General features: G+C 39.0%; 2 protein-coding genes across 4 annotated transcripts; one reads left to right on the top strand and one right to left on the bottom strand.

The window, feature by feature from the left end:
• Positions 1-24936: 24936 nt before the first annotated feature.
• On the top strand, positions 24937-102369 carry SRFBP1 (serum response factor binding protein 1). Of its 2 annotated transcripts, XM_030003856.2 has the most exons (8): positions 24937-25101; positions 52911-52999; positions 53961-54033; positions 78175-78246; positions 98639-98720; positions 99659-100397; positions 100822-100859; positions 101596-102369. In XM_030003856.2, exons 1-8 carry the CDS (start codon positions 25072-25074, stop codon positions 101781-101783), a joined length of 1311 nt encoding a protein of 436 aa, XP_029859716.1. In that variant the 5' UTR covers positions 24937-25071; the 3' UTR covers positions 101784-102369. The 2 variants fall into 2 exon arrangements, with proteins under 2 accessions (XP_029859716.1, XP_040976636.1); XM_041120702.1 differs by lacking the exons at positions 24937-25101; positions 52911-52999; positions 53961-54033 and adding an exon at positions 66169-66522.
• Positions 102370-106608: 4239 nt separating this feature from the next.
• Positions 106609-120540, bottom strand: LOX (lysyl oxidase). Of its 2 annotated transcripts, XM_030003854.2 has the most exons (7): positions 119230-120539; positions 118676-118784; positions 117250-117387; positions 114800-114956; positions 112264-112359; positions 112007-112122; positions 106609-110444 (listed from the first exon to the last, which is right to left on the bottom strand). In XM_030003854.2, the coding sequence occupies exons 1-7, from the start codon at positions 120011-120013 to the stop codon at positions 110438-110440; spliced, it is 1407 nt and encodes a 468-aa protein (XP_029859714.1). In that variant the 5' UTR covers positions 120014-120539; the 3' UTR covers positions 106609-110437. The 2 variants fall into 2 exon arrangements, with proteins under 2 accessions (XP_029859714.1, XP_029859715.1); XM_030003855.2 differs by lacking the exon at positions 106609-110444 and having other exon boundaries at positions 112003-112122; positions 119230-120540.
• Between the last annotated feature and the right edge of the window lie 23639 nt (positions 120541-144179).

The following is a 144179-nucleotide window of genomic DNA, read 5'->3' on the forward strand; positions in this document are numbered from 1 at the left end:
TAATACTACTGGCACCATCTGGAAAGCTGTTGTACAACAGAGTGAGCAGAACTGCTGATGGTGTCTCTGAAAACACTGCTAGTCTGCACTAGGCAGTAATAAAATTCAGAATTTCAATATGCTAAGTCTGATAACATTACACTTATAGCACTGATCAAGGAACTTCCTGCACACATAACAGTAGCCTCAATCGCACATGCCACTAGTCTAATATCTGTGGTGTAGAAAGTCTCAGACTTTGATCACATAGTATTTTCTCAAAAGCTACTAAGACGTGAACTTTTGAAACAAGTTCTCCTTAAAAGTCTTTTTACTCTTTCTTTACCATAACCTCCCAGTGTTTTTCTCCTGATGTTCATCCAGTAATACAGGGTATGCAAGTCAGCCAATGCATTACCTTCAGGAGATTCAGACCTAACAGAAAAGTTTGGAGTAATAAACTAAATGAAAACAACCCTTTTCTTTCTTCAGCTGTGTACTGAGAAAACACCAAGAAATAGGAGACACAGTCTTGAAAAGGTTGTCCTCTGGTCAAGGCAAAGGACTGGAAGCCAACAAATTTCAGTCTTTTCCCTAGCTCTGTCTCAGATTCTTAATAATCTTGGGATGTTTTCCACAGCTGAAAACAATGACAAAATAACTGCCTAACAGCCTCAAAAAGTAGTCGTGAGGCTTTATTCTTCAGTGCTATTAAGAACAATTAGAACACAAGTGTTTGTCAGAAGGCAATGAAGTACACAACACTATTCTTTCCACATAGGGTGGACTGTAAGAACCATGACATCTGGCAGGATGACCACTTTTCTTTCTGGGTTCATGTCTACAAGTATTTAAGACTGACACCTGGGACTCCCCTATTTTTAACAGTTTTTGAAGTATCACTTCAGTTCTCTGCTTCTCTGAACAAAAAATGAGAAGGCCCTACCTGCTCTCCACAGGATTTTCTGTATTTTATACCAGTAACGTAGGATTATTGACTAATGCTATAATCATTTAACCTTGTCTGCTATTGTTTCCAAAGTGTGCAGATGACTTTTAATATACAATTGTTGGCATACCTCTACACACGACAGTATTGTCTTGCTTGCAAGACAGTATTGTGAAAACAAAGTTGCAGAGTGTGAAGGTGTACAAATTGATCCACATTTGAGCATGAAACTAGGCAGATGCCATCTATGGAACTGACTGAGCAGCAGCTCAGAATTAGATTATTGCCCCAAAATATTAGCTTCTAGTTAAAAACACTTTCAGACTAAGTAGTTGTGGAGAAAATGGTGCCTACAAATGCTTCAGAATCAAAATTTGGAAGAACTGAATTCTGTATGTGGGGGCTAAGAGCAGAGGGGAAGGGAAAGGCTGGGATTCATTGTTTTTGCATGTTTATGTTTGACATGCAAAACTCTTCTCTTTTCCATTCAGTGTAAGTACTCACAATGCTCATAGTATAAACATGTCAATGACAGAAATTGTATGGAGTCTTTAGAAACAAGTTTCTTGTTAATTTTTACTAGAAAGAACATGACTGATGTTAGATCACCAGTTTCTAATGAAATATTGGTCTTCCTGAAGGCTGTTGGATTCTGATTAAAAATTTACTAGACCTACCACAGCTCCACATCTTTAGTGAATAAATAGTTGTTTTATTAATATTACTCCTAAAGCTTATTGTGAATTTTCCACAGGAATTATTTTACCTAAAAACTGATTTTCTGATGTAAAGTCAAAATCAAATATTTCATTGTACGTTTGCCAAAAAGGACATTCTTATTTTTGAAATAACAAAATATTAAATAGCATTTCCCAGGCACTATACTGCGTTATGGAAATTATATGTCAGGCTTCCATTCCATTTTGGCCTAGGGTCTCCAAATAACATTTCCCACAATGCAATATGAACTTCTCTCCGTTCAAGCTGGCTGGTGCTACGTGAGAGAAAAATTTGAATTCATCACAGAAGGAACTGGAAAGCAGAAAGGACCCTGGATGCAGAGGCATTGCATAATGTGTTCACATTAGTCTTTTCTTCCCTTGTTGACTACTGAAACACTGAAATGCCATCATATATTAATTTAAAGAAAAAAAGCTGAGAGCTGACTGGTATCTCTCAAAGCAGTGTCTGTCTGAACGTCTGTCTGGACAAAACAGATCCTAGCCTCCATTAATCCTCCTTTACCACACTTTGGCATACTACACTCTTTTAACTCGTAGAACACATTTCACTTTCTGTGTTGGACCATGCTGCAAATACACCAACTTTGTTATCATTTAAGTGCATTCTCGGTGTTGAAGTAGTTTGTGTCAGACTCCCAGTGTCAGAGTCCTTTTTCTTGGCAGCCCATGAGTGACCTGCCAATGTGCTCTAGAGAAATTGCAGCTTCACAGAATTCTAAGAAAAATTTCACTCTTTTAGAAAAATATCCTATACAATTTTATTCTTGTACCCCTTTTATATGTAAAAACCTTTAGAATTTTCTGACAATACTTGTTTGCCTTTTTTTTTTTTTAATGAAGATCCAGAGACATATCAGTTTCACTAAATCTCCTTAAGAAACAGCATTTTCCTAAAAATGTTTCCACTGGAGTCTTGATGAGGTGGGAGACAAGTAGTACTGCAAGTTCTTGTCAGTGAAACCCGGACCAGCTCTAGCAGAGTGCCACATCCTGTCAACTCTTCGGAGCATCTTGGCTGTTGTGAGGCAAGTGCTCTCAAAAGGATTGCTGCCCACTGAGTCCCGGTAGGCAATTTTCCTGTGAAGCATGACTTAGTCCAGATCAATAAGCTGGCAGATCTATTTGCAGACCACAATCTCTAAAACATCTTTTGGAACCTGAGAATAACCTCTCAGGGTTTTTTTGCTGCCTTTCTTCTATCATAAAGTTGGTTAGAGTTTTTCCTGAGAGAAAATATGTAGAATAAAGGTGAGTGCACATTCGCATGTCTGGTGGTGTAAAGAGAAAACATTGCAGAGCGTTGTTGCCTGACCGCAGTTTCAGGGGACCAGAAATTTCTTTTTATTTCTTTTTTCCTTTTGGCAGTTCCATTTCACAGTGAGGCCCAGACAGGGCAGGGAAATAAGGGAGTACACAAAGTTCAAATAAGAAACAGATGTTGGGAAGAAGTGTTGAAACAATACTCAATGTCCCAACAGCTATTTGTTTCAGCACCCTTAATATCTCCAGATTGTGATGAAAATATATTATAACAAAGCATATATTAGTATGGTGATGGAAATTAATAGCACATCAGCTTTTAAAAGTAACCTTATAAAGTAAAAGGTACTGAAAACAGTATTCAATATTTAAATAATTATTTATGAAGTAATTGATTTGTGAGTTACATTATTACATTCTAACCTAACAATACAGAGCTTGGTAATATGATTTTATAGAATCATAGAATCATTCAGGTTGGAAAAGACCTTCAAGATCATCGAGTCCAACCATCAACCATGCCCACTAAACCATGTCATAGAGTACCCCGTCTACGCGCTTTTTGAATACCTCCAGGGATGGTGACTCAACCACTTCCCTGGGCAGCCCATTCCAATGTCTGACAACCCTCTCAATAAATAAATTTTTCCTAATATCAAACCTTAATCTCCCTTACTGCAACTTGAGGCCATTTCCTCTCGTCCTACCTCCAGCTACCTGACAGAAGAGACCAGTGCCCACCTCACTACAACCCCCCTTCAGGTGGTTGTAGAGAGTGATAAGGTCTCCCCTCAGCCTCCTTTTCTCCAGGCTAAACAGCCCCAGTTCCCTCAGCTGCTCCTCACAGGACTTGTGCTCCAGGCCCCTCACCAACTTGGTTGCCCTTCTCTGGACACGCTCCAGCACCTCAATGTCTTTCCTGGAGTGAGGGGCCCAAAACTGAACACAGTACTCGAGGTGTGGCCTCACCAGTGCCGAGTACAGGGGAACAACCACCTCCCTGCTCCTGCTGGCCACACTATTTCTGATACAGGCCAGGATGCCATTGGCCTTCTTGGCCACCTGGGCACACTGCTGGCTCATATTCAGCCGGCTGTCAACCAGCACCCCCAGGTCTTTCTCTGCCACGCAGCTTTCCAGCCACTCTTCCCAATTTTGTAAGTTATTAGACAGCAAATTATTCTGAAATTAAATTCATAGGCAAAAACTTAACTGAAATGAGAGTTAGCAATTACATGCTAACTTTCCAGGAGCTCCAGCAGGAGCTTTTGTGACTACCATGGGTTTAGTACCCATAGAGTAAACTAAATGCCATAATATTAAATCACTAATGAACACGAAGAATTTTCTGAACTGAAAGTCCTATTTTGTTTCAAAGTTGCAATGTTGACTGACCCAACTGAGGATATTCATGCATCATTTTTATCTCTACAGGCAACCTAACTGCCCTTTTTATTTAGAGGAACACAGTCATGTCTCCAGTGAGGATCTCAGAGCATGTATAGCAAGACAGCTTTTCTATCACAACGTTATATACACTTCCTGCTCTATATGATACATGAGTTTGAAAAGAGAACATGCCCTGTGGAATACTTGCTCCTTCATTTTCTTCCCTTGTAAGAGTTCAATGTCATATTATGTTGCATCCAGGTGATTGCAGGTGGTTGGTTAGGCTGTCTAAGTGGTTTTCAAGGGCGATTTGTCCAGTTGTAGTTTTCTGAAAGGAATGCCACCTCAGACCCATTACTGCTTGCTCTCATACCATGTAAAGAAGTCAGCTGGAGAAACATATTTCTTACCTTGGTTGAGCTGTATCTGGTTATATATCTGACTACTTCATAAACATGTTCATGTATTTATTATATTGGTTGAGCTGTGTTAGAGTATATATCTCACTACTTCACATATTACAAATCTTGAGGTTTGCCACTTTTTCTGCAGTAGCGAAGAGGTTTTTTCCTAAAAGAGTTCAAACATTTGAGTAATTTTTAAACTCTACACTCTTACTTCAGCTGCTGTAATTTGATGTTGCAATTTTGCTTTCAACTACTGCTCATCATATTCTTTGCCACAAACCATACTGGCAACAACCATTTGTAATGACAGCTCTCCTACAGAAGGCTGCTGCAATAATCACCCTGGTATCAAGCAGCTGGAGTGAATCAACACTAATAGTATTGATAGTACAATTCTGTTCCTCACATTTCTTGTTCTGTCAAGAACTAGAGATTACAGACGTGAGCTGGTGTTCACATCTAAACCTGAATAACAATGACTTGTAGATAGAAGGACTAATTTTACATATTTCAGAAAATCCCAAAGTTCTAACCATAATTTATTTTTACTTATAAAGAGGTGAATATTAAAGTAACCTTTAGACAAACCTTGGTGGACTTTTTAAAGAAAAGTTTTATATTCCCAAGAAAGTACAGGATTTAAGGATGTATATACAAAAGTGATTTCTACCACTGTACAAAGCTACAAGGTCTTCATGAAAGAAGGCAGTTTTACAACTAAGTCCCTCTCTCTTCATAAAAACTGAAATACATCCTTAAACTCAAGATCATATCTAAGCATTACTTTATATGCATATAGGTATTTTATACATATGAGTTTATATATGTCTACTATATGTAAATATATATTCTAAATAAACCAGAGCCTAAATTTTGGAAGAACAGATGTTAAACTTATAATACTAGAGAATATTTACTTTCAAAACAAAGTAAAAACACCTGACTGGTTTCTTGTAACTTTAAATAATATCAAGGATCTTGTGATTGAACTCAGCTTTCAAAAAATTATTCATAGATTTTTAATTTACTCAGGTATTTTCTGGGTCCTAGGTATTAAACACAGTTAAGAGAAAAAACTCCAGGGCAGTAAAATCAGCTAATGATACACAAGTGTTAAGAGTTTTATCTTGAAAAAGGGATCTCTCGTGACCTGAACATCTCTGCATCTCACCCCTGCTGTCAAGATTTCCCTTGAAGACTGAAAAAGAAATAATTCTTTTAAACAGTGTGAACTTTCAGAAAAATTGTGTGAACTTATAGAAAGCTGTCCCTTCTAGCAGTGCTAAGCCCTTCAATAACTCCAGCAGTAGTCTTAATTTTCTTTCTTATAAATAAAAGGATTTCAGTATCAACACAAAAGAGGGGACATACATGCTTATAAACACTTAAATGTCTCCTTCCATCAGTGAATACTTCCTTCCCAAGGTGCTTCCAAGTAGAAGACAGGCTGTTTGTTAGCGGGCAAAATTTGTAAGAACAACTGTAACACATGATTAGATCTGACTGTTGAGTGATGTCTGGGGGCATTGCTCGGTGATATTAAAAGCTGCAGAATTTCTACTTCCATATCCACCGTAATTAGTAGTTGCACAACATAAAGTTAAAAATATCAGCTTTACATTTTTACTCTTTCTTGTAAAAGAAAGGAAACACATACTGTTCCAATACATGTGGTGTGCCCCATAGCCCGTATCATGTCGCTAACTATTTTCACAGGCTGCTATTCTTATCATGTAGAAATACTACACATCAGACATGTGACATAAAATCTGCTCACCATACTTTAACAAGCACTTTCATGGCTTTGTATTCATAAAGCAGACAGAATTTGGCCAGTATTGCTTTAAAACTATCATAAACTATTTTCTCTCCACTGACTTAAGCAGACTGAAAATCCATTTGATCAACATATCACAAAAAATATGCCACAAAATGTATCTGAACATCTATGTAAATGAATGTTGGTGGGTTTTGGATCTCCCACTAATAATAGTCAGTAACAAACTCTGTAGGATTTCTTCATTTAGATGCATTATCCTAATTGCAAATAGGCTGAGAGTCATATAAAATAAGTTTTTACAAGATTTGTGCATTTTTTCAGCTTTCAAACCATTAGGGGAAGTACTGACTTCTGGTGCCAGTATAATCATTCCTGAATGTACTGAACGTGTTCAAAATGCGTTTAACACTTCTTGCCATTCAACTGACAAACATAACAATGAAAGAAATTTAGTTACAGAGGCTCTAAATGATATCCTGCAGGGATGAGCAAATTTTAATAAATTATTTGCTGAAAAATCCAGCTGTAGCCAAGTCAGAGGTATCAAAATTTGAGTTAATCTTACTCATTTCAGAGAAGAAAAACAGAGGAATAGAAACTGGAATTCAGAAACTAAGGGAGAAGAGATTGTATCGTTTACTCAAAGTCCAATGGTTGGGTCTATTTCTACTTTATCCTTCACCACAGGCACCAGAACAACTATTTCCTATGAAAATATTTCCTAAAATAGGAAACAGTATTCTAAACATCATGTTAGGTTATATTTCAAGGCAGATTTTTTTCTTTTCGAGGTTGCTCCATGCATGTTCTTATTGGGTTGGAGACAGAGAAAGTGAGGAAGACTCTATAACCCCTTCCTTAAGGAATATAACACAGAGAATACCAAAACCTGGACTCTATACCTTGCTGTAGTGAACAGTAAATTTGCATAACTTCAGAAGGCAGATATGGGATCAATTCATAGAATAGCTCAGAAGTTCATTTATAAGATCTATGAGGACAAACCAAGAGAAACTGCAGTTCCTAATGCGTGATCAAATTTAAAATAAAGTTTCTATAACAGACTTGATGGAAATATTCAATATTAATATTAATTAAGGATGTGAGGAGATATATTCTTGTGTATCAAGTACACATATGCTTTCTCTAATGTTCAGGATGCAAAGGGAAAACTGCTGAAGATATCTAAATTTTGATAAAATCAGAAAATGAGAATTTATCACTTCGTAGTGATAACGTTACAAGAGTAATCTACCACAGACAACCCAAATCAGGGGCCTCAGGTGGAGCAAGCATCTTATGAGTCAATAATAGAATCATCCAAAGCATCACACATGGCAGCAACTGGGGATTTTTAACCATTCAGACATCCATTCCAAAAACAATATGGGAAACCAAAGACTGTACAGCAACTTCTTTGAATAAACTGGTAGTAATTGATTGATACCTTTTCAATGATTTGTGAGACAATAATCAAAGAAAGGTGTAACAAGAAAAATTCTTCTTTTCTAGATGCTCTTCCAAATGCTATTCTACACAATAGGAAAGATGTGGTTTAAATGGGAAGTGCAAAACTGGTGTAAATGACCACTATTAAAATTTATAATCAGTAAATTTTGAACTTTTTTCCTTCAAGTTTCCAGGTTTGACACCAGGCCACAAAAATAAACTATTCACGCAGCATTTTTCAGGCTACACATGAAAGGTGAATCTCCTCATTCTTTCTGCTGTACTTGTATAGTCCATGGAGGTTCATGTATTACTCTAATGACTGTATAATCATTCAAAAAGCCGTGTGGAAATTGGCTTCTGGTCTTTTTCACTGATTTTTCATTTTAATGGCATCATAAACAAACTCATCATTTCTAAAAGTAATACCTGGTAGAAGTAGCAGAAAAATCCCCATCGGTCAGATCATTATAATGAGACTAACCCTCTGCCCCTCTCAAACCACTCAGGACTCTAGAGTAATCTTAATTAGTGAGCTTTAACAAGAGACTTGAAATTAATTTGTATTTAAAAGGTCTGGCTAAGTGAATGAATGAATTACATGAGCTGAAGCCAAACTGTTTATGTGTGAACCCTACACACAAGGGTGTTTATGTGCTGCAGATTTTAGATACACCAATTTCAGCCACGCCGATTTCAGCCTAGATTTTCTGGTTCCCAGTTGAGCTATGCTCAGCAATGAGTTTTTGCCAGTTTTGAAATTCCAGCAGCCCTGAAATTGGGTTACTTGACCCTCACATAAATTAAAGCACCCTGATAGCCTGCTGCCAGTAACTGCAGAGAACAATTCATTGGCTAAGGACTATCCTGACCTTGCTTCCTTTCCCCAGGAGCTTCCACGTCAGGGTGAGAAGTACAATCAGAAGTTATGCAGAGAAGTCATACGGAGGCTGAGCTATCAACTTTCTATCTACTTTCCAAAATCATTGCATTGCACAACAGTCATGCAGAGTCAGGCCTTTCACCTACAAATAAATGAATGAGGAACCAGAAGAAGGACTGACATAACCTTCCTTTGGAAACTAGTAGTTAAAATGTTGTTAATGTAGTAGATAGGCCATCAAGCTGAAAAACAGACACCAAATTTATTTCCTTGGCTTGATCATAAATTTGAGCATGAACTTTCAGCAAGCCACTTAGGACCTTAACAAGTTAAATTCTTAAATCCTGAACAGTCTGAAAAGACCTTCTTAACATGTCTGTTACGGCTGTCCTTCTAAAATTATCCTGAGGTGGGTATGCATCATTGGACAGCAAGAAATCAGAGGATGTAAAGTCATTTCACAGGATTTCTTATTCATGTATTCATTTGAAAATTGCTCCTGAAATATGCTTCTTTCTGATTGGAACAAACTGAATATACTTGTTCATTTTCCAGGCATGACTGCCATGAATGGAAGAATTATAATCAGATATTAATCAAGATACTATTACGGGCTGTAGGGATTTTGTACGTTCATTGGCAGAGAACCAGACAAGATCACTATGCACATGCATTTCTTCATAAAATAACTGCTATTCATTCAGAGCCTTATATCACCATAACTGCCATCCACTTATGGATATTCACTTATGGTGACCATTTTCAGGAGAACTCATATGCATATTTACTTACTATATCAAACCAGTCATCGCTTTCCAAAACTAATAAAAACCAAGAGCCTACAACCAGTCCCAAAATAGTGACTGAACAATTGCCTGCCACTGTTGTCAATGCTTTGAGGAGTTTTCTGTTGCAACAGAAGCAACAGAGGCCAAGTAATTAACTTAGCTCCTCTCCTATTCTATTTGCCTCAAAAGAAACAAAATCTGTGCAGAGCTGTGTCTGCATTGTCAGCTGAGCAGATGCTGTTGCACCAGCCTTATGAAGACCTTGTGAATGAATTCCTGTAAATTTTTCTCAGTAGTACAAAAGACTTTTTTATTTATTCTCTCATGTAGTACCAAAACAAAGTCACAGGTCTATGGCGCACATGTGCACACACACACGGGAGTCAAACAGGGATAAAAAAGAAACACTAATGTATGATATCTTATTTATTAGCAGGCTTGACAAATTCGCTAATGCTAAAAAACCAAGATAAAAAAGCAAATAAGAAATTAGAATATTCTTCCTACGGTTATTATAAATTAAAATGCAGAGGTTAATAAAACTGCTGAAGTGCTGGCTGAAAACATCAACCATTTGCAAGAGAAAACGAAAAACAACAGATGTTACTACTTACACATTGTTTCACAGCTTATTGCATCAAAGACAGGCTTTTATTACAGAAATGAAAGGTAGACCAAGTTAGAACCAAGACGAGATGTATGTAATTTAGGCAATTTGAAAAAAGACAGGAAGAAAAATCAGGAAATCCCTGACAAGCACCAGGCAGAGGTTGTACTCAGTCTACCGTTCGATGGACTGAAAAGCCAGGCCTAATTTGGAAAGTGTGAAGAAAACCGTGGCAGATGCCCAAACTATTTATGCAGTAATACCATCCATGAGTCTTACGTGTTCTAGCATATTCCTCCACTTACTTGCTACAGAAAGAGAAGTCCACCTTCTTAGAAAATTACATGTTGGAAAGTGAAAAGTCAGAAATAGGAATGCATCCTCTTTTGTCCACAGCATTCAAGTCTGTTGACTGACATCTCTTTACCATTCCAGCAGAAAGCCAGATGACCAAAATACTAGATTCTACCACTGATGTGTTCCCCCAAGATGTGACATTACAATTGCTCAAAAAAACCCAAAGAATTGAGACTTGCATCATAAACACTGATCAGTTAGGAACTGCATAGACACTTCTTTCCATCACTTACCTATGCTCTATTTCAAAATAGAAAAATAAACACCCAAAACTTACTTATACCCAGGTTTTGTTACTACTATCAGTTTGTGCCCACTGTCTTTTGTCCTATCAGTGGGCACCACTACTTCCAACAGGTATTTATACACATTGCTAAAAGCCCCCTCAGCCTTCTCGAAGCTGAACAGTCCCAACTCTCTCACCTACTCCTTAATGCTCTAATCCCATAATCATCCTCATAACCCTTCACTTAACTTGATCCAGGATGTCCACATCTTTTTTCCACTGGGGAGCCCAGAACTGGCCTGAGCACTTCAGATGTGTCTCACCAGGTCTGAGTTGAGGTGAAGGATCACCACCCTCAACCTACTGGCAACACCTTTCCTAATGTAACCCAGGAGACAGCTGGCCTTCTTTGCCATGAAGGTGTATTGCTTGCTCATGGTCAGCTAGTATCCACCAGGACACCAAGGTTCTTTCCTGCAAAGTTGCTTTCCAGCCTGTCAGCCTCCAGCATAGATAGGTGCAAGGGTTTACTGCTACCCAGGGACTGGACTTGACAGTTTTCTTTGCTGTATTTCATAAGATTTCCATTCTGTCCATTTCTCCAGCCTGCCTACATCCCTCTCAATGGCAGTACAACCATCTGGTGTACTCTTCCCAATTTTTTATCTTCTGCAAACTTGTTGAGCGTGCGCTCTGTCCTACTGTTAGTGAAGACATTAATTACTATTGACCCAGTACTGACCTCTGCAGTATACCAACAGTTACTGGCCTCCAGTTAGGTGGTCTTCATGCTGCTATCGAAAACATTTTTGCTCAGCAGTCCAGCCAGTTTTTGATCCACTTCACTCTCCCTTTAACTAGTCCCTCCTACCTCAATTTCTCTGTGAGGATGTTAATGGGACACAGTGTCAAAAGCTTTACTGAAGTAGAGATAAACAACCACTGCTCATCTTGCCCACCAAGCTAGCCACAACACTGTAGAAAGCTATGAGGTTAGTCATATGTGATTTCCTCATTGTAAATCTATGCTGACTATGCCCAATCAGCTGCTTGTCCTCTATATTTTTGTAAATGGTTTTCACTATTATTTGCTCTGTTCATCACCTCAGCAATTGAGGAGACGCTGCCTGGCCTGCAGTACCCCTGATTTTCCGTCTTGCCTTTCCTGAAGATAGGAGTGACATTTGCTTCTTCCCAGCTGTCAGGAATCTTCCCCCTGCTCCCCCCAAGTTGTTCCCACCAGGACCTTTCAAAAATGACTGACTGGTGACAATGGACAGCTTCTTCATCAACTATGGGTGCATTCCAACAGGTCCCATGGACTTGTGTATGTCCACTTTCTTTAAATGTTCCCTAAACCTGATCCTTTAAACCTGATCCTCCTCCACCAAGGATAAGTCTTCCTTGGTCTGGACTTTCCCACTGGTTTCAGGGACCTAGGATCCCTGAAGGCTGCTCTTACCAGTAAAGACTGGCAGGAAGAATGATTGATTACCTTGGCCTTTTTAATGTCCTTTATCAGAAATCTCCTGACCACTCATCAGTGGGCTCACATTTTCCCTAGTCTTCGTTTGGCTGCTGATATTCCTGCAGAAGCCCTTCACGTTGCCCTTCATGTCCCTCACCATATTCAACTACAGGTGCTTACCTGGACAGTGTCTCTGTATTCACCCCAGGCCACCTGTCTCTGTTTCCACCGCGTATGCTTCCGTTTTACGTTTGAGTTGGTCATGCTCTCTTTGTTCATACTGCAGGTCTCCTGCTGCCTTTGCTTGAATTCCTTTGTGTTGGAATGGTTCATTATTGACATTGGAGGTGGTGATACTTGAAAAATCAGCCTCTCCTGGACTCCCCTCCAGAACTGTACCCCCATGGGATTCTTCCAAGCAGCTGCCTGAGAAGGCCCAATTCTGCTCTCCTCAAGTCCAGGGTTGTGATCCTGTTTCTTTTTTTTTGTTGTTCCTTTCTCTCAGGAACCTGGTTTCCACCATCTCGAGGTCACTGCTAGCAATGCTGCCCCTGACCTTCGTCTCGCTGATCAGTTCTTCCTTGTTTGTATATATCAGGTCCAGCAGAGCATCTTCTGTGATTGGCTCCTCAGTCACCTGTGTTAGAGAGTTATCATCGAAGCTCTCAAAAAATCTCCTGCATTGCTTGACAGCTGTGGCTTGTACTGCTGCTGCAGATAGTGGGGTGATTCAATTCTGCAAGAGGCTGTGGACATGAGGCTTCTTTTAGTTGTCTGAAGAAGGCCTCACCTATGCCCTAGGGAGGGTATGTGCAGCCACAGGGGAAAGCTGGTGGTGGGGAAAGTGGGGCCGGGTGAGGGGGCTTAGGCCAGCACTGGCACCAGTGCTGGCAGGGGACAGCGTGTGCAGCCACACTACCCTTAATGTGCCCAGTCTGGAAAGCTAAACAGGGGTGGGTCTGGTTAGTACTGGGGTGGGAGTCCAGGGACACCGTTTTGCCTCTGCTCCTTTCCGTTCTGGGTTTTTCCCCTTCCACTCTTGCCCTGGATTTCGTTTTCCTCACACGCTATGTGGAAATTGGCCAGATGGGTGCTAACAGGTGTAGGGTCATCCTCCCACCTCCTTTTTGTCCTGCCAGTGTCGTGGTCTGCAGTGTCAGCACCTCTCGTGCTGGCCTGTAGGCTGGGACACTGTTAAGGAGGCACACACAATCAAATCCAACAGGTGTTAAAAGTCATATTTATTCTTCAGTAAAAAGTTAGTTAGAACTCCGATAACATTAGTGAACCACAGGCTCAATGATGTAAGGGGAATTAGTACTACACAGCCGACTTAAGAATCCTTAAGATTTAAAGGTGATAACTCAAAATACACATATCACTCACCTAAAAGCTGAGGGCTCCCTCCCTCGAGGAGTTACCTCAGGCGGTGCCCCGACCCGATGAGGCATCCCTGACTGCAGACCCGCTGCTCCGAGGAGGACTGATTCCCACATGTCCTCCGGCAGGACCCCGTTTATAGCCCTATCAAATCTGACCTGTGGTCGTTTAATACCTATTGGCCAAGAAGGTCACCTCAGTGTACCTGGCACGTCTCGATTGGCCAGTTCAACTTTCAACCTGCGGCCTCTAGGTTTTGGGTTTTTTTCCTCTTCTCCCTGCCTGGAAAAGTTTCGTTTCCTGCTGGGGGGAGCGTACTGCCACAGAGACGCATCCTCCACCTCCTTGGGGTGGGGGGGTGGAGGTATGAGGAGGTCTTTCTGCCCAGCCAAGGTGGCAGGGGAGCTTCCTTCATCCCCTGTGAGGGGCTGGGGCAAGTCCCCAGACCTGGGCTGGATGGAGCGTGTGATGTCCTGGGAGGTGGTGGGGCACAAGGGCAGGAGGCGGCAGGCAGGGCACTGATGGCAGAGCGCCAGTGCTGTGGGTGCGGGTGGGGAGCACGGCGGAAATCAGGCACTAACCTAGGCTGGGCCTTGCTGGTACACAGCACCCTGAGAGGGCAGGCAGCTACAGTGCTTTGGCCTGCAGCGCAGTGCACTGCTGTGGGCAGCCTTTGCGTGGCAGGAGCTCTGGAACTTGGGAAGCTGTGCTTTGCGGAGGGGGTGGGGTGCATGAAGTCATCTGGAAGGGGGGCTTCATCTTTGTGTCAGAAATAGTGTGGCCAGCAGGACCGGGGAATTGATCGTCCCCCTTGTACTCAGCACTGGTGAGGCCACACCTCGAGTACTGCGTTCAGTTTTGGGCCCCTCACTCCAAGAAAGACACTGAGGTGCTGGAGCGTGTCCAGAGAAGGGCAACAAAGCTGGTGAAGGGTCTAGAGCACAAGTCCTGTGAGGAGTGGCTGAGGGAACTGGGGTAGTTTAGCCTGGAGAAAAGGAGGCTGAGGGGAGACCTTATCGCTCTCTACAACTACCTGAAAGGGGGTTGTAGCGAGGTATCCGTCTCTTCTTACAAGTAACAAGTGATAACACAAGAAGAAACTGCCCCAAGTTGCACCAGGGGAGGTTTAGATTGGCTATTATGAAAAATTTCTTCATGGAAAGGGTTGTCAAGCACTGGAACAGGCTGCCCAGGCAGTGGTGGAGTCACCACCCCTGGAGGTGTTTAAAAGATGTGTAGATGTGGTGCTTAGGGACATGGTGTAGTGGTGGGACTTGCCAGTGTTAGGTTTGCAGTTGGACTCGATGATCTTAAGGGTCTTTTCCAACTTAAATGATTCTATGACTATTAATTACCTGAGAACAAAGACCAAAACTAAAAAAACCAGTATCGCCTACATCAGGAGGGTGAGAGACTGAAGGAGTTAACGTCTCAAACATTGTGGTGGGGCAAGTTCTGCTTAAGGACTAACTCTGCATAACAACGAACTCTGCCTACCAAGGAACCACAGGTGAAAATAAACCCCTCAGCGCCCATCAGCAACAGGAGGGGGAGGGCGTGCTGGAGGGTGCACAGCTCCCTGTTCTGGTGTGCTGTTCTGATACGTTGAGCAGGGCAGCTCACCGTGTATGGCCAAAGATCACATCTGCAAGGAAGGGGAAGCTACTCCCCAAAGGACCCCCAAGCCCATGGCCCAAGGGCTACCTAATTAGCCTAATGAGTTCGAGTGCCCGCCTGAAGGAGGGGCAAGGATGATAAAAGGACACAAACTGAAGCCCTATGTGTGCAATCTCACTGCTACCGGACTCCTTAGCTGACTGAACCAATGCTGGATCCAGGAGTGATGAAATATTTCTCTTCTCTCTCTCTATTTCCCTTTTGCTTTTTCCGTAATCCCTACACCTCATCCCTTTAGACATAAACCATTGACCAAGTCTGGGATTAGGAGTGGATTCAGCCACCCCTCGGCTCCTCACTGAGAAGGATTCTCAAAAGCAAGGGGGTCCACTCTGAACCTTGTGACTCAATGGGAGGGCTCTCCTTATTGTCTTTCCTGAACTGATTCCCAAATAAGCAAGGCCTGTAGTATATGTTTGGTGATGCATGGTTAGCACGTGTTACACAGTTTACTGACATATTTTCACGCCAATTTTTGTTGTGAGCATACCAATTTTGGTGGTGAGCATGCCAGTTCTTGTTGTGAGCAAATAAAAATTGAGTTTTGTGAGCTAAAGGATCCCTGGTGTCATTTTACCTTAATCCTGAGCTGGGAATTCACCAAACCTGAGTCATTGTCCTGAGAAACAGGGACGTGACAAGGGGTCACTTAGCTATATTCAGAATCTTCACTCCAATCTTCATGAATCCCTTCATGAACAATTCTTTCTTTGTGACATTAAAAAAACCAAGGGATTTTTCCTAATTGGAAATTTCTGAAAGATTATTTTTAAAACAACTCTGTAATTTTTGGATTCTGCTGGCAATACTGAAAGTGAGTTAAAAGATCAGTGAGTTTGTTAATGTGTGATTTTGCTAGATTTTCAAAACCAGACAAATCCCAAAGAAAAGTATAACCAAAAGATTTAATTATCTCATAAAACAGAAGTAATCAGTGGAACAGGTTAAGAAATACAAGTTGTTTGTTGCTAGAAATTTTGTATATAAATTCCCACAAAGAATTAATTTTTTCACTGAAAACACAACAAAACTGAAACATAAAGTCAGCACCGCAAATTTCCTGGAAGCTCAAAAATAAGGAATATATTTGTCTGTAGCATAAATATTACAGCAGTGATTCCCTTATCTTCACTTTCCTAACAAAACCACTTCTCTTCAAACTGAATATAGAAACTAGTGTGTAGCCACTGATGTTACTTTGAAACATTGGTGCACTAGAGAAAAGGTGTATTAGAAGTTAAAAATAATATAATTCTTCAGAATTCAGGAAATTATGTCCAGTTTTTACTGGTTTCACACCAAACATTCAACAATTGCTTTGACTTTGGAAAGACAACAGATTTTTTCTATCATTTTGTGGCTTGAAAGCTCAGTAAGTTTAATCTTTGCCAAAGGATCACGTGTTACATAAACTCTGAGTATATCACATAATGTACTCTTTTGCAATGATACAGAGTGCTTTTAAATGAAACCCTTTTTGCAAGTTGTGCTGGTTCGACAACCTTGTAAACTAAGAAGGCTTATTAATTTTTCATCTGTATTTTTCAACTCCATTTATAAAAACCTTGAAACATGATTCCGCTAACACTGCTGCAGTTAACAGATTCATTAGTCATCACTACAGGCTCTTATTCTCAAAGCTACATCATAAAATTGTGTTTAGGTATTAACATTAGCTTTAGATTGCTTTCTAAGACTAACTGTAAACTATTTCTAAGCCAGAACCACATTAAAAAAAACCCTTTAAAGCATAAAGTCTTCCAAGTTTTTGTTCCTGTAAGTTGTATAAAACAAAAAGCAGCCTGTTTTATAAACCACATTTTGAAGAGAGATTATCCAAGATTTAGTTTTAAACTTTTGCTCATTTTAATGAAAGAAATGATGCATTAATCTTTGAAAATTCATTACTACAAATGAGTATCCATTGATTGGACTCACATGCTTACAAGTAGAACTTACTCTCTGTAGTTGCTACAATCCATCTGTTATATTATACCTATCCCTAAATTGACCAGTAATGTATTTTCCTATTCAGAACTGTAACAGATGGCCAGAGGAAGACATATAATGGCAGTTTATGAAATATGTATGAGAACATAAAATATAGTATGCACCTTATATTGCAACTTTTACTCATGTTTGTAGCTACCCAAACTTTTCAGAACCTCCTTTAGTTCTGTAAGTAATTATGCTCATAAGTGCCAGCAGCTGTTTCTTTAAAGCTAGACCAGTGATAGAAAATGTGATCATTCCAAGAACTACAGTGAATAACTAGTTTCTTTAAGAAGACTTACAGAGCATTCTAGACTTTTGTTTATATTTTGCTGATTTTCTTTGAAGAAAAAAGCTGAATTTTTTTTCTAGTAAAAATTTAGTTTCCTTTGAGAACAGGATATGAGGAAACAATCCCTTTAAGAAGCTTAGGTTAAAATGCAACAAACCTTTGCACATTCTGGTAAAAACAACTGCTAATTAGTAGACTGAAAGTAATTCAGAGAACTTAGAGTGTTACAAATTTGTTCTTGTATGTCTGTTATCTTTCTCAATATAGCAAAACTATCATTAGTGTCAATGCTGAAACAGGATTCTCATTAATCACCACCTAACAATATTGTGCAAATATGCAATTCCAAAGCAGTACTCTTCCAAACTCTGATTATGAGAAACTCATTTGAGTTACCAAACTAAGGGTTCACTTGAAAAGAGAGCAGCCTCCACCAGCTCACCTTCTGGTCTGTGGAGTTTGAGGAGTTCTTTGACTCAACTCCTCTTGAGGGAGGAATGGTGGCTAAATTCTGCTCAGCTCCACAGACTTAACTCCTAGATCAGTTTTAAAGGAGAGAGAAAACAGAGAGCAAGCCTGATTAGTCAGATGCCCCTTGGAATACACTACGAGACTCCAATCCCCCAACCGCTTTTGTACACAAACATGATGAGAGATGACACTGACTCAAACCCTGACTTTTAATTACCCTGGGGAGCTCTCAAGAAACACCTTGGGATATCTGGAGTAAATCACATTTGTTTATGATTTCAGACTTAGGTAGACAGTAAATACCAACTACACTCTTCACATTTCTGAGCTTTTCTTCACAACTACAACCCATGCCAAGATTCATCCTGCCTAACTAATTTTTAATTGAGGTATTTTAAGTTAAGAATCTAGTCACCCTAGACTTCTATTACCCTCAGCAACAAGATCTTAGATAAGCTTAAGTGCTCTCTGGAAGTATCCCTCTGTCTCCCTCTGAAGGGAATGGAAGGGACAATTAATGCTGATTTGACTCCTCATTAAGCATCCTGCTTAAAAGCCTAACATCGGATGCAATTAACTTTGGCCTTCAGACTTTTCAATACAGAAAAATTATGCTTACAAAATTTAAATACTGCAATAAAATTATTTCTGAATTGTCAGAGTACAATTAAACTATGATGCTTTGCTTTATATTTTCGCACAAGTAACTAACATTATTCTATGGATGCTACATTCTCTTCCATTTTAGCCAAGAAGTTTCTCACCTACTTGCCTATTCACACCTCTCCATTTGCACTAATGACTCCATGCTATTCCTGATCCCACTTACTTTCAACTTCATACTACAATTTATCCTTTTCTTGCCCACTCATTCTCTGCAGCTTTTTCTTTACAATACAGTCAGCAGACAGCCCCACTAATCCCATCAGTCACCTCAGCTACTATTCCATAAACCCCTTCCCTGTCCACCTCCAAGCTCCATTGCCCACTTCCGAATTCCCTTCCAGGGACTTGGTATTAGGACTCTTCCTATATAGTTTTCACCCTAGAAGCCATATACACTCCCAGTGCATCTTTTACTATGAATTCCAACAACCTCTCTCTGAGCAAGAGTCAGACCTGCTTCACTCTCATCTTTTCCAGCATGTCAGCTGTTTGTGTACTGTGGCAAAGACCCACTGTTAATCTTGATACTGTATGCTCACGCAGCTTCTGCTCATTGGCTCTCTTAAGAGTGCTTCTGCAGCATTAATTTTCAAGTGATCCTCCTGCAAGGGATTGGAGAGGGCTCGGTCTTTTGTCCTTTTTTCCCCCTCAATCTTACCATCAAGTAATCTTTTCTGCTATCACAAATTCAGCAGTCATCTCTGGACTGAAATATACAGCTGTACCTTTCTACTCCAAACTCGCCCCTCAGTCAAGCTCGTGTTTCAGCCTATCTTCCTACTATCTTGTCAACTCTAACCATCAATGGGCTCCTGCCCTAATTTTACCCTCCGGCCATTTCTCCCATGTCCTTCCTGAACTGACGGCAGCAGCACCATCCTTTCAATAATAGACATATACTGGGCATCAGAGCCCATATACTGGGCCTTGAATATTCAGGGAACTTGCTGTCTAAGGTATAATGATTCTGCCTCGAACATACGGTCTCTCCTATCCACTCATGGAGTCGATACTCTCATCAAAGGTTCTGTCACCACTTTTGTATTACAATTATTGCCACATCGTAGTCCGTGCCCTTGACTAATGCAGTTCTGTGCCTTTGCACTGTATGTATAGATCATCTTCCTAAAAAGTAATTTTCACCTTACCACCGTTCTCTTTGCAGACTTCCCTATGCATTAAATACAAGCTTCTTATCCTCACTTTCAAGATCTTATATTCTTTCCCAGACACAACTGGAGTCAACAGAAAACTCTGTATAGACAGTTATTACGGTGAGGTGAGGAAGCAAGCAGTGTCAAACCTGAGGTCTGCCTCTCAGTGTTGCTCACTAGTGCAAGCAAGTAACAGTGCCATAAAGATGTCATTCATATGGCTTCTGGACAACTCAGAGCAAAACAAGCTTGAGTCTGCTTCAAATACAAGCAAACAGTATTTGAAATGGGAGAACAGCACTTTCATGTCTATTCACAATGTATTGTGTATTTACAAGGTAGTATGAAAAGGACAACAAACACACATTAAAATGGCATTAAACTAGGAAATGCAAGAAGGCAATAATTCTTTGCAGAAAATCAACTATTACATGGCCTTCCTTCTCTGTCAGATGTCAAGCTACTTTTATACTTTGAAGAATCTTGATTTCTTAGTATTATTTGAAAAAGCATATTTAATATATTTGAAACAGGCTTTTTACTGTCTTAGAAATGTTATTAAAATGCTGGCACCTTTCTCACAAGAAGGTTTCCTCTATGCCTTTGGAATTACTGACACTGTTCTGGAATACCTTTTAATAGCAGTTTCAGTTGGATACATTGACAGAATCCACTGCTTGCAATGCAGCTACAAAAACAGCTATACCAGACAACGTTAATCCTCTGATGGAGTATTTCTAGACTCTCCCATATTTAATATTTTAAACTTTTACAAAGTCTTAGCCCATCATATGAAAAAAAAAAAAAGATTGTTTAACATGTGAAATGCTTTCCATTTAAGTTTCTTGTATTATATTCTCAACACACAGAATCTACTATGCCATACGTGTATGTATGACTCCAGTTATAACTGGACCTTATTCCAGTCAAGACAGCATGCCACAAAATGCTAGTGTCATTATTTTCATAAGGGTGTGTTTTGTGAATGCTATGTAGTTGCTATAATATGAGTGATTTAATGCATTAATTCACAGCAAAAATCCAGTCAACATGCTCTTTAGAAAAAGATTAGTCAGAAAATGCAACTGGCCTTGTTTTTAACACATTAACAAGCATACATGAATATATAGTGAACCCGGTTAAAAATTTAATTATCATATTGAAATGTGAATCCTTATTTATGTAATAAAAAGATTGAAAAATATATATTAAAAAATGCCTTGGTAGTTTATAAAAACATCTTATGAAATGAGTCATTTTGACTTTTAGGACAAAATAGGAAAATTGGCTGTTGTTATTGCAGACTTATTTTTCTTATTTCTTCACTTGTAAAAATTTTTGTGTCTTCATACATGCTTACTGGCTACTGCCCTTGTTATGTACACACTAGAACATGCTCTTCAGTGAAATTAACTGTATATGAATCCTAAGGGATCACATCCTGCTGCTATCAAAGCAGCAGAATTAACTTTGAGATTGCTTCCTACTTAGAATTCATTCAACATTCAGCCACACTGTGAGCACTTAACTTTCAAAAATATTTCTGAATTTAATGAATATTTTAATGTATATGAAAAACAGAGCCTGGAAAGATGATCTTGTGGTGAACTCAAATTTGGGACATTAAGTTTAAATGTGTAATGCACATTGTTTTCTTCTGCAACCCATCATAAATCACTTAACTCCTACACCCTACATTTTCCTTTTATAAGAAGCAGTTTCAGTAGTTCACCTGGCTATTTCAGTTGCTTGTTATGTGATGCTGAAATTTTCTCTTACGACACATATGTAGAGAGCTAAGTAAAAAACAGGATCCTAATGTTAGCTAGATCCTTTAAGTTTTATTATCATTTCCAAAAAATAATCTAATGTCCAATAAAAGAAAGGGAGCAAACCCAGAAGAGGTGCCTTGGTATAAGCAAAAAGAAACTCCTCTGGGAAAAGTCAGAGCACAAGCTGCTATACAGGAAGCTAAAAGTAACAGCACACCTTCTGGTTTTGTGGTCCTCAATGTCTAGTTAACATTATTGGCACTTGCATTCTGTGAAACTTCTTAAATTTGGTTCACAAAACCTGAACAATAAATTGAAATTGCTAAAATTTACTTATTGTCATTTTCAATACAATACACACTTAATGCATATTTCATTACATCTGTACTGTGCATATAAGTGCAAGTGTCTGCGATAACCACAAATTTCAGTAAGTACTCCAAAAATACGACTTATATGCATGGCCTCTGGGATCAAGGCCAGATGTAGCTGCAAGATGCTCTGCACAGCTGCTACCACATCATGTAAGCCTGGAGAGTGCCAAGATAAAGGGAGGGAAATAGGACCTAGTCATAACCCCCTTTTTCCTTAAATAGCTTACCACTCCGACTCCCCTGTATTGTTCTGCAACATATTATGTCCTACAAATACATGCTGCTCTGCCACGTGCATACACAGGCAGCTGTTCTTGAAGTAGAGAAGATGGTCCAGAAAAATGTGTTCAAACACTGAGAAAGCATGCCAAAATATCTGAGTGAAATACTGACATGAAAGGAAGCAAGGTCAGAACAAAGAATCAAAGTATGAAAGTGTTATATGGGGCAATGCCTCAAAGCATCCTGACTGTGACAAGCTGACAAGAAAATCTTGACGTAGAATGAATTTAAGTAAAAAAATTGTATGACAAAGAGCCAATGAACCAGCTGTGAGGCACAGCGATTCTGAACTCTGGAAGGCCACTGAGGTTTAAAAAGATGAAAGTAACAAAAATACATATTTTCATCAGTGACTGACTGAGTAACAAGAAAACAAAATTGTTGGATGAAGAAAGGCCAGAAGTATGTCATTAGGGTCTATGAGAAACTTCCAAAGCAAGGTATTTCAGTGTCCAGAGGAAATGGAAAGGAATATTGAAGTTATGACCCAGTAGGCTACACAGACAGGGAACAAGTCTGATGTGAGGCCAGGCTGGCACTGGATGGAGTCACAGAACCGCAGCTGGCTCCCTGGTCCTGCTTTTGTCTTTCTCTTTGTTAAGGTGCACAATGGAATATAAGACTGTCATATCTAGGAATTAGTTTTGCATGAAAGATCAAGACAAAGGGAAGCACCTCTTTATTTTCCTTGGAAGATCTTTCCTTACTGAGTTTCTGATTCCAATTCTACACTCAGTGCATACAAACCCAATCTAGGTATGAGAGCATATTCTTTAATTTTTAAAAATATATTGATGCTATTGAGTGCATCACATCCAAGATTGCTTTATATACAGACATAATCAAATGCAGCTACTTCTCATGTAGAACACTATAGGTGCTTGCAATCAGTAGTGCTAAAAATCAAAGAACACTCTATGATGGTCAGCTGACTTAGGTAGGCTGGGTATAACGGCCCAAGTCAGAATTTCTCCAAAACAGCAGCTGTGGTAAATACCCCTCCCCTGCAGTTAGAGCCAAAGCATTCCCAGCAACTATATGTTTAACCTGAAATTCAGTCACTGTTGGAACAAAATAAATTTACCATATTATGAAATGATGGGTTCAAAGTAGTTTCAGCTGGCTCTTTATTGATCCAAATGAAACCTAGCCTGCTACTGAGCAACCATTACCACTTTCTGAAACATCCTAAATGGAACTCAAAAGTTTTACTTTGAAGGACTTGCCTGGCCTGATCCCACTTGCATGTTAGACTTGATAAAAATTACAGCCAAAAGTGATTTAGCTGCAGTTCACTTACAGGAGATGCCCGAGCACTAGTTAGAAATCAAACATTAAAATATAACAAGACCTAAATGCTAGATCCTGCAGACAAAATGCATTACAGAGACAGCTGACAACGGTTGTATTTGTTTAAATAGTCAGACTTCAAAGCAGAATTCCAGGCACAACAGTGCCATCCAGGGGCCAACTAATTGCTGGTGAACGTCCGAAGAATTTCCTGAAACTGATTTTATTCGTATAAACAAAAAGGTTTTATATTTAAAACAATTTCCCCAAATATTTTCAAATATGATCTCAGTTCTTTTGAATACTGCAACAGATAAACAGTAATGTGAAACAAGAACCGATTCATTCTCTAGACATGCTAAGACTTGCTTACATTTAGGCATGAGTTGTGTAAAATCCTGTTTCAGTAAAATAGAAAAATATTTGTAACAATTTAAAACAATTCCTTCTAGCACAATAAACGAAATAATGAGGAAAAGTTCTCATGACACTTTGCCAACTTTTCAGACTGAGATCTCGCAAAGTCCAAAACACATGCTCAGCTCCACTTCACTACAGCTGCCTAAAATTTTAGAGCTGAAGCGTCAGACGACTTCATTTCTGCACAACCCACGCTCTGCCTCCTGCACAAATGGAAAAATCAATCTGAAAACTTTAAAGCCGTTTGAAAATGGAGGCTGGTTTTGTGTCATAGGGAAAAGGAGAAGGGGAGGATATGGCACAAAGTCTAGAAATGCAGCACCGTTCACCGTTTACGCATGCAGCTTTTTTTAGGCTGGTTCTACAACGGCAGCAGCAAGATGAGAGAAGGAAGAATCCCAGAATATTCCTAAGATTATAAACAATTCGGAGGGGCAGGTGTCTCTGCAGTTTAAGGATTCAGATGCGTACACCTTTTTCAGGTCTATGATCAAGCCAGCTGATAATGCAACGCAGCAGCATAAAACGCAAGGCACGAGTGAGGAGTTTCAGGATCAACCTCATGCGAGGCGAGCTCTTTTCCAAGAGCCGCCCCCGAGGCGCCTCAGACGGGTTAGGCTCGGGATCCTCTTCCTGCCCACGCCGCTTATCACCCGCGAGAACCAGAAGAAAACCCTCTTTACCCCCATTTCTGAAGGAAACGAGACTCCGGGCGGGGCATGGGCAGGGGCAGGGGCAGGGGCGCGGCGGGGCCGCCGCCGAGCCAGACGCGCAGGCGTCCCCTGGAAGCCGCGCGGCTGGGGCGGGGCCGGAGGACCGAGGCCTTCAGAGCTGGCCTAGAGAGGCTCTGGCCATTGAGCTTCAGCCTGGAGCGGGCCTGCCCCGGCGCGCGCGGCGCATGCGCGCGGTTTCGCTTCGCGCTGCCTCCGCAGCGGCGTGGGGAGAGCTCGGCGAGGAGGCGGTGGCGGAAGGCCGGGCCGGAGGACGGCGGAGCTCTGCGGGCAGGGGCCGGCGCCATGGCTCCCGTGCTGAACCTCAACAACGAGGTGAGCCACCCGCCCAGGCGTCCTTTGGGGTGGCCGTCGAGGGCGGTTGGGAGGCTTGAGCCGGGGAGGGCCCGGAGGGGCAGGTGGAGGCAGCGGCCGCTGGAGGGGGCCGGGGCACCGGGAGGGCAGGGAAGCGGCAGAGCTGTGCAGCGGCGTGTCACCCTGCGAGCGGGCCAGGCCGGACCCGACCCGACCCGACCCTCCCCTCCCCAGGGCCGGCGTGGCTGCCCGGAGCGGTGGGGGAGGCCCCGGGGCGGCCCCGGCCGCGGCTGTCGCCGTCCCCTTGGGAAACGCTGCGCGCTCTGCTGGCTCTCAGCGAAAGCGCTATGGGATGAAAATAAAGATCTGTCTTGCGAAGATAAACTGCCTTTAGGGGAGTGCTACGCAATTGTCGACACGTGTGCATCGGTTCAACATCCTGTCATTGGGTGTCCTATCATCTTCGTGTCATGTCATGCCTTACTGTGTTTGTGTTCACACTGAAGTTTTGCAGGTGATTCTAGTGGACCTACTTAAGTTTCAGCTGCCTGTCTCCTGGATAGGAAAGATATGATGTTGCCCTATTTTCTTGGGGCCAGAGGGGCTGAGAATGAGAAGTCGGTGGGTTAGAGCTAACTTTTTCCTGTTCTGTAAGAAGTTTTGGTCGTTCACATTTCTTTCAGAATTTTTTCCCACTCTATAGCATGAATTAAATTAGCTAGGTGCATTTCATTTGTGGTAGGTTTTGACTGCACATTTGCAAATCATTGTGTACACTGAGTCTGGCACAACTAAACCAGCCTCTTTAAATTGTTGCTGCAACACCTAAAGAGTAGCTGACAGTTCTGCTGAGCATGTGTTGTATCAGCTTCTGCAGATGGCGTTGTGCCCTTCCAGGATTCCTAGATAATTCACAGTATGGTTAAAATTACTATTTGTCATCAGCAGAACCAAAATGACAGATTATACAAGCATTCTCAGATTGCACTTGTATTTAAAGTAAGTTTTATGTTCTAGGCATATAGTAACTCTTGAGAGAGATTGATTTGCAAGTCAAGAATTTAGTGAGAGGTAGCCTGTTCATCAGAGAAAATGTAGTTTGATACTATGTAAAATACAGGTATCTACTCAGTAATTTATTACAAGCTTTTGGTACTTGCTGTTAACAAATGTAAGGTCAAATGTGAGTGATTTCACATTGAAATACACCAGTGAGTCATCAAAGAAAGAAGAGAGTGTCTCATTTATTGTTGAAGCGGGGATCTTTTTTGAATGATTGAGGTGATGATTCATAGTCTTTCACCAAAGAGATACTCGAATAGCAAGGCATGAAAAAAAGACACATTATTTGACTGAGGAATGCCCAAACAGTTCTTCAGAAAAAGAATTCAGTGAGTTTCTGTACAAAATATTGAAGAATTCTGTAAGGACACTGGGGATGCCGTTCCTTCTTATGGTTCAAACATCACCCTATCCTAAGAGGAAAAGAAAAGTAAGTTCCTAGATTTTCTGGACGTGGAAGCTTTCATCAGAGCTCAGACAAAAAGTAGGCACTCTCTAATAACAGGTCCATCCGAGACATAAGGTAGTACAGTGACTGAAATCCTGGATGCTATCTCATCAAGAAGGATAAGGTCAGCTGGCTAAGAGTAGGATGGAGACCTAGTGTGAACAGATTAAACAACTTTTCCATTTCTACACCTATGCCTTTTCATAAGCATCAGAGCTGTATTAATTACTGTGGTGAGTAATCATAAAATCTGAAATAAATGTTTTCTTTACCAATACCTGGATATCCTCTGTGTATTTATTACTGGGATGCCCTTGTAAGAATGCATTTTACTGGTAAGAAATACTGATCTTCCTCTAATAAAGGTGAAATGGTGGGATTTGAGCATGAATAAAGCAATGATTTTACAAAGTCTAATGTTTTAGACAAACTGTTGGATTTTTCTTGTATATTCTTCCAATTTGCTAAGGGAAAGATTTACTGTAATTACAAAGCAGCTCTACACTATACACCTTTGGCACTCTGCAATCAACCAATGCTAGGGATCATAGAAGTTTCTTCCCCCATTAGGCTATATCAAATAGGTATGATGGTAGTTGTTGCAGAAAGAACTTTGTGACCCTTACATAGCTGATAAACTTGTTTGTCTTAGCTAGATTTACAGTAGTTCTGTGTAAGGCCTTGTAAATTCAGCTGTATTATATTTACGTACTCCATTATTTAATTCTGGCAAAGGCAGGCTTCTGCTATTCATTAATATCATAAACTATAATGGCCTGCTAAATAATGGAGTCTTAAGTAATTCTAGGATGACAGGTTTCAAAATTTTTTTTTACAAATTCATCTTTTTTTTACAGGAAGAACATATAGACTAAGACCAGTGTTTCTCAGTAACATAATTTGGCACCTTTCTTAATGTTAATGGACCTTTATTTTCATTACTTCCTGTTACATGTTTGATACTAGTAACTAACAAAACAAATAGTTATCGATGTCCAAGCACTTCTTTGTTCTGGAGTGTCTACAACATTCCTATAAACTGTATTGTCATAGGTAACAATTGCACAGCATCTGCTTTCTACAGATAAGATATACTTGTTTATCTTATTTCTGAATGGGAAGGGTAATTACTTACCACTTGAGTAGGTAGCTTCAGTTCAGTGTAATTCAATGGCAGGAGTTGTTTTGGTATTACTGTCCTGGTGAAAACAAAAGAACCCTCACACTCTTAATGGGACATTTTGTTAGTACAGTGTAAAAATCAAGCTTTTGGTTCCAGTGTTGTAATGAAGTAGTGTATATGTGTTTTGAAATTAAACGACATTTAATTGGGTGATGATTTAACTTATCACCAAAGAAACTTGGAAGTTGAGTCTTATTACTATGACAATCTAATCCTCCAAGGAAATGAGACAAATTAAGGGGTGTGAGGTGTGTCTCCTTTCTGACAGCTTTTGAATTCATTGGCTAATTTCAGAGAATTTGGAAAGGAGTACAGACCTCAAAAGTTGTTGGGGTTTTTGTTAAATTATCATTTGGTTAAAGAATAGTGCCTCCATGAAGCGACATGCTCCCAACTGTTCTGATCTAATAGGGAACAAAGAATGAAAATGTCATACTGTTTAGGTGACTATATGAATGGGATCTGAAGTTACTGTACAGTGGTAGGGATCCTGGGTGAAAATAAGAGGGAATTGCAGTTGTTGTGATGAGGTGAAATAAGACAGAAAAATATAAGAAATCAGTCATAATTTTTCAGTTATTCACAGAATAATTAGTTTAGACATTCTATTAATAATTTATTTTATTTTTTCATGTAAAGTTGTTTATATCAACGTAACAGCTTCAGAAACTCACGTTATGTCCATGTTAACAAATGGGTATTGTGCCAAAAGTGTATAACTGTTCTTTTTCTTTTTCTCTAATTGCATATATACCTAGATAATAACAGAAAAAAAACAAGATCTTGGCAAAACCCACAGTTAGCAAGGTCCAGTAATTTTAAGAAGCCATCATCTTGCTGCTGGTAAATAACATCATACAGTTTCAGTGTGACTGCACGACTGAAAAATTAAGATTGAAAAGAGTTAAAAAACACAAATGTTTTTGTAATTCAGACGTCCCATTCCTGTACGGGATTACTTCATTTTCATTTCTGTGCCCAAGGAAGAGGTGGGGACTGCGGGGAGGAAGTAAAGACTGCAGAAAGTTAGAACAGAGTTAAACAATGAAGACTAGAGTTTTTGAGAAAGAAGAGGAAAATGCAGTATATCATACCATTTTCTACTCATCATGTTCTTTTATACAAGGGAAAATACAACTTGTAGAATGAAAAAATTCAGTTTTGAAATGGTAATGTATCAACTGCATATGATCATGCTTTTGTAGGGTTTGTATTAAGCCTAATTGATTCTTATCTCGTGTTTAATTTTATAAGCATGCAGGCTGAAGGAATCTTTGTAAAAAACTATTGCTGCGTGTATATGTTTCCTTTTTTAAAAAGCTTTCTAAGAATTTTCAGGTGTCTTGTCCCAGGATAGCTTCCAAAGTTAAACTTTTCTGGGAACATTTGCTAGATGGCAGCACGTTATCATCAACTGCCATGGACAAGGGCAAGTTTAAAGGGAGATAGCTCATGTTTAATGTGAAAAATTGTCATTGTCGATCAGCAATATACAGTAGTACAAAACTGAAGCTTTTGAATGGGAACTAACCCAGATTTGTGTGTTTTCAGAACCCATGCTTCTTAAATTATGTTTTTCTGTTTTTATAGTCATACTCTGCTATCAATATGGTGTGATTACAACAAATACAGTTTTCGCTCTGCTCCGCTTTTTTTATTTATTTATTTTTGAATTAAATTCTGCTTACAACTACCTTAAGGAATTAAGCTGCAGAAAGCCCATGAATCTAATGCAAATGATCTCTCTATGAATCATTTTAAAAATAAGTATTATAGTGTGTATCTACACAAGCACTGTAATGGCTGAAGTTGAATATTAGTAAGGCATCATATTATGTGATGCAAATTTAAATCTCAGAGTTGAGAGTTGTTTCTGTCCATAGGATGTATGAATTGAATTTGCCAAACTTGTTTGGATATGGAAGCTTTGCTATCAGATGAATAGGTGAATTTTTCTCTTAAATTTGTATTTAATAATGAATTGCATGCATCCAAAATAATTTCTCTCTATAAAAATGTTATGGACCTCTTACTGAATTAGAAAAGTTGAGCTTTATTTACAAAGCTATGTTTTTTAGATGGTAAAAGCTGATGTCTCCATAATGCTTGTCATCCACAACTGAAGTGCTCTTTTTTTTTTTTCCTAAAAGGTAGACTCAAGATAAAAAAATATGTCTTCTGAGTAATAGTGTGCACACACATTTTTCAGTCTGCTAAACAAAGTGCAGGTTTAAAAAATGTTATGTAGGGAGCTTAGTAATGAAGCTCAAAGTGGTGGATTCCATTCAGTAGTGGTTTGGGTCCCAATACTTTGTGCTGTGATACTCAGTGTGGCAATAGTCAGGCCCTTTTTTACTCTTTAGATTTAGGACTGACGTCATGACCTCTGAGTTATCTGGACTGCAATTTAGATGAATGACATGTTTAGAAAGAAACCTGGACATTTGGCTAAGGATTTAGACTGGTGTACGGCAAAGTCAGAGATGGATAGCATGGCTGATTATGAAAAAAATCAGACAAAAAGCCATGGGACCTAACCTTACCTTGTGAAGAAAGACTGACATACAGTCTCTGAAAGTCTGAAACTGCATTCTGAGTTGTATCTGTTATTCTGTGAAACTTGCATCTTTTATCACAGTGCACCCAGAAGTAAATGTATAGTTGGAGATGGTTATGTAAAGTCTGGATTGGTCTGGTGTAGCATGGGTACGTGTCATGTTCGTCGTTAGGTGGTCAGACACAGCTAAGATACAAATGTAAATACAAAAACAGTTACTGAAATTGCATTTATACATGCCTTCACTCACAAATTGCTGAAATGCCAAGTACATGCTTTTAGAAATAAATCACTTTTGCTAATCAAAGTTTCTGTATAGCAGTGAAAAAAACCATGGTCTGACTGGGATATCAGGTGGAATTATTAAAGAATGGGAAGGGGGGAATTTGAAGAGGGTCATGCATTCCTCCTGAAACTGAATTGACTTGTATAGCCAGGAACTGCATCATGGTTTTTGTAAGATGCCTTAAATGTGAAAAACCTGATTATTTACCCATGCTAGTCCTTAGTGCATTATATATTTTTGTTGTTGATACAGTAGGTCCAACATGCTTGTATAAATGTCAATTTTAAATTGATCCAAAATGAAATTAACTTGAAGTTTTCTTGTCATTGAATGATTACCATTTTTGCAGAGAAATATTCCATACAAAGTGAGTTTAAGACTTCTCCATAGTATTTACTTGCAGTTACTTAAGATCTTCCTTATTTTCAGCCTTCTTCAGCATTATGACTGCCACATCTCTCAGATGTGATACACCTCACTGTGTTTGCATTAACTTAAGATGACTTCGAGGTTTTGTTTATTAATGACTTTTTTTTTTTTTCCACATTTTAGACTATAGATACTGGGACAGTTTTAACATTGAAAGTCCTTTCATATAAGGCATTTTGTGGAGAATTGCTTTGCTATTCAGTGTGTGGTGTTGCAGACACATGCGGTGTGCCCCCAAAGGAGTGTGATTCTCGGACTGTGGTTTCATGGACAGCTGGACTCACTGCTTCTGAAGCTACGGCTTCTCACTCTCCTTGCTCCTCAAACATTCCAGCCAGATGGTCCAGCCTCCCTCTTCTATGAGCAGAGTAAATTTTTTGCTAGGGTAGTTTACAGCTCCTGATTTAAGGCAGCAGGGTCTTAAAGAGAATGGGAGCAGCAGGAACATAGGACCGGCGGTGAATCGGAGGGTCATGGAGGAGGGATGGAGACGGACTGTCCCCCTTCCACCACAGTGAGCCGTGCAGTTGTCTTGTGGGGCTGGTAGAACTGTGCTGTTCTTCATCTCACTTAAGTGTTTCTCTTTAGGCGGTGGCATTTTTGTGAAATAAGCATAAGATTTGGGGAGGGTGTTCAACCAGCAAAACCTAAAATAGTCAGGATGGTTATATGAAGTGCAGTTTCATTGTCTGGCAGGTGTTTAGGTTAAGGAAATTAACTAGTGATCAAGGCTGTAAGGGCAGGAGAACTGGAGGGTTCAAATAGGAAGCCAAAGGAGCCTTTATATTTGTTTGATCTTGATAATGTCATACAGTGAGTTCATTGGAAAGTAGTTACAAATCAGCATGAAAGAAGAATCTTATAATTTCAGTGTTATACTTAAATAAGTTTGTATTTATTTTTGGAAAATGTGACCAAGGATATATCAAGGGGAAAAAAAAAAACCCTAGTCTCTTACCTGTTGCAAAAGAACTCTTAAAACAAGTTGCAGTCCAGTAATTTTTCAGGAGTTGTATTTCCCACAGTTATCAGAGAAATGAACACTTAGGCCTTCTTTCTTGGGTTTTTTTTAAAATTGCTTTTCACTATCATAAACAAGCTGATGTCAGCATTCAATTTTTTAGTGTATCCAAAAGGCTAGTGTTACCTCGGGAGTGTCATGATATTTTTAAGTGCATTCCTGGACCTTCTTTACCAGTGATAAAAAAGAATCCTAGATGGAAACTTTGAAAATAACAGTGACTGTGTGCTGTAGGTATTACGGTGTTTAAAGCAGTCTGAAATACTGGGCAGCCAGCCCAGTGTGGTGATCCAGGCTTCTCTTTGAAATAAAGTAGCTACCCCCAAAGATCTGGTTTTGTGTGCTATCCCTGGGGCTGTGTGGGAATCTAGGAGTTCCTTTAGGGCAATTTAATATTCCTGTGCACTGACTTTATAGCTACCTAAAGGGGAGTTAAGGCATGAGGTGAGGTATCTGGCCAGGTATCTGGTATTGGACTGAGCTGTGAGATGTCTTGCTGCTCGTAATTCAAAATATCATGCCTTCTTTCAAGGCTTGCCTCTGATGGGGAAAATGCTGCATTTTTTGTTTAATGGCTTAGATGTTAGAAAACTTTCCAGTAGTTGAGAAAGCTGGTGTATCGGTCCCCTCAGTCTGAGATGTGTTGAATCCTGTGATCTCAATGACCAGCAGAGTGCACTCATCACAAATACTAACAAATACTACTGCTGGGCTACTGTTGGGCAAGTAAGGGAGTTTTTATGGGGTGAGGGGAGCCTGGTCATGTATTTCACTGATGGGAGCATTTCCACAGGAAAAGTCCTTGGCAGTGTTCCAAAGGCTGCTTATCCAACAATTAACATAAAATGCATGAGCTCCCTCAGAGGAAATACTGGAACTCAGAACTCTCTAGCCCTGAGGAAATTCTTCTTCCTGGTCTACAGATGAGTTCCCTTTTGCTGTTTTGTCTCTGGCTTATGAGCCTTGTTTGTTCCAGCACCTATCCAGCATGCTGGCCAAGCCACTCGCTTGAAGTAGAAGCATTTGTCCTAGACTCCCTCACATTGAAGAAGGCCTGTAATTTTAGGCTTTTCAGTTCTGGTAAGTGTCCCGACATCTGGACTGTTCCTCAGACGGTGGACACGAGTTCTAGTACTGTTCTCAGCTATCTGACGGTATTATTAAGCTGTATCAGAGAGACACTGTCTCTTGGGTAGCTTAAGTCAGCTTTAGGTTCATCTGTGACCACTTCAGAATTATTCTTAAGGTAAAGTGGTTAGCATTTAGATACTTTGGAAAAAGTACAGGTGCCTAGGATCCTCTGTGGTCAGAACTGAAGCTGTGGCTGAATTCTGGCACTGCTAAGATTTGCATATCCCTGGCTTGCATGTGGTCTTAAATACTTCCTTGAAGCTGGTCATACAGTCTCATATATGTCACTGAAATTGGTCTAAAGTCTTGAAAGGCATATAAACAAGTTATGAGAACTGAGAGTAAATTTCTACACAATTAAAAAACAAATAGCTAATCTTTTCCATCAGTTTATTTCTCAGTATACTGGCAAATCACTACTTTTTTCTGTAAATTACAAGTTTGTGCAAAGTTAGAAAGCAGACAGGACTTTCTTTTTAAACTCTGGAATACTTGGCAGCAGTCATTTTAGCTCTATGGAAATGCATGTAAAAATTCTTGCATTAGTTGTGTTACTAACAATTCTAAGCACAACATTTTCTTGAAGCAGAAGAAAGTTGTGCTAGACTGGGCTTGAATTCTGCTTAAAACAGTTCAAGTGTTAAATTACTGACATTCTTTTACAGACCATGTAAATGTCCTAAGGAAAAGGTCTTTTGAAAGCTTATGAAATTTCCAAACTTATACTCTGTGAGATAGAATTCTGAGGAATTGTGGCTTTTTTTTTTTCCCTAGGAACTGTTCCAGCAGCTGTTTTTAAAGTTTCTAGAGTTGCCACATCATCAGTTATACTAATATTAACAGCAAATTCTCATCTGCTGTTCACACAGATTTTGCTTCAGCACATTACTGAAGCAATTAAACATGGCAAACTATGCAGGTTTTTGCTTCTGGCAGTGTTGTATACAGCCATTATCAAACTACTGTACTTCAGGACAGAAATGAAAACTTTTCCTTAGCTCAAGTGGTTTATATAAAGTGTGTGTGGTAGGCCACGTAGACTAGTAAGATGCTCTCATAAAACAAAACATCTGTGGTTCCTTGGTGTGGTAGTGTACAATAATGAAAAAAACATGCAAACATGGTCATGGGAAACTTTGTAACTTTTATTTTAAAAGAACTGTGAGATACTTGCAGGACACAGTATAGTCTTTTATCAGCTGTAATTTATGGGTATATAGGCATGCATAAAATACAATTTTAAAAAATGGTTCTATTACAGTAAATGTGCTTACTGCTGTCATTGCAGACATCTTTCTGCAACCTTTGCTTTGCTGGGCCTGAAGCTTGCTGCCAAATGAAGAATGAAGCAAGGCTGAAATGGGTGTAGAAGGGAAGGGGTGGTGGTGGGTTTTTTCATAATAGAATTTGGGGTCTTTGGTGGGGGTTGTTCCTAGAAAGAGAATAGTAATCAGTTGTGAATTTATTGCGAATTGCCAATTGGTATGGCAATGATAAAATTCCTTTCAGTTTGTCTTACGCTGTCGAGGTCAGTAGTGAAGAGCAATTAAGGGAAAAGATTTTTAGTTAGGGTTTTCAGCACAAAAATAGCCAGCTACTAAGTTCAGTGACTTTTTTGATTGTCATTTAAATCGCGTAAGAGAAAGGGATTTTAAATTCTTGTGCTGATTTTATATGAAAAAAATTACCATTACATTATTTCCATTGCAAAGATGAGTCAGGGATACATGTTTGTTCATATGGCATTAATACCAATTGAAGTGTGTGTGTGTATAAATATATTCAAAACTAACCCCTTAGAATGTAAATCAATTATCATTTTTTTAGAATGCAAATATTCTGTTCATTTTTATTCTGGTGTATTTTCTGTTCTGCAGTCACCTGACTTAGAGGCATGCTTTTCTATTCTGTAATTTTTGTGTTGAGTAAACAGGTCAAAATTGGGTTCAGCAGAATATTTGCATAATAGCTGTTAGAGAACTTCCCTTTCAATCACCAGTAAGCTTGATACTGAGATTTCTATGACACCAAATATAAACTAGGGGCTCTAATTCACAAATTGTAAGTTTTGAGTGTACTATCTAGAGATCTGATTGGATTCGTACAGTTGTGTTGGAAACTAGTTTATTGTATGTTTGTAGACTTGTTTAAATTATTTTTATCTGTGGTCAAGCAAACATTGAATTAGACAACTATGAATTTAAGATATTATTGTACAGCAGCTTGGTAGGGTGACAAGTTAGATTGCAAGGTCTTTAAGACAGATACAGTGTGAAAGAGTTCAGTCTCAAAAATTTATTACCCTTAGTAGGAGCAGAAATGAGTAATATTCCAGTAGGAGCAGGAAGGAGCTCAGTGAGGAGTAAAATGTGAGGGACTTTTTGTTTCCCGTTTTTAATGAGTCAAATGTTGGAATTAGGGATGTCTTCCTCCTAAAAGATATGTGTGTAAGGTGCAAATGTAAGTAGTGAATCTGGAATAGCTCTTTCTTTGGAAGCTATTTTAGAAAAAGAGTGCCATCTTATGATTTGGCTTACTCAGTTTCCAAATAACTCTAATAAAGAGAACAGGCCAGTCTCAAATAAAAGTCTCCAAACATGCTTTAAAATGGTTATAAAATTGTGTTTATTCCTTCATTATTTCTGTTCTTTATTTTTCTTCTGCAGTTCAGTAGTTCTTAGCTCATTTCTCTAGATTCTGACCTTGATAATTTCAACAGAGAATGAAAACTAGCCAGAAAAATAAAATTGACAATAGAAAACAAAACTTAATCCTCAGGATATAACTCGTAGTACTCTTTAAACTAAAAATATTGAAATTAAATTTATTGTGTCTTGAAAGTAAGTGTTCACAAGAAGGCCCAACCCTTTTAAAGAAAACAAATTATTTAAAGCTAATGGTGGAGCAGGGCAATCAGAAATGAGATTTTTGCATAAGCAATACATACAGTGTATCACTGGCATAGAGCTACCAGTAAATGCTGAGTATGGATATCTGAATCTCTAAGTGGTTAGGGAACGTTTTCCATTAAATTTGTAGCCATTATGATATGTCATATGGTACCTCAAAAATTTTACTGTGATGACAGGCTATCTTCATTGTTTTCAGAATCAGCTATACCCTTGGGATCCACGCAGGAGTACTGAGGGACCTGGTGGAAGTGCTCACGGAGCCCCTTTCAAGCATTTGTCAGCAGTCCTGGCTAACTGGGCAGGTCGCAGTTGACTGGAAGTTAGCGAATGTGATGCCCATCTACAAGAAGGGCAGGAAGGAGGATCTGGGGAAGTACAAGCCTGTCAGTCCGACCTTGGTGCCAGGGAAGGTTATGGAGCAGATCATCTTGAGTGCCATCACGTGGCACATACGGGACAACCAGGTGATCAGGCCCAGTCAGCATGGGTTTATGAGAGGCAGGTCCTGCTTGACTAACCTGCTCCCCTTCTATGATAAGGTGACCCATTTAGTGGATGAGGGAAAGGCTGTGGATGTTGTCTACCTAGACTTTAGTAAGGCCTTTGACACCGTTTCCCACAGCATTCTCCTGGAAAAACTGGCTGCCCACGGCTTGGATGGGTGTACTCTCTGCTGGTTAAAAAAACTGGCTGGATGGACGAGCCCAGAGAGTTGTGGTGAATGGAGTTAAATCCAGTTGGTGGCCGGTCACAAGTGGTGTTCCCCAGGGCTCAGTATTAGGGCCAGTTCTGTTTAATAACTTTATCAACTGTCTGGATGAGGGGATCAAGTGCACCCTCAGTCACTGTGCAGATGACACCAAGTTGGGCGGGAGCATTGATCTGCTTGAGGGAACGAAGGCTCTACAGAGGGATCTGGACAGGCTGGATCCATGGGCCAAGGCCAACTGTACGAGGTTCAACAAGGCCAAGTGCCGGGTCCTGGACGTGGGTCACAGCAACCCCATGCAGCGCTGCAGGCTTGGGGAAGAGTGGCTGGAAAGCTGCCTGGCAGAGAAAGACCTGGGGGTGCTGGTTGACAGCCGGCTGAATATGAGCCAGCAGTGTGCACAGGTGGCCAAGAAGGCCAATAGCATCCTAGCCTGTATCAGAAATAGTGTGGCCAGCAGGAGCAGGGAGGTGATTGTTCCCCTGTACTCGGCACTGGTGAGGCCGCACCTCAAGTGCTGTGTTCAGTTTTGGGCTCCTCACTACAGGAAAGACATTGAGGTGCTGGAGCGTGTCCAGAGAAGGGCAACCAAGTTGGTGAGGGGCCTGGAGCACAAGTCCTGTGAGGAGCAGCTGAGGGAACTGGGGCTGTTCAGTCTGGAGAAAAGGAGGCTGAGGGGACACCTTATCACTCTCTACAACTACCTGAAAGGAGGTTGTAGCGAGGTGGGTGCTGGTATCTTCTCCCAAGTAACAAGTGATAGGATGAGAGGAAATGGCTCCAAGTTGCACCAGGGGAGGTTTAGGTTAGATATTACAAAAAATTTCTTCACTGAAAGGGTTGTCAAGCACTGGAACAGGCTGCCCAGGCAGTGGTGGAGTCACCACCCCTGGAGGTGTTTAAAAGATGTGTAGATGTGGTGCTTAGGGACATGGTGTAGTGGTGGGACTTGGCAGTGCTAGGTTAATGGTTAGACGTGGTTATCTTAAGCGTCTTTCCAACCTAAATGATTCTACAATTCCTCTTTGCTGTTTTATGAGAGCACATCAGAATAAGTCTGAGGTCATGTACAGATAATGCTAATGTAGGAAGGAATGGGTGAATAGAGACTGGTTGCATGAGAGGCTGGTAAGAACTGTTTTTAATAGCAGCTGGTTCAAAGGAATGAATAAGGGATTTCATCCAGAAGCAAAAATCATTGAGGGACTGCTGCAAAGGAAATGAGTTGCGTAGGAGCAGGAGAGCATAACTGACACTTAGTTGCACAATAAAATAGGAGTTCCAGGCAATATAAAGCAAAAGGGCAGTTAAGTGATTGCTTGCTTGTGGAGCAGTTCAGAAATAATGAGAATGATAGAAGAAGGAAGGGAAGAGAGAGATAGCTGGTAATTTTTTAAGTATTGCAACAGTCAAAAATGATAGGTGGGTGATGCGGTGTGTTGAACGAGAGGAAGTAGGGTGAGGAATGAGGAGAGCTCATAAGGAAAGGAGACATGTTTGGTATGAAAAAGCTGGAGACTGAAGAAGAAAGCAGCAAGCTTTAGAAGAAGGGAATCACCCAACAGAACTGGCACTTAGTGTGGGAGAGAAGTTCTAAATGGCTGGACAATAAACGTACCATACCTAAAATAGATGGGTAATGTGAGAGCCCTTGTTCTGTTACAAAAAAGAAGGTTTTGCAGGAACCTTCAAGCACTGTTCTAAGTTGTTAGTAACTAATACTGGGATAGTTACACAACCTCTTGTGGATCTGGTGTCTTGGCAGCTGCCTGGTGGAGAACTAATTGCTTGAAGGTATAGTTTTTAAACAAAAGAATAGTGTCTGTCAGACATCTGGCAGGGATATTTTAAGTTCTTTATTCCTTCTACTTTTCATACTTGTCCTTTTCCCCAGTTTCTATTTTATGTCATGAAGAAACTTCCAGGAAGAGTGCAGATTATTAGATTTTTTTCTTTTTTTTTTTTTTTCAAACACTGACTTTCCCATGTGTTTGTGTTTATGAAAAATTCTGATAATTAAAATGTGGGGTTTTTTTTTAATCTGTTCTCAGGGAAGAACACTAACTGATGTAGCAAGGTAATTCTCCAGGTAATTCTTCCTGTCCTTTCAAAAAGACTGAAAAGTATGTTATATGGTAGTGCTGTTAAAATACCTCACTTCTTAAGACTTTTTTGGCCTAATCTGTAATTGCTGTGTGAGATAAAGAGTTCCCACAAAAAGACAAGTCATAGAGACATGAATAACAGAAGTCACCTTAATGGAAGAGCAGGTTTTTTGTGGGAAGTAGTATACTGTTTCAGAGTCTGACAGGCCAATAATATTGAAGAACATTTGAAGCCAACAGAAGCTCATCTCACATTCTGGTGATTTTAGTAGTCTTTGACAGAGGCTGAGTATTCATCCTGTTTGAGTAAGTCAGAAAAATCTGTGATGCAAATCTGGATTTCCCTTACATCAGTTGTTATCAGTGTGGTCCCTGAAGCCATGGCTTTTGACCATCACTGGTCTACCCTAGGTCTGAAGAGGGGTTGTGCTCATTGGATGTGTTGTGATATGTGTATTTTATGTGCATGCTAGTGGCCTTGTGCTAGGGCACATGAAAAACCTTGTGCTGGACTTTATAGTCCGTTAGTAGAAGTCTGAAATCTGCTTTTGTTAGCATTTTTTAAATAAGGAATAGACAAGAGTTTTTGTAAGAAGGTATGCAAAGGTACAAAATATTTTGAAAGTGGAAAACTATGTACACATCTTTTCTGTTCTTTCCCTGTTTTCTTGTTCTTTCATTTCTTTTTTTAATAGAGGATTTCTTCCTTTGAAAACATGAATGTGAAATCCTTATTACATGTTTATCACCACAGCTTTTTTTTTTCCAGGCATAGAAAAAAGTGCTTATGATTTTTTCTTTTCCCTCCCTAGAACTTCACTCACTGTAACTTTTATTTGATCATTTTATTGGACTAGACATCATTCCTTGCTTTCCTTATACTCCCTCATTCCATCATGTACCTCTCTACTTATCTTCTGTGTGATGGTTTTCGTTATGATCTTGTGACGCTGGTTATATAGATACTTTTTTTTTCCAGTCTAAACTTTACAAGTGTCATATTTGAGCATCAGACAAGGAAGTAGGAACTCTTGGGAGTTACACATTAGTGACAGGAGAAAATTTTATTCTTAGTTTAAAGTATACTTGCACAACAGAAATTCCTTTGGCTTGTGAAGATAGTGTAGCCTGGGGAGAACTGCTTATTCCTCCAACATGCATCAGCACTGGTGATACTTACTCATATGATGAAAATTAGCTTTAACTGTTGCAAGATTTAACTTGAGGTGGTGTTTGCTTCTGTCCAAAAATTAATTAAACTTAATTAAGCTCAATATTGACTTTCACTTCAGCAGCAGGAGTTGATAGTTGAGACCTTCCCATGTTTTGATGGGAGTTTTCACATACCTAAAGAACCTTCCTGCCTTTTGGTTTCCTATGCTTATTCCTCTTCCATGTATGGACAGGGACAAACTTAACTGAGGAGGAGTTTGAAGAAAAGTAGTTTAGATTTTTAAAAAAAGTTGGGGTTTTTTTTTAGCATAGTAAGATCAGTTACTTTTAATTTTTCACAAAAACAGGTTATACAAATACTTTATAGACATTCTAAAAATGGTGGTATTTAGTTCATTTTTTTTATCCTTCAGATTTATAGAGAAACTGGGAAATTATTTAATAGGTATTTCTCCAACTTGATCACTCCTCAGCTGATGCTGAGTTTTGTTTTATTTAATGAACTTGAAACTGTTTTTCCTTTATGATTCCTTTATGCCTTCATAACAACAACTACATAGTGACACTGAAACAGAAATTTTGAAGTGGATGAGTCTTAGTACAAAATGAGCGGTTGTGTTGAATGACAGATTCACAGAAATAATGCATTTTCTGGTAATACTAAGATACGAGTTTTTGGCAAATATTGTGCTGCTATAATGTTGCACAGACTTCCCATTCTTTCCCTGTTTTCTTAGCATGTGAGACTAGTGTAAGCTGAAGGTCAAAAGGTCAAAACCATCAGTCCAAAGAACATGGTAAGAATAAAACATACTGTATGTTCAAGTTGCAGAACCAATGATACCTGACGTCTTACAGCTTTGAGTCCAGTATTCCTTAAAACTTCATACCAGTATCCTCAGTTATTCCTCTGTCTCTGTAGTTTTTCAGTCTATTATCCTTGGAGTTGCTCCTTTTGAGCGCTAATCAGTAACTAGTTATGGCCTGTGTTTCCCACCTGTTTGGCTGATCGGGAGATGTGACTGGTGTTCTGTGGCTGGTTCAGAGCCAGATGTGCTGGCGAATGAGTGTGCATGTACTAATTGGCAGCAAAAATGAAGAAGATTTGAATTCTGCTTGTGTATTTCTTCTATGCTAGGCATGCTAATTTTAGTCTTTATCTCCTACTTGGCTACCAGTTTTTACAAAATGTGTAGGAGCTCTGGCCTGTGCTAATTTGTCAAACTTGGTTTCTGTTTAGTAAGCCCGGAAGTTACTGGGGAGGGGTACTGACAGGCAAACAATGTGCTGACAAACTTAATTTCCTCAGAAACCAGGTTAACAAATTTAATTTGAGAATACACAGTTTTAATGTTCCACTCTTTCAGGATAGCTGAGAAAAGTTGTAATGTATTGGCTCTCAGGACTCTTGAGGTTTTCTCTGGTGAATTAGGAGGCCAGTACCACCATCGCTTTGCAAAAATGATCATTAATTAAACTCAATTGGAAATGCTGAGCAGCAAACAAATTTTGAAAATCTAAATTTTGAAACAAAGTTGAGAAGGTGGGACTTATAAGATGATGTGAACACAGTATGTTTAAAATGTAGGATAGATTATGCTTTCCTTCATTTTTTTTGAGCATGTAAATAGTTTATCATAACACTAGTGTTACATAAAATTAGCTATACAAATCGATGTAATGTTTAAAGAACTAAAAGTCTAAACTATTAAAAATCAAAATTATACATAGAAGAGTCAGCTTGGCTGGCAGTCTTCAGAATTTCCATCTTAAGCTTTGAGTCAGCTCAGGTGCTGATTCTCTGCTTGCTTTTAAAGCCTATCATAAGCTGTGCCACCTTTCTGGATGCAAGTAATTGCTTTCAGTGAATGTTGTACAAAGCCCTTCCAAAATAAATGAATGCATGAATAATATGAGATCAGTTCTACCAGTGCAAAAAGAAGGGGCAGCATGCATTCTTGTATGGCTAATTGGCATACAACTGCCACCCTCCCTATTGCCCCATTCCCATTCCATCTCTAATTAGTACCCTACCTCAGCAGACTGATCTTACAGCTGGAGCTGAGCAGCTTTGTTGTGGTTCAAAAATTAATCTTGATGTTTTACTTAATGACAAAGCACACTTGCATGCTAATCTGAGTGAGACAGTATGACAGTTGACCTGTTGACTGTTTGGCCATAGGATATTGGAGGCCTGTTGATGAGGGATGGATGATCCACGAATGCTGAAGTCATGTAGTTCCTTGAAAGTGAACTGTAGCATGCAAAGAACAACTGGTTGGCCAGAAGAATGGTATGAGGTTGCTTGAAATGCACATCTAATCATGTGCAATTTACTAGCCTGTTATTTTGAACTTCACGAGGTTCGACAAGGCTAAGTGCAAGGTCCTGCACCTGGGTCAGGGCAAGCCCCAGTATCAGTACGGACTGGGGGATGAGGGGATTGAGAGCAGCCCTGCGGAGAAGGAGATACTGGTGGATGAAGAACTGGACATGAACTGGCAATGTGCGCTCACAGTCCAGAAAGCCAACTGTATCCTGGGCTGCATCAAAAGAAGTGTGGCCAGCAGGTTGAGGGAGGTGGCTCTGCCCCTCTACTCCGCTCTGGTGAGACCCCACCTGGAGTACTACGTCCAGCTCTGGGGTCCTCAGCACAGGAAAGCCACGGACCTGTTGCAGCAGGTCCAGAGGAGCACCACAAAAATGATCAGAGGGCTGGAACACCTCTCTTGTGAAGAAAGGCTGAGAGTTGGGGTTGTTTAGCCTGGAGAAGAGAAGCTCTGGGGAGACCTTATTGCAGCCTTTCAATACTTAAAGGGGGCTTATAGGGAAAATGGGGACAGAATTTTTAGTAGGGCCTGTAGCAATAGGACAAGGGGTAATGGTTTTAAACTGAAAGAGGGTAGATTTAGGTTGGACGTAAGGAAGAAATTTTCTATGATGAGTGTGGTGAAACACTGGAAGTGGTTGCCCAGAGAGGTGGTAGATGCCCTATCCCTGGAAACATTCAGGGTCAGGCTGGACGGGGCTCTGAGCAATGTGCTCTAGTTGAAGTCCCTGCTTATTGCAGGGGGGTTGGACTAGGTGACCTCTAAAGGTCCCTTCCAACCTGAACTATTCTATGATTTTATGAATATTCAACAGTCAGGTGCTGTGTGGAGGTAAACGTAAATGAGGGAAGGTAGAGAAGAATATAAGGGAAACAGCGCTGTGTTTACAGTTTGCCAAAGTTTATTCACTCTCTTGGCATTGCCCTCTTGTAAACATTTCTACAATGCACTTTTTCAAGTGACTGATACCCCATGACTGAGACAATCAAACTGAGGTAGAATAAGGGAAGATGATTTGATGCACTGGTTTGTCCTTCCAGCTGAACTGCCAACTGGTTGTTCTGCTGCTGCTTTTCTTGCAAGATGGAGTGATATTTATTCAGATGCTTCAGTTTTACATTTTGTTGCAAAGGGTTTGGTACTTAATAGACATCTTGCTGGCTTATGTAGCAAGGAGTCTTGCATCTCTTAGTTCTGTCAGACAAACCCATCCCGTGATGTTTTGGGGCTTTTACAGATGGACTGAATTTAGCTTGCATTTAAAGCACTTGCTGATCTGGTACCAGGCAGTCAGAAGAGAGAGTTCTGGCTCCTTGCTGGTGGTTAGGCTAATACTGTGGTTCATGAACTGTGGTAAGCGAAAGGGTGGTGAGTGCCTAACAGCATTACTCGGGCTCATTTTTAGATAAAAGGAGGTTAATCTTTTAAAACTATACATTAACCTCAGTCATGTTGTATTTTTAAAATATCCTTAGAACAGGGTTATAAGTTTGTAAACCTCTTTTGACTGTCTCTTTTTAACAACTGTGCAGTTTCTGCAGAAATGTGCCTATCTTACTTGAAGCGGAAGAAGACGAAGTAGCAACATGACACTGCATCTTTAAAGGAGAAGAAACACCTAAAAAAAAGAATAACAATTCCAAGACAAAGCAATCACACCACCACCCCACCCCCCAGTTAATAGTAGAAACACTGTTGCTGCATTTCTGACTTGGTTATGTGAAAGGTGTCATACCCAGTTTTGCCACAATTTTCATTTCACGATAGCAGTTCAACTTTACACGTTTGGATAATGTTTGTGATTTGTATAATTAATGCAAAAAATTACACAGATTGTTTATGAGTCAGTATAGTTAAGGTATAGTGTTATGCTTCAGATTATGCTAGGAATGTAGAGATTCATAATGTTGCCATGGGAGGAGTGTTCTGTTTTTCATCTGCTTTTAAACAGTTTGCCATTTGAAGAGAAAAGGGGAAAAACCCCTCACCACTTATTGTTTATTCATGTGTGTTCATCCTGATAATTCTTACATCACTACTGTAGCTTCTGCTATTAACTGTCTTCCTGTGAAATCAAAGAATAAGGGGGTGTGAAATTCACATGTGGCTTCTAGCTAGAGCTCTCGTCTAATTAAGAAATCCATTGATTTGAGCTTGGCTGTGTTGACTGCCTTGATCACATTGCCCTGCAACATTCCATGGAAATATTGTTAGCAGAGTGCTAGCTGGGGGTTTTCAAACTCATGTCCAGCTGATCAATTAAATACAGGGTTAGAAATCACCTTGAGGTAGTCCTCTGGTTTGGAAGACTTGTTTAATTTTTATTTCCATGTGGTGACCTATGCACCGATTTATGTAATATAGCATCTTTGGGCTAGTTTATCATGGTTGTTTCTTATCTGGACATTTAGAACTACTGCTGTTTGTTTAGGGTTTAGAAACATGTCTAGCCAGCTCATGATCCTGTTTTGGACTTGAGAGCTCAAATGCTTTCTGAAGTACTACATAAAGCCTGACTCTATACAGTGAGACACTGACTTTGAAGCAGTAAATCCATTAAATTTTGGTCTCTGGCAACAAACAAGTAATTCTAGAATAGCCTTACTCCCTCCCAACTATCTGAGTTATTCGGAATTGCTTTTCAAAACCTTTAGATGAAAGTGATCTTTGCTAGCAGTCTGAGTACTCATTGTGGTTTCCACTTGGAGAAATTATGCTAGAAATGACAACTGTTCTCCATGCAGGAGGAAATACGGTGCTGTATTAAAAAAAGAAACTCGTATTTCAGTGCTTCGGTTGAGAAAGTACAAAGAAAGCAGCATGGACAGACGGTGGAGGAAGTGTTTGACAGTAACTCACAAGGAGTGTGTGCGTTACTTTTCCCATGAGAAAGGCGGAAACATGCCCAAGTGGGCAGTGTGCTTTTTCCCATTCGTCTTTAGCACCCCCCCTCAGGAACCTGATGGGGTGAGTGCCCAGAGGCCTGAGAGGCTGCGGGTGTTTTGCTTTGCAGGTTGCCTCTGGCTAGTGATAGCGCTTCTGCCTGCTTTGGGCAGGAGGGTGCTATATTTTAATCCAGAAAAAGTTGCCTCGTGTTTCATGAACTTGTCTACATTTTGTTAGCTGTATTGTGATATAATTCAGTCCACTTGGTTCAAACCTGTTTGCATGTAGCTGAGGAAGGCAAAGGCAAGATTAGTGCTACACTGGTATGGCACAGACACTAGCTGAAGAAACTGTGTGTTCCTTAGCACTCTATGCTGGGATTTGATATATTAAATACAGGCATAGCTCATTTATCACTGTCTGGTTTGTTGTAGCCCATGTCTCTGTCTCCTTCTGTACATTCTCACTTTGCTCTTTTGCCCTGGAACTAGCTAGCATTCATGGGACCATAAGGGGAAATAACAGTTCAGGAAATGGATCGGACTGAAAACTCACCTTATTTTGGTTTTTTGTAAGGTTAGAATGTGTGGGGGTTTTCTTTTCTGTGGATATATATTTGTGTAAAACTGTCCTGGAACTAAACAACTGAACCCTGATACTCCACATAGGTGCATTTATGTTGTTCTTGCTGCCTTTACCTCCCTACTTATACATGGTTTTATAATGCAGATATATGAAGCTGTAATAAGTCTAAGACTGGCTATTTCCAGATATTCTGACATGTATAAAATATATACTGTAATATAGTGATTCTTTTTCTAAAAAAAGAAAAAAAAAGTAAACTTGGCAATTCCTAACTTTTCCTAAGAATCTAAAAATCATTAGATCTTTCAAGCTGACATTCCAGATAATAGAGAGAAATATTTGTAATGAAGTTCCAGAAACATTTTTTCACTTAAACTATTCACTCAAAAGATTATGTACTATTGTTAGTTCTGGCTAATATGTGATCCAACTGCAGGTGTTTTGAATTTTAAAACTCTCTTGTTGCCAAATAGCACCAAAAATTAACGTTTAGAATACTCTGTTGCCATGGTATTTTCTTGGTTAGAAGACTGCCAAGTAACTATAAAATGAAACCAATGCTTTTGGTGTGCCCTAAAACGAGGAAAGGAAAGAAGATCAGTGAGAACTGAAACATTACTTAGTTCCATGTTTTTCTTGTAGGTATTGGAGAGACCTTGAATCCTCAACTTAAATACATATCACTTTATTCTTGTTTAAGCTGGATTTCTTACTTTGACATTTGTTGATGCATAATTTAAGCAACATAGACAACTGGTTTTGGTGTGTTTTTAATGACTCCCTTTCCACTTTAGCAGTGCTGCTTAAACTTGAGGGAGTTCAGAAGCAAATTTCTTAATGCAGTAAAATCTAAAAGCTTTTGTATACCTTTGGGCACATGTAAATAATTTTTTCCTTTTGCTTTGAGCCATTTTGATCTTAATGGATCAGATTCACATTTCAACTTGCTAGGGTTCTCCTGGCATGAAAGAGCTCCACTTGGACTGAGGTATAGCTTGTATCTATGATTTCATTTATCGCTATCATTCATTCACTATACCCCGTTTGTGCAGGTATGTGGTAATTTGTTGATAGCAATATGATCAGGTATATTTAAAATAGATTCTTTCCTGAGATAGAATTTACAAAGTAAATTCTTGATGTTTTCTGGTTGTCATCCCACTTTCAGGTGTGACATTCATCTCAGATAAAGCCTGTTAGCCTTGAGAGTGCGGGAAGAAACTGAAGCAGAAAAGTAAACTCAGAACTACCCTTTTTTTTTTTTCAGGCATGAAGTGATAGAAAAGACATAAGAGACCTTATTTTGCAAAGTGGATTTGGCCATGTCTATGTAAAATTACAGAACATGGCTTAGGAATGATATTTTCAAATTGTAAATGAAATTTTTTTGCAATTGTTTCTGGACCTTGGAAGACAATTTGTATAGGAGAGACTTTACCATGCTGGGGGAGAGGAGGGAGACCTCTGTTTAATGGGTGTGTGTTTGTATAACATTATGGATATTTCAGAACACTATAAACTCTTACAATTAGTTTTTTCACTGGATGAGGTTAGGTGCACTGTTGTTCCTTGAGGAGAACAGAATGATTTGTCTTTTCTGGTTACTTGTACAAGTACTAGGACTAGACTGTTTGCTGGCATAAAGCAGAAGTGGATGAAGAAACTCCAGTCTGTCTAGTGCTGGTTGTTTAAGGATTTAATAATTTGTTTAAGTGCATTATTGGGTCAGGACCAAAATATTCAGCACCTCATGGGCTGAAACCCAAGGAGAACAGTTATATGTGCTTCACACTGCTCAGAGGAAAAAGACATGGCCGTCAGCTTATTGGCTTTCATGCATTTTGGATAGCTGGGGCCGGCTGCATAAGTAAACTTCTATTAAGTTTGAGTTAAGAAGAATTCAAGACATTCTGGGTCTTCCAGGTATTTTCATGTACAGTACTAGCTTTTGTACATGGTAACATGAAGCAACCACTTTTCATATTGTAAATCTACACAGTTCGAGTATTTCAGTGTTTTTTAATAGAATACATTAAACAAGTCATGGGCAGAAATATGTTATTGCTTATTTTTTTCTCTGAATCCATTGGATTAATATTTTCTGAAGAATGGTTTGGTTTGGGGGTGGGGGATTGGTCAAGTATAGTTAATGCTATAGTTCAGAGTAGACATGTACCTTTCTTGATACATCTACAAATCTTTAGTCACACTTTCCTTTACTTTTTTCTAATTGGCTGAACACTAGCTTAGTTTGGAGGCATGTTGCCTGTACAGACCTCAAAACAAGTTTCAGAAGTGGCCAAGTATAACATTTTATTCTAATGTAGTGTTCCTTTGAGAACTTTGCTGCTGTTGTCTTAAAAATGTGAAGGCAAATACCTTTGATTAGTCATGTGAATTTGAATGTAATATTGCGCCTATACTGTCACGTTGTCTACGTTGCTTGTTGTTTTTTTGTTGCCATCACCAATATGAGGACCATTCTGTAGCGATTTAGGTTTTTCGAACCTAAACCAGATTTTTTTGTTGTTCTTTCATCTAAAAATACCTTAGGTTTCTCTTCAGAAAACATGAAAATTTTCATAAAAGATTTTTTTGCAGCAGCTTAATTGTGTGGGAGGCTCTTAAAATAACCTTCTGTTCTATTACACATGTGTTTTGTCTTGTATTATATACAATAACCGTGTCCCATTAATTTAAAAGGGATAATGTATGTGATCAGAAGTCCTTTCCAGTAAGTCCAACACTGATTCAGGCACTGATTCAGCCCTTCCAAGATTTTTGTTAGTTGAAATTAAGTAGTTTGTAACTATGACAGAAATATCAGTATTCAAACCAAACTACTTTCTTGCAAAAAAACCTAGAAGGAAACTTAGAGATCAAAGGTACAATTAAACAATCCTGTGTCAGCTTCTCTCATTCTATTCCACCTACTTGGGCATGAGAAGATCTTGGACATGCTGAGGATTGGGGAAGGCTTGATTGGACTACCACACAAGACAGTGAAATCTCTGGGAATGGTTATTCACCCTTCAGAGGAAGGAGGAACCTGGAATAGGAAGCCAAAGTGGCTGAAGCTGTTGGTTTCTCCCTTCCTCAGCCGTAAATTCTGGGTTAAATATTGTTCTTGTGATGCCTTTAAGCACACATTTGTTAGATGCATTTTTTGCTGGAGATCACTCTCTTGGTTTGACATATATCCTCTTCTTCCTTTGTACCATGCCGAGTATACACATCCATCTAAAAATGGGGCTCTTTATTGCCGGATACTGCGGCTACTAGCTGTGAGTACTGGGAGCTAGTGTAGGTTGTGCTGAAGTCAGCAATTCCTGTTATAATCCCCCTCGGTATTGTGCACTCCTTGGGCAGAGGTAAGGGGGTTTCTAGTTCTTGTCTGGCTACTAATCTGCTGATCCCATGCTGTGGTCTTTGTTTGCCCTTTTTCTCTTGAAACAGCAGCAGCTGCTGTCTGCCTATGGCTTGAAATGGCTTGTGTGCAGTTGGCTCGTACACGTCATGTTTTGTGGCAATGCTTACTGTAGGTTCCAAGCTGTTGTGGTGATGGAAGCCTCTCTGTGGCGTACCTGCAGCCATGGAATTTTTTTGCATTTCATATTTGTTTAGGATCTAGTAGTAATATAAATACTTAGAGCATACTGTGGAAGGCACAGTGCAGAATAGATGTGATTTTTATTCCTAACCACAGCTTTTGAAACAGGCTAATGTGCTTTCAGGCTAGTATGTGTTACTCCCTAGGCTTGTTCTTAAACCTAGGTAGTATGTTTAAAAAGTGAGTTCATTTCCCCAATGATTTGTTTTAGATCTAATAATTTATATATTATCTATATCTATTCTTACTTTTATATTACCTATTCTTACTATTTAAGAATTGTAATTAATAAATAAGTATTAATCATTAATAAACACAGATATTTGTTAGTATTAATAAATAGTAATGGCTTAATTGCCTTGTAGATAATGTTTTCTTACAGAATAAAGAAATGTTTTCAACAAAGGAAAATATCTCTTGTTCTTTGTTGCAAGAAATCCTTGAAGTGGTTATTTCCACTTACAATTGTAGGCTTCCTGAATTTCCAGGAATCCTAGAACGTGTTCCTATTGATAGAAGAAATTGTTTGCTTTGAGATTTGCCTGTGATTATAATTACTCACTTGTGTTTACTGTGACTTCTAAGTAGACTAAAAAACCTTATTGCTGGGTCTTAAAGCACTAACTCTGACCCTAACTTACAATGCAGCCTTTCTAAGTTTCAGTTCAAAGACTTTTCCTTGTCTTGTTGTCTTTTCTTAATCTATTTATAAAAAATACCTTAATTACAAATATTTACTCATAATAATTATTTTTCAAAATCTACTACTGTTCGGGGATGGTGGTGGTATTGCTTTTTTTTACTCAAGAGCAAGTTGCCTATCTCACTTTGTAACAGGAGAGGCAGATAGCTCAGTGAGTCCTGGGTGCCACCCTGGTGGTCTAAGCCCCATTGTTTCAGGCACACTGTAAACCTAAAGCAAAACTTTTTTGATTTCTGTCCCAAAGAGCTGACTGCTTTCTTGAGAACTTTATGAGTACTTCCAAGAACACAGTTGATGCATACTGTCCCGTGTGAAAGAAGTGACTGTGGATTACATAAATTGATATTCCTAGTCTGCCAAAGAGTGAATACCTTCCCTCATTCCTGCTGTCATATCTCTATACAGCCTTCATTGGCTGGCAGCAGGGGAGGCTGGGGTTTGGCTCTTGTAGGCCCCAGAAACATGCTGTGTCTGCATTAATATTTCTACTAAAAAACACATTACAAAATATTTTTTGAGAGAAAGTTAAATATACTTTGTGTTTGGATACACAGTAACTAATAGGTAAAGTATAAGTTATTTAAATTCAAATGTGTCCATAGCTTATGGATGTTTTTAATGGTTATGTAAAAACAAAACAAAACAAAGAACCCCCCTCCTCAAACTTTTTAAGAAGGCATACCCAGTTTGCATCTGAAGTGCAAAACTCTTTGAACGTACATAGTATCTAAGAGGTATTCAACCAGAAGATGTTTTATTTTCTTTCTTCCATTTAGAAGATGTAATACAGGGAGCTGTGGTAATTCCACTCAATATCTTATAAAAAGAAATGTTTACAGGCTCAAATGGCACAATGGTGATGTTAAGGATTTCTTCCTTAGTGTGTGGAGACTTGAGCAGTGCTGCTCTCTAGCAGAGACTTGGGACAGATGCCTTTTGGCACGAGATTTCTGCTGTTAACAGAAGTAGAAATGCTTGTAGGTAGACCTGTGTGCACAGTTATTTTTACTAGGTTAACTGAGGTAAGTACTGACCTTGCTGTACCAATTTCAGAACAGGAGACCAATTTTAAGTCATTCATTCTTGTCCTGAAATACCTTCTTTGCCTTTTCCTTGCTCTCTGTGCAAGCGCCAGTAACGCTTGCCGAGTAGAATTCCCCTCACCTACTTTTTGGGGGAGCACTGCTCCACATGCCCCTCCTCTGCCCTGGCAGAGCTGGAGCTGGCAACCAGCATATGCCCCCTCTCTAGCAATCGTTTTGCTCTTACTGATTAAGCCTTCAGTAGAGCCACTGCTGAGTACAGTTCAGGGGTTAACTGCTTGCTTGTGTCAGTAACCTACAAACACAATCAGGTGTGCAAAATATGGGGGGGGGGGGGGGGGGGGGGGGGGCAGTCAGATAAATGAGATAGTCTTACCTTTATGGTCTCTACACAGGGGATATATACTAGCCAGGCTTCCCATTTTAGGTGTGAAATGCTCCTCTGAGATTTGAAGATTTATTTTTTCTCTTTTTTTGGTCAACCTTGATGCAGGTTTATAATACTAATATTCCTGGTAGAACTGACTTGATGGTGCAGTCGCCATCAAGCAATCATTTTTACGTTATCTCCAAGAAATTAGAAGATACCAGAAATCTGAGGTAAAGAACTTCCTTGAGAAAGAGGTCCCAACTTATTTTGAAACTTATCCCACTGGATAAATGTAAGAGAAATTTGGTTTTTTGTCAGGAAGACTGTTTTTTGTTTGTTTGTTTTAATATTTCAGATTTTCTAAGTTTAACTGTTAAATACAAAATCGTAATAGTGACAGTAAGATATATCTGAATAAATAAGGGGGTTTTCTGAGTTGTAAAAAGGCAAGGTTGTAAGTCATTATTGACTCCCTGTATCTTCAAAATGTGCATCATTGACAAGACAATGCCTAGGCCTAAGGCTTCCCATGACAGAATTTAATAGCAAAAGATTCCAAGGATTTGTCTGTACCATCTGTCTAATAATAACTAAAATTCTGGTTCTTTTATTGTGGGGCAAGAAATAACACCAAAACATCATTGTCAAGTTTTCTTTAATACTGTCTACTTTGAAATACATTTTGGGAACAGAGTACTGGGTAGGATAGATAGGAAGTTGAAAGAGACTGTAGTAGGTTGGAAATCACTTTGATTTTATTTTCAACAAAAATCAATTCAAATACATAAAAAGATTTTCATATCTCAAATTCTGTTCTATAATAAATTTTAGTTTGGGAGTCTTTCCTTAGTCTTTCAAAATGTTTCATAACGAAAATGGTTTTACGTATTATGTACTAATGGAAAAGTACTGGTGCTGTTTCACTGGGACAAAAATAAACAAAGTGAAGGCAAAAGGTGAGTCTTTTCAAATCTGAAGCACAGTCTAGCTCTAAGAAAAATATTAAAGTATGGCTAGTTAGGAATGTCTTGTCTTCTGTTTAGACCTCAGACACATTTTTAGACTGTTGGTTGTTCTTCCTCTGATGTTTATGGAAGCAGTTTGATTTTAAATGAAATCTGAATTAATTTGAACTGGGATTTGGTTAGCAGGGGAATGCACTCTTGTTTTCAAAAATAGTTTTTTGTTGAACTAATTTCTAAAATTTAAGTCAACGTAATGGATGTATTGTATATGGAAACTAATCAAGGAAAACAAGCTTTATAATGTCTTCCATCTTTCTGACAGGTTGTGAAGATGAGAAAAGATGTGAAGAAGGCCAGAGTCCTGACTATTCGCAGACTAACCAGACACATCGGGAAATTGAAGTTGAAAAAGTCAGTTTTAAATATCAGTGTTCTTGTTTGTGTGTTTATAAATGACACAGTATCTTAGTTGTTTTCCCAAAACAGAGAAGTGGGAGAAACATTACATTTAAAACTTAAGGCACTGTGATGCATGAATTGTATTTGTCTTATTTTTACGTTGCTTTAGATAGACTAAAATTACTAACTAAAAAGCAGTTTCATAAAACAGATTGGGATAACATTTTTTAAAAGGAATTTAGTGTATTGGAAGCTAATCTGAATCACTTAAAGAACCTTTTACAGCACTTTTAAAAGTGTTAGGCTTTAACTTTTAGGCTATTCTGCTGTTGAATGTAAGTTGTGCAACATTTTCTCTCTGCAGTTGTCTGCAAGGTTCTGTAGCAAAAAATATTGTTCAGTTGGCATAGATATACAGGTCATCCTTGATTTTTAATAATTAGTATTAATATTTAAGTAAATAGTTAAAACATTTTGTAGATTATGTTTTTAAAGATAACTGGCCCAAAGTAACTTACGACGTGTCTTACTGGAGATGTTGTAAGATATATCTGTTACTGTGTTCAAAGTGTAAATTGAGTGTACTCTTCTCCCACAATTTTAGCAAATTGTGTGAAATAAGAAGCAAGCCCAATGATCTTTTATATTTACATATTACAGATCTTAAAATGTAATTATATTTGAGATATCAGTGTCTCCTATGTATTGTTGGTAGCAATTGTAGTTACTATTTTCTAATAAAGTAACATTTGTCTTACTATTCTGGTAAATCCTCAGTGTTTTTTCCTCTGTTCAGAACAGCAGAAGCATTAGATTATGTTCAGCTCTTTGCTAAAATGTTCGTTTAACAACAAGGGAATGTGTTTATGCTCACTCTTGTGATAGTTTTATTTTGCTACTTAGTATTAGCCCGTGGGGAAATAAAGTGAACAAAACCCAGATATTTTTTAATAAAGACAGACTTCATTTGCAGGGGTTCAGAAGACTTGAAATTAAAGAACCAAAAACGAGTTGAGAGGTTAATAGAAGAAATCCATGCCATGAAGGTAATACCATGTTAAGATATTATTATAATATTAGAGGCAATTAATTTTAGTAACAAAAAGCTTTGTTTTCTGGGACTGCATTACTGAAACTTAACTTGAAATATTTCCAGAGTCAGCTTGGTCATTACTGTAACATAGCTGGAAAATTATGAATATTTGCATATTTCCACGTTTACTGCATCTGTCAAGGTGTTAGACAGTTTGAGTCTTAAACTTGCCAGGCTAAACGTGAATTTGTTTAGAAATGCGTGGTGCTTGAAGTTCTTACCGTAACAGTTAAAGTGCAGAAATTAAAGTTCTCATGCTGCTCAGGAGTATGGAAGGCATTTTGTGTGCCTGACGGTACAGTATCCTCATTGTCAGTTCTTTTAGCTTTAAGTATGATGCTACTTGTATTTTACTTTCAACTTCAAAGTTCTGTAGTAATTTGAAATTTTAGCTGCAACGGAATGGCGGTGCTTGAGCCAGACTTTTTTTTTATCTTCAGCCTTACTGTCATTTGATACAGTTTTTGTATTGATACATTATGACATATCAGCAGATGCTTCAGAAATTTTATAACTTCATAATGTTTTGTACTAGTCATATCTCAATTTTAGCTGATGCTGCTTAAAATGTTGTGTGTTGAAATGAGGTACAAATTCTAGTCATAAGGCTTGAGCACAAGAGTCCTGTGCAGGCCAAGAAAGCTGTTTTCACATAATTGGCTGTTTTGTTTGGTTTTCCTCAATGACTGTAGTGATTAAATCACCCTTATTGAGGGGGGGTAGGGGGGGTGTTGGGGTTTGGGGTTTTTTTAACCCTTCTGTCTTTTTTTTTTTCCTTTTTTTTTTTCTTTTTTTTCTTTTTTTTCTTTTTTTCTTTTTTCTTTTTTCTTTTTTCTTTTTTCTTTTTTCTTTTTTCTTTTTTCTTTTTTCTTTTTTCTTTTTTCTTTTTTTCTTTTTTTCTTTTTTTCTTTTTTTCTTTTTTTTCTTTCCTGATCCTTGCACAGGTCTTAGTCTTCAAAAAAGCTGGTAACTGGAAGGGCTTCACTGACCCATTTAGATGTGCTTTGTGTCAGACTGATCGTGCGGAGTCATAGGGGTTTTTAATACAGTACTTACAAAAGAGTCCTCACAAATCAGTGAAGGGGCAGGACTGTATTAAAGGGTAAAGCACTGGTCAAGCAGCATGCAGCATGACAGTCATATTGAGGCATTCTGCTTTTCTGGCTTGCCATCAGTCTTAAACTTGGTCTTGTGATTGCTTTTTTTTTTTTTTTTTTTTTTTTGGATGACACGTGTTTGGTGGAGCTTGATGAGGATTCTGGAAACGTCTCTCAATTTGTAAGAGTATATATATATCATGTGATCAGGTGTGGTGCAGCACTGAGTTCACAAGCCGATGTTTTACAGGGCTTCTGTGAGGGCTTCTGAGAGGGTTTCACTGCAAGATCCGTTCTTGCACACATCTTCCAGAAGTGTTCGCTTTGTCCACGTTGTGCTTTTCCTTCCACGATTGGTTCATGCAGACATCTTAAAGGCTGCCTGTACTCAGGACTGCGTTGGCCAAATACATTCAAGCTGTTTCTTCAGTTGGCATTAAAGAGTGTAGGAGTTGTGTTAACTTCAAGAGCGATTGTTAAGGGAGGATAGATTTTTAATCTGGAGAGCTGAAGGCAAATAAATTTTGCTTTGAGGTGGTTTATAAAAAGGGAGGAGTCTTCAAAGCGAGCAGCTGACAAAGAGGAAAAGCTCTCCCACTTCTCAGGCAAATAGCTAGTAAATACTCTCAGTTATCAGAAATTGTCCTGTAAGTGGTCTTTTTTGTTAAAAAAAAATGCATTCTTACATTAATAGTAAAGGTTGGTTTTCTTGGGGTTTTTTAGTCTTTAAAAATGAACAAATAGACACTTACTAGCTCAACAGTGTATTTGTTTCTTAGACAAAAGAAAAATTCCCTTTTCTTATGAATCACAGCCTAAAAGGCACTGGTTGTTTACATATTTTTTCACCAGTGTTGATTTCTAGACTAAGAGAGCTTTTTAGAGTTGGTGCAGAAATACTCCTCATTGAGTGTAGAAGAGTAACAAGGCAGCTTTCACAGAAATCATTGATATTATTTGAGATAGTGGGAGATTTTATATTGGTATATGTCACTCCCAGCAACCTTTTGTCTTAAGTTATTAATCATAGGATTCATAAAGAACTCTATGCATAACCTGAATGGGTATTTTAGAATTTTTAGGAAAGAATGGACAGAATAGAGATGGTTAACAAGGTAAATTGGTAAGCGGTCTGTGAAGTTGCAGCTTAAAGCAGGCTTGTATTATCCAGACTGTTCTTGCAGTTGCAGTGTGTGGATCCCAAACACTTACCAGAGGGGATGCAAATCCTTTCAAAACTGATTGACTCTCTGTGTGTAGAATATAGGAATTGGTCATTTTCCATGTAACATGCAGGAATAGTCCATAAACTTCTACTCACATGTTTTATGTAAGAAAAAATGTCTGCCTTCTCTCTTATTGAACATTTAGTCTTGAGCCTTAGCAAGCTGCAAAGAGAAGTTCAGGTGAAAAGACAAAAACCAACAAAAATAATTACACCAGCCAAAGTAGTTTGGAGCCAGAAAGTGTCAGACCAGAGTCTGACAGCATGTATATTTTCAGATTAAAAGATTTCTTGAGATGGCTACTTAGAAATTCTAGAACTTCTTCATGGTTGGACAAAGACATGAAGGCTTGTTGTAGGTTGAAGAAAATACATCTTTGAAAGAAAAGGAAAATAGTACAATTTTTTTTCTGAGTTTTTCTCAATTGCCAAAGACAGCACACCTCTTTCTAAAAATGCATTTTTCTTCCATCAGTCAAGAACAGACCCAGACCACCTTCCCTTACCACATATCCAGAGGAAAAAAAAGGCCTTCTGGGGACTGTTGGCATGAACAGTGTCTTTTGTGAAGGATTTTACGTATCGTGATGATCTCCAAAGGCATGAGAGGAGGTTTCCATTTCAGAGGGAATTTGTTTCAAGCTCGGGGAAGAGAGACTAGAATTCTGGGACCGTGACGCAGTTGTCTGTCTTACTGAAGGTTTTAATGTGATGGCTTAAGTTTCTCTTACTCGGGGAAAAAAATCTGAGGAGTTGAAATCCCGATAAGGGAGAATTCCTTGCTTTCTTAAGAATTACATTTCTTCATTCAGCTGCCTGTAAACCCACAAACCTTTTATACTAGTTCATTTACTTGGGGAATCGGTTTCTTGGTCAGCACAGTTTCAACATGGCTGCTGCCACTTCGTGGAGCAACTGTTATCTTTCATCCAGACTGTAAGAAAAACAAACAAACAAAATTTAATTGCCTGATGGTGCATCTGTTGTTAGAGGATGGCTGCCTGCTGCTCAGCAGGACTTGTAAGAGCTGCCGTCCTTCTGAATGAGACAAATGTGAACTTTCAGTTACAAGATCTTAACATCTCTTTCTAGTGTGGATCTTTACTAATTACAATCTGATATTACAGGAAGGACAAAATGCTTCCTATTATTTGATAACTCTTGTCTTATCACTAACTCTTGGGATGCTTTTTTCCTGTCTTCAAGCAGACTCTAAACAGGCACTGCTGACATAATTTCACTGTACATACACTGTTTCCTAGGAGTGGGACATAATTACATGCTCACTTTTGAGGTTAAATACTGTGTCTGTGTCTCCTTTTTTTTTTATATGCTATACATACTCACACATGCATAGTTCTGCATATATTGAAAACCTAGGAAGTGTTGGTGCTGGGCTGTATTAAGAAACTTTTTGTTACCTGAATTTGCAAATAACATATATTGTTGTGTTATTGTTGGAATGACATTTAATTTTTTATTCTATATGTTTTCATTCTGTATGTTTTCATTGTTAGAACTGGAGATTAAAAATAACTTAATTGGCAAATACAATAATGTCTCAAGCACAACAATCAGAAGTAAACATTGTGGGAAATGAGAGCAGTGAAAAATTCCACCTACGTGGATGCAGGAACTGGGTTAATTGTTTGCAGGAGTTCTCAAAGCTATTGGAATAGTACACTGTTTTTTGAGTTCCTCAGATTTTGCTTTGCCAAAACCGTATAAAATATTTATTTAATGATTCATGAAAGATGGGAAAAAAGAACAGTATGATCCTTTCTAGTCCTACTATGATACTACTTTTTTGAAATATAAAATTCTGTATACTTGGAGGAATATTTTTACTTGTTTGTCAGGCTTGATGATACTGTCAAAATGGATTGATTATCCATTGTAGAGTACTTCTTACCATATTTAGGAGGCTATAATATTTTAAAAAGTTTCTGTACACAAAAATAACTGATTGTCTAGTGATTTCTTAGCAGCATGTAGCTTATCTTGAATTGTTTAAATTTCTTTGCTGAAATTAGGTCTTAATACAACTTCATGTGGTTGCTTTACTGTGTATTTAGGAGTAGTTTTTGCCTTCATCTCACAGTGAAAACTTTGATATTATGGCAGGTGTTGCTATAGCAATACCGTGTTTGGAGGGTGCCCATTAGTAAGATATGGAAGAAAGACTATTTGCAGTGCTTAAAGGGAAAATCTCTTCCAGTTGTTGGGAATGAGCAGCAGTTGGTTACAACCATTGTTAAATGGCTTGGAAAAGTATGTTCTCTATCTTGAAAATTATCACTGGAGAAACAGATAATGCAATGTTTTTGTTTTAGTGCACTTAAAACACAGTATTTATCACAGAATAATGAGTTTAGTACAAGAGATACAGGAAAAAAATAATGCTTTACTCTAAATTATTTTCTCTAAACTTTATATTTTAGCAAGATATGAACAGAAGTAGAGGTAAGTATGAACTCCAGTATTACTGTTAAGCTTTTGAAAACCAAATTGTTTTGTAAAGGTAGAGCTTCAGTCTGAAGGATGCTTTCACAGTCTTTGGCCTTGGAACAAAAATCATCTGATTTCATCAAAGTAATAGTGATATGGGTGAGAAAGGGCTTTTGGTTAGGACTAGGTAACTGATGATTTTACAGTAGGTCAGCCTAAGGAGCTTGATAGATCTTTCTCTTAGTATGGTCTTTTTGCATGGAATTTTTGTATCCTGAAATATCAGGCTTTTTCAAAAAGCCTTATCGTTTTCCTCTAACAGTAGTGGTTTCTTTTTTGGTTAATGATTTCATCTTCTGTAGCCTTGGTCTCAGTTAACATCTCACTGTAGAACTGTTTTCAGTAGGAGTGAGGACTTATGCACTTTTTTGCTGTTTTGCTTTTTCTTTCTCCTAGCATATGTTTCCAACAACAGTCTTGCATATTTTCTTTCATAATAGATCACAGACTTTCATATTAATGTTATAGAATATTTAACCTTTACATGTTTTTGAGAGAGTAATGGGAAGCTCTTAAACTGTAGTATAATCAGCTCAGGAAGGGTCCTTGATACTTCTCAACAAAAGATAGAGGCAGGGGGGTCCAGCTTTCACAATGGTATGGGCCAGATGCCACTTATAGACCATTTCAGGGAAGGAAGAAGGGATAGTACTTAAAGTCATTCAGCCCTCCTTCAATGGAGCAGTGCAGATCCTTGCTTTGGCAAGTGTCTGAGTAGTTATCCATGCATGATGCATTTCCCTGCGGTAACGCAGGCAACTTGGTTCTTTGAGTGGTGGGTAGGCCCATGTGTGCATTACTCAAGCGTACATATGCAAGAAGTCAGGCGCTTTTAGGAAACACTGAATTTTACTGCTTGTGTTCTCAACAGCATGTTCTACTTTGTCAGTGGCACTACACAGCTTTTCTAGGTAATGTATGCCCTAGCAAGGCAGGTTATTTTTGTTGTACAAACTCTGAATATTCATTTAACAGACAGCTCTGATTTTGTCAGGACTGAAGTAGAAAGCTCTTCAAAGTAGGAAACACAATGTAAAGAGCATCTAACGTAACAGAGAAGAAGCCAGCATGGATAAACAGTGTGTTCCTGAGCCCAACACAAAAAGGAAGTCCACCAAAGGTGGCAACAAAAACAGACTACCTGGGAGGAATGTAGACACGCTGCCTGAACACACACAGATAGTGTTAGAAAATAGAAAACTCAGATGGATTTCCAACTATTGAGTAAGTACACTGGGAGCAAAAGTAAAGCTAAAGGAAAACAAGGGTCCATAGCTCAGTGAGAGAACATAGAGAAGGGTGACATATTGAGTGGTTTGTTTTCTTCTTGGTTTTTAGTGGTTAGTTCTGCCCTTTGGCTTCTCAGTTTCCTGACCCTACAAGCAGATTCTGTGGGAGTGAAGCGTTACCTACAGCAGAAAATGATGCCATTAAGGAATGCATAATTCAGTTGGACATATACAAGTGCATGGGACCAGATACCTTGTACTTGGGGTGCAGAAAGAGCTGACTGATGTCATCATGAGGCTGCTTTCATTGTTTTTGAAAGGTCACAGTAATTGAAAAAGATTACTGATGTTTGGAAGAAGGTAAACATCATGCTTAACTTCAAGAAGGAGGATCTGAGGAAATAAAGGATGGTCAGTCTCAACTTAATATCTGGGGAGGTTATGGAGCAAGTCTTTCTGGAAGCTAATTCCAGGAATTGGAAGGACAGGAAGATGACTGGGAATAGCCAGAGTGGATTTACCAAGGGTGAATTGTGCCTGACTGACATGATTAATTTCTGTGTCGACATGACAAGAAGGAAGGCCTGTCAGGTTCAGAGGGTTATAATTAGTGGTAGAACATCCAACTGGTTGCTGGTTATAAGTGATGTCCTTTAGCGGTCTGTACTAGTACCAGTACTGTTTAGTGTGTTAGTAATGCCATAAATGATGATATGGGGTGCATTCTCTGCAGGTTTATGGATGATACCAAATTGGAAGATATGGATGATATGCTTGTGGGCAGGGCTGCTGTTCAGAGGGATTTGTACGGGGCAGAAAAATGAGCTGAGAGGAACCACATGTAGTTCAAGGAAAGCAAATGCATAGTCTTGTAACTGGGATGGAATAGTTCCATGCAACAGTCTAGGCTGGGGACCAGTTGGCTAGAAAGCAGCTTTGTGGAAAAAGGCCTGGGTGTCCTGGTGGACAAGAAGTTGAACATAAGACAAAAAAAGTGCCACTGTGGAAAGAAACACCAACTGCATTGTAGGCTGCATTAGTGTAGCTGGCTGGGGTCCTTCCCCTCTGTTTGGTTGTGGTGGGACTGAAGCTGGAGTGCTGTGTCCAGTTCTGGGCTGCCAGTACAGGAAAGATATGGATTACTGGAGCAAGTCTAGCAGATGGCCACCAAGCTGGTTAGGGGCTGGAGGGTATGATGTACAAGGTAAGAGAACTGTGTTTGTTCACGATTAATGAAAAAAGGCTAAGGGCAAACCTTATTACTGTCTGTAGCTACTTAGGATGGCCTAGGAAGATGGAGTCATTCTTTCTTCAGAGACATCCAGTGGAAGAATGGTGGGCATAAGTTGCATCCTAGAGACTTCTGACTTGCTTGTGTGGGGAGGAAGGGGGCAATTCACCACTGGGATGATAAAATGCTGAAACAGGTAGCAAAGAGAGGGTGTGGGTGTTCAGTCCTTAGAGATGTTCAAAACTCAAGGGTTCTGAACAGCCTTCTCTGTCTAGAGCTGCTTTGGCCAGAAGGTTGCACTAGATCTGGAGGTCCCTTCCAGCCTATGTAAGTCTCTGTTTACACAATCATAAGCAGGAGGGATTTTAAAGTTAGGAACAGTAAAACTGTAGATGTACAATAAAATATTTTAGCTCTAGTTAGGGGTGAAAACTATCTCATTCAGTCAGTTTTTATTTTTGGTCTTTAAGAAATAGCTTTGGGAGTAAGTCAAGAGAGTTCCATGCTTAGGTTTTGATATACATGAATAACTGTGCTATACTGTGTATTTACCTTCCAAAGAGTGTGTGTAGGAGCATCATAAACAGTATTGAGTATAGGCAGCTAGATCAGGTGCTTAAGAATATGCTGTGTGGAGCAGTACTGCACCTCTACTTGTCTGGACAGTGGAATTTAATACTGCTTTAGTTGATAAACTTACAGATAGTCTATTCTGTTCTGTGCTAGTTTGTATTATTGAACTGGTACTACCCATAAATAGACCTGTTTTCAGAGAAGATGTAAACAAGTGGTCCTTAGTACATTTTCCATGCAAAAATGGCAAAGATATTTGTATGACAATCAATGTCTCATGACTGGAAGTGGGGAAGAAAGCATCTTGCAGTTCTGTATTTAATTGGTTGTGGCATAGTGTTTTATCATCCTTCCCATATGAATATTAAAGCACCTTGGGTATTGGATTAGAAGGGAAAAAGGGTTGGTTGCTGTAACTTCAAGGTCAGGGTTTTGCCTCTTTCACTTTTACGATACATTCTCTCTCCAGCTCATCTATCAAGACCATGATAGGTGGTTGAATGTGCTCACTGATACCTTCTACTTATTTCTAATCATGAAGTTCCATGGAATTCCTCTTCTGTGATACCCTTGTAGGAGATAATTCCTCAGTAATTCATGAGCATTTTGTTTCAGAAGTATTATGACTTTTTGATATTGAACAAATTCTTACTTCAAAAAACTTCTTTCCTTCTGATTCTGAAATTAAAAACGTTACATTAACATTGAAATAATGAGCAAAGACAATGTTGTGCTTCCAGAGAGAAGTAAGAGAGTCTGAACAAATACAAATTATTCCTGGAGCAAATGCTTGTGTATGTAATTGCTCTCCAGTCAAGACAGTAAGGATTTTGCTTCCAAATGGAATTTACTTCATGGCAATATGTACATGAGCTTATCCTTAGAAGCAAATGATGACAACTTCTTTTTATCAAAACACAAATGTTTTGATCTTCATAGCTGAAGTAGAATAAAAGTGTACAGAAGTGATGAGCTGAATGACTGTCTAGTGGGATGCCTTTCTCAGTGTTTATGAGGTCTGAGGCTTGGCTCTTGATATTCTTGATTAATAACAATGAGGGAAGAATGCCTTGTCAGGAGACTGCATAACCTCAGTATACCTGCTTCCCTTGAATATTCTTACCTACCACCTTTTTCTAACATGATTCTTAAAATGGTGAGAAGGCATGTTGGTATACTCATTGACTGAGTTCTGTTCTGTTCTTAATCTTTATAGTATTTCATATTATTTTCACTGATACATTGCTTCCATTCATGTTTATGCTAAAAAAAGAAACCCCATATTTAATTGTTTTCTGAAGTCAGTCTCCTGTTTGCCTCTCTTGCGGGGTCAAAATACCTTAACTGAGCAAGCTTAACAATCTCAGCATGAGAAAGCTGTAGGATATGATACATTTTTTTCTAGATAGTAAGCATGAAAGAATACTTAGAATTGTAAGGAAAGCTGAGAGGAAAATATAGGAGAGAAGCCTTGTACTGTACAATTTTAATTTAGAATGAAAAAACAACTGACAGCCATTCCTACTGTTTTATTTCATTATGATAACAGAAGTAATGATTTTATTTTTTTTTCACACCAAATACTGCTTTGGATTGCCTAAAAAAAGATGGGCTGCATTTCTTAAATATAAAAGTCAGTAAAAATATCACCAGCTTCATTTTCAAGACTTCATCCTTGACAAGATACTTAAATAGAAGCAGTAACCATGTGCTTTTTTTCTTATGCACTAGATTCTTAGTTACAAAGTGAAAACAGATCACAAAGGCAGCTTTTTGTTGGATTTGAGACAACTTAAGGAAAATATTAAAGTAGGTTCTAAGTAAAGGTTGTCAACTTTCTTAAAAATATGGCTTACAGATGAAGCTTTTTCCTCAAGTCTTGCGTAAGAATTTTACTATCTTATTTTTTTGTAAGGATGCAAAATAAGCTATTTTCACTTTTTAAAAAATATGGCTTGCAGATGAGACTCCATCTCCTTTCTGAATTCTGCATAAGTATTTTTATTGTTTATTTTAATAAAGAGGCAACCTTTGCAGTAGTACAAAAAACAAATTAATGCAACCCATATGCCTTAATTTATTTGAAAATTGAGCAGTGACAGCAAACCAAAATAGTTACTATTGTTGTTATTCAAAATGACAGAAGTGTCAGCATGTTGCTGCACTCATTTTGAAGATATTTATGCATATTCCAAATAGATACTTTTTTTTGTTGTTGACTTCTTTCAGTATCCCAACATGTATTTCACTTTAGTACACCAACTTGGGCCTCTTCATTAGCCTTCTCTGTAATTCATCTGAACTTGAGATAGAAAAGAATGTTTCTGTAAGTGCTGCATACCTTTTCTTTACATTTTGGCCATCCCATGCTGAGCTGTACTAATAGTTGCCAAATAAGATGGTCCTTGTGACATCTGTGAGGCAGTTCTAGTTAATTTCTTGCTGTATACTAGCTGGTCTTTGTACTTAATTTATTCTGGAGAAGCTAAAAATAATTATCTCCAGTAAATAGTGAATCTACTTAGTATTGCGGATCAATATTAAACTGTCTCGACATCTTTAATCAACTGTTCTTTTGGGGACTCTTTCTTCTGAAGGAATTTCCCACAGAAATTAGGTCTTTTGTTCTTCACAGTTATAAAATAAATTATTCTTGAATATTGTAGTAAAGGCTTTATTCTTATTTCTTCTAATTGGAGGGATTGTGGGGAACAGAAAAAAGAAATAGGATACCTACTATAAATATCTTTTATAGTCACTTGGAAACTAATTCAGGTGACTGCAGTTGCTATGACTCCTATTCTAAGTGATGCTTTTGTGTGTAAAATCTTACTTCCCCCATGGTTGCCTCCTCCTTATGAAAATACATAAAGTCTGTTCTGGGAATGTGACACTAATGTAAATATGACTTCAGTGCTGGACAGACTCATTGGCACTTTTTTATTAAAGAGTGGATTTAGTGAACACATGGATGAATAGATGAGGCAGAATAATTGTACCTTTAGGAGATGAAAGTCATGCCTTGCAAATCAGTGGGAGTTCTTTGAAGGAATAAATACATACAGTGGATATTGCTGATTGAGTCTGTATATTATTTCAAATTTCCAAAAAGCCATTGTCCAGCTTTCACCAAAGTCTCTGGTGGTTTTTTGTGGTTTGTTTTTTTGTTTGTCTGGTAGGTTGTTTTTATGTTTTTGTTTTTTCTTTAAAAAGCTGTTCATGGATATGAGTTTTCTTATTTTAGTCACAAAGTTAAACATAATAAGTGGAAGAGGGGAATAGATGGTTAGCTTTCATAGTGTTGGAAAGCTAACAGTGGAGTTCTGTGGAGATAGTGCTGGAAATGATTCAGGAAAATAGAATGAATGACAGAGCTTGATGATCCAAATTTCAGGATAGTGAGGATACTAACACTAAGACACTGCAGAATAATATTACAAAACTGACTAACTGGGCAATAAAATTACTAAAGAAATTCAACAGTGATAAGTGCAAAGTAATGCATGTGGTGGTGGTGAGAATTACATTTCCAATGGTTCGTTTTCACTGGACTGAAATTGGCTATTACCAGTGAGGAGGTGGATATTGGAGTTACCATAGATACCTGTGTGAAAATGCTGTATTGTGATTTGGTGTCTTCAGACAGAAGACAGTCTGTTCCTATTTAAATCAATTGTTTTACCGTATACTGCATAAGTCTTCTTAGTGTATTTAGGAAAAAAAAAAAAAAAAAGAAAAAAAGAAGACTAGTACGACTATAAAGAAAACTGTCAAGGATGATCAGAGATACGGCATAGCATCTAGAGGAGGTGTAAGAAAATTGGAATAGGATTCCCCAAGATACAAGGTGAACTACTGATGTTGGAGGTTTACACATTTCATGTATTTGTCCTGGATAGTTCTTCTGCGCTTTGTATACCAACATTTTGCTCAGGAGCTTTTAGCAGCCAATTTGGAAATCTGTAGGTACTGAAAAAAATCACATTTTTCATGTTTTGTTGCCAGATCTCTTTCCACCTTTACCCCTCACCTTGAGCAAATGAGATAGCAGGTTTGTCCTGCTCAAGTTTCAAGACCTCTAGGAAAAAGGACAAAAAGTAATTTATTTTCTTCTGCATGGTGCTTTAAAAGACCAGAGGAGGAATACTTTTCCTGCAGATAGTGCATACTGGGAAGAAGAATGGAAAAAGGAGATTCATTCTTTCTCCATTGTGTCTAATCTTTGACCTCTTTTTCTTTTATGACCTCTGGAAGCAGACAAAGGGGCTGTGTGTACAGCTCTGTGTATTCACACTCTTCTACCTCTTTCTCCATCTCTCCAGGTTCTTCTGTCTTCATTATTCATTTCTGTTTCCATGTCTATTTCAAACCAGAATCTAGCGGGTGGAGATTATTAGCTGCATTGCACCCATTTGTCAGTTACTGTCTTCACTGGGAACGTTGTGAGAATATAGCACATCCTTTTCCTGGATGCTTTGGTGGCAGTCTTCCTGGCTCAAGCTCCTGCTGGGAGAAAAAAAGGCTAAACTGCGGAAGAGGCAGCTTTCTGCTAGTTGTGCATAGCGTCCCCTTCTGGCAGGTAACGCTGTTTTTCTTCTAATTTTTACAAAAACAGTTCATCTGGCAACCAGCGGTACTGGCAACAGTTGTGAATACCGGGGATAGTAATTCAAAACCGAAGATAGTTCCAGCCAATACAGGACTGCTTGGAAATATGTTAACCCTGAAATTGTATGTGGTTGTTATTTTAATATTAGAAAAGCAGCGTGGAACAAATTGTCAGTACAGAGTGAAATTACAGATTGTACCAGTGCAAGTGAATACTGACAACTCAGAACTAAAAGATGTTTGAAGAGAATTCTAATAATGATAATTTTGGCATCATTATGCTTGCTGTACTGAATAATCCAATGAGCTTGTTTTTTCCTCTTTTTGTAACTTTTCTTTGAATGCTTGTAATTGTAGTTTACTTTCATAATACCTTCTACTTCTGAAATTGTCACAAGATTACAGACTTGCTAACTTATTTGTATCCTGTGGTGAAAACAGTGACTTGCTCCCTGAATGTGGCTACTGAATCAGATGGGAACCTCCGAAATTAAACAATTCATTTAATATAATTGACTAAGTAAAATGCCAAGTTCACAGTGTTCATCTCAGTAGGCTGATGTAATTGCTGGCGTTTGACTTGCATACTTCTTGAAATATTAAATTAGTTTATAAACGTGGCAGAAAAGAGCAGCCTATACTTGCCAAATAAAGTTTGGGTATTTTACAACAGCTTAAACAAACTAGCCGTGTTAACTCTTCTGGGGAGTTGTTTTTTTGTTTTGTTTTGTTATTAAACTACATGAGTAAGTAGTGTTTGCCTCAGCTCCATGCTCTGCTTTTAAGAAAGCTTGTACAGCATAGCAGAATAAGGATAATTAGCCAGAGGAAGGTAACCATTTGGACAAAATTATATTTATAGGAATAATGTGTAGTTTTATTTGATGGGTCTTTTAATAACTTTGATTTTCCAGAGAACAATAAAGTCAGAAAACTGTAAGATTTTGTAGTGTGAAACTTAGTAGATGAAAACTCACAGGTTGACATTGAATTTCACTTGGATCTAAAATGAGACAGCAATACTGTAGACATTTAGTAATGTTTAAAATTGGTGCCAGCAAAAACCTGACACCAGTGTAGTTTACAAAAAGAACAATTGCGAGACAAGTTCCACTTGAAATACATTCTTGTACTCCCAATGAATAACTGTGATTTTGGAGTGCTCTTTTTTTAACAGGTTAGTAATAGTTAATTCCCAAAGCAAATGCCATATATTCATCTAAAGTGAGATGGTTGTACAGCTTTCGATTTTTTTGAAAGTTCTATTCTGATAATTTCCTCTAGTGACTTCGTTGGTTTTGTTAATTTAAAATGAGAATTAAGTTTTCTGATTTTTTCTTAATCTGTTCTGTAGTATTCCTGCCCAAGTTGTTATTAATCCAACAAGGCTGAAAATTAATGATTTCAAGGAAGATTATTTTTTATTTTGAGAAGTCATATATTAAGATAAAAGGCAAGTTAAAACAACATTAAATTCTATAAAGCTTTTGAAAATGTAAGGCAATCGATGAAACATGCAAAGTCATTAAAAAATACATGACATTTTCTTTAGTGTATGCTTCAGGAAAATTAGCAACTGTAGAACCCTTTTTATGCTTTCCTTCCTCTTTGTAATACAGAATCTAGATATTTGATAAGTGAAAAATGCTGTAATTACTGTAGGACATAATAATAATCTTAAACCCTAATGATACAGGGGAATGTATTTAAATTATAATTCACCTAATTTGTCTGCAATTAGAGAGAAAATGTCTTCATTTCTACTGGATAAAACCTCTGTTTTCAGTATGTGATGATATAGAATCAAGTCATCCAGTCAGGTTGCCGGGAAAAGCATTGTTGGCTAGACTGGTGGAACAAAAAAAGATCTATGGAATTCTTCTTTGTTGTGGTTTTGCTTTCCTGTAGTTGTCTGTTCTTTATGACACAGGTATTTACAGTAAAACTTGACTTCTATGGAAAGTTAAATCTGTATATCTAGACTTTGAAGTTTTATCAGACTTACTACATTAGCTGTAAGCTTAGCAAAAGCTTAACTTCTTGAAGTATTTATTAAAAGAAGATGGCATTCCTGAAAATATGCAAACTTATGAAATAGTATTTATTCAAACAATATTACTAAATATTTGTAAGACTGGTAGTATGAAAACAGTTTAATAGCAAGAAGTTCCCACAACATGGAGAGCATTGCTAACTGGAAGGACGTTCCTACCCCCATTGTAATGTGAAATGTCATTTTCAGTTAGTAAAAAAAATACATTAGTAATACGCTTATTTATTTGTCTTGTTTATATTAATTTTGAGTGCACATATGCCTCAACACACAGTCTTTACTTTGTCAGTATATTACATTATATGAGATGAAGAGGTTTGGGAATCCATCTTCCCAAACACATTCACCCTACAGTGTTTAATTATTGTCTTTTATGGTCTCTGTTAGCACCCAGTAGAGTTATAAGTTTTACATGTTTGCACCGCTTAGATTTTGTGTCCATCTGTAATTTAAAAAGCAAGGGTTTATGCTGTTGAGGTGCCAGGGAGTCACCAGAGAAACCATGATAGTAGCTCCCAAATAGACTCCCTCACTTTCTCTATCTGAAAAGTGCAGGCAGTGGTGTAAATATGCACAAACATTGAAAATCCTGAGTGTCACCTTGCCAGGAAGAACAGTGAGTCAACCTGAGCAAGGCAGAGAGATCTTTAACCTTAGTGTAAGTAGATTAAGCATATCTTGTCTTTCACTTCTTTACCTAAGCATTTTATAAATGTTCTGTCTGTTTCAAGTATTACAATTAAATGCTTTTAATTGCATTTTATTTAAATCTAGCATGAACTGAGTGTAGCTTGAGAGGCATAGCAAGGCCCTTCTCTGTGTAGTATGGGAGGATTCTGTAAACATGGGGAGATGAAGTGCTGAAGTTTCCCAGCACATCCTCTGCCTTGAGCCCCAAGTGTGATACTACACCCAAGAATGAATCCCCATTTCACCTGCATGGGCCAGCGGGTGAGCTGACACTTCCAGGATTGGTGAGTGCAGGTTTTTTCCAAATGACTGTTTAAAAAAAAAAAAAAAAAAAGTTATGAAAGCTTTTACATGGAAATACCTAGATACTTACTTGACTCATGAAGGGCAATAATATTCTGAGCAAGTGACCTGGCAGTCTGTGTAACTTCTTAATTTTCTGGGCATCAGTCAAATTCAGACCTGTGACAGGGATGGCCCTAACATCCTAGACTCCCTGTCAATCAATCTACCTCTAAGGAGACTGGTTTTGGCCCCCACTGGATTCTCACCGGTGGATTGAAAACCTCAGTCCTCCTCAGCAGTAATTTGAAACTCTTGGTAACTGTGGCATAATGCTTTCACATCGACGGATGTGAAGTGTTATGTAAAGTGTCTGTTTGCAGTCTGCTGCAGCAGGAGGTAATGGCAGGTCTTTTTGGAATTGAAATGCTGAAATGCTGGTTTGAATTCCTGATGAAAAAAATCTGGTTTTTACTTGCCACACTTTCAGATTGTGCTGTATTTTAAGTAGAAATACATAGGTGCGAAGACCAGAGATTTCTAGGGGCTGCCAGCAACAGAATTTTTAGTATCAGTGTAGTGCTACTATATCCATTTAAATTAATGTATCAGCTTATATTTTTGTTAATTAGGAATGAAACATTTTAATGATTATCCAATCTATTTCTTAGCACCAAGTACAATAAATGGTGCGGTTGCATCATTTGGGCATTCTCATGTTGTCATTCAGCCAGAGAAGATTAAGTGTGGGTTTGGGATTACTTGTCACAGTCAACAAAGAAGGAAATGATTAAAACAAAAGTTTGAGTCTTTAGGTGTCAAAAGTTTTCAGAAGGTACAGTCACAAACAAATAGCAAATACAGTGTTCTGAGTTTACCTAACATCAGGTTACCATTAGGGAAATTTGAGACAAATCAGTAGACCTCTCTGGAAGGATTTTATGTAATTTAAAGGTGATGGACAAAGATGAGAGTGACCTGGATTGCCTAGATTCCATTGAGGAAAAAAGTAAAGCCAAATGGAAGATTAAATTTCCAGGAGTAAGGAAGGCTACAGGCTTTTTGTCCAGAATGAGAGTTCTCTTCTTCTGTATGATATTACCAAGACAGATACTGCATCCCATTTTATTCCTATTTTTAATGTTGTAGTTTAAAAAATGAGAGCAAATGCAGAAAAAACTTATGGAGCTTATATATGGACAAATTTTCATTCTGTGGTAGGTGAAGTTCAGGACATTTAATTGCTCAGAAGGGGGCTTGAGAGGTGACTTGGTAATAGTTTGTAAGTACTGGCAGGAAGGCAGCCAGCTACTCAAAAGTGGTTAGTTTTGTCTGTTGGTAAAATTACATAGTGATTTTATAATAAAGCAGATATCTCAGTGTAGCACCGATCTGTTTAATGAACTTACTAATAAGCTTAAGCCACACTTAACTAGACAATATCAGATTTTTACTTACCTGTTTAAATTGTCTGTCCTACTGTTCTGTTTATTAATTTTATCCAAATTCCCCTCCTGGCAATACTATTCATTGTGGTTTCACATCTGGTAAAATGGGGGCTTGGGGGTATATGGCTTGGGGGGTGTATTTATTTTATTTTTTTACCTAGAGAGTGCCATTTAGTTTGTTATGGTAGTCCGCTAGTGAGACTTACATCTGTAGAAATTCCTGTGTATATATATATATTTAGCTCACAGTTAACTGACAAAGGATTTGTATTTGTAAACAGTCAGGGGAAACAAGTGTGACTTTCTTCATAATCACTTTGGTATAACCAATTAGAGTACTGCATTTCTTGAAAACAGGCCTTCACAGCTGAGACAAACTTGTACTCTTACCATGGATTTAGTTTCTTTTTGAAAAGCATGTAAACTTTCAGGTGAACCATGGCTGATTTATTTCACTACTTTGAAAATCTCCTGCTTGTAAGTGCATGATCCCATTTTTGTGTGCTTTCACAATGATAGTATTTACACTAAGAGTCAAAGACTACTTTTGCTCTGAATGATTGAAATACCGAACTTTTACAGACTTAGAGGAACAAATTGGTTATGACAGGAAGCTATGCAGTGATTAAATTATAGAAGAAAGAAGCTGAAGACCTGTTCTGAAATGACGTGTTTTGGTTTGGGTTTTTTTTTTTTTCCTATCCCTTTCTCCTCACTAAGGAATGTATAAAAATGACAGAAAACAGCAAAATGAGACTGAATGCTGTGGACAAATAAATGAAACTTTGCAAGAAAGTAGTCTCAAACACCTGTCCAAGGGTAAAAATTATGATAAGGTTTTAAGATATATAAGTGCAGTAATGGGTAATAAACTACAGTCAAGATTTCACCAGAACCATTTTATTTTTGGTATGGGTGTTCTGTTATCTACTCATATATGCCCTGATTATATTACTACTTTTTTTTTTTTGTAGAAATTCTTCCATTTTAAGACAAAAATCATCTTATAAAGATTGTGTGTAAGGAGTGATTTCATAAGGAAAGGCTTAACACTCTTACAGCTAAGGAAATGTGAAAAAATGATTAGGAAAATGAATGAATTGCATGATAAAGGTAAAACAAAAATACTAGCCAAAACAAAATTGAAATTGGGTGTTTTTTAATAGTGTGAGGATTCCTAAATTTCTTCCACAAGCCACTACTGGCAAACTTTTTTTTTTTCTGAGTCATCTAGAACTGCCTTAGACAGCATAGCTGGGAATGCATTTTATGTGAATAATCTTGCATTTCTGAGATGTCTCAAAGCCTCATCCGACAGGGTTTTTTTGTGTCTTTCCTGTCTTCCAAAGGCTGTTCAATAAATTACTTTTCCATACCTGGTAAGTTAGAAACTGTATCTTCCTCAGTATCACTTGGATAGTGTCGTCTGAGCAACCACAATCACTATTGGCACAAAATCGTATTTTCAGATTCCATTTATGCTTGACATACTTATGTTCAATATAGTCTTGCCTTTCTGTGTGAGACAGTTATGGTTTTGTAGAATAAGTTCATCATTTTAAAAAAATGAAAAAAACAATCTGTGCTGTTCTAAGTTTCTGTAAGTAGTGGGGTGAGCTCGCTGCCTCTGGTACCGGGACTCGCTTCAGAGCTGCATGGCTGCCCCACAGCTACCCCTGCTGCATGCTGCCATGTCCCTTCCTGTGCCTCAGCACTCCCTTTTGCCAGTCCAGGCTAGTCTTTGCCCATCCATAGTTACTTTTTCCCCAAAATTTGGTATGTCAGTGTGACTTCGTAGGCAGTCTTGGCTTCATGTACTATTACCAGTTCGGTTACTTCAGTACTGTCAAGCCTTGCAAGATGTCCACCTGAAAAGGTGCCCTGTAGTCCACCTTTCCGTAAAGCTTGTCTGTTTTTCACGTAACTCACCCTTAATGATCTGTAAAATCCAGCCACTCTGTCAGTTTCTCGCATTATCTGCCACGTCCAGCAGTTTTCTTATGTCACGTCCAGTAGTTTTTCACATCCTGTTTATTCAGCTTAATCTCAGGCCAAGGCCTAGTCATCTGCCTGCAGCCGTGATGTGGTCCAACTGGCTGATGGGTTGGTTCGCCCGACATCCCCCTGCCACCTGCCGGAGCATGGAACAGCTGCTCATGCAGTGAATGCCTGGAGGAGCTTCAGTCTCCACATTGTGAAAATTGTCGAAAAATTGTGAAAATCCCAGCCCTTGAGGGGCAGGTTGCTGATCATGCTCTGTCACCTTCGCCACCTCCTTCCAGTCTTATCTTTGTTGCTCCTGTGGCAGTTCTTGGCTCAGCTCAGGCACCAGGACAAAGAGAGCTACACTCTTGTGCTTTGTGTTATGTACATGAGCCTGCAGAGAATCTTCCCTTGCTCAGGTCCCTGTTTCTTAAAGGGTTTCATGACAGAAGTTGAGATAGGTATGCAGTCTGTAATTAAAAGACAACAATCTGTTTCCCTTGTTGCTTACTACCCGTTATCCATCAGCGTGCCAGTGTTTGCCAGCTAGACCATTGGTGCCATTGGTGCTGGCAGTGGATCTGAAAGTCAGTAGCTCTTGTTGTAATTGTAGTCTCTTTCCCACAAGGGAAAACATGGTCAGTATGCAGGGCAGAAGGATCTGTTGATCCCAACAGTTGTTTCTCAACATCCCTTAAGAGACAGTCAGTACTTCAACACCCTATTTTTAAGGCTTTTTTTTAAGGTATTTGGGAGTTGTTTAAAATGTTTGTCAGAGATAATTTTCAAGGAGAGGAGAGTGTGTGTATTGGTTGGTAGGGGGGCTTTGTCTGTATTTGCCTAATCTGGGATTATTGTGGGCTGGATACTTCATAAAGTAGCATACTTCTCTGGTTCCCTCTTAATTTTTGTATTCCCTCTTCACTTGGAACATAACACCTCATTAATCTTGGAAATTTAATCGCACAGGATGTTTTGATACCAGGTATTAACATGATTTCAGAAAGCAGCTATAAGGTCATGAGAGCATTCTTCGTTATGAGCCTCCAGTAGTGGACCTTTGCAATGCTAAGGGGTTAACAAGCAAAGGGGGAAGGGGTGAACAAAAACACAGAGAGGAACAGAGCTGGTGGACAAGGGATAACAGAGACAGTGACAAAGACAAAAAGTCTCCAGTCACTAAGTAACGGGCCATTAAGAAACAACTGGTATTGCTCTGGGGAAGGCCAGCCTGGACTTTGTAACTGATGAGAAGGACGAACAGGACGGGCATGAGGATTTGGGGATATGGGAGGACCTGTGGACTACACGAAACTTACTAAACAATTAATAGGTGGGAGCGGGTATCAGAGGGGCCAGTCCCAACCAGTACCTTATCTGACCAAGCCCTGTGTCTGATCACCACAGACTGTCAACTTTTTATAAATCTTTTCTTAAATCTCTGTGTAATCTCACTCTTTATCCTGTGTGTGTGACTGCTGGAAGGACTAGGTGCCATCTACTGGGAGGACCAGCATGAGTGGATGGTCATGGACTCCAGTCGGCCAGCAGCTGGAGTCAGACCAGGGGTGTAGGTGCCCTGAGCCTGTGGTAACAGCAGCAGGAGCAGGTGAGGGTCTCAGCTGCAGCCACAGGGGCAGGAGCAGCACCTGTCCCAACTGGGAGGCCAGGACAGTGTGTGTCCTGGACGCGGCTACAGCTGAGACTGGGGCGAGTGAAGCAAGTGAGGCTTTCAGAGCAGCATCTGGACTGGGACCACAGGTGTCTGCTGCTGACAGGGGCAGGTGAAGTGTCTGTATTTTCACGTGGCTTGACTTCATGTGGTTTGACCCCACATGTGTGTCTCTTTGGCATGTGTAATGCACTAGCAAACTTCAAGTCGGACTAGCAGTGAGTGGGAGCGCTGGGTCCGGGCAGGAGTATCAGGTGGGTAGAGGACCTATGTTGGTGGTGTTCAGGAGGGACCTGTGAGCATGGGGTGCCTATATAACAAGAGTACCTGTAAGACAAGAGTGTGAGTGCATGCATCTGCCTGCTAGTAACTTGCTGCCAGCCAGCAAGTAGGAGGCCCATGAGATGGATAAAAGGGCTCTGGACCCAGGCAGAGGGGTATTAGATGGACAGAGGGATATGCTGTGCTGATATTTGAGGGATCCATGAGTGTGCATGTGCTCATGAATCTAGAGGGGGTGGGAGGGGGCATAGTCTAAATAGTGAGCTTGAATCCTGACCAGATGAAAAGGAGGAAGAAGTCTTGGCTGGCTATACTTAAGTTCATGCGAGTCCTGAGGGTGTTAACATGTGGGTGCTGCCAAAGGCAGTGCCTTGTCTATGGCAGCTAGCTGCATAGCTGAGCTTCACTACTGGTTGAACCTGCCAATGAGAAAGCAACTGCCACATCTATGGACCTGAGACAGAGACCTCCAAGGCTCTGGATGCACCAGACTGGGCTCCAGCAGCAGAGCAGGAAGAATCCCTGGACTGGTCTCAGAGATGCTGGAGATGGCAGCCACCTATAACGTCCCTTAACATAATTGGTAAAAGATGTTGTAATAGATATTCAATACAAAGGTTCTCTTTGTGAGTAAGGAGTACTTGAGATACATGCATCTCAAAGCTCAGAAAACCCTGCTGGGAAAAATATCACTATATTCTTTTTCTGTTTTCTTGTCTGCTGCTGACCATTAGTAGACACAATAGAAATGTCTATTTATTCCAGTAGCTTGACTTGTGTGGCTGATTTTACAAAACCAGGGCACTGCTGAAGACTATGTAAGTCACAAATGCTTGTTCTGCCTTAGATTTAAGAGAAGTGCCAGAGATGCTTTATAAATTTGGGGGGTTTAAGCCTTAACAGGAGGTTCCTAGCCTCATTCTGTATACTAAACATTTCAGTGAAGCTCTATCCATGACTTCACATTCCAAACTGTAATGCTTTCTCCATTATTGTGCATGATTCTGCAATGTTAAGGAAATTCTGCAATATTGTCATATAAAAATTAAACCTTTGACATTGTAGTGTAGGGATTGCTAAAATTTACCTGCCTCCTCTCTGAACCAGGTTGCTGCATTTAAATTCTAAAGAGACAGGAAATAGGCAGTTTTATTTGGGATGAAGATCATATACATTATCTTTTTTTTAATAAAGCAACAGATGGATTTAATGAATAGTATTGGGTTCCAGAGCTTCATTCATAGCTCCCAACTAACTATGTGACAATAAGCATGTCGCTTAACCACCGTGTCCTACTTTCACCATCTGTGAAATGCTTTGGAAGGTCGTGGAAAACTGAATCATAGGTCTTTTCCATCTGTAGATTCTATTAGGTCATCCAACTGTCCATCTGCCAGTAGAGATTGTTTCCTACATCCACCAGTGTTTTTCCAGTCTGGATTCTGTCCTCCAAGTGATTGCACTTCCACCAATACCTTTGGGAGATGATTTTGCAGACTTCTAGACCTCGTTGTCAAGAAGCTCTTCTGACAGTCACAAAAAGAGATTTTTTTGTTGTTGTTAATTTAATTTCGTTCTGTTACTTTATTCCCGTTATTATATGCTTACTTATAGTCTTAAGACATATGCAATTTACACAACACCTTAAAGATCTAGGTAAGATGCAGACTCTCTATAAGGTATCTAATATATAGAGGGAAGGACAACATAAGGTTTTGCAACACAAGGTATGACCCTTTTTAAGAAAGTAAGCTACTTGGTTCTTCCTGAAATTACATCTAAGGAAGTGTGCAGACTGCTCCAGATTCAGGACAGAAACAGGGTAGAATATGGAAACTTAGCAATGGAGCAGGATGTTAAATGAAAGTGTTGGAATACTTATCAAGGATTATTAAGTAGGGGAAAAGAGAGAAAGGAACAAGTATAATTTAGCTGTTGAACATCAAAAAGCCATTTTTTTCCTAGACATTTGTAAATTATCATAGTTCCCATAATTTGATTTGCATTTGAGTCTTTGCTAACACATTAATTATTCTGAGCCAATAGTTACAGTAGTTGCTTTTAAGCATTTTCAGTTAGTGTCTTTCTTGTCCAGGTCTGAGCATAATGTTAACTGCAGGTGCAGCCTAAGCACCTGGACATGTTTCATTTTCTCAAACTGTCATACTTTGCATGGGCACTTCCAGTTTAGGTTTTCTTCTTTATTGACCACAGGTGTTGCAAAATTACTGTATTTTATATTTAAGTCATCTACTTTCCTGGAGTTTTAGAAATTCAGTGAACAGATAATTCAGCAAAAAGATAATTTTCTTCAGGTATCGAAGCCACCAGCATTGTGATATAGGCTAGATCTAGATGAACGCTATCAGAATAACTAGGTTTCTCTGTACAAAGTTTTTATTTTTCAGAACTATGAATGTGTGGAAGTTATTTGGGCTCTGCATAACAGTAGTTAAACTGCTTTTAAAATGGCCATCTGGCAAACAACTGGTATGTAACATGATTTATTTGACGCAGTGCCCTAGGAGGCAAAAGCCAATATTCAGCGCATTCAATTGATAAGGTTAATAGGGCATTTTGTAATACAACATACATAAAGTATGTATTTTAAAAATAACAAGAAAACTATCGGGGGGCATGTTTCATAAAATATGCAACTTTTAACAAAATCCACTTGTCCAGGGTTTTCATTCCTCTATTTCAGCTGCCAATGGAAATGCTTAAGTCCAGGAATGAAAACTGCATGTGTATTCAGTCTCTTCAGAAAAGAGAACTGTTTTTTTCCTTCTCAACTTTATTTTCATTGTCTCAAACTTATATATTCACATATGTTGATAAGTTCTGATGTAACTTCAGAGGCTAAGGTAAGTGGGTCATTTCAAACCTTCAAAAGTTTATTTGTAGCACAACAATATAGGCAGTTTAAACATTTCTGTAAATAAAATCACCCTTCTGCATATTTCACTGTTGAAAGTCTCTATTGCCCTCAGTTGTAGTAGATACAGTCAGATTAGGTGTAAGTAATGTTTTGGAAGTCAGTAAATGTAGTATTTACATACACACAAAAAAAATCTCTATATAACAAACTAATTTTTTTTCCTTTGAGATCAGTGAGAAATGCCATGAAGTTAGAATGTTTATGAGGAAGGTAAACCTTAGAAAGATTTTATAAAGTCTGATCATAAGAAGAATAAATATATCTTTTGTCCACAGGAAATAAAGCCAGATGAAGTTACCAGACTTGCTCTTAGGACAGAAGTTAATTTTGAAAGTGTCTGCAGAAAGGTAAGGCTTGTTGTTTTTTGTTTTCTTTCCCCTGCTTGCATGAGTGTGAAAGCGCTCCTTAGGAAAAGGTGCATATGTGGGTGGGAGTATGTCCATTTGCACAGTGTGTTCTCTATGTTATATTGCATCTTCATTGTAGACCTTACTTCCTTTTCTGAGGAAACTTATCCACTCAGACATACCTACAAAAAATTGTGTAGTTGTTTAGTACAAGTGGCTTGTCACCTAGGTTGATGGGCTACTCTCTAGTAACTGGAATAGAATACCAGGAAGCATAGTACTGGGTTTTGAGTATTTATAAATAGATTTGTTTTGTTTATATAGTACATATACATGGTTTAGTTAGCATAAATAATCTAAGCTTTCAATAACAGTTGGGAAAAGGCTCTAAATACTTTTAGATTCAGGGAGAAGTTTCCACATGAACAAAATGTGACAAAACATGAGGCTGAAATAAAGGTGGAATTTTAACAATGCTGTGACCCATTAATATCAGTGCAATATTTCTCCTGAAGCCCACTGATGGTACATTATTAAATATTAACTAACTAGTGATGTCTGTAAGAGATGAAATGAAGACATACAAGTGGGAAGATGCTTGTTGAAATGAGCAGTTGAGGTTGAGAGCAGACAGGCTCTCAGTCTAAAAGAAGAGTGAAGAAGAGCAGAAATAAGTACTGTTTTAAGGGATGTGCTGCAGAAGTGATGCCAGAAAGCAATTCTGAATCACAAAACATCAGTACATGAAATTGTATATTTTCCTCCACATTATCCTAAATTCCTATGGGTGGCCCACTGAGGGATTCTGAAATCTGGAATGTTTATAGTCCACAGGCTAAGTTTTAATGTAGAATTGGATCATTTCCTCCTATAAAGGCATCATTAGTTTGTAATTAGCTTGCTGTTGCAAAGCACAGTCATGTGTGATACAGTTCAACTCTTAGCATAGTGTGCAGCAGGATTTCCATGCTTCATGTGAGCAAAATCAAGTTAATAGGAAAATATGGGAATTTGGTATTTCTGGAGCAGTGTTTGGGTGGAAGCATCTTACAGCTTTTCCTTCTCTTAATGATAGAAGAGAGTAAGGAAAAGGTCACAGATATACTGACATGGAGCTAAAAAGCAGCATTCTTCTTTTAAATTTATTTGACCAAGATTTTCCAGTCTGAAGGTGAGCTAGTCAGAAACTGTTTACTATAATGTTAGAAATGGTGCAGAAGTGAAGATTCTGGATGTGTGAGGACACATGGAGAGGGATTTCATGCTTGAAGAGGGATGCTAAATGCAAGTAAGACATTTTGTCACTTCCTGTAGGAGATTCTTCTGCCAAGAATTTGAATGCATCAGGCTTATGCTGGTTGCATAAAGTATGAGAGCCCCAAAATGAAATAATTGATGCTATTGTTTTAAAGGAGTTTACAGGTTTACAGTTGGAATTTTATTTTCTCAGAGGACAATTTTATTGCTAAGAATAGAGAAGGAATATTATTAATCTTACTAGTTTATTTTGTCCCAATATTTTTGATGTATTCATAGTTATGTCTGACTGTATGCTTTCCATATTTACTTAAAATAGGCTTTCATTTAGCTGTAATCCTTGAAAATAGAGCACATGTTCATGGAATTGTTTTGGGTTTTCTGTTACTTTCTGCTGCTTGTCCTGTTTTTCAGTGGTATAAAAGTCTGTTAATCTTACACCTTGTAGTGAATGGGTCTCATGTTTCAAATAAAGTTTATGGATGGGTGCTGATGCTTTTTTAAACCCATAGAGGGTTTTTAACCTCACTGCAGTAGAAGAACATGTACAATTAATTATTACAGTGCTGTTGGCAAGTGGTGGCTAAGCCATCATAACTTTATTTGTTGCTACTGGTTGGCCATAGCATATCCCCAACTAAAGAAGACATACCTTCCGTCCTTTAACAAAAGTTAATTTTCCAATATATTATTTCTTCTTTTCGCACAGTTAGTTATTAAACATACAATTAAAAATTTTTTTTAATCATTGATTTTTCTATCCCTAGCAATATTCTGTAGGTCACATGAAATGCAGACCACACTGTTTACCTTTTCATTAACTTGAGTTTCGAAATATTTGAAGGAAAACATCCTGTGGCTGTTTTCATTTTCAGAATAGGTTTGTTTTCATTGATAAAAGGCAGTCTGCTTTTAATTCACTATGGAATGCTGAATATTAGTTTTGCGTAGTGGACATGTAGTCAAGATATTTGTTTAATTCCTTCTGCCCACTGAGATTTTATGTTCCATTACTATATTCTCCCATATATTTTTCAGAATAAGGTAAGCATACTTTTCAATTTAAAAAGAGTTTGCATAGGTTTCAAATACAATGAAATTGTGCTAAGTGTTTAGCAAGTGGCACTCTAACTTGAGTTCTTATGATTTAGCTGTTGATATTACTAGCAATATTGCTAGTAGGCAAATCAGATTTATTATAGTTGCAGAGTGAGTTGGCAAGAGTCACCAGCCACATGACACAAGACTTATTCCTTTTCTAATTTATAAAAATGCTATAGGGCTTACCACATTACTGTAAGACAAGAAGCAGTAGGTGAACAGTTCTTTGTGCACCTCTGCTGAAATATTTTTAATCCATTTTAATATTACTGCACCTGGAACCATTGCTATCAACAAGTGATAAATTCTGTTGTAAAAACTGTAAAGAATGTTGCCATGCAACTTAAACTAGCCTTTATCTTGTTGGTGCTTAGTTACAGCCATTGAAAAATGGAACCTGTCTTTTCTAGGTTTTGACTAAGTTTTTGTGCACTTTCTATACACAGTTGTGTACTGTCTGCAACAAATACATTTGCCAGTCATTAATAAAATTAAAAAACATGTGGCAGATCTGTTATCTAATGTTTCTTTTAAACTGGTATTTCCAGCTGTGATTGCATTTTGAAGTGTTCTTTACAGCATATGTACCTGAATTGTTATGGGAGGTTTGGTTCATTAGCATTGTGCTCCAGCGCACCGAAGTTAAAAATCGGAAACCTAATCCTAAAAATGCTATTCATTACAAGCAGGAAGCTGACTTGGGAACTGACAAAGGTCTGAACTGTTGTCTTCAACTTATTACTAACCTAGGTTTAAGGTAACTTAGGTTAAGATAGGCAGTATAGGTAGGTTAACATGTATCAGTATTTTTCCAGTATTAGAGAAATTATATGTATTATCTGTGCTGTTTCTCCAGAAAAGGAGGCATCGGTCCACCTGTGAACACCTTCGTCATAACCACAGTTGGTTTTGTTGCCTTTGCACTAGTTTTAACAGATATTGACTAAGTTATTGTAGCATCTCAGTTAGTTTTTCTTCCAGTAAGTCTTTGGTATATAGGACATGAGAAAAAAAAACACCTGGGTTTTAAACACTGAGAATGACAGAATTCTGCTCCAGCATAATGGAACTCGGTACTACAAGCAACAACCTGGAGTGTCATCTTGCCTTAAGTCAAAATACTTCTCATTTTTTCTAAATAATAAAGTCTATGTGCTTCAAAATTCAGCAACTTTCACATTTTTAGTGGGGGGGACATGCAACTGAAACTGCGAAGAACTATTGTATTTTTCTTTGAGTGAAGACTAGCGTACCAGTATACATTATTGTCAGAGCTTGAATTGAGCACATGCTTCTGACTTGCAGAAATACCAACAAATATTCACAGATAAATACATCCTCTATTTTTTGCTTCCAGATATAATCTTCACATAATCTTAGTAGCATAGTTTTCCTTTTTTTGCACTGAGCTCTAATCTGTGGTCCTTGAGAAAAGCACCACTTTTTCCTACTAAGTCCTGTATTTTCACCTGTTACTCCAGTCCTGTGGTGTTTGAATCATGCAGATGCTTGTCTGCAAAGAGGATTCTGCATAGCAAATTTTGAGTATATTGTGATCTTCAAAGTTTGTTGGGGCCATGCCACATCCCTCTGAGTCTCACAATTACTGAAAAGCTTGCCACAATTTCTAAGTGTGTTGAGAAATTTCTTCTAGACCAGAAATGTAAGCCATCACTAGCTCTTAGTAGCTTTTTTTTTTTGGCTAATGTAAGGCCTGGTGAGCTTATTTTGGATTGCTTCATGTTCAGGAACCAGCTTTGTCTTGTTTGGAATTTAATAGGAATTCAAAGGCTTTAGAAACAGGATCTCAGGCAGCTCACGCACGGCCATAGAGAGACGAGCCAGGATTTGACTGAGCAGCCTGGTGCAGAGTATGATTTTGATCATTGAAAGTTAAAGCTGCCTGATGAGGACAGCTGTACTTGTCATCTATTCAAAATCATGTTATTAGTGCTGTCTAGCTTCAGGTCCAGGTATTCTTAATGGATGCCCAAAGGCTGTTATGCCACAGTTAAAGTTCTGGGGGTTATTTCAGGTGTGACTGAATTTAGTATCTATGGCTCTTTACCTATATGGCTCAAATGAATTTGGGATTGGGGAACCAGCTAAAATACTAACAGTAATAAGAAGAGGTTTTCTGTGATTTAGAGAGTTCTACTGCTTTACATGTGAGAAGACGTTGTTTCACTTCCCAAACTCCTCCTTGAATTCACTGGATTTCTGGTGCAGGACTAAGGAAGTCCTTAGGCAAGAAGGACATGAGAAAGAGGTAGAAAGGTATTTCTGCCCAGGACAGACAGGAACAGTTACAGGACTGATTATGTATTAATTACTGTCGTGGTTTCAGCCCAGCCGGTAACAAAGGACCACGCAGCCGCTCGCTCACTCCTCCCGCCCCCCTCCGGTGGGATAGGGGGGAGACGGAGGAGAGAAAAGAAAAAAACTGGAACCTCGAGGTTTGAGATAAGGGCAGTTTACTGGGACAACAAAAAAAAGAGAAGTTACAACAATAACAACGGTACTAATGAAAGAGTATACAGAAAAGAGTGATGCACAGTGCAACTGCTCACCACCCGGGACCCGACGCTCCGCCACTTCCCCCACCGAAAGTCGAGAGAGAGCAGGAGAGCCCTCCCCCCGGCCCACTCCCCATTTATATACTGGGCATGATGTCACATGGTATGGAATAGCTCCTTGGCTAGTTCAGGTCAGCTGCCCCGGCTATGCCCCCCCACCTCCCAGGTTCCTGTAAAAATTAACTCTATCCCAGCTGAACCCAGGACAATTACCTTTATTTCTTTTAGAAGAGTGTTTAAATCATGTATCAAAATACCATTTCTTTATAAACTGTGTAGCCGATGGCCTGAGATTAGTCTGTTTATTAGTCCACAACATTAGTGTCCATCACTAACGAAAAAAGAGCAAGGACAAGGGTAGTCACAGTGTTTGTATTGTTTTATGTTCTTCTTTGTAGATTTACACTGAAAACATGTTTCACACCAACTATCTGAGAAAGGCAATTTATGAAAGGCTGCTAACTTTGAAGCATTAATTAATAGTAAGTAATTATTTGGAGCATCAGGTTCCCTAGAGTATATCACTAGATTGTAATCTCTGGTTACAAGACACACGTACAAGACATGGTTACACAATCAATAAATGCATAACACCTATTCTAACAAATACACTTACTTATTAAGGAAATTTTAAACTTGATACTGCTAGTACTTTTTAACTGTGTGTCAGGGAAAGAAAGGAAGATGTAATTTCTGAATCGAGTAGAACTTGATTAAACACAACTGCATCCGAGGAGGAAGAGTCCTACCTGTATTTTCTAACTGAAAAATATAAAGGTTTCTATTTTTAGCTGTCAATCCTAAATGTATACTTGTGATCTTTGCCTTAATTTACTTTAAAAATACACTTTATAGAGGAAAAGATAAAAACAAAACCTCCATATTCTCTGTGGATTTAATCTGAGGAAATGCACAAAATCATAAAAGGGGCCTGATGCAAAGTCTCTTGCAGTTTAATTGAAGACTTTCCATTAACTTCAAAGGTTTTGGATCAAGCACAGAATAGTTGCCGTCTTTCTTTTGGGCTTTGGGAGATTTTTCCACAACCACCTCCCTTCTCCCACCCGCCCACCCCCTCGAGCCTCCCTAAAGAATTCTACTCACTACAAAAACATTCTGATTAGGATAGATGTTATTATGGATAAAAAACTTCTGTTTCTGTTGTTAGTGCCTTTAATAGAAGCATAACTAGATAATTACTTATGTGCATTTTTGACATTCTTTGCTTATGAAAATATTTTGTTTGCAATCCATAAACCATAGGGAGAGGACTACTGTATGAATCAGTCTTTTGTGTAATACTGATGTGATAGTCCATCAGCTTTGTATAATATGCTTATCATTAGTTCTTTGCACTTTGTTTTGTGGTTTGATTTTGGCAATGTGGGGGCGAATGGCTGGTGTTTTTGAGGGACACGTGAAAAACTTCATTCTCTTTTTTTATCTAAACTCTGGTTGTTACGCTCTTCTTAAATTAGAAATTGTGTATAGACAGTCAGAATGTAATTATAAGAAGAATATGTGATAATTTAATAGCTTAATGATCACCTACCTGGACTGCGTTTCTCCATCTCATTCCCTCCCTCCCCGCTTCTTTCTAAGTATCAATTATTGGAAACAGTGTTACCAACTTTACTTACTTTTGCTTTTTATTGCCTTGTACATACAAAGATGTTTTCATTCTTCAAGACCGGGTTTATGCTCAGAATAGTAAAATAATAATACTCCATTTATTTTCCTGCATGTTAAAATGTTATGTTATGTTCCTTTCTTATTTAAGTATGGAAATAAAGCTATTCATTTGCATATCAGATACCAGATGTACTTTTCTCTATGTAATAGCTGCATCTGTCAACCTCTTATGTCTTTGGAAATGTGTTGCATTGATTTAATAGCACAATTTCCTGTAACACCGGCTAAAATAATTGGCTTGATACTGGGATCGGTGTTGCAGAGTTGAATACTTTTTGTCTTGAGTATTTTGACTCTGTTTGAATGGAAGTTACACTGCATGTATGAAGCCACTGTTTCCTGAGAATTTTCCATGTCAAACACCAGATGTTAACGTTAAACAGGAATGTCTGTGGTCTTCCTAAGACTGCTGATGAAGTGAAGAATTTTGCATTCAGTGATGAATATCACATTCAGGCGTAAATACTTTCTCTGTGTGTCTGATTTGTTTTTTGTTTTCTTTCCCTGAAGGTTCCTCATCTTCCAAATTTGATCACTTGAACTGTGAGCTGTTTAGCATGTCTTTTATATATACTCTATAATTTAGAGCCTAGAATCTATTGCCATGGCTGCAACTGAAGTTTTATGTCAGTGTAAAACTAAGTCTGTCAATTTTTGATAAATCTTTCTCCACTCTTCTCCCACCTGCTTCTCCACCTGATTGTCCATCTGTCTGCTAGCCCAGCCAGTATCAACTCCTTCCCAGGCTTCCAATGGGAGAGTTCAGGCTCCTGTCTATGCTGTGTTCTGTCTGTTGCCCTCCCACCTTTGGTTAGCCTTTCCTTCCCGCCCCTGTGCTTTTTCCCTTACTTTCTCTGGGCCAATTTGTAGATCTCTTCTGCATTAGTCCCTTTGTATTCAAACTAGGATGCCACCGCACATGTGCCTCAGCAGGGTCACCGTTTGAGAGCAAGGAGATAGACTTGACCAAAGTTACCATCATTTTCAACAGCAGTGATCTCAGACTAATTACAGCCTGGATTTTGTCCATTCTAGAAAGAATCTTTTTAAAGTTTGCTATTGAAATAAACTGCTAGTAACTTTGGCAGTTTTTCCCAGAGATACTATGTTTATGCTTGACACAGAAAGGATGTCTCCTGTCAAATTTTAAATTACTAATCCAGGGATCTTACTACCACTCATTTGCATTCCTTTGAAGCTGTATTACTTGATTTTTGTTGCCTGGCTGAACTGATTGTTCAAGATTATTTAAGTGTATTCCTGTCTTTGGACAAGGCTCAATCTCAAAAGTGATGGGATTGCTTTTGATTTGAATATGCTCATTTAACTTATTTGGGGTGTCAGACCAGAATGTGGGCAGGCATATTGTTGTCAGTAAAGCTCAGAGGGAGTCAATTCACATTTTTGTAAGCAATATTTGCCTTGGATCTTCTAGGTAATTCAGGTACAATAAACACACTTGCAAGAGCATAAATGGACAAACAGGTGGGTGCAGAAGAGCAGTGTTTTTAAGGTCAGATGTGCCTGTGGTAGTGATGTGATGCATGGTGCTTCACAAGCACATGGCTGTATTTTTTCAGCCCCAGAAAGATTTATATCACAGCATTTACAAAAGACAAGCAACTCTCAACTTTCATTCCTATTTTAAATGAGCATTTAAGTGATGTGTATAAATATCTTACTGGAAATGAGCTGTCATGGGAACGATAGAGTAAAATGTTAGATGTAATCTTGTTTTTATGCTTTCCTTGAAGAAAATGCAGAAAAAAATGTAGCGTAGGAAGAGGTTCTCAAGGTGTGGTGGTTGCTATGGCGTTTTTTTAATAAAGGAAGGCCAAGTTACTGGTGTCCAGGATCTCCTTGGTATCCTTCTCCAAAATATTGTTCAGACTTGCATACAATGCCCAAGAGGCAGGCAGAGGTCCAGAATCTCAGTGCATGGATGAGAGTATGGTATAGAAAGGAGAGATTTATGTGTTTGGGGAACCTTTGGGGCAAGTTGAAGCTGAACAGGAAAGATGAGCTGCATCATAATCAAAATTGTGCCAGGCTGCTGGCACTGAAAATTGTAACGGTCATTAAGTATTCCTTTAATATCTGGTTTGCAATTACATGACTGACAGGGAGCATGTGGCTGCTTTTCAGGATGTCTCTTAAAGGGCAAGGAGGGAACAGCTTGATCCAATAAATATGGAACAGCTTGATTCAATAAATATGGAAGGTAAATCAAACTGCCTACAGTGCCAGTTGATTAGCACCTCCAATACTAAGCTGTAGAGAAAGGGTGGAAATTATGAATGCTTCCATACCAATCCTTGAACTGAAAAAGTTACTGTGGAGAAACTAGAATACCTGACACATAACGACATCACAGATCTAATAGATATCCTCCTTCCGCCAGGTCTTCAAGATAATTAATGAAAGGTACCATCTTTACAGGGATAAGGGGGTAGGATGTATGTGCATGTCGGTGCTGTGTTGTGAAGCACTGTATTTAAATCTAATAGCACAAATGTATTGCAGGAAAAGAGAAACACTGAGAAGCCTTTTGAATGGAAGTTCCAACTGTCATAAAAGTTTGGTACTAGTACTGTGCTACAGCCTGCAGTCAGAATGATGATGGTGAACAGAAAATGTTAAATGAGATTAGAGAAGCTACAAATTTAGGACAGATATTAATAGTAAGAGTTTTCAGTTACCCTTAATTCATTTGGGTACTAAAGAGAGCTTCTTTGAATTGCATGCTTTATGTATCCATAGGGAAAGCAGTCAGTTTATAAAGCTGATCCACATGAAGGGGCAGGGAGAAGGATATGCTCAACCAAATGAGAAAGCAAAATGTTTTCCCTGTCTTGCCATCTGTCTATCTGCTAATCCTCTAAGTATTGGTACTCATTGAGCAATTTCAACCAAGGTTACTGGAGGTGGTTTTAAAAGCATTAACTTCCAACAGATTATTTTTGTATGAGAAACCAAGATCATTGTACCACTGAAGGAAAAGCGGACGTAGTTCATTACCTCTTGGTCTTGTTTTGAGAAGCACCATAGACTTGGCACAGAAGATAAGCACAAGGAGAGAGAACGTAAGGTAGAACATACATGATTTGGAATCTTTCATTATTTTGGTTGCTTAGAGAACTTAAAGTGTTAAGATGTCTTTATTGTTATATAAACAGTTGTAATCACTTATGTTAAAGACTGACAGCTACTCACACATTACTAACTGGAAAAGCTGTTTCTGTATATATACTTTGTAGTGTGACTCAGAATTGCATTACAAAATCAGAAGAAAATAAATTACATTCCTGATATTTCTAAAAATGAAAAACAGCTGCTGCTGTCTTTTGCTTTTTATTTTTATAAATAAAACTCTATAAGTTTTTCATTATATATCATATAATAAAGTACAAAACCATTCCTACTTCTTCCCCCCTTTCCTATCCAGATCAGTTTTAAAGTGCTGCAACTCAGAATTAAGAAATTTATATTTATAAAAATAAAAACTAGGAAAAAAAGTTAAGGAATTAGGAGGGCTCTTTCAGGTCAGTATGAAGCCCATCAGTCTACTAACACTGGAAAATTAGATGAAAAGTGCTGGAGGCACTATTGCTTGAACTTTTTAAAACTTGAAGGAGAAAAAATAGATGTCCTTGAATTATTGGAATTCTGTTTAAAGAAAAATCTTATCTTTTGGGCTGTCAATGAATGTAGCTGCTAAGACCGGCTACATTAAAAAGTTACAGCTTGGTAAAATGACAGCATAAGTTTATGGCAAATTGCCCCTCTATGGCAATATTACTAGGCAAGGGAAAGTATGGGAATTGTGAGGTAACTGGTCACTTAGTGAAAGTATAATAGCATTAAATTTGAAGGGTGATGGTCTAGTTTTTCTTGGGTTTGGAATACAAATAACTACATGACGATTGAAGTGGTTGAATGATTACACATTAGGAAAATTCTGCATGCCAGAGTTCAGTAATAATAATGTAATGGCCGAGAAGATGCCCGAGAGCCTTTAAGCATAAAGGTGACTGTTCTGTGTGCCATATGGTGAAATACCTGCTATAAAATGTGAACATCCAGCATTTCCATTTATTTTACATCCATCATCTGCTGATATGCTCAAGTAATATCAGGGCTTCCATATATATCTGACATGTGTTTATCATTAGAGTAAGTTTTGAATGCATATACTCCCTCAATAGACTTAATGATGGAAAATCTACATTTTGGTGCCAAAGAACTGGTATGTTTATCTCAGATGTTTTAATAGTTTTTCAGTGAACAGAATTTGTATTTCCATTGTCTTTTTCAGAAAGTGGCTGAAAAACATATAGATTAAAAGAAATCTGTTTTCAATTGTGCACAAAAATTGCAATGTGGTATGCCAAGAAATTCTGTCTTGTTTTGAATAGCATATTATAACATGGCCTACCCCTGGTTAGTGTGTGCAGTGTTCATGAAGTCTTTAAGTCATCTGGGCCTCCAAATCCCTAGGTCCCATATTTAGTTCCTTCAGCAGTGCTCTGAACATAAATACATCTCTCCCGAGAGTTTTGCCTGAAGACATTGACCTGACAGTACTTCAGTTATGTATAGGTGTGTTCCCTGGTGGTAATGCTTGTGAATTAGAAGGTCTGAGCAGGACAAGGTTTGTTGGTAGGGATAAATCTTTTATCTTTACGTTATAAATTATCTGAAATACACCTGAATTAAATTGGAGCTTGTTTTTCAAATGTTAGCTAGTTTTGAAGCACTTTGCATCTGTTTTAAATTTGAAAATGTGAACTATGTCTGCTTTCTCTGTTGTAAACTGTCTTTCATATGTGCCTAAACATATGGTGCTGTATCAGGCTGCATCTGACAAGTAATAATTTGAGATTTGAGCATCTGTTTTACAGTGAAATATTGTAAGGATATCTCAAGATTACATCCCTGAAAGCTTGGTACAGGGTTTTATCACCAAATTGACTTCATAAGGAGGCTGGTGGATATCTCAGTTCTGAAACTTCTCAGGTTCGTTCAAGACAGAATACTGTGAACTTCTTGGTCCATTAGATAGTTTTAATAATGTGGAGCTTATCCTTGTATCTTGCCAATTTATTTGCTGTCATCTGCTTCCACTCAGTCTTTGGACATGCCCGTGATGCACAACTGGATCTTGGGAGCTCAGATGCATTCAGGTCGTAGTGAACTCGGACAATTCTGTTTCCTGCTCAGCTTGCAGCACTGCCTGAGTGTTATTGGTCTACTTTGAGTTTCTGATGTCTTTTCCATAGCAAATAAGTAATAAATTTTTTTAAATTTTGTTTTCCCAAATAGTGCTTGTTTCAAACTTCGTTTTGAGATTGGTCAGCTTAACTCCCTGTTCAGAGTTAATAAACTACTGCCTACTTTGAGCCTCCAGACCCTCATTCTAGATGGACAGTTATGAGCAAACACTCTGTCAACTTCACTTTTCTGCAAAAGTCAGTTGTGGTTTCAGATTCGATATATAGTGGTTGTTAAACTAATTTATATATGACCTTTCCTCCAAATTTCACTATGTTCTCTGAAGAAGTCTATGTGAATTTTGTGGCAAAGACCTTTCTCTTTGTATTATTCACAGCTACTGCGTGTTATCCGAGATGCATTTTGTTTCTATACCCCTGAAGTACATTTTTTGGTTCAGAGTTTCTGTTTCATCATATTTTGCTTTCCAGTTTACTTTCTCAATATGATTGTCTTTTGCCTGAAAGGGGGTGGGGGGAGTGGTGGTGTTTTCTTTTTTTAGTGGCATCTATTTTACTGTGCTGTGTGCCAAATTTTTTTGTTCAGTTTGGCAGGGTGCATATATTTTATATAGTGATATAGTGCCGCAACTGTTCAAATGTCAAAATATATGAAATGCATATATTTTATACAAAGCTATATATAAAAAGCAAAAACATGTAGGCTTTATACTGCTATGTTTTATGTATTTGACTTTACATTGCTGTAAGTCAGAACTGTACATATTTTATACTTGTTAATTGTACTGGATGTACAATTCAAATTATGTAATATTTTTACATTACAGATATTTCTTAACAATTTTTTTAGAATCTAATCTGGGGAGTACTCTCTTCACAACTGCTTTCCACTGGGAATTTGTCCACTTCATAGACACATTTGTCCATAGCTTAAAGTAATGTTCAGCATGCTTCTATGTTTTCTCAAAGGCCAGCAGAGGTTTCAGCGTTGGTAGTCACAATGAGTTAGACCACCACAATTGTGTGGGGGAGTTGTCACGGTGCTCGCTTTCTGTCCTCTTTCATAACCTTAAGAAGTTCACATTTTTTCCTTAAAAAATGTGTGCATTGTTTGTGTGGGAATGCCAAACTGAGAGGGTTATAGACAGATATTCTTACTAGCCCTGGAAGAAGTGAAGACGACTTAGCAGCATTTTAGTTTTCCCACAATCTTGCTGTTTCAGTTTACACCTAGAGTTGACCCTGTTCTCCATGAGGAGATAATTAGGAATCCATGCCTGTTTTATTCAGAATTTTTTTGCTCTGACTTTTCTTTATTGAAACAATCATAGGAATTATTTTACGCATGAAGAGAAGAAGGAAAGAATTAGTAGAAGATTAAGTACATAATTTGTACTTTGGCAGGATTAGAGTTTATGCCAAGCTCTGCTGTAGATCACTGTGGTAGTTTGGGATGAAACACTCCCATTTCTCTTTGACCATTTCCCAGTCTGAAAAAGAAGCATTTACCTGACAGTTGTATGGTTGGCTAAATTAGTTGTGACAGATTAATCAGAGAAACTCTTGACTTTTTTATACTCCAATTAAATATCGTCTTCTAACACTTGTAAAGTGCTAGGCTGCTTAAAAGTCCTTTAAACTTTTTCAGATGCTTGGGTAGTGGGTATTTTTTATCATGCATGCAGCAGAGAACAGCAAGAAATCTATTTTTGTTTGAATTTAATGCCTGTTATGAAATTCTTGTTTTAAAAGAAGATGAGCCAATGATAGAAACAAATTCATACTTCATACTGTTTTTTGATAAAAGACAAGCCAAACTGGATGTACAAGTGAAGGTAAATCTAACGAACAAATTGTGGGGAAAAGAACAGCTTTGGTCCAGACATGCAAGTGAAGTTAGGGCAATGTAGGCACCTTGATAGTATGTAGAAGAATCTCGTGCTTCTCCCTGATGATGGATTCAAGAGTCTGCAGAAGTCAGTGACGAGTTGACTGCCAGTGCTACTGCCATCAATGCAAGGTCAGCTAGATTCTCCAGACCTTTACCTTCTATTGTGTGCAGTTCTGCAGATGAGCAAAAAGATTGTCGAGAATACCCCATGTTGCCATGGGTCTTCAACTTCCATAATGTTTGCAAGACAAATAAAGTAAATATAAAAATACTTTCATGGTTGAATTACCATGATAACAGAAAATGATGTTTAAAATAATGTAAACTGTGGCAAGCACTGAAAAGAGTAATAAACAAGAAGCCAAGGAGCACTTCAGGTTTACTTGTGTATCATGATGTTTTGTAAGAAATTGTTCAGTTTTTCTTCTATTGTTCTATTACAAGACATTACCCTGCTGAGTTAATTTGCAGAGGCTCTAGATCTGTTAGGACATACATTTTAGCTTCAATTGGAAATTTTTCATCCATCTATTTTAAAAATTGTATATAGTCCAATAAAAAAAAAACTGTTGAAACTTGCATGATTTCCTGAGATCCATACAGAAGTAATTGCCATAAGAACTTCTCCCCTGTCTTGCTATTAAGCTTGTATAGCTATTTCTTCCTAACACCTGTACCATCATTTTAATGTTACATGGAAAATTAGGAAAGCTTGAGTAAAAACTGAGTAAAAGTTGATTATAAATCTGACAGGTTTTGGCTATCCATTTCCAGTGCAGAGTCTGAAGCATTTAGTGCTGTTTCTATCCTTTGAATACTACGGGATTGCTCTCTGTTATATCTGTATTTGGGAGAACCACTCTCTTTTAAACTCTTGCCAAATCCAACAGAGACCTGTTTACTGCATTCCCTAATTGATCCATCCTCCTATTATCAAGGTGAGTGTATTGGGTTTGTGTGGCAAGGGGCGGGGGGGGGGGGGCAGACAGACACAACACAACAGAAATTAGAAGCTCCCCCCCGTCCGATAAAGCCAAAGCCAGCCTGCTCCAAGACAGACCTGCTGGTGGCCAAGGCTGAGCCCATCAGCGACGGTGGTAGCACCTCTGGGAGAACAGATTTAAGAAGGGGGGTGGGGAACTGCACGGCAACAGCAGCCAGAGGAGAGGAGGTAGAATATGTGAGAGAAAGAACCCTGCAGACCCCCACGTCAGTGAAGAAGGAGCGGGAGGAGGTGCTCCGGGCTCTGGAGCAGAGATTCCCCTGCAGCCCGTGGGGAAGACCATGGTGAGGCAGGCTGTCCCCCTGCAGCCCATGGAGGTCCACGGTGGAGCAGATATCCACCTGCAGCCCATGGAGGACCACACGCCTGAGCAGGTGGATGCCCGAAGGAGGCTGTGACCCTGTGGGAAGCCCGTGCTGGAGCAGGCTCCTGGCAGGACCTGTGGACCCGTGGAGAGAGGAGCCAATGCTGGAGCAGGTTTTCTGCAGGACTTGTGACCCTGGAGGGGACCCACGCTGGAGCAGTCTGTGCCTGAAGGACTGCAGCCTGTGGAAGGGACCCACACTGGAACAGTTTGTGAAGAACTGCAGCCCATGAGAAGGGCTGATGTTGGAGAAGTTCATGGAGGACTGTCTGCTGTGGGAGGGACCCCACAGTGGAGCAGGGGAGGAGTGTTGAGGAGTCCTCCCTCTGAGGAGGAAGGAGCAGCAGAGACAACATAACATGACCCTGTCCTCTGAGGAGGGGGAGTGATAGAGCAGTTTTGGTGGGCACCTGGTGTCCAGCCAGGGTCAACAAACAATATCTTGCTGTCAGGAGCTGAGACACAGCAATGCTGCCACAAGCAATACCCATAACTAATTCCCTCTTGTACCAAAATCTTCCCCATGTCTGATGGCCACAAGTCACTTACTGTATGTCTTACAGACGTAAAGGAAGAGGGAGAACTATCAGCGTTTCACAGTCGGAAAGTAACTTTTCTCAAGGGTCTCATTCCAAAGCAGTATGAGGTCATGGGATGGACTTGGGTGGCAGCCATGATCTGGCACCTTCAGCCACCCTGTGACTCCACATTAACCACATCTGCTATTATGAAGGACAGCTGTAACTAGTTAGAGCTCTGGGAGGAACGTGTGGATTAACAGGTTTTCTGGGGTTTTTTTAGTAGAGAAACAGCTCTTCTCCTAAGCTGCTACAAAGGGTATGCAATAACATCTTGTTTTGGCCCAGAATTGGGGATCTTTTTTTTTTTTTTTTTTTTTTTGGTGCTTACCCTGGATAGCATTAGCTCTGCCATTTTTTTTTTTGCTTAAAATCAGGCTGTCGTTACCCTCGACATTAAACTTCACTTCCAGTTAGTTTAGAAACTTGAGTATGACATGGCTTCGAGGTTACTTTTTGTCATGCCTTTTGCCATGTACTGCACACTTGTCAGTGGGGTTTCTGACTGTTTCCATGTGAATGTCATTATTTTAAATAACTGAGAGATGATCTAAAATAACAGATGCAGGCCCACCAAGCATTACAAGTTTGGTAGCACTGTCCTTTGACCCAGTTGAAATTCTGGTAGTAGTCTTTGTAGTAGTATACTCTTCTAGTAGCAGTCTTGTTTCTGGTGAGACCTGTAACAAGGCAATCCCCTTTTGTGCAAAAGTCAATTGAAGAATAGAAGTATGACCTCTTTCTTTCCTATTGTTGATTATAATTATAGCAGAGAGGGTACAAACAAAAGTAGATTTGAGCAGGAAAAGTAATCAGAATGAACCAATGGTCAGAAGTCTCCATTTCATGTTCCCGAGTTAATCCCAGCTTTCTGTACTTTAATTCTTCCTGAAACTCTACTGTGTCAATCATGCTAACAAGGTATCCCTTTCAACTCCTGCAATCCCATCTGCCCCAGGCCCTGAGACACTCAGTTTCTCATTCTCACTTTTTCACCTGCATTGTATGAAGCAGGTACTACCCACACAACTTCTGCTTGACTTTTTTTTTTACCCAGTGCTGCCACCTCTCAGAGCCATTCCATACTTCTTCTGACCCCTATTCCAGCACATCTCAAAACTTGGGTTATGAATCTGTTTTTGTCTTAGCAAGCTTGTAATGTCCATTCTCTTCCCAATCATTGCCACATAGTACAGAGTTTGTCTCCCTGATGTGGGGCATGTGTATGTGTTTGCACATGTGTAAGTTATACAACTGCTGCTTTAATATGCGATAACTGACAAGTTATGTTTTGAGGTTTTTGCATCTGTGTGCACAGCTACCATTCAGGATGAAGAATGCTTGTTTATGCAGTTTGGGTTTCTTTTCATTTTAAGATATTTGAAAATATAGAGATCAGTGCAGTTAATTCGGTTAAATGTCCACATGGAGTTTAATGAATCATGTCAGTGATGATAGACAGATGTCTTTAATACTATATACAGAAATAATGCATCACTTACGAAGACAAAAAGTTTGACGAGACTCTGACTTTCAGGCGGTTCTGTATGTAGCTTACAGTTTCTCACTGAAAAGTGTGATTATACACTGCTCAGTTGCTTTTTTCACTTTGCAGCACCTCAGTTGCACACTGAATGAGGAATAGTGTTCCTATGGAAAGTACTAGGATATGCTTGAGTGAAAAAATGAATAGTGCAAAACAATACAAGAAGTAGCAGGAACATGTGAGAATAAAGATGTACAATTGCAGTATCTGCGTAATTAAATGTGCTGGGGGCAGGAGGAGGGGGAAAGGGTGTTCATGCTGTAAATACAGTTGACCTTTTTCTGTTAAGTTTTATTTTCTGCAAAGGTTTCATATACTGGAAAATACTTGAGGAAAAATAAATTGAGCATTGGATGTGCCAAAAAAATGGAAAAACGGGAAATTTTAAAGAATGTGAATGTCGTATGTTTGTTGGCTACTGTCTATCAGTGTGAGTAGTTTTTTGTGAGGTATTTTGCTATAAGGAAAAAATGTGGTTATTCCATATGGATTGGCATGTATATGCTTAAACCCATTCTATAAATATTTGAATTAAAGAACACCAGATGTTGCACAGAAGCTGCTGCTGCTTTCTGAACTTCATGGTATATTCTTTCAAAACCCACAGGAAGTAGCTGAGGGAAAAAGTGTATTAATTAAGTTCAGAAATAGATTTTCCAGCTATAGAAAAATCTCCAAAGAAAATAGCGTTTGATCTTCAGAAATGTGAGCTTGCTGTCCCAGGAATCTGGTGGCAGCATGCAGCACTGTCACATGGGGATCAAAATTCAGATTTCAAGTTCTCAGAGCTAGGCTAGCCTGAAAGTAAGCCAGTCTGTGGCCCTTGGAAATAGACCCATCTTTTGACCCGTCTCCTCTGGCCAGTGTTCATAGTTCTGTAGACAGTCTACAGAGAAAATATTTTTCCAGTTTTTCTTGACCTGAAGAAATAACGATGTAATAGCAGAGACTTGAGGAGAAAGGAAGGTACTAGAATTCCCAGATGCTCTGCACTTCAAACATGAAATATGAGTGGACATACCTAGCGTATGTATTGTATGCTCTAGAACTATGGCAAAATAAATACAAATGGGATTTGCTTTGCATTGGTTGAGGAACAAGATCTATGTTTTGCAAACCAATTAAATGTTTCTGCATTTAGAAGTACTGTCTCTGCTGTAGCTGTAGTGTCATCTTCTGCTCTGTTAGTTGGCATGAAGTGTCCATCTGTCTTTATGCAATGAATACATAACTTTATACTAAGTGGCATTTCTTCTGCCGGAAGAAAATGTACATACAAACAAGTAAGATTCCCCACTGAGCACTCACATCAAGCAAATCAGATCCTTTAAACATGCATTGCTGATGTATTAGGTAGTGTTTGTATCGTGGTTTGACCCCAGCCAGCAACTAAGCACCCAGCAGCAGCTTGCACACCCCACCCCTGCAGGTCAGGGATAGCATCAGAAGAGCAAAAGTGAGAAAAACTCATGGCTTGAGATAAAGACAGCTCAATAAGTGAAGCAAAGTTGTGTGTGCAAGCAAAGGAGAATAAGGAATTTATTCTCTACTTCGCATCGGCGGGCAGATGTTCAGCCACATCCTGGAAAGCAGGGCTTCATGTCACATAACAGTTACTTGAGAAGACAAATGCCATAACCGCAAACATCTCTCCCCCTTCCTTTTCCTTTCCATGAGATTTTATTGCTGAGCACCATTGTTGCTATGGAATGGAATATCCTTTTGGTCAATTTAGATCAGCTGTCCCAGGAGTGTTTACTTTCCAACCTCTTGCCTACCCCCTGCCTGCTTGTTGGGAGGGCAGAGTGAGAAACAGAGAAGGCCTTGATGCTGTGCAAGCACTGCTTAGCAGTAACTAAAACATTGGTGTGTTACCGGCTTTAAATTGTTTTAGTCACAAATCCAAAGCACAGCACCATCTTGGCTGCTATGGAGAAAGTTAAATCCATCCCAGGGCAGAGCCAGTACAATCTCCACCCCTTATTCCCTACAATTTACATACCTGTGACTTTGGCTGCGTCACGGTAGTTGCTTAGGACAGGATAGGCAGTGTGTCATGTTGAGTTGTTGGGCACCAAAACCAACTCAGCTTGGGTCACGGGACACCTTCCCAGTTCTTTACGAGGCTCATCATCTGTTGGTTTGGGTGGCTTCTGCTGTAGTACTTCCTGTTGCATATAGCTCAAATCACGGGTAGCAACAATTTAAACATACCTCCATTACAGTACCACTAGGAGGAATGGAGGAAGGTGTGTCTTTTCTCTTGCAAAGAATTCCACTGCAGGCTTTAAGAAATCTTCCTGCTAAATTAGTGTTTTACAAGCCTGTTACACCTTCTTTCCCTACCTTCAAAAAAAAGAAGACAAAACTGCCTTTGGAAAGTCTTAGATACCTCTCATTTTGTTCTTCAAGCAGATTGATAACAAGAACCTGAAAATGAGATAGCTTTTACAATGTGTCATACCTGTGACTTCTAATATATAAAAAAGGAAGTCAGAAATGGAAGCAATTCCTACTTTTCTCCTTTTTCTTCAAAGCATGAAGATCGTATTTGTTCTTCAAATCAGTCTATAGAGTTCCAGTATTCTACCACATCAAATTCAAGGTGGTTTGTCTTTAAGATCAGGTTAGACCTTGCCTCTCAACCACATTTAATGTATATTCCTTCAATACCTGCTCTGTCATTTTACCTATTTTATGGCATCCATACTGCACCTCTTGCAAGCTGCTGTATTTCTTCATGCAGAATGCCTTCTGCCAATATGATGGTTTTTATTCAGGGGCTTCATTAATTTGCTTTTCAGGGGTAAGAAATAGTGAATGTAAAAATCAGCATGTTAGCTCTAAGAGATGTGTCTGGTATGCCTTTAAAATAAAAATCATGTTATCCCTATTCAGTACCTGAGAAATAGCTGATTTGCATGTCTGTCACATTTCTGTCAATGTTTGGGCAGTCAGATTTTTCCTCATTTAGAATGACAGTAGTACAGGAAAAAATAAGAAATATTCAAATATTATAGTGTCATAAGTTTTTCCTCTTGTCCAATTTATAGTCCAGAATCGTATTAGTATGCATTGTAGCATAACTGATACAGACCTGTATAGGTATTCACTGTTCTATTGACTTTACGTCTTTGAATTTATTTTGTGTAGCCAAATTGTACTGCAGCTGAGAGAGCCATTGCAAGACTGGCAACACACCCCCTCTTGAAACCAAGATTCATTGAACTTAAAGGTATGAAATATTTTATTGACTCGTTTATGACTTCAGTAGCTTACTGTTGTGTTACCTTGTTCCTGCATATTCCTGACACCAACAACCAGTATAAAAAGTTAAAAAAAAAAAGCGCCTGTAGTTACCTTAACTAGCTGCAGTGAACCAAGTATCACAAGCTTGTAGTCATTTGTATTGGTTGAAATGGGCTTATATGTGACAGTATGCAATATGACATTTAATATATAGGGTGTAGGACAAACAGGGGTCATAAATGGAACTCTAAAAAATCAAATTGATATAATGGAGTATCTCTAAATTATATAGGACTGAACTGGCAATGAGCACAATAACATGCAGATACAAAGGTAGAAGGAGCATTACAACTAGCTTTCCAAAGGCAGCTAAAAGGTTTTGCAAATTACTCCCTTAAACTTCCCTGGAAACTGTTCCCAGAATCCTTAGGGAATCTTTCCTTGTTCTTTAGGTTATCTCCTGTTCTCTTTAAACTCAAAGTTTTGGACTAAAATTGATGTTAAAAAGGGTCAAGTCCTAGTAATAATGTCACAAAGTTACTTTGTTAATAACAGAGCATGTCAAACACCCATTTAATTATATCTGAGCAATTTACTGTTTGTTTGCAGTTCTTACACACAAAGTAATGCCCTAAATGAGCATGATTATCAGCTGCAAATTATATTCTGGAGGAGAAGTTCACAGTTAAACCGAAGTTTAACAGTGTATTCAGTTGGTAATAATTTCTTTTCCTAACTTTTCTTGATGCTGTACTTTAAGGTATTTATTGCCCCATGTGTTTAGTAAATATTGATAAGGACATTCAAAATATGCTTGCTCAGTACAACATATTTAACTTGCAAAAATGTTTTAATATATTAAAATAACTTATGGAAACTCATGTGTAGCTGCAACAAAATATTTTTCTTCTGTCCCTTGTATAGCTGCTGTAAAAGCTTTTAAGGATGCAAGAAAGAACCCAGCAAAAGCCACTCCTTTGAATAAAGCTAAGTCAGAAGAACAGCCTAAATCAGCACAACATTCCAATAGCAATCTGGATGACCAAGCTCTTAAACTAGGTCAGAAACAGCAAGGATGTGAACGTGAAACAAAAATGGGTAGGAAAATAGAAACTGACAGGGTGGCTGAAGACCTTTGTGACAGTGAATCTGAGCAGAAAACTGTGGAAATTGAGAGAGCATTTACTCCAGAAGAATCTTCATTTCAGGCAGTAGAAATGCAAGCAGTCACTCAGAATAAAACAGGAAAGAAACTTGGCTATCAAAAAAGGAAAGAAAATATGAGCATGAACAAATTAAATGCAATAAAAGAAATAATTAATGATGATAGTGACCAGGAACATCCTAATGAAGAGGACTACTTTGATGATAGTACTGAAGAGAGGTTTTATAACCAGTCATCAGATTCTGACAATGACAGCAATGATGATTTCTTCATTGGCAAGGTAAAAAGAAAGAAAAAGATACCAGCAGTTACTGATCATTCTTCAGCAAAAGGAAAGGATAGACTTCAGAAAAACATAGTGAAGAAAGAAAAGAACAGTGGGGCAGTGCAAGATTTAGTCATGGAAGAAGGAAAGCCATGTGCAAAAGCAAGCAAGCTGGAATCAATGTTCTGCAGTTCTTTGTCTACCTCTAATCAGAAATCTCAAAACAGAAGAAGGTAAACCATTTCCCCTTGTTATGTTCTCCATTCCCTCCCTCCTTCCCAGTAATGGAAATTGTTGTGATTTTTAGTAGCCCTTACCAAACAAGGAGAATTTCAGCCAATTACAGCTTAGAACATTTTCACATAAACTATTCTGTAGTCTTCTTGTGCTTTCTTCACACTTACGTATTTTTCATATTCACATTAACACTGACATATGCATAGGATTCCTAACTAGACCTGCATCCAAATTAAATCACTACTGGATACTTCTATTTTTATTTCTTTTTTAACAAAGAGGAAATAATGTGTAAGGGTTTTGCACATAATGCTTGAAAAGTCATTGCACAAATGTTTTGGTGATGACAATTCTCTGTTCACAGGTGTTTGTCATATTACAAGCTTCCTGAAAAATCCTAAATTCTCTTTTTATTTTTAGAAATACTAAAGACCACCCTCTCAAAAATGGAAGAACAGGTATGTATTACTTAACCTGGTAAAGTTATAAGAGTAAAAACATTTTGAGATTTTGTTGCCTCTGCAGCCTAATCGTGACAGTGTGGTTTTTGTTTCATTTCAGTTTTGTGGCACATATTTTAACATTGGTTGTTAAAATGGTCAAATTGTTGAACTTTCATTTTAATCTGTGGATATTGTTTGCTATTTCCTATTTTTGCATATTAGAAATACTTAAAGTAGGGTTTATACAGGAAAGTGTTTTTTCGTCTGTCTTCATGTTGAGCAGTTAGTGTTACCTGTGCACAGGTAAAGGTGTCAGATGATTATATTTAACAAGTCGTTTATCTTATGAGTAATTCCTTCAATATCTTCTTCAATATTTTATTCTGTTTGTAGTATATGGTTCGATTTTGGAATTCATTGGATCAAGGATATAATTTCAGTCTTATTTTGTTACATTGTGTAGTATCTCATTGGTTTATTGTGAAGAAAAATGTTGAGACTGTGCTGAATATTTGTTTACACAAATTTTCCATGTGGTCAGTAATAATAAATCTTAACTATCTGCAGTCTACCAAGTGACAATTTACTGGCCTGCAAGATGAGGAAATCTTGCTGTGAACATGCAGATGAGTCTGTTCCCCATGGCTCATTAAGAAATTCCTGAAAATACCTGCAATCCCAAGGTAGTTTTAGCATATTTTTATGACGGTTCATGATGTAGTTAATGTTTTATTCTGTACTTCTTGCACAGCTCTTCTTAAAAAGGAACCACAGCTCAAGAAGCAACCATTTGCAAAAGCTGCAGGTGTTAAATGTGACAATAAGAAAGCATGTTTGGAGCAGCCTCTTCATCCGTCATGGGAAGCAAGCAAGAGGCGCCGGGAACAAATGTCTCAAATTACAGCATTCCAGGGGAAAAAGATTAAATTTGATGACTAGACTAAATGTAAATTGAGATTTTTAAAAAGGATTCTTGCAGATTTGCACCCCATGGTATTTTCTTACAAATTAACAACCGCTGTTTGAACATTTTTGTTATACTGTCCTTATCCTTTGCAACCTATAAAATAGCAACTGCTGAAACTTACCATCTGTTACTAATGAAGATTGCCTCATGTATTCAGTGTGCTGTCTGCTGATTAATGTATGCTCATATGGTGTTGGTTCACAAGTCCCATTATGTAATGCCACCATTTATGAAATACTCTAACTTGAATGAATGGTTTTTAGGAACATCATTTGTGCCCTGTAGGAATAGTAGAGATTCTGGAGCTTTTTTTGTGTGTAAAAATGTACTTCAAATGATATGAGGACTTGAATGTCAAAAGAGAGGGGAAAATACAAAATATTGAGGTGATAATCCTAGGACTGTATTATCAAACACATCTCAACTGAGAAAAAGTAGGAGATTCTTAAACTTGAAGACTTCACAAATTCATGAATGTATCAGGTAGCTGGAAAAGCCTGTCAGAAGTATGTATGATATGAAAATTTCTGGAGAGCAATAAAATACTGGCCTGTTAAATTGTGATCTCTGTCCTTTGATTATACTGCCAATTTGAAGAACTGGAAGAGTATACTTAATACTGTTGTCCTGGTGGATATATCTGGGTGCTCCAGCATGTCTGTCTTGCACTTTCTGAAAGAATGCTGAAAAACTGAAAGGTCTTTGTACACTAAGAAACATTTGACTTTTAAGTGCCATTCTGAGTTTGAGAGTTCGTTTGATTGGGATATGAGGTAAAATCTTCATTGTATCTTTCTTCAGGGGCTTTTCCTACTGCTTAATTGAAACAAGTTCTGAACTTGTAATTAAACTTTAACAGTGTTGTTTATTTAAATATAGTTATCTTCCATACTCTTGTATCTTTCAAAATCAGATTAATTCAGAAACTTGGTAAATGACTGCGGTAGGTGTAAGATAATACACTGTACAATTCATGTAGCATTTTGTAATGCCCAAGAATAGCCCTGCATCAGACTAAAGGTCCATCTAGCTTAATACCTTCAGCCACAGTCAAAAAGGGATGCTTTAAGCGTAGGGACAGAGGAAGTACACAGTGATACATCATCCAACTTCCAACTTGTCGAGCTTCCAGTTTTATAGCTCAGGGACATCTTGCGATATTGTAGCTGATTGTGTTTAATAATCCTCAATGGATTTCTTTTCTGTGGATTTGTCTGCTCTTAAATCCATGTAAACTTGTGGAACCTGTAATCCCTTAGGGTGTAGAAGTCCGTCCTATGTATTACACTCTTAATGAAAAACAATCTGTTTCTATGTCTTGGCGAAGAAGGCCAGCAGCCTCCTGAGCTGCATAGAAGGGGTGTTGCCAGCAGGACAGGGAGGTGATCCTTGCCCTGTACTCTGCACTGGTGAGGCCACATCTGAAGTGCTGGTTCCAGTTCTGGGCTTCTCAGTACATGAGGGACAAGGACAGACTAGAATGAGTCCAGCAAAGGGTGACCAAGATGGTTAAAGGCTTGAAATATGACATATGAGTAGAGACTGAGAGAGCTGGGACTGTTCAGGAGGGGAGAAGGCTTGGGGGGGATCTTGTCAATGTGTATAAATACGGGGCGGGGAGCTGTAAAGAAGATCAAGCCAGACTCTTCTCAGTGCTATCAAGTGGAAGGACAAGAGGCAATGGGCACAAATTGAAATACAAGAAATTCTGCTTAAACAAGAGAAGCCATTTTCAGTGTGAGGGTGATGGAGCACTGGCACAGGTGCCCAGAAAGATTATGGAGTATCTATCCTTGGAGATACTCAGAACCTGACTGGACGTAGTCCTGGGTAACCGTCTCGAGGTGACCCTGCTTGGACAGTGGATTTGAGCTAAATGATCCCCAGAGGTCTCTTCCTACCTCATCTACTCCTTGTGACTTTGTACACTTAGGACTGAGTGAAGCGATGACTCCCTAACCATCAGCGCCTCCATGGGAGAGTTATTGGATGTGTCTAAAACATGTAGTCACTGTGTAATACCTCAGTGTATTCCACTTGAGATGACATTAGAGTCAAATGGCACGAACAAGTTCAGTTTTTTTAATGTAGTGTTACTCTGTTGCTGGTATGGCCACCTTTCTCTCTCCCCTGCAGACTTTGTATTTTAATATTTATAGCCCAGCAATTTCTGCCCATTCTTCCATCCTGTGTTAAGTTCTTGAAGGCTAAACATTCCATTTGGTCCATTTCGTATTACTATCTAGGCATGTCTTTGCCCCACTTGGTTAGGCTTTCTTTTCTGCATCCTAAAGAAGTGTCAGTTTATGTGGTGTTAACTTCCTGAATGGCATTGCTGCTCAGAGGAATTAGAAATTCAAATAACCTTCCATTTCCCAGTGTTTTTTGTTGTTATTTTCACTGTACCATACGGAACAACATTTAAGGCCAGAAGCATCAAAACAAAACATGGAAACATGTTTACTCTGGTTTTGTAGGGAAGGATCATATTTTGTAGAAAAAGCCATGCATTTACCTGCTATATACAAACTAAGTTTTCCAGATGCAAATGCTAATCCTTAATGCTTTAAATAAATAAGTAAATAAATCCTAGTGGAATGTGATGCCAAACAAATGTTTGGTATGTGACTTCTCTGGTTCCAATGAAAGGCAAGAAATTTTTCATGGATAGCTTATCTTTCTTTTAGCAGATGAGGACCCCATTTTAAAATTGATTCACATTAAAGACAAAAAAGTTAAAGATTGCAAATAATTTGTAAAAAACAAAAAAATACTCTTTCGGGAGCTTATGTTCTAAAGTGCTTTTTTGCATATGCTTAGAGATCTAGGAGCATTGGTTTATCTTGGCATTGGAGCAAGTTTCTTACTCCATTCTTACAGCTGTAATTTGTGGCCATAGAAGTCTTCCTGAAGGAAGCCTGACTTATCAAAACATCTCTTTTTTTTCATCTTCAAAAACACTTCTGAGCTTTTACTTTAAAGAAAAGAAAAAAGATAACATACACTGAACATGAATGAGAGAAGAAAGATTAGGTTACTGGCATTGCTTTGTATTTTAATGGGTTACTACTGCTTCTGGCAGGTGCTTAGTGACTCACCTGGATCACAGCCTTAATGCACTATGCAAACGAGTAGTGGTGGTTGAAGCTTGATAATATTTTTTATGTGCAACTGGGCAATTTTTTTGTGAACTGATAAACCCCATGAACTTGCCTGGACATTGTTGATAAAGTTCAGAACATTTTCTCCTCATTATAATAACGTTTTCATTATATCCGTGATTTTAACATAACTTGTATCTGTAATACTGTTTAGACAGAGACCTCTGACAAAGTACTACCAATATATTTTTATAGTGATATGGAAAGTTACTTCATTCTGCGATGACTAGTTCTAAAAAACCTTGAGAACCATGCTTTCCAGTTCAGTACCATACCATAGAAGAAATGTTCTCAGTCAGGGTACATACTGTCAGATACTACTAGACTGCTTCAGCTGGCCAATTTTTTCACTTCAGACTCACCAACAAAACAATCTCAAATCTTTTAAGAGAGTTGATATTAGTTTAAGTGTGTTGGTTTTTTGTTTTGTTTTTTTTAAAGACAGACAGGTGTACTATTGCTAGCACCAGTTTGAAGTTTTCCAAGCAGGCATAAATATTTCACTCATCAGTTTCTATGGACTGATTAGGTCAAGAAAAATAGGGCTTGAAGGAAAACTCAGTTACAGCAATACTTTCTTAACCAAAAGTGTTGGGCTGTTTTTTAATTCCAGACTGGTGATAGATCATTTTGTGATACTAGGCAGGTGATCTAATGTGAAAATGAGATAGTAGAACAGCAAGTGGAAGATACTTGGAAACTAGGAGATGCTTTATTTTCAATAAATTTGCATATACTTTCTGCAATAAATGTATGCATTTTTGACTGCATTTTTGTATTTGCATGGATTCTGATCCACACCAAGTTCTGCACTTTAGGGATAGCACTTGCAGAAATTCTCAGCTTGAAGCTCTTAGCTATAATATATAGTAGTATAGGAATAATTTTGTTAAGTAAATTATAGAAACATCATCACGACATTGTTTATATCTGAAATAATTCTATATTTATTTTATGAATTTTAGAAAGTTATACATTGCTTTTGCCTCCACTTACTTAAAGCCAAGAGTGACACTAGTTGATATTTAAGTGTTTGACAACCTCTTACTAGAGTGAACATTCCAAAGTTTTTAACCCTGTTCATCTGTATTAATCCATCAGTGAAGGGACAAGAGATGCTTCGTAATTCAGCCTATTATTTCATCAGTTTAGCATACAGATTGAAGAGGCAGCAGGATGTTGTTTTGTACTTGGAGACTGTAAATAACAAAGGATAAAATGTATCTAGAGTAACTGAGTGTTAAACGTGTTAGTTAATTTTCTAGATTTCTAACGTAGACTGCTCAAATGTTTTTTCCATGAAAGTAAAGGTTTTGGAGCAGAAATTCTGCAAGTGTTTTCTAAGTTCCTGCTCCTACAGACACAGCCAACATGGTAAGGAAATCTTGTATCCAGATGAATCATACTTCATCCTGTTATGCCTTCACATATTAAGCCTTTGTGTAGTGTAAGAGGTAATTTATCATGCCTTGCAACTTCTTCTTTCTTGTTTCTATCTTGTGACACTTCTTCTGAGACCATCTCAGCAATGACACCATCTTCCCCATTTTCATATAGATATAACAACTTTAATTGAAGCTTTCTCACTGAGAGATGGATCTGGCCTGTGCATTAAGTATAATACTTCGACAAGTAGAACGCTTGAAACATTTTATTCAAGTCATTTTCACATAAACTTGCAACCATAATACGGGCATGTAACACAAGAATATGAAAGTGCAATGAAGAATACAAAGCTAGTGCCTGAATATTATAAATTAGAGCTCTTCAGATAAAGATGCAAAGTTATTGAAATTAAGACTCTTGGAAGAAAAGTGAAGGAAATAATGAAAAACCTTCAAAAAAGATGCAAAAACAAGTGGCATTTCACTGTATCTGTAGCATTTAGTTGCATAATAAAACCTCCCAATAACATACTCTTTGGTTTTAATTCAAGTTAAAATCTTTCAGCACCTTTTAGGATTTGGAGAAAATGAAATGCCTTATCGGCATAAATGTGAGACACAGGATAAACCACCTTTCAATGTCTCATTTATGAAATTCACCCTGCTGGTTTTGAATGAGTACACTGCAAACAATGCATGAATGACTATAGGAAGGTACACTTGGTGTTTGCACTCATTCGACACGGCATAGTAAACTTTGGAGCAGAGAGAAAACAAGTAGACTTTTACTAACACAAAAACATCATCTACACAGTATGTTGGTTCCATTGGTGACCAAGCTGTCATTTTTGTTACACTTTCATCTAGAAATATGCAAATATCAAATGTATTTCAGGATTAAAAAAAATACATAACAAACCCCTTCTGTAATGAACCTGACATACAGTATGTTCCTTATGTGCAATTTTTATCTAAAGATCTGAAATGTGGGACGTACTTGCTTCACACACATTTTTACGATTTGGCTTTTCAAAGGAAATTTGAGACTGCCAGACAGCAAATTTGTACTAGAATTCTCACAAAATTCAAATCTGATTTTGCTCCTGCTGAGACAAATGGCAAGATGCCTTTCAAAGATGATGAGAGTAAGCCCAATGTGTGGTAAAAAGGATTCCAAAATATAATTTCCTGTATAAAACAAGCTTTTATCAAAACAGTTTTTATAAATGTTTTTCAACAAAAATGCACGTAATCCCATAAATATATTCCAGTATGAAAAAAGTAAGTTAAGGTGTCCGGGTCAAAACTGCAGAGCCAAGATACTGAAAATACTGGTTGGCACTCCCCTATTTAGAACTATTTCTACACATGCTATGTAATAAACTCTTCTACTGCGTTGTGATTTACTATAGTTAAACAGGGGAAGTTAAAGTCACATTCCTTCATTTTTTTTAATCCTAAAATCCCTTGTTTTTCTGAATAGACTGTTCATGTTATCTTAGGCAATTTTTGTGCTATTGTACATCACTGTCATGTTGCTTAACACACATTTCAAAACAAATACAATATTTTGCTACGGAAAAAAAAAGCTACATTTTTGTAGCTAAAATATCCCCAATATTCAAAGTTATGGCGTTCAACACCTTTCCAAACCAGGCCATTCCCACTGAAAGGACTAAGTCCAGTATTAACAACTTGCTCCACCTACACAGATGCTCAAGGTCCCCTAGCTCCTTGCTGACTTCAGTGGGGTTCTGCAAGTAGTTTGGGTATAGACATGTGAGCAGGTTACTGCCTCGTAAACCGAGGGATAAACTCAATTTCTGTTGCTGCTCTGTGTCCAGTTAGTGCTCTCTTATCCCACATTCAGCATCAGGCACAATGAGGTACGAGCACACAACCTCTTACCAGGAAGCAGCCCGTGCCCACAGCCTAGCTTCCATTACAGTAGCTTTTGTGTCCATTGCCCAAGCTGCTATCAGGACTTTCACCCCAATTTTGACCTAAGTCTATAGAAAGGTGAATGCACTTGCATCCCTTAACACCTCTTAATCTTAAAAACTCTTTGGGCTGAGACTTCAGAAGCCTAGACTTTAAACAGACCGTCATTTTTGCAGACATATGTAATAAATGGCTTTCTAATAAATCTAGTTTCCAAATTTTGCTTCTGTTCATTGCCCATACGGGTGACTGCTAAAATGGATCTCTCGGCAAATAAAAAGGGACCTGCAGGAATAAATGGTATTCATTCTGCACCCGCTCCCAATGTTGGGTAGTAATCACTGGGTTCCTGGTTCTTAGATTCTTTTTAAGTATACATATTAGTTGTGCAAATTTGTAACCAAGTTATGATTAAGGTGGAAGTACTTTATAATCATGAAATAAGCTTAAAAATATGTAGTAAAGAACAAGCTGATCCTTAAAGGGTAATAGAATAATTCATAAAAATTCCAAATTAAATCCGTAGGGTTCTATTGCATAAAATACTTCCAAATACTGCCTGAAGTATTCTCAATAGTGATAATAAAAACCTCTCCATACTCCTCAGATTTTTCATTTCTTAACTATACTGAATAGCACATGTATTTTTCAAATTTTTTAAAAAGATATTGAGCTTTCCATGTTTCATTAGGTGTTTTGAATTGCTGATTAAACTTAACCAATACCAATCAATATTTCTAGGTCCCTTTGTTTTAAATGTAGATCCTTCATTTTACATGATCAGAAATCTTCTGAAAAAAACGCCAGATCCCCTTGTGATATGTTATTTCACAGTTTAAAAACAAAATCACAGCTACTGTAGCTTACAGCAGGGTGCACTGCAAAAGCAAAATAATTTGGGAATGGGAGGAGGAGTGGTGTACCCAGCACCAGTTAAGCAGTTCAGCAAAAACTTTAATTTGGGCTGGAAGTTTTTCCCCTTAACAATGTTGTATTTGGTTCCTGAACAGCCTAAAGTAGGATGTTAAATACATTGACTTTTGTTCTCCCTCTATATATAGTATATTTTCAACTTCATTGTTTGAATACTGAGATACACATTTTTAAAGTCAAATACAGTACTTAAAGGGGAAGCAGGTAGTAGGCTTTTTCACAATAAAAATACTTTGTTAGAGATTCTGACCTACTTCTGTTTGTGGTGCCACCTGAGTTAATTGCCTGTATTATTTTGATGGTTAACCTCTTCAAGTTGGATATTTTTCACAGATGACTACATCAGGGACTCTTCATCATCTCAAGAGCCCTTTTTTTGACAGGTATTTATTTTTATCCACATTAAGTTTGCAGAAGTCTTTTAAAAGCCCCACCTTGAAAAACCTCTTGAACATAGAAAGGTGGATAAGTTCTTTAATTCATTTCCACAGATTAAAGGTTTCTTTCAAAACCCCATCTATTTTTTACTTAAGAAAATGGAAAAACTTCTAATGTATTAAAAAATGTAAACATAACTTTTCTTGCAGGGGTATAACTGATATATATATATATATATATATGTATTTCTCTGCTATATGTTAATATTCCTTGAAAACTGAACATACTTTTCTCATTCATGTCAACGTGTCCTAGCAAGTTTTATTTTAATGGTACTGTAGCATTACTTTTAAGCTATTTTTCATTCTGGTATTTTCAGAGATAGCTGGCATTAGTACTTTCTATTGCATTTTATTTAATTCATTTTACATAAATTTTTGCTACCTTTTAAAATATGTTCAACTCATTCACCAGTAATATTCCCACTGAAGTCTATTATCACCTACACTCCAAATTTTCAGGAGTTAAGAAATGCTTATGTTTTCATGAATGAGTTAGATTTTCAAAAATTAAAGTATCTGTGCATGAATCACCAGTTCCACACATTTCAATAGTAACAAAAGTAATGCCAATTTAAATGCTTAAAATCCAGTTACAGATTTGGTTTAGAAGCAGCTGAAGTGCTTCAAAATCACATAAGGTGTGTGGGTGTATGTGTGTATGTTCTGTAGTTTTGTTTCTATAGTGTTTACATCCTATTGAAGTTTATATAATGATACTTCAGTTCAAAACATTTGGCACCATCTCATCCATTTTCTTGCATCTTTCTCAGTATCTGTTGAAAGAAAAAATACAAAGTTATGCAGATGACCAAGCAGATACAAGAAGAGTATCTGCTAAATACCCTTTTGGCAGCTTGAAGGCGCAGGTCAACAAACAATAACAGCAATTTTGTTTCCTCACCCTGCATGAATATATTTACTTGATAACATTTACAGAGATAAGATGGGGAGACTAGAAGTTAAAGGCATGAAGCATCGATCTCCCTTCCACATGGATCTGAGCAGAAACAGTGTTCCTAGAAGAACCAATTAGTCCTGTTACAAAGAAATGCTTTAAAAGCTCCTGCCACAGCTCCACCAAAAATAATCACTCATGACCCGCAGGACGCCTGTTCTTTTTCCCTCAGTTTTCTGCAAGTCTGACCACCACACAGGAAGAACAAAGAGGATTTGCTGAAGCCATTTAACTCATCACATTTATGACCAAAGGGTGATTATAAATGCAAATCTCCACACTGGTGTGAAAAAATATTTCTTATTTTAGCCTCATTTAACTAGTGGTTTCCTAATGTGAAGTAAGGAATTAATATTTTAAAGGCTAATTAAGCAATAATCACATTAATGCGGTATGTTTGTTACACTGATGCTGTATAGCAGACTGTACTCGTCACTTATTTTACTTTTTCATTTACTGCTCTGGAATTTATCTCACATGAACCTCTATACAATGTTAATACTCACTCCTTATGCAATACAATGAAACCACTTGATAAGTATTTTGTATGAGGAACTAACATATTATCCTGAGAACTGGTTACCTCTGTGTTACAGAAGACTGACTGCTTTGTGTGTGTGTGTCTTTCATAGATACTAAGGTACAGTAGATCTACCATAATTAATTAAAGGAATTTGCCTTTTTGGAGGAAAGAAAAAAGACGTAATTGTAGCACTGTTTAAACTTCTAAAGAACTAAACCGTAAATGAAGTGTGTCTGGAAGAACTGTTTCAGGGAGGATGGCTGCAGTGTCAGCAGCAGCAAAGTAACATACATGTGTGAGATTTTGCAGAATGTCTTAAGAGCTCTGTAACTGTTCAACAGTTTTGTGTGGATGCTATAAATGGGTATTGAATGAGCACAGAAAGGTTTTAGTGCAAATACAAAGAAGGTGTGAGCCAGAGGTAGTTATCTAGCAGCCCAGACAGTAGGAGCAATTTTGAAAGAGCTATATATCCTGATGGCACGATTGCAAGAGCAAAATTCTCACTTCTGATTGTTTTTCAAGACTAAATAATTTTTAAAAATCAGTGCTAGCCTTATGGAAATAGTTTCATTATCAGAGGTCAGGATTTGAAACCTATGCAGTTATCAACAGAGAAGCAACTGTTCCCATGATTCCTGCCAAACAAGACCTTTGAAAAGTACCATCTGAATTTTGAATTAACAAACTAGATCCTGAAACCCAAGAAACAACATACTGAAGAAATTGTTTTCACTAGAATTAATGGTGGGAGTTATTTTTTCAGTATAAAGTAAATCTCTAAGCTTCATAAATCTGTTTGTCAACTTTAATGCTATGAATATAAAAGAGTTGCAAAGACAAAAGAATGTACTTACGGTGAAATTGTACAGCCAGAGGCATATGCATGGTGGCCTGTATAGCGTATATCGCAGCGTACTATATTGTTGGAGTAATCGGATTCAGGCACCAAATAGCTGGGGTTTACACTCACCTTAAAGGGAGAAAGCACAGTGTTGTCTACTTCCAGGTTTGAGTTGATAACTTACATTCAAAAGCACATATACATATGATTTGCTTCTTTAAAAAGACAACAAAAACAAACCCCAAACCTCCCCACTCCCAATACCCTTACCTTCAGAATGTAATTTCCAGGTTTTACATCTGTAATATCAATCCACTGGCAATCTATATCAGCATTGTAAGTGTCGTAGCAGCCAGGGCTCAGTCCCTTAAAAATGAAGTTAAGATGGATGTCAAAAAATCATTGGGAATAGTAACATTCTAGACATTAGGGACACTCAGACTGAAGTTCGCTTAACCATCACATTTCACTAAGAAAATTACCTCAGAATATGAGGCTTAATTTTTGTGGGCATTTTATTTGAATATCTAAACTAGAACACGTAAGTCGAACATACCACTTTTATAGACAGCATGGTACTACTACTGCATAAGAAACACCTATACTATTGGTAGTTGTTCATCTTTGCGATATCTGTATTTTATTATCACTTGTTACAGTAGTCCTTTTATGTAAATATTGTTGATGCTATTACTCACTATTCTTTACAAAAGGTGAGAATAAAATTAAAACTGACCAAAGACTGGACCTAAATATCTGTAAATGTCAAGTAAATAGCTTCTGAGGTCCTTGAGTACAAACTTGATCACTGTGTTGGAACCTGTCTCTACCCTTAGGAATGATGCAACTTTTTTGCTATAGATGTACTCTGCCAAAGTGCCATCTTTGAATAGCAGAGTCTAGGGCCATTTTCACATTGCGTTTTACATGGAAATGGTGTCTCTTCAGGCAAATAGTGATGCAAGAATCTGAGAGAACTGAAAATGTAGCCTTTCTTCCAGATGAATTTTTTCTGAAAACTTCCTTGCTGTTAGGAACATTAGTAAATCTCCATATATGAATGTATCAGTGGTTCAAAACTGGTGTCTTTAACCGTGGCCGATACAGATTGCTCTCGGCAAAGCTGATCTGTTCCGGCAACACACGGGATGCACAAAACCCAAGTCCTGCAGGAATTCCCTCTTGACCCAGCTGGTGATCAGCTCAGACTCTCGCATGTGTGTGCCAAGTCTGAGGCTGAAGGAAAGTTTTACAGTTCAATTACAAACCCCTGAAATATGGGCTTCCAGTGGAAATGCTGACACAGCCATGATTCTAGTGACACAAATACTCCAGCTGTAAAATATGTATGTTGCTTAGTTTGATGTCATAGTCTACAGCAGGAGAAAAGGTATTTATAAAACCTCTTCAAAGCCTTTACATATTGCAGATCATTCATTATATTTAAGATTCAAATGTGGACACGTCAGCCAGTGAAGCATAGCTGTCATTCTCTGTGATAAAATAACTACCTCCTAGATTAAAAACTGCAGAATAAGGGATACAAGTTTATGTATAAGTATGGCCACATTGAGTTAAACCACAGTTCCATCAAGCTCAGTGTCATGTCTCTGACAGTGGTCAGCAGCAGATGCTTGAGGAGAAAGAACATAAGAAATGGGATGTGTAGTGTCCTTTACCCAAGCAAATTCCTTCCACCAGGCATTTAACTGTATTTAAGACAGGAGGTACCATCAGATTTTTGTGTTTAATAGCCTCCATTACTGTGTCTAAATTTTTTTTGAACCCATGTAGATATTTTTGATCTCTGCAACATCCTATGTCAAGGAATTTAATACTTTATTCGTGTGTCAAAAGAGTACTCCTCTCTGTTTTAAAGCTGTTGTCTGACAGTTGTTTTGGATCTCCTTAAATTCTTGTACTGTGAGAAACAGTGAATATCAACAATTTCCTCTTTCCATCCAGGACCACTCAAGATTTGGTATTATTTCTGGTTTTCCAAATGGAATAGTCTATGAAATCTCTTAGCGTGGTAGCCTTACTACACCGCTGATCATCCTTGTTCTCCTGAGGTTGGTGGGTTTGGTTTTTTAAGCTTTTCTGTAGCAGTTTTGAGAGGTGGTGACCAGAACTCCATGCAATATTCAAGCTAGGAGTCTATCATGGATTTGTGTAATACCATAATGATACATTCCATTTTTTATCTATTCCCTTAGTAAGCCCTAACACCTTGCTTTACATTTGTATATGACCCATCATAATGTTCACATGGCTGCCACTCTCTTTTAACAGCCTTCTATACACATATAAAACTATGCTGTAAGTTTTCAGTGCTGGACTGCCAGCTGATAGCTATAGATATTAAGGGAATTGCGCAACTTGCAGCCTCATGCTCTGCAAGGGAGAAAATATTAGCTATGAACTCTGGGACCAGCCAAGGACATCACCGAGCAGTTTGTGGGGGATGGACACTGGAAACGACTTCTTTACTGACTCTGTCTTGAGTTCCCTTTAGCTTGCTTGACCAGTTCTATAACCACAAGAACTTGTGGTGCATTTTAATATAGTTCAGTTACCAGTGATGCTAGGCTAATGACTGTCCCTGCATTTTAAAGAGACACCCACATTTAGCAGCAACTGGGTAAATGACAAGTTTCCGAGTTGCTATCCTGGCCTCTATGATGGAGAATTTCAGAGCTAGTTAGGACATCAGATAATTTAGGGCATCAAATGATTGGTAGAAAAAATATCCAAAGATAAATTAGTGGGGGAAAAGAAACTTGGTTGTCTCTGAACCAACTCTTACCTGCGTATGAGCTGTACATGCGTACCGTCTATAATATCCATAATCACAGGAGGTATCTTCAAGACAGAAACTTGCTTTGTGTCCTTCAGCAACTTTTCTGTGTGAGCTTGCATCCAACAAGTCATAGTGGCTGAATTCATCCATGCTGTGATAATGTCTGTTAAACCATAGATACATTATTAAAGATGGATCAGATCTTGTCAGTAACATTTTAATCTATTCCTATTCTGTTAGAGCTGGCCAAATTTTATTTATTACACAGAATCTGAGTGTTAGTATGCTTTTCTATTATTTGCCATTCAATTAAGTTTTATTTTCATTATTTTAATTTTCAATGACTGTAAAAATGCCATTGTCTATAAATAAATTATTTTAATTTATTATGGGAAATACTCCATAGCAGCACTGTTTTCTCCAAAATTTTCTGTTTCAGCTCTTTTCCAATAACAATAGCAAGTATTAAGTAGTTCATATTTGAATTGTACATCTTATAACTGCCTTAAGCCAGAGTTTCACTAGGAATGCTTACCTTACATACTATAAATTCCAGGGAAGTTTGCTACTTGCTAGCAAAACCCCAACAATTTATTTTCACATTTCCATGGCCCTCAATCAATGTAACACATACATACCATGAGTGAAAACAAAATCTGCATAAAGAAATCAGCTTCTGTGTACTGACAATGCAAATCTCTGCCAATGTCAGTGATTTCTGTCATCTATACTTACTGTAGTCTCTATTTCAAAAGTGTGTATGCTTTTGATCTAGGCACAGTGATGCATTTTGCTTGCTCTCACACAAAGTGAGCTCTAGCTCTTGCTGTGGACTTGAACACCTATTATTCTTGTAATTTCACTTTTTCTAAACGCATGGAAAACTAAACTTGTACTATCTACCTGCACTTTGTCTGTGCAGCATTTGGCTGCTGTTACTTATGAATGCTTTCACCTTGAGAGGTATATGAAAAAGATATAATTAAACAGACTTCAAACCTATTGTTAAAATGAAGACGAGCACACGAGTCTCACAAGCATGCATGACGAGCACAGAACCGGTCCACAGATGATGATGACTAACCCTGAAGTCTGATGGCTAGCCAAACTAATTGGCAGTTACACTTCATTTCCACATGAGCTTGTTTCACTGTCATGGAAATGATCACGAGCAATGCATTTTTTTTGTACGCAATGTATTTTCTGTCCAAGAACTGAATCAACATCAGAGACACTTTGCATCTGGATAGTGGTAGCTGGGCTATCGTGGCAGAGTAAGAAACTGCTTTTCTACAAATGGAAGAATTCAACTGCTCTCTACCCATTTCATCCATTTATCAACTTTGTAAGCACCAGGGTTAGGGTTTTCTGTTGGTGGTGTTTTTTTTCAGGGGTGGGGGTCAACTAAAGCATTTATGGAGGCTTTTTTTGTTTGGTTTGATTTATTTTTAGCTTTTTGATCCTTACAAGTTTTATAAACCAGTAATACCAGTCTTTTTTTGAAAGAATTTGTTCTAATGATACTGATTTTTCATTCCAAGCTTAAAGTCTCTGCAGCTAGAGAGAAATACTCCATTGACTCCAGGGGTCTTTAGGTCAAGCCCACAGTACATATTATTTTTTTAATAGAATAATATTAAGTTATCACTTACATACCCGTAATAGCAGAATTGTATTTTAAGTAAGATGGAAGTAGGGTAAGCTTTCTAGCATTTTACAATCGGTCCTGCTATGAAATAGTGAAAATTGGAACAAACCTGCAAAGTGTTGCATGTGAATTTTCTGAAAAGGTGCAAGTTCACAGTGTTACCTGCTCCCAGAATGTTGAAAATGTTCTACTACATTTGCCTGCCATGTTTCCAGCAGTTTTGCTATTTCTAGAGCAATACTGCTATGTGAAAGTATCATGATATGATAAGGATATTGATAATATGATCAGTCAGGTCAGTATCTTCTCTTTTCCATATTGACCAAACCATTCCTTGTCAAGAACTAACCCATGAAATTGAGCTCAAGAAGTATGAGTCAATGTTTACAATGATGTATTATAGGGAACATGCTAGTAAATGTAGATTTTAGGGTTTCCACAGTTATTTTTACATAATTGGGACTTTTATTTACTGGTTCCACCTAAATGTAACTGGACTATAACCTATGTAAAATATACTTAAAGGGAGAAGGTGCCACTGCCAAAACTGATTTGAGACTTGTATTTATAATCAGTTTATACTTGTAAGAGTTTTATACTTATAGATAAGCTTCATATCCATTTTGGCTTCATGTGGCTATATAAAGAGTAATCACCACCACCATAAAATTAATCAGACAGTAAAAGGCTAAAGTTTCCCCATGGCTTCCCCCCGCTTCACTGCAGTTTTAGAAAATGTCACCTTGTAAGTGACAATTTGTTAGTGAAAAAGATAATTAGAAGGTACCATACTGAGCACTTCACTCACTGGTGACAGCTGTGCCACTCCCATGAGTAACGGGGTCTGCTGGGCAGAAAATCTGACGTGCCTTGATTTTTCACTCTTTGGGGGAATCTCAGGAGCACCCGATTGTCATAGTCTCTAACATCTGCTCGATAAGCTGAACTGCAATAATACAAAAAAGAGCCATAAGTATATGCAAGAAACACTTTAAAAGACACTTTATATTGTCTCAGAGGTAACTGACAGCACAGATCTTTTCAGCCCCCTTAAAGCTCATGCATTGGAGACACACAAGAATTCCACATGGTGTGCTCAGAAGTGCCTGGTGTCGGACCAAGACCTGAGTAAAATTCAGATCTGCTTCTAATAATATAAACAGGAGTTTGACCACCGACTCTCTGCCTCCGTCTCTGAAGCAGATCACCGCTTAGCTGTAAAATTACTCTGGTACCAAAAATACAATTTTGTTAGTTGCTGTTAACCAAAATAATTCACTGTGTATGTAAGATCACACAACAGATGTTTGTTTCTGTTGTAAAAAAAAAATAAGTAAATGTATGCCTCATGCTATATTTTCCCATTTCATGTAGCTATTATCTACAGTCTTTTAAATACTGGAATATTTTAATCAATTGATAGCCAGCAAGAACATTTCAATCAGTCTTCACTGTAAAGTTAGCATAAAAAATACTGCTTCTTATGCCATGTTTTCTTCTTCCAGCAAGTGAAGAAAGAGCATGACCCTGGAAACAGTCTGACATGAATTAATGATGCTGGTAAATAAATAAATCTGTTTTGTATGATAAGGTATCAAACGAGTTTAAATGGTTAAAAACAGCCACGTTGATTTCTTTCCAAACAAAACAGGAAAAATCCCTCTTTGCCAACTGGACAGGACCTAACTCATAGCAAAGCTGTTATTTCAACCCATTAAAAGACTTTGAAACACTTTTCAGGGAGATTTTAGTCTTAAGAGACATTACAAGGCATAGGCCCAGAAACAATTAGCATGTTGTAATTTTATTAGTAACTTGTGCTGGTTAAGAATAGGTGGGGTTTTTTTTAATGGTGTAGAGGATTATCTGGTTGGATTAGAGGAGGGAGATGAAAATCACCAGATTCAAGTAGGTTTTTTAGGTGCCTCCATTTTGCAAAATTCAGATATGTTCAAATGAGCCTGATAATAGAAATGTGCAATATAACTTTTCACAAAATGTAGGTTCTTCAAAGCATCCGTAGTTTGTCTCTCTAATATGGTGGTATTGTTTTCTTATGTGCGCACCCTACCATCTGCCACCGGCTTAGAAGAAGGTTACTAAACTGGGCTACATTTCCTCGGGCCCTCCACCCTCACTTTTCTCCACTCTTCACCATGTCCTCAGGTACTCTGCGGTGGGCGCAGGAGCACAAGAACCCACAGCGAACGGGCAAAAGCCGGGGTGATGCCTACCTTGCCAGGCAGTTCTCCTCGGCAGCACATCTCAAGTTATACATGGACATCCTCTGGACATACGTGGACGCTTGGATGTAATAGGGATCTGGGACTAAGTCAGGGAGACCTGCAGTTCATCAAACCAACCACATAAGAGCAAGATCAACCCAGGACACGTCTGCAAGTACTTGGCTTCCATCCCAGTCGCTAGGAGCCGCCGTTTTCCTACGGACCCCTGCCCCCCATTAAGCTCGTTCTCCCCTTTTTGCTCAGGCCCTTCGGCTTTCCTCAAAGACCGCATCACGAGCACGACGCTCGGACACCCGCCGTGGGCTTCCCGCCTTGCCCCCCGCAGCTCCTTCGCCCCCACCCCGCTGCGACTGCCGCCCACCGGGAGCCGTGCAAACGCCTGCCCGGCCCGGTTTTGCCCCGTGCGAGGGGCGGGCAGGGCCTCCGACCCCCGCACCGCATCCCCTCGGGGCGCGCCGCGCTGGCACCGGCGTGCGCGGGAGGGAGCGGGGCGGCGCGGCGGGGCCGGCGGGAGGGCCGGGCCGGGATCGGAGGGCTCTTACCGTATTGGAAGTAGCCGGTGCCGTAGCCGGGCCTGTACCTGCTGCCCTGGCGGGGCCTCTCGTACGTGTCGTAGTAGTTGTAATAGGGGTTATCGTCCGTGTATTTGTAGGGGTTGTAGGGGTCGTCTCCTACCATGACATCGTCCCGCCCGGGTCTGAAGCTGCTGAGGGGCGGCAGGCCGCCAGCTCCGGTGCTGCTCCGGTTGCCGTCGGTCCCGGTGCCGCCGGCGGGGCTGGTGGGTCGCGACGCCCCTGAGGAGGCGCTCCCGGCCGCCCCGGCGGCTGCGGGGGTGGCGGCCCCCCGGCCCCGCTCCCCGGCGGCCCCGCCACCCCCGGAGGGAGCCTGGTAGCCGGCCTGGAACCAGTGCCGTGCGCCGGAGCCCCCCCGGCTGCCGCCGGCGGGCTGGGGCTGTGCAGCGGCGGCGGGCTGGGGCTGGGGCTGCGCGGCGGCGGCGGCGGCTCCGGCCCCGGCCCCGGCTCCGGCTCGGGCGGCGGCGGCTCTCCGCGGCAGCGTGCCGTTGTTCCGCAGCAGCAGGATGGGGCTGCCCGCCGCCTCCGCCGCCTGCCTGCGCCGCGGGGGCTGGTACTGGGAGCCGAGGCTGAGCAGGCTGTACACCTGCCCGTTGTTCTCCCACTGGATCCGCTGCCTCCAGGCGGCTGGGGGCGGCGGGGGGTCGCGGCGCAGCGGCGGCGGCGGCTGCTGGCAGCCGGCGGGCCACAGGCAGCTCCAGTAGATGCACGCGTGGAGCTGGGCGAGCAGGAGCCCCGGCGGCGCGAAATGCATCTTCTCCTTTTTCCTGGGTGCCGACGGGGCAGAGAAACGGGCGAAACCGGGGGGCGAGCGGAGAGCGAGGGGCGCCTTCCTGGCCGGGATGGGGCGGGGGGGGGGGGGGCGGGGAGGTGCGGGCGGTTGCGGGCTGCGCCTCTGGAAGGGTTAGGCGGGCGGCGGGGTCTCAGGCGCTGCGGCACCCGGGCGGTGCCATCGGGCAGGTCGGGCCGTCGGGAAGGAAACCCGGCCCGGGGGAGGCGGCGGGAGCGGCTTTTCTTCTCCCCGGTATTTATAGGCGAGGGGATGCGAATGGGAGCCGGAGCAAACAATCAGCCTCTCATCGTCCTCCGGCCCGCGCTGGTGTCTGGAGCGAGGGAAGGAGGAGGAGGAGGAGGAGAGACCAGGGACTTTAAACTTGCTGGCACGCTCGCAAAGTTACACAAGCCCCGCTGGCTGGGCTGGCTGCGCCCCCGCCATTTGTTCACGTAATGCGGCTGGAAACGTGCGGCCTGACAGTTCCCCCACGGCCGCCCCCCGCCCGCCGCCGCCGCCGCCGCCCGCCCCGCGCGGGGGCGGCCGGGGGGGCGGAGGGGGGACGGGGAGGCGAGGGCCGGCGTGGCGGCGGGGGCTCCCCATCCTCCCTCCCTCCCTCGTTCCCTCCCTCCCTGCCTGCCGGCCCCCCCCGCACCCCGAGCCGCGCCGAGCCGAGCCGAGCCGAGCTTGCGGCGGGCGGGCGGGCGCGCTCAGACACACGTAGGCTGCCAGAGTATGCCGTGGGGCAGTGCCAAAGTATGCAAAGGAAAAATGCTATTAGCTCATCAGCGCTGGAGAGACTAGAAACGGGGTGGCGGGGAGGGGGAAGGGGCCGCTAGCGAGAGAGGAAACATGTTTCTGGAAAATGTGCTGGCCGGCACATCTCCCGGGCTGGAGCAGCTGCTAGGGACCTTCGTCTCAGCGCTGAGTAACAGTCGGATCCCCTTAATGACCTCTTAATTAGGAGAAAACCTCCATCAAATAAACTCTTGACTATTGACTTTTGGGTTTTCTGCGTATGAGTCACACGAGAAAAATACACTGGCGGTGCTCCTCCCGGAGTAAGTTTTCATTGAAAAGTGAAATTTCACATGGGAGAGGCTTAGCCCCATCACCAGAACAAATAAACCTGGCTCGGGCAGCGTCTCCCCAAAACCGTGCTGGAGAAGAGGAGGAGGCTGTGGCCCGAAAGCCTCTCCCTCCCTTCCTGCTTTTACAAGAGTTCATCAACGCTGTGTTTTGATAAGTCCAATTACCCAGCAAGGGAAAGGAATTAAGGTCCATGGATTTCAGCCAAAAATCCTTTTGGGTGTATTTTTCCAAGGGCTGTTTGCTTATGAATCCTTGCAAAGGAATGGAGGAGAATACACAACAGTTCTCCTTCAACAAAAGTTTGCTGGTGAGGATATTTCTTAAGTGATTCCCATCAAAGACAATCAGCCCAGGCTGGAAGTTTTTACCCTACTGAGCTAGATGCAAGGCACCTTCCTGCCGCTGCTGGCTTCCCCAGGTCAGGTTCACAGTCCACATGCTACTGGCTGGGCAGATATTTGCCACTGTACTTTGATGTTCTTGATACAGTTCTCCTGTCATTTTTTTGTGTTGTAATTTATTTTAATTGCATATTACTTCAAATGGTTCACACTTCATAACCAAAGTCCTGCAAAACGTGGTCCCGCATCGTGGCTGTGAAGGATTGTGAATGCTGATTTACACTGCTATCCCATTAGCAGTAGTAGTACTTAGCTTTAAAGTAGCTCTTTGTAACCCCTGAAATCAGCGGTGCCATCCTGGGCATCGAAGTTACCCCTGCAGACGGGTGGGTCAGAGGCTGTGACCAGTGCTTGGTACCCACCGCTTGCCACGCCAGGCTTGCCTTCTCTGCTCTTGATCTCGGGAGACCTGTACTGCAGGCAAGTGTGCAGCCTAGTGGACTTACTTAAGCACTGTTCACTTCCCTGCAGTCATCCAAACAACCTAGAGGGTTAAAATCACCGGAAAATCAGCAGTTGACTGTAAAAATTCCCAGTCTGGAGAACACGGAGGAGCACAGGGCGGGTATGCATCAAAGAGAGCAAAGTCTTCTTACTGGGGAATACCCCCCATAGCAAAGGGGGTGTTTGTTACCACTGCTAGCCAGCACCAGGCTGGTGGGGACCATCTGCTGGACTGGGCCCCAAACCAGAACCAGTAACTCGTTTCTTCCCACAAGCAGGTTGTGCCTGATGCTCCAGTTAGTACTAGCCTGGGCAGCCTGCTACAGAGGTGGTTGGGTTTGGGTTCTCTTATTCATCATATCTGCGGGCTGCTCATCCCCTCTGATCTTTCTCATTGGGGCTCTGAAAATATTATTGTCCATTTATGGGTTTGCCCGGAACAATCAGTGACTAAGACTGAGTAAAATGGAAAGGTTGAAGATAGGGAAAATATAACACTGAAGGAATGAAGTTTCTGTCTTTCTAATCTTCCTCTAAATCTTACTAGTGTTACAAACAGCAGGTTGTTGCCCAATGTGTGATATTAGACAATGTTTCCACACAGTGGGATTCTAGCCATATTTTTTTTTTCCTTATTAAGTAACTATTTTTCGTGAAACTGGATAAAGCATAGTTGAGGTTAGTCCTGCCCATTTATCAGCATTCACGTTGTTTGGCACTTTTTCTATAGCACTAATTTAATTTTCCAAAGCACTAATATAGGTTTCATAAAGCATGAAAAGCACTATCAGCATCCCTAGAGAGTTGCATCTTTCACTTATCATTAGGTGCCTATGTCCATTCAAATACTGTCCTCTCCTCACAGGTTACCTAATTATACCTAGCTTTTATACCTTGGGTCTCTCTAAACCATTAAAAAGCCCACCAGTATATGTGACAAGAAGTATGGATGCGAAATTCTCTGCAATACCTTAAAAGTCTTGTAAGCAAGCCAGGTACTGTGATTGCATTAAAAATGCCCTAAAAACTCCTGAGTACTCTGGTATTAAGCTTTCTCATTAGGTTAATACAGCTTCTTTGTAAAGCCCAGTTCTGATACTGGATCACAGTTAATTTACTTAAGCATTTGCCTACATCTTTCATTCTTGGATGAAATGACTGGTATGTCTGAGTACTTCTTGCACTGGCGATTTTGATTTCTGCCACCTACAGAAATAAATCCAGTCTATATCAGCTGAGAAATTAAAATTCCCCTCACCAGGGGAATGACACTAATTGAAGCAGGTATCAGTAAGTAATCACAATAATTTCTTAAAACCTGAGATCAGGAGGTATTTTGTATTTACCAATGAGCAATTAATTCGTAGATTGTTGAAGTCCTCATTCAAAGGTTACAAATGGAAAAAATGTCTTCAATGGCGTGTGTAGTGTTTGAAGTCCTCCTTATGTGTACACCACTATTAAACAGCAGCTGTGAATCTCAAAAATGGAAAAAGATTAACCTGTTCTTCAAAAAAAACTTTAACAACAAAAAAAAACCCAGAACCAAAGCTCTTTGAATTTGGCATGTCTTAGTACATGTCCTAAGAGAGACAATTTAAGGTTCTCTAGGCTCACTGTTTTGTGTGTGGATGAAAAACGTGTGACAGTATAGAAAAGCGGAAGTTATTTTAAATGACAGACAGTTTACACCAGTCACATTATTTGTTACTTTTAATGTTATTTTTAAAAAAATCATAAATTCTGTTGTTATAGGATGGCTAAATTGTTTTCTTCCTTAGTGTTAAATTAGGATGCTTAGCTAGAGTAACATACATGAAGCAAGAAATATAAATAATTTTATAAAATCCTAACATGAAACTAGACAAACTTAATATGTGTTAAGTGTATTTTTTTGAAGCTCATATTTATTTGTTTGGGATTGAAGGGTTAGTTATTGAGGAGTCGCTATGAAAAAAGTTGAAGAGTAGTGGCTGGTTTCAGCTTTCTGTATCTGAGAAAAATTTAGTTTAATCATCCAAGTTGTGCTTGAGTAGACAAAGAACTTACTCTGATTCTTCTGTTCACATAAACGCTAATTTGCAACTAGATTATTCAAATTTATCTTGTTTTGCAGATCTCATAATATTTTTTATAACTTATAATTTTTTGCATTCAAATATTCAAAATGGGGTGATTTTGTTGCACACTAGAACACTATGGATTTTTCCGAAGCAGGTTTTACAGCAGGTTGAGGTATATTTATTTAAAAACTCACTTGTTAATGTATTGGAATAAAAGGCTCCTAGTTATAATGAATTTCCCTTAATAACTGGAATTAAGATGTTAAGATATTCTTTACAGTATGTGAACTTCACTAGAAACTAAGAACACTCTGTAATGAGTTGGGTTTTTTTTTTAACAAACCAACTTAATTAGAGACCAGGGTTATAGGCTTTTTCTGACATCAGTAGTCTTTGGGGCAGACTGCAAGAATTTATTTTCACAAAAGTTAATCCTCTAGTTAAATTTAGCTACCATTTATAGGTCTGCTTTTGGAGTCTCTAATCAGGCAGCTTCCTACAACCATAAGTAAAGTGCAAAAGTAAACTCTGAGATTTTTTTCTGCTCTGAATTTATAAAGGAACACATAGATTTTTTTGCGTCAATGAACTTGTAAATTTGTTGAAGAAAGGAAATGGTTAGAATTTTATCAGTAGGTAAACTCCTCAATTCAAAATTATCAGCCAAAATGCCACCTGGCCCCTATCTAATATTTTGGGTTTATTTATCTGTATTACAAAACTAATTTGTAGTTACTTTGTTTTATACACTGTGGGCAGAGCTACTGAATAACACGTATCTACTCCCAATGAAGGAAGTTAAGCACACTTGTACATTTCTGCAGGATCTGACAGCATTATCAAGAAAAGCAGCTACAGGACCTGAGATAGCTATTCTTTTCTTGCATGAGACCTGAAGACAAAAGCCTTCTGATGTCAGTGGATTTTTTGTCAAATCAGGGTTTGCAATGAGCAGTATTTTTTAAGTTTAGAGTGTTGATGTGTTGGTAAAACTGAATATGAATGGTTTCACAGCATGCAGTTACATGGTTTCTTACTTGAAGCTAGATTTTAAAAGAGCACAGTGAAAATTAAACAAAAAGCCTCTCCCTTCTTGAATTTATAGCATGTTTCATCTCTGAATATTGTTTTCTAACATTTCTATTTGTTTTCTGTTGGTGTCCCAAAGGTTTCTATAACAAGTGAGATTTCTAAAAAAGTGAGATAAATAGACAAATAGGCAGCTACTGCAAATTCAATCAGAGATTTGAAAATCCACTGAAGTTATTTCTTTTCTTATGCGTCAATGTCTGTAATGAAAGCTTCCCTAACTATTGCCTTTGAAGTATTCATTGCAAAGGTATACAAAACTTACCATCAGTAATATAACTGGGTATGTTTGGTTTGATTTCAGTAAGTTGTCTGATGACATGTACAAAGGAATAGAAATCCAAGACACTCACAGCAAAAGGCCCACCAGCTGTGCATTAATGCCTGTGATACGTACCAGTTAGCTTCATTTAGCAAGGTTAATAAAATCAAAATTAGATTTGTACAGTGAATGTGTAAACAGTACATTTTTGTTTAAGGAGTTCAGTCCTGAATTGTCTTCATAAGCAGAGCATATGCTCAAGAACTGCCTACCATCTCAGACACAACTACCTAATTTTATTCAAGTTTTTGAATACTGAGAAGAGGTTATCATGATAAACTTGAAAAACCTAAGTAAATTCAGAAAAAGCAAATGTTTGGCTGAACAGTTCTATACACAGGCATGTCTTTGTTGTGGCAAAGCTCCGTGATGATCCTTCCCTTCTGTGTGTTTTGCACAAAAGGAAAAAAAAAACCAGCTAGTAAGTCCAAGCTGAGGAAGACTTGAGAAAACAATTAGTTTTGAATTGAGGCATTCACCAGGCTGTTCTGAGATTAAGAATGTTATGTATGAAGGGAGAGGCATGGATAACATTTGAAATCCATCATTTTCCTTTCCTCTCCAGCCGGGGAGAAGTCCTTGTAAATCTTTCACAAAGTGGAACACTGTTAAGAGCAGAACAAGTTGGCAGAAATTTTGGAACATGATTTAACTATGCATCTCATCAAAGATAGTTAGACAGTGCAGCAGTGATACCTCTAAAACAAAGCTAACTTTGTAAAAATAGCATAAAGGAGTTCCAGATTCATCATGTCTCATTCATCATATCTAGGTTGCTTAGTTTACAAGTAGATATAAATCCTAACTTTCCTATATACCTGGACCTGATAGTTCTTTTCCATCTAGCATCTTCATCTTCATAACCATCCCTGAATTTGCATGGCTGTCACAGAGACAGGCAATTTTCTTTGTGAAACTTTAATGTGTGATGTAAAAATACCAAAGAAGAGCCCACTTTCAAATCCCGAGATGAATTTTCATAATTGACATTGGAAAATAATCCTGTGTTACACTGACAAAGTGGCATACAAAGAAAGGCTCAATTAAAATAGCAGTCAATAATGCCATTCATAACACAAATGTGAATGCATAAAAGGTGGGACGATGATGAAGGTAATAAAGAACTGGCAGAGGAACTCCTGTATCCCTATGACTAGGATTTTAATTGTCTGCTGCTTTGTTTTCACTGACGAATATATACACAGTAAACAGGAAACAAAAAACCCCACATCTTTGCATTAGAGAGCATGTTTCAGAGGTAAGTATCAAGGACATTAAAAATACAGTTTGCAGTTTGTATTCAAAAAGAAATGAGGAAAAAATAGAAACAGATGGATGGGCCAACTTCTCCACAGTGAGATCTACTTCTAGCAGGACCCAGAAACTTCTCTGAGAAAAGGTCTTCTGACAGAGATGCAGGTTCAGACTCATAAGGTACCTTATATTAGCCATAGAAAAACAGTACAATTTAGGCATCTATCAGCCCTTAATCCCTCCTAGATGTCTCCAGCAGTGTTTTGCTGTATCTGATGTTGTCAAAATGTAAATGTCTGATCAGGGGGCAGGATGTTTCTAAAATAAATACCCTCACATTTGCAACTCAGTCTTGGTTCCTAGCTTGGTATTGGCAAGCAAGTGTTTGATATTATTAAGACACATTGGCTCTGTTTTGCTTATCAGACAGTTATGTGTAGAAAGTTTCATCTGTAAACCCTGAAAAAGGCTTTAAACCACGACATGTGTGGATTATGTAAACAGATGTGGTGCATCCTCCTGAAAGCTATGTCCAAGGCATACAGATGACAGAGAAGTAATTAGATACAGCCAACATGGCTTCACGAAGGGGAAAATTGAAAGAGTTGCAGTCAACACCTCAATGTCCAGATGAAGATCAGTAAAAAGGGTGTCCTTCAGGCATCTGTATCGAGACCAGTACTGCTCAATATCTTTATTAATGACACAGACAGTGGGGTCAAGTGCACCCTCAGAAAGTTCGCGAATGACACGAAGCTGAATGGTGCAGTTGATTTGTTAGAGGGAAGGGATGACCAGGCTTGAGGAATAGGCCCATGTGAACCTCATGAAGTTCAACAAGGCCCAAGTGCAAGGGTCAAGGCAATCCCCAGCATTAGTACAGACTGAGGGATGAATGGATTTAGAGCAGCCTGCAGAGAAGGACTTGGGTGACAGTGGTAGGTGAAAAATTGGACATGAGCTAGCAACATGTGCTTGCAGCCCAGAAAGCCAACCATATCCTGGGTTGCATCAAAAGAAGGATGGCCAGTAGGTTGAGGAAGGCAGTTCTGCCCCTCTACTCTGCTCTCATGAGACCCTACCCAGAGTACTGTGTTCAGCTCTGGGGTCCTCAGTACATGAAAGACATGGACCTGTTGGAGCGGGTCCAGAGGAGGGCCACAAAAATGGTCAGAGGGCTGGGACACCTCTGCTATGAAGAAAGGCTGAGAGAGTTGGGATTGTTCAGCCTGGAGAAGAGAAGGCTCTGGGGATACCTTATAGCAGCCTTTCAGTATATAAAGGGGGCTTAAAAGAAAGATGGAGAGAGACTTTTTACCAGGGTCTATAGTGACAGGACAAGGGGCAATGGTTTTAAAGTGAGAGCAGGTAGATTTAGATTAGATATAAGGAAGAAATTCTTCACTATGAGTGTGGTGAGACACTGGAACAAGTTGCCCTAAGAAGTTGTGTGTGCCCCCTCCCCAGAAGTGTTCAAGGCCAGGTTGGATGGGACTTTGAGCAACCTGACTTAGTGAAAGATGTCCCTGTCCACATCAGGGAGGTTGGAACTAGGTGATCTTTAAGGTCCCTTCCAACCCAGACCATTCTATGATTCTATGAAAATAGGTATATTTCCAGTCCTGAAACAAATCAGCTTACATACAATAATGGAGATATGCCAGTTTGCCTAAATTGATGGTCTGGACTGGTGAGCATTTCTTTGCTGCTGAGCATTTCTTTCTCTAGGCATAATTAGGTATAACTATTCTAGGAAGATTGAAAAAAGTAGTGTCTAATTGAACAAGTCTTTGGAAGAATTGACTTTATTTATTTCCCTTCCTTATAAGATGAAGAGAACACTAAACCTATTGAGAAATTTTTTGTTGTTCATATTCTCATCCTTTCCAAGTACATGATTTTTGTCCCATTATCATTCCTCTCTACTACTCTCTTGGTTTTTTCCAATTTTTATGCCCTTTCTCAGGCCAGTCTGTAAGCTCTCCAGGGCAGGGACCATGGCTTCATATGTATAGGCTCAGTGACGCTCACAGTAGGGCACTGAGCCTGACTATTACTTTTGGTGACCGCTGCAATATGAAGAGCAGCACTGAATACAGAATGCTGTATTGAACAGATGTGACATTTAGAACATGTGAATGCCCTCGTGCAGCTGTCTGTATTATTGAACAAAGTTGACACTCAGCAATTCTGACTCAAATGAAACACCCATAGTGGTTTTCCCTTTGGTCTAAATTTCATCATAATATTTTGTCTTACATACCAATATTATGAACTCTTTTACTATTCTGCTTTATAGTAAATACTTTTTGAAATACATTCCTAATCTAATTCCTATTTTCATCCCCAGGTAATTATCAGATTTCACTTTAGGTCTTCTCATTGCTCAGATGATTGGAGAAATTACTTGAAGTAAAACATTAAGTCATGCATGTAGCTTGAAAGGAATGTTTATAGAAAGATGTTAAAGGTATACCAGGGCAATGACTGTCATATTTGCTTTACCACCTAAGAGTAGAAGAAAAGAGATATACTTAGAAAGTGCTTGTTTGGCTTTAATGAGCTGAAATAAAAGTTGACAGTAAATACTATTTTCTCCTCACAGTGAACAGACTCAAGCAGCTACTAATTGAAGACCAAACTTTGAGCATAAGCTCAGAAACTCTCATGGTATGCCAGGTTTATTCTGTCTAAGTTGAAGCCTAACACAATAATTGGTTTAACTGCACTGCATGTGTGTCATTTCAAAGCATTCAAAATTATCTCAACATTTGATGTTATGTAGCCAAACAGAAACTTCCATGAAAATAGATACATTATTCAGTAATGTATACAATCAGTTGTGCTAATTTCAGTTGAATACTGTAGTGGCAGAGGTGGCTGCTGCCTTCATCTGAGAAAGTGGAGGCCCTTCCCCATCCCTCCAGCTGACTTGTTTTGTCCTCTGTGATCTATGTCTGGGCTGTGTGACTGCATCAGGTCAGGCAATTGGGTGATGCTGCCAACAGCATCTGCAAGAGGATAGGCAATGGGATGAGGGAGAGAACAGATGACAATCGGTCAACTCTGGTGCAACACTGACTTCTCTGTAGCTTTGGAGGCGCTAGGGAAAAGCTGTGGTTTCACAGAGTGGCTGGATTTGTATGAGTTATCTGTGTGGTGGCATGGGAGCAGGACGTGAGGACATGAGATGGGGAAAAACAGGAACAATTAAACCCCTTACTTATCTTCCCCAGTAAATCTACAGCTAAACCCACAGTAGTTTTTCTTTTAGTCTAGTTTTACCATGCTAATTTCCTTCTGTACTTGTTCAGCAAAAACTCCTGTATGTATCTATCTATATAATATTGTATCTAGGTACAAGTACCATATCCCGGCATAGCTTGAACAAAATCAAACTCTTGAAACTATACAAATACACAGACCATCCTAAAAAAATACATACAGTCCTAAGCTTTAGGAGATTTTATATTTCTGGTCACCATCCATGCTTTGTTTTGGAGACCTTAACAGTAAGGTAGCTGTTCTGCAGAATGGGGTGTCTCAGCAGTCATAGTATGACAGATTACACCTTCTAGCACAATGATCTGAAAGGACTATAGGGAGGTGTGACTGCTCCTAGGTTTTCTGCTTTTCCTAGTGGAAGCCTACTGTGACTGCTCCACTGAAGTCAAGCTGCTTAGAGAAAGCCAGAAAGAGTTTCTCCAAAAAGCCATGACAAATCAATAAGGAATAAGAAAGTCTTGACTTGGTGGCATTGTTTTATTCACTGTCATGGACCTCTTGAGGAATAAAGAGCAGAGCCTATAGGAACTCCTATAGGCCTTCTCTAGGAATCATATCAGCAGAAGAGACGGTGTAGGAAGAGAGAATCTGAATAAGCATTGGCAAGTTTAAGAAGCAAAGATGCTGCTTGAGGCAGATGAAGCTTACTGAATGTCTGGTTCCAGAAGCAGGTGTTTCCCCTACAGACACGCAAGGAATACAGTGTGTCTGAATTCCCCTTTAAAGTTTTGTGGACAATACTCAATTCTAGTGAACAATTCCTATGGAAATCAGCTGAGTTACACCAGGCTGGGACTTTGCAGCTGAGAGTAGAGCATTTAACATGTTTGTATATGTCCTGTGATATACTTTTTAAGGAATGAAAATTCCTCCAGATCCTGTATTTTTCACATTTTTTATTGTAACTCTGGCTTTGCATTTCACTTTGCATTAAAATTAGAATGGTTTCCAGCACAACTCTCCTTTTGTAAAACTTTGGTTGATTAAAGTTTAAATTTGACTATGGTGGGAAGTAGGAGCAGAGCACAATTTAAAATGCCTGTGTTAATTAAGAAGGGCAAGATACTGTCTTTCTCAAACTATCTTTTGCCTTTCCATCATTACTGTACTGTCCTTACAGGTTAGTATTTGCCAAAGACTAAACAATAACAAGTAGTAACTTTAGTTTGCAATACATCATGGAAGGTTCAAAAGCACATTATAGAAATCTCTCCCATCACTGTTCTTTGCACACCACTGAGGAAGAGTGTGTCATCTCTGTTAAAGTAGTGTTAAAGAGCAGTGTTGGAAAGGAAGAAAATGAAATATTCTTTTATAGAAACCTCTGGGGAAATGCATAAGTAAGATTACATGTGTTAGAATTTGGATTGGAATTTGGATTTACAAAATTTTAAGCCAAGAAGGACCTATACGGTCTGATCTTCTGCATAACACAGGCAATGTAATTTCACCCAGTAATTTCTGCATAAAGGTCATAATTAGTTGCTGAGCTAAGATATCTTTTTTAGAAAGACAGTCTTGGATTAAAGAAGTCAAATGACAGAGAGTACACCACATCCCAAAGTCAGCTGATGCAATAGTTTTTCCCTTCACTTCAAAACAAAACAACAAAACAAAACTGTTCCTTATTTGTAATTTGGATTGAACACCTCTACTGAAGCTGTCATTCAGGACAGCACCTGTAGTAAAAAAGCACCTGCTAACACAAGCATGAACATGTTTTAAGCATGAAAAGCAGTGACTGGAGAAGTAAGAAAAATAAAGCAAAATTTTGTTCACTGTTCTTGTTCACTCACCTTTGTAAGGTCCCTCACTTTTCCTTTCTGGCTGCTTTCTTCATAGGTGAGGGCCAGGGTTGTGCTGAAGAGCTGCAGCAGCTTTGAAGAACGTTTTGAAATGAACCCTACTATTATCCGTTCTTTGGAGTGACTGTCCTTCACTGGTTTTCTACCTGTGAGAAAGGAGTGTGTTGCTGTAAAGGAGCAGTTTTGGATATGGTATCTGGTGTGCTGAAAATGTATTTATCTAACTTTGCATTCTTCATGCCAAACAATGGAGTGCTAGCGGACTGAAAAAACCACCAGTGAGTGTCAGCTGGGGAGAAGAGACCTGCTTACCCCCCAGAAGCATTTTGGGAAGTTTTGTGAAGACAGTCTGATGCATTTTTCTCAAGGAGTCATTGAACACATTATTTAACAGAAATTGCTAACTCTTCTCTTTTGTTACATGGTTTCTGCTTTCTAAACACTGAGATGAGAATGAATACTGCATCACTTGGAAAAATTCAATTTCCTTCACCGCTCAAAATTTATGTTCAGAACACACAATCATAGTTGTAGATTATAAAACTACATTTAAGATCCACATTCTAGTGAAAAGGCATAGTGCGTGGAGGGACTGCTCAAAAAAAGCCTGGTACCAGGGGACTGCAGAGCTCCATGTATTCAGTCCTACATCATGATTTGCAGCTTTTGCCCAGGCTTAAAATACATCAGGTAAACTATATCCCGTACCTGAAGAAACTGGCCAGGTTCCTTTCTTTGGGGTTAAAAGATAGCAAACAGAGGCCAGAAATTTCCATTGTTGTTAGTGTGACCCAGTCAGTCCTGTCTCACTTGTGCCCTCCTAGCTGTCTGGTCCAGCTCGACGCTTTATGTGATCAAATCCTTACCGAGGCGTACTCCTCTCAAGAAGCCTACAAACAAAGTGATAGCACCCCGATTATAAAAATAATGCTCTTATAGATAATAAAGTTTGTTCTGTTTAAGAATGTAAGGTTTACTTCAGTCATTTTCTGTGACAGAAAATGGTCGTGTTGTTATTCATATCACATTAAATTATGTTTTCATAAACTACACAGACATTTAAAATACATTATTTTGGAAAGATGTTCCAAGCAGTGAACAAACTATGTATGTTAAGTGTGAGATAGTGATATCCTTGAGAAACACAAACTCAGCTCATTTGAACCCATAAAAAACTAAGCACTGAGGTTAAACCATAAAATGTGGTGGGCAGTTTCTCACTACTGTAAACCGCTAGACTATTAGGTATGCAGGCAATATGTATTTGTTTGCTCCCGTGGATACTGAAAGTATTCTGAATTCCTCAGGACTTTAAATATTATGTTATAAAATGTTAAACCAATACCTTTGGGACAAAACCAGAATCCAACACATGCCACCTAAATTACTAAGGTTGAAAAATAAAAAATCAGGACCCAAGCTTCTGAAGAATTTTTTTTTGATGGAATATATTTCCACTTCATTTATAAAAAAATTCCAGTTTAAACCCCTGTCCTTGTTTACACCTGAGAATAATGATGTACCTTATTCATTTGCTTTTGGAAAAGGCTATTTTTGTTTCAGCCAAAGCAGCTCTTTTTTTTTTTTTTTTTTTTTTTTTTTTGTATTACAGCATCTTTGAAGTTAGAAGTTACCCTGTCTTTTTAAAGGGAGTTTCCTGTTAAAGAAAACTAAGAAAATTATATGCCTCAATCCAGCAGGACAATTTATTGTTGTTTATGTCTGTAGTGGACCTAACAGCAACAGTTATAGCAGCAAGCTTTCTTTTTGGGAAAACCAAACAAATGCTGTCCTCCTTTTGGTAATGAACAGATAGATTTTTCAGAGTTCACCAGAAGTTAAAGGTTCTGAAAGAGATCAAAATGCACTAAATAGGCTGCCTAAAAATAATAACAGTTGGGAAAGAAGGAACTCAGAAAGTGCATTCATGTGAAGACTGTTGTGAAAGCAATTTCTTAGAACAGATCTTTGCAATGGTTTTTCCACTTCTAAATGCTGATTGTTGGTTTTTTTAATGCAAATTTCTGTGGCATTAATTCTGGGAATTTTTCCAGTAAAACACATTCTTCCATTTAGCCCAAGAGGAAATTCTCAGCAGCAATTCTGAATTGTTATTTATTTTAGCAAGATTGATGTGGAAACCTTTTTTTTTTGTTTTGAAAGACCCTTAGAGTTATCGTGTGCAATGTGATGATATTTAACCTCAGAAATGCAGCTTCTTCAGAGCCAGTGATGGGCAACTAAATATTTACTGCCTGATTAAAAAAAGGAGAATACCATAGCATTCAGGAACTTGGGCCTTTCTAGCTATCAACAATATTCTGTGTGCTCATTGCCCTCTCCTGGTTTCATCTGGTAATTTTTCAGGTTTAAAGTATCCAAAATGGGTCTCCTAGGAACATTATGCATTCCTCTGACAGTTTTTTTTCCTTTTCCAGTCCAATATATGACTCGTGAACATGGTTTTTCAGGTAGTACAAACGACCTCTCTCATCAGTGTACTATAAACAGGCAGTTTTTCAGACCCAGTGAACTCTGTTTGCTCCTTCTGCTGTTGTGGAATTTGTCTGCAACACATACTTAGGGAAATCCAGTCCATACTTGAATTTAAAAAATGCTTTTGATAACATCCTGCCTTAAATACTTACAACAAAAGGAAGCCATTATGAGATAATAGATCATTACAGGTAGGGATCTCTCAGATGGTAAAAGTGTATGTTTCTTCAGGAAACATATGAGACCCAGTTTTAGCAGTTTGTTCAGGGCAATGCCCAGACAAGTTCCGAATATCTCCAGGGATGAAGATTCCACACGCTTTCTGGGCCCATCCAAGTGTTTCACCACCCTCACGGTAAATTATTTTTCTTAATGTTAAGTCAGAGTTTCCCATGTTCTAATTTGATGAGCTTTTCCTTAGAATAAGATCTTTCATTTCATAAAGGAGAAAACAGATGAAGGCGGAGGAATGATAGACATTAAAAATCATGACTGGTGCTGAGAAGGGGAATAGGGAGAAATTTTTTTTAGTACTCAAAAATATGACTATTGCCAAGTTTACATTAAAAAAAATTTTTAAAAGAGAAAAAAACTTCTTTTTACCAGGATATAATTACCTTGCGGCCTCACTACTGCTGGGTAAAATAGAGGGCACAACGCAGGAGTTGTGAACTGAATTGAGAAAATAATGGAAGACAGAACCCATAAGCATCCGCTCAACCCAGTAGTCTGAAAGCAGCTGCGCTCAAGAGAGCTACAGCCTGCTGACTTCTCCAGGTTAGGTATGTGTTCCCAAGGTGGATCACCCCAGACACAGCCTGTTGGTATATTCCCCCACTAGCCATCCTGTGCTGGGTAATAGCAGGGGAAGCATACATTATACAGGTGGCATATGTGGTACAGGATTTTGAATTAGGAACCCTGTGGCCTGCATTTATTGTCCAGAAGAATGAGAAATTTTAAGTGCAGCTTTAATGGCATGAGATGGAAAAGACATTGAAAAGAGAAGTATCACTCGTTCTGACTCCATGTAAACAGTCTTATTATGTAGGAGTGTGGGATCTGATTTCCCACATTCATAAATATAAAGGAAATCATCTTGGATACCCATATAGACTGAAGCTTCTTACTGGTATGTATATCCTGTTGTATGTATCAGGTGCTTGTTTTCACCTGCACTGCAAACCTATACTATCAGGTGGATATTTTATTTATATATATATTTATAGCTATATATATTTTGTGTGTCTATTATGCATGCGTGCAAATGTGTACATATGTATAAAACGTAAACAAAATTACTACATCTCATTTAGAAAGTTATTCTCTGACTTGCTGTCCTGTTTCTGTGAAATCAGAATGCTGGAGTAGTAAAAAATGAGACTGTAAAGGCCCACACCTGGGGAAAGACTCTCACAGCCAAGGAAGTGGGAGGGACAGCCAGCTAGCCAGGTGTTTTGCAAGAACACCTTCATGAGGGTCACATCAGGAGTAAGCCTGGGGGTGTGACTGAGACATAGTACTGAGTCATCCTAGATTTTGCTGCTTTTAATGCAATGCCCTGTGTTTTATAGTGCAAAATCTAATTCCTCATATGTGGCATTTTAATTTACCAAACCCCAGTTACCTGATCTGCTAGAACAATTACATGAAGATCTACAATTATTTAAGCAAAGTTTCGAATCTCACAGATTCGTAGACTCTCACAAACATGCCGATACAGTGCTGTCCTGAAAGCCAGAATATTGGGACATTCTTGAATCTTCACTTTTCCTTTAGCTATGTTATTTATTAATCTTCTCCATTTGAAGATAATTCCATTCAGATCCCAAATTGTCCAGGAGGAATGTTGGTGGTTCCAGGACCTCCCAGGCATAAGAGAACTCTTTAACTTGTGATGGGATGAGACTTAAACTGAATGTTTAGACTAAAGAATTTGTCTAAAATAACTTCATAGTACTCCCAAAATAATCTGTCTGCCAGATTTAGCAGACATACTGGTAGGTTTTAGTGGAAATGTCCACATCCTGGAATCTGGCTTTTATATAACATGGTAACACAAAAAGAAGTTAGAAGTTTTGGTTGCCCTTATGGGTAAAGAAATAAAGTGACTGTTAGTATAATAGGAAACAAACAGTAGTCACTAGGCATCGTATGCTACATTGTGCTAGGTAGATCTGCAGCCAGGTTATAAAAGAGGTTACATCATGTGTCAGGTAGAGGGAGTGAATATCTAAGGCACATCAGTGTTTTTAAGTTCAAGGTGAGAGACTCCTGGAGTTTAAATTGAAAATAAAGAGATATGCCAGAAGTGTATACACTTAGTTTATTCTTTGTATATCTACAAGCTTTGTTCAGAACAGGTCCAAATCCATGAAAAACACTATGGCTTTTAAGGGGAGATAATGCATGTAAACTGTTAGAAAAGTAAGCATCACTTCTGTCTTTCTTTTAGTAAATCTTCATGTTTGTACAGTAGTTTTTACAGTAAGGCTCAGGGTATAGTTTTAATTTCTATCAAGACAATAATGTTCCCTGGTGAAACGAACTCAAATTCATCACCCAAAGACTTTGTGTGGTTTCACATCTATTTCCCACTTTGTTTCTACTGTGTATAAAGTTTATAAGATAAATTGGCTTTATCTTCATCATCTTGCCATTTATTCTTTGATAAGGTAGTCATTTGCTTCTCTCAGCTTCAGGGGAGTGTGTGTGGCAGGGGGAAGATCAACTAACTTGATTTTTCAAATAGTGGCACCAAATTAATATCCAGACAGAGATTTTTAATTATACTTTTAAAACATTATATTTTTCATGGCATTTTGTGTTCCAATCTCATTTCTAAGTGATATGATTTATTTAACTAAGATCAGAAAACCCACTGGAGATTGAAAAGTGGCAAATATTTTTCTTTTAAAAAGATTTTTAATGTATTTAGGAAACCATAAATATAAAGCAAATTTAAATGGAGAGCTGAAGATTAGCTAAAGCAATACAAGAGAATAGGTGAAAAGAAGTATCTTAAATGTGGTCCAGAAGAAGTTAGACCATATATGGTCAGCTGTCTTTGACTCTTTGAAAGCATACTGCTATAAAATACTGCACTATATGGTGATAATAACTCACTGGGTGACAGCTTTCTTTTGAGTCACTGCTACCTAACCCTGTTGTCCAGCACAAAGGGAGGAAGTGCTGTGTTGCTCCAGGTACAGTATGTTACATGAGATGAGGGTAGAATTTGGGTTTAGATAACTTGCAGCCATTATATATCTAGAAGTGTTAATGAAAGAAAGGATGTTAGCCTTGGCATAAAAGCTAAGTGATAATATGAGTAACAACTACACCCATATAAATTCCCCTTTATACTTGCATCATACTGATTGACACAAAAACTACTTATAAATTATTTTCTTGTCAAAACAACATATTTATCAGGTATAAGTGAACAAACAGAATTTTGTGAGGCTGATATGCCACCGGTATTTATAATTCACATAATCTTCACCTATATAAATAAATTCAAATCAATAACTTAGCAGAATAGTGGTTTTAATTGTCAGACAATTACAACCTGAAAAGTCCCCAGCCCAAATTAAATTCAAGAATTTTTATATAGTCAAAACCAGACACAACTCTATATAAAGCTTTAATTATACCTGTGAATGGTACTTAGATTTTTTTGGCACTCCTGGCAATCTGATGGCCTGTGATTTCTTATCAAGATGATTCTATGCTCCTGGCTCAGGTGTGGTCATCCCAAATAGAAATTTTCTCTGAACTGTTTGTCTGTTTCGGGGCATAAGGTATTGTGTATTCTATTTTTTTCCTTCAGTTCTTCTTTCTCTGGCTACTCTTCTGATTAACTCACTCCAAACGTGCATTGCTGTTTATCATCCTATAAAACCCACTTTGTCCCAACTAAATGGACATGATTTTTTCATTGTTTTGCACTACCCTGCTGACATTCCCTTCCCACAATTTGACAACAAAGGTCCTGCAGCTGGTAGCCCTGCCATTTCAGACTTTTAGTCAGTATGAACCACTTCCAACATACAAACTAAAGCACTAGTTGTTTTAGTTGACTTCCCAATTTTACAGGAAAAAAGAACATTATTCCCAAATATTATTGCAGTTTATAGTCAAAGTAAAGACAAGATATTATTTATGAAGCAAAAGACACCTGTTTTAGCTAGATCTACAAGGACGAGATGGGGAAACACTCCAATAAGCAACATGAAGCAAGAAATCGTGGAGCACATAGTCTTGTACTAGCATTGCTGTCATGCTTTAGCCTCATTCCAGGGCAGGATGTGATGCAGTATATGTATGGATAAGTTTCGCTTCTTTCCTTGCATACGGGGAAAAGAGGTATAGAGACAGGAAAACCAGAAAAGTTGAAATGGTCAGTTTTCATTAAAAGTAGGTGCCACATTATGTCTGAGGCAAGTGAATAAATCATACAGTTTCCCACAGCTGATATGGTTTCCCACAGACTCCTCCTCAGAAAAACCGATGCGTTACGTTCTAGACAAGTGGTCTGTGTGGTGGGTGGGGAACTGGCTGACAGGTCACCCAGAGGGTGGTGGTAGATAGGTCCTTTTCAAACTGGCAGCCTGTCACAAGTGGGCTCCCCCAGGGATCGATACTGGGGCAACGCTGTTTAATATCTTCGTAAGTGATCTGGATGACGGTATCAGGTGTACCCTGGTGAAGTTTGCCGATGATACGAAACTGAGTGGGGAAGTGGACACTTTGGAAGAGAGAGCCACCCTACAGGAAGACCTGGATAGGCTGGAAGAATGGGCTAACAAGAACCTTATGAAGTTCATCAAAGAAAAATGTAAGGTCTTGCATCTGGAAAAACATAATCCAGGAGTGCAGCACAGGCTGGGATCTACCCGGCTGGGGAGCAGCTCTGTGGAAAGGGACCTGGGGGTCCTGGTGGACAACAAGCTCAATAGGAGTGAACAGCATGCTGCTGCTGTGGCAAAGCAAGCCAACAGGATGCTAGGTTGCATCAACAGGGGCATCACCAGCAGAGATAAATAAGTCATTATCCCACTCTACTCAGCACATGTCAGGCCACAGATGGAATACTGTGTTCAGTTTTGGTCCCCGCTATACAAAAAAGATGTGGACAAGCTGGAGAGGGTCCAGAGAAGGGCCACGAAGATGATCAAAGGACTGGGAAGCCTGCCATATGAGGAAAGGCTGAGAGAACTGGGTTTGTTCAGCCTTGAGAAAAGAAGGCTTAGGGGAGACCTTATCACCATGTTCCACTATTTAAAGGGTGGCTCCAAAGAAGAGGGAGACTTCCTTTTTACCAGGAGTCACATGGAAAAAAGGAGGGGTAATGGGTAAGAGCTAGTCCTGGGGAGATTCTGATTGGACACAAGAGGAAAATATTTCACAATGAGAACAGTCAGGCATTGGAATAATCTCCCAAGGGAAGTGGTGCATTGCCCAACATTGGACACTTTTAAGATTTGCCTGGACAGGGTGCTGGTCCATCTTGTCTAGACCATGCTTTTCACAAGGAAGGTTGGACCAGATGATCCTTGAGGTCCCTTCCAACCTGGTATTCTGTGATTCTATGATCATTCCATACAATAGACAGCAATACGGTTGCTAAGTAAAAGTACTACTTAACAATTTAATTGTTTGTATGTATTTAGAAAGTGTTTCTGTTATGGTTTCAGTAAGAGTTGAAGGCACAAAAATCCCTGACCTAAGGAACTGTCATTGTATTTTAATAAAGCAATTCTTTTGATTGTAAACATTCTGGGAAAACAGACAAATAGCAACTGTACTGCTATGAAATATAAAACATTGATAGCCATATAAATTGTTTTTTCCTCCAGCAGAAGAATTCATAGCAGCATCCTCTCAATGCATAGTCAATTCGACCCTATCCTGACCTGCAGGCACTCTCTAAAACTCAATTAAAACAGTATTTGATCTACTGCATCTCTCTTTGTGTGCCAGGAAGTACTAAAACCAGGAGAGGTTTTATTTCATATATACATTGAGTGACCCAGTACAAATCATGGATCAGTAGGAAACTGTCAGACAAGTTTTAGGGCAGCACCACTCCTGAAACATATCAGCTAAAAATACCTCTTTTTCTCTTTCAAAAATATCTTTTTCTCATTTCCTCCTATCAGTAATTTTTACTCTAGTCCTGTTTTGAGAAATAATGAAATTCTGAAAAGGCAAGAAAAAAGGAGGCTAGGAAGAATAAATATCTCTCAGAATCAAAAAGATGAAGACTGGAAACTTCTTCTTGTGAAAATGTCTGTGTGCTTCTAAAAAGCAATTAAATGTGAAACATTTCCCTGTTTACTTCACCATACTTCAGGGTCCAGTGCAGCCACAATATGTTTGCATTGCATATATAATTTTTAACTTTCAGAAGTTTCCTAGCAGATTTTTCTGCTTCTTGCCCACATGATACATTGCATTTTATTGCTCATAGTTTGCGTAAAGCTCAGGCCATTAAGTGTTAAGGGGCTGTTACAGGAAGGATTACTAGTCCCAAGAGTTCAGGACTTGTTTTAAAGTCTGTAGTTTCTGTAGTTGCCTTCATAATTCCTTTCTTTAAAATACTTGTTATAGGTGTAATCTCAAACAGATGCTGATTTTTCTGTGATGTGTCATAACAGATTGAATCTGGTATGCTTTAGCCACCACTGTGCACAACAGATTGCTTTTTTCAGCCAAGATCTGACACCGTAAATTGCCTTCCATGCCTGAAATTCTGTACAACTCCCTCATCCTTTTTATTTTACCTCTATGTTCCTTCCAGTTTTGGCACTCCAGGAGAGAAATGGAGAGATCTTTTACAGTACAGATTGACTGGGTAAGTTACAGGCAGGTGACCACTGTGTGAGCCTAGTTCAGTCTGCACCAATGCATATGTTTTCTTTTGCTGTAAATGACTGCATCTGTGGCTGTTTGCATTGCCTCATAATGTCAGGAGTGAGGAAGTTACCCTTCCTCCTTCTCTTCACACTCTCCCCCTGTCCCCCTTTTTCTTTCTTTATCCCTCTCTTCTTCATATACACAAGCACACACATGCATATCCATACATATCTGGCTGCCGTCTTTGTGGGTGCTGGTCTCTTCTATCAAGTAACTAGTGATAGGATGAGAGGAAATGGCCTCAAGTTGCATCAGGGGAGGTTTAGATTGGATATCAGAAAAAAATTCTTTAATGAAAGGGTTGTCAGGCATTGGAACGGGCTGCCCAGTGAAGTGGTGGAGTCACCATCCCTGGAGGTGTTCAAAAAACACATAGACGTGGCACTTCAGGACATGGTTTAGTGGACATGGTGGTGTTGGGTTGATGGTTGATGATCTTAGAGGTCTTCTCCAAACTTAATGATTTGATTTGATTTTGATTTGATTTGTTTAGATGATTAAATTGCTGTAGATACAGTATTTGTTTTCTTTTATATATATTTCCTTTCTGTTTAATCTTCACACCTGGTTCAATCTATGAGTTTGTGTAATGTTTTCTGGAAGGTGACAGAAGGATGCAGAGAAATTTGCTGGAAAAAAGAACATGAAGAGTATCTTTGCAAATCTTCAACACTACTAAACTGTAAGTTTTATACCACATGCCAATCACAAATTGTTGTCACTTTGCATTACACAATGTCACAGCATACAGTAAAATAGCAAACCAGGCATTATGGCAAGCACCTCTTTGAACAGCTAGGAAATATGATCGTGTACATTTGTACTGGGTGTCCATGGTAAGCTTTTTACAAGGGCAGGCCTCTGTGAGAAGAGACCAGGGCCTACCCCATGCTGGCCACAGCCGTGCCCAGCCAGCCTCAATGGACCCATCACAGGACACAGCTGAGCCCCTCAGCCACGCTGGTGGTGCCTCTGGGAAAGTATGTTTAAGAAAGGGCAGAAAATGCCAGAGAGAGAGAAGGAGAGAATAAAAAGAGTGAGAAACAACACAGGGAAATACCAAGGTCCAAGAAGGAGGAGGGGGTGCTCCATGGCAGAGTAGATATTCCCTACAACCAATGGAGAACCCATGCTGGAGCAGGATTATCCTGAAGAGCTGGTTTATCCCATGAAGAGGTCCCACACTGGAGCAGGAGAACAGCATCAGGAGGAAGGAGCATCACAGAGGCAACTGCTGTGTACTGACTGCAACCGCCCTGTGCCGCTTAGGGTGGGATAGAGGAGTCAGGAGTGAAGGAATGAATGTGGGGGTGGAAAGGTGGGTTTATTTATTGTCTTTGTTTCTCACCATCTGAATCCATTTAATTGGCAATAAAATAATTTTCCCCAAGTCTAATCTGTTTTGCCCATGGCAGCAACTAGTAAGCAATCTCCTTGTCTTTATCTCAACCCATGAACTTTCTTGACCTATTTTCTCTTCCAGTCCTGCTGGAAAGGGATGGTGAGCAGCTGGGTGGGAGTTTGGCTGTTAGCCAAGGCTAACCCACCACAACGTATTACTGTGTTATGGTGGCATGCAGAGGTCTCAGTTGTCATTAGATGAGGAATGACCCTTGACTGTAAAGATTATATAGGAAGACCACCCAGGAGCAAGACCCAGAACTCCTGTGCTACACATTTGTGAATCAGCTACACAGTCACCAGTCTTTCTGATGGTCTAACACATGTCATTGGGGAAAAGTGAAACCTTGACATAAAGAAACAAGCAAGCTTAATTGGTACCTCATGTAATGAGTAATTACTGATTTACATTGCAACTTTCAGAAAACTGGACTCCATGGAGTTTCTGTGGTGAGACACTGCAGTCAGGATAACTCTGGCAGCAATGAGCACTCATCAGTGTGTTTAAAAAACAGTACAGGAAGGGTTCCTTTCTCTTCAATTTTCTCTAGTGAATAGCAGCACATCACAAGAAAATTTGACTCCACTGAGATCATGACAATGTAAGTGAGAGCTGGATTTGGTTTGAAAAGGATTTCAGGTCTATGCAACAAGTGAAATGAGGTCTTTCCTCTGTATTGTCAACTTACTTTTAGCTGTCTTTATGTCCTTAAAAAAAAAAGGGGGGGAGGACCTGAGCTGCTGAGACCAATCCATAAACAGCAGCACCCTTCCCTTGCCCACGCTGCCACTTATCTTGTCCTCAGGAACAGGGTTTCCTTTCCTTAACATTAAGTGGAGTCCAATACAGCTTTAAACAAAAGCTACTCAAAGCACCAAAGGAAGAAGTATGGCTTATATTGGGTTTGTTTCCTTGGATTTTATGTTTTTAATTAAAAAAACAAAAACCCAAAGTCTATGCTTAAATCTTCATTCTAAGCTTATTCAAAGTGCATGCCCTCAATGGCTGGGGATGAAAACAGTTTTCTCTTAAGGGGCATTGGGTTGGCTGCCTGTGTTGCTACTTGTTTGGGAATAGTTGTGCACTGTTCATCGACTTTGGTAATGCTCTGCATTTAATCTGCTAAAAAAGAGAATGAGCTAAGATACATTTCACTGCTCATCTTTCTCTTTATGATGGGTGTATCAGCATGAACAGTTTATCTTTTTGTTCAATCAGTATCTATTATTTCAGAGACATGTTGCCTTAAGGCTGCTGTGTAAGTCCATTAAACTGTGTTGCATACTAATGTCCTATTTTCATGTAAGGTTACAAGTTCATTACACCAGAATGTTTTTTTTAACTTCTGCTGTGACAATAGCAGCACCTATACCCCAGTTTAAACATGTAAATAATTATTCATCTGAGTAGTGATGGATTTTGGCAAGAGGTGTTGCCTTAATATTTCATAATAAAAAAGTAAAAAATGCTTAGTGAAATATATGTAAAATCTTTTTGTTTACCCAGCTGGACAAGGCCTTTGTTAGAAATTGTTTGAAATGGATGGATACTGATGTGATTTTGGAAAATGCATT

The sequence above is a fragment of the Aquila chrysaetos genome, chromosome Z (assembly GCF_900496995.4).
Source record: "Aquila chrysaetos chrysaetos chromosome Z, bAquChr1.4, whole genome shotgun sequence".
Classification (NCBI taxonomy): domain Eukaryota; kingdom Metazoa; phylum Chordata; class Aves; order Accipitriformes; family Accipitridae; genus Aquila; species Aquila chrysaetos.

Coding starts and splice junctions, on each gene's coding strand:
- SRFBP1 (XM_041120702.1), top strand. CDS start 66,184: ATGACCTCTGGAAGCAGACAAAGGGGCTGTGTGTACAGCTCTGTGTAT. Junction 98,721..99,658: donor AAGATTCATTGAACTTAAAG/GTATGAAATATT, acceptor TCCCTTGTATAG/CTGCTGTAAAAGCTTTTAAG. Junction 100,860..101,595: donor TCTCAAAAATGGAAGAACAG/GTATGTATTACT, acceptor CTTCTTGCACAG/CTCTTCTTAAAAAGGAACCA.
- LOX (XM_030003854.2), bottom strand. CDS start 120,013: ATGCATTTCGCGCCGCCGGGGCTCCTGCTCGCCCAGCTCCACGCGTGC. Junction 117,388..118,675: donor GAGGAGAACTGCCTGGCAAG/GTAGGCATCACC, acceptor GTATTATTGCAG/TTCAGCTTATCGAGCAGATG. Junction 114,957..117,249: donor GAGTGGCACAGCTGTCACCA/GTGAGTGAAGTG, acceptor ATGGTTTAACAG/ACATTATCACAGCATGGATG.